At 35.9% G+C, this 144179-nt stretch overlaps 2 protein-coding genes across 3 annotated transcripts; one reads left to right on the plus strand and one right to left on the minus strand.

Moving 5' to 3' along the window:
• Nucleotides 1-29772: 29772 nt before the first annotated feature.
• Nucleotides 29773-66933, minus strand: Mtmr6 (myotubularin related protein 6). Its single transcript, XM_076871892.2, has 14 exons — nucleotides 66774-66933; nucleotides 54149-54265; nucleotides 49213-49375; nucleotides 47086-47243; nucleotides 46758-46886; nucleotides 43926-44060; nucleotides 41792-41924; nucleotides 40772-40881; nucleotides 40295-40420; nucleotides 36725-36774; nucleotides 36123-36323; nucleotides 34176-34307; nucleotides 33408-33534; nucleotides 29773-31942 (listed from the first exon to the last, which is right to left on the minus strand). The coding sequence occupies exons 1-14, from the start codon at nucleotides 66795-66797 to the stop codon at nucleotides 31682-31684; spliced, it is 1866 nt and encodes a 621-aa protein (XP_076728007.1). The 5' UTR covers nucleotides 66798-66933; the 3' UTR covers nucleotides 29773-31681.
• A 7722-nt stretch (nucleotides 66934-74655) lies between these two features.
• On the plus strand, nucleotides 74656-113656 carry Nup58 (nucleoporin 58). 2 transcript variants are annotated; one of them, XM_076871997.2, is made up of 16 exons: nucleotides 74656-74963; nucleotides 81018-81160; nucleotides 82047-82082; nucleotides 84579-84728; nucleotides 85320-85457; nucleotides 88670-88780; nucleotides 90875-90899; nucleotides 92311-92376; nucleotides 94148-94322; nucleotides 97367-97446; nucleotides 99339-99457; nucleotides 99869-99951; nucleotides 102781-102982; nucleotides 108654-108752; nucleotides 110142-110237; nucleotides 111484-113656. In XM_076871997.2, exons 1-16 carry the CDS (start codon nucleotides 74857-74859, stop codon nucleotides 111651-111653), a joined length of 1800 nt encoding a protein of 599 aa, XP_076728112.1. In that variant the 5' UTR covers nucleotides 74656-74856; the 3' UTR covers nucleotides 111654-113656. The 2 variants fall into 2 exon arrangements, with proteins under 2 accessions (XP_076728112.1, XP_076728113.1); XM_076871998.2 differs by lacking the exon at nucleotides 82047-82082.
• Nucleotides 113657-144179: the final 30523 nt, after the last annotated feature.

Raw genomic sequence — 144179 nt, forward strand, 5'->3', positions numbered from 1 at the left:
AGTTTCCGGAAGACAAGTTGCAGGAAAAGCAACCCACAGCCCACCAAACAGATATTCCAACTGATTCTACAAAAGCTCTTACCAGGCTTAGCTCCGTGGTAGAATGCTGCTGAGCACCAGCAAGGTCTTGGGCTCCATCCCCAGCACCACAAAACAATCAAATAAAAAAACCTCTTGTCCTTTGCCTCACAGCACCTCCTCCCAGTGCATGGTCCAGAGAGCCTGGCCTCAGGAGGGACTCAGTGTTGAAAGAGAGACTGCCAACCGCATGGCCTCGTTCACAGGTGCCACCCTGGCCCATTTTTCCCTTCATCATCCACCTCTAAGGGAGACTAAAGTGCTACGGGCAGGGGGTGTCTCAGGACACTGGCCCATCTTCAGGAGTCATGGGAGAGGAAGGAAGAGAAGAGAAAGGAGTGGAAGAAGGAAGGCAGAGAGGAGAGCAGGAAGGGAGGAAGGAGGGAAGCAGGGAACAGGGAAAGAGGAATGGCCTGGGAGGAGAGGCAAGGCTCCTCACTCCAAGGTGGGGTCCCTCTCCTACTCACTGACCACAGGTATCACAGGGAAGGCAGGGAAGCATTCACCATAAACAGCCTTCCACAGATAAGCCATTTTATTACATCCCATCCCTATAAAGAAATAGTCATTTTAGGAATCTCTCTCACAAAGCTGCACTGGTTTTACCATCTTAACAGCATTTTAACATTAGTCTGTTTCATTAAAAATGAATTTTCTCAAAGTCTCCCCACCAGAAGAGAGCCCTAGTATGCCAGCATTGTGTTAAGCCTCTTAAAAAATCCATTTCTATAAGATCAATTGTTCCCACATACTGATGTACATCCTCTGACAGAGACCGAAACCCAGACCTATTGGAGCCTTTTATTTTTTTTTTTTTCCTAGTTTTTGTTGAGAGGCCACCTCCCACGTGGGCTGGCCAAGGCACAATCAGAATCTCCTGATTCAGTGCAAAGGGTAAAGGAAAGGCTACAGAGACAGTAAAACTATCTCCTGAGCCCTCATCAGGGGCCAGGCACCAGGAGAAGCCGAACATGTGGGTTGGAAGCTCTGGCGTCAGTGTTCTCCCCAGACCCACCCCCCGATCCCCAAACCCCAGCTCTGTCCTTCATAAAGCAAGACTCAAGCTGGGCACAGCAGCACACACCTGTAAACCCAGAGGCTTGGGCAGCTGAGGCAGGAGGATGGCGAGTTCAAAACCAGCCTCAGCAATTAGCGAGGTGCTAAGCAACTGAAATCTTGTCTCAAAATAAAAAATAAAAAGGGCTGGGGATATGGCTCAGAGGTTAAGCACCCCTGGGTTCAATCCCTGGTACAAAAAAAAAAAAAAAAAAAAGCTCTAATACTTGTTGCAGGAGGCAGCTGCCAGGACAAGGTTCAGAGTGCCAGCCAAGTGCTTAGCCAAGGAGAAGCCTTCATTGGGTCTGAGTTCACCAAATGCTCACAGAGCCAGGGGTGAGTATGAGCATGCGCGTGCTCATGTTTATTTGTTTCTTTGCTATCTTCATTGTACAGAGCAGGAAACTTAGGCTGTGGGGGGATTAGTAAACATCAGGTTCTCAGGGAGGCTAGGATTCTCACCAGATTGATTTTCCTTTAAGCCTATGCTGTCCCACATGTTGTGATCTGGAAGGAGAAAAGAAAGCAGCCGCGGGTCTGCATTTCCACACCAGGATTTTCTCAGCCCACATGGTGACTGGGGTATGAGGTGCCAGCAGAGCTCCTGGGCCAGACTCTCCCATAACCAGGTGGTGCTTCACTTTCTCCAGAAATTAGCACCAGCTCTATTGCTTCACACTTGGAGAACATTGTGACATCTCTCTGAGCTTCTGACTCCTTAACTGTTAAGTGCTAGAAGTTCCTTTTAACTGTGGAGGATACATTCCAAGGCCTCCGCCTGGATGCCTGCAGCTACAGATAGTACTGAATCCTGTACATCTTGTTTTTTTCCTGTACCTACATATGATAAAGTTTAATTCATAAATTAGGTACAGTCAGAAATCAACAATGACTTACAATAAAAGAGAGTGATTATGACGATATACTGTAACAACATTCATTTAACTTATGAGTTGTTTATTTCTGGAATTTTCCATTTAGTATTTTCGGACCTCAGTCGACTACAGAGAGTGAAACTGTGGATAATAATGGACTATTCCTCTACTCCCTGCTCCCATCTATAGTATTAAGGTGAAGATCAAAAGAGATAATAAATAGAACAATCCTTTATAAAATTTGAGGTGTTGCACAAATGAAGAGGGGCTTAGTTTTGCCCAGAAATCTGTCAGGATACTAGAAGAAGCATTTACAGCCCTGATTGGCCATAGAATCTCGGGTCAAATCCTCAGCACTTCCAGGCTTCCTTCTGTGATTTGGACCCCAGGCACAAGCACCCCTCCCTGGGCTATCACAAAGGTTAAATTAGAAGGACTGTGAGGGGGTATGTAAGCTAGAAAACTCTACCCAAATATAAGATGTTATTATTCCCTTTAAGAGGAAAGTGTTCAGTTTTTCTCCTTCATCTGACTCTTATTAGTTGACTCACTCTATATCCTTAGGGCAGGATCTCTTATCCAGAGATCTCACGTGAATTTCAGACTCTCTCTGACTTCCTCTCTCCCATGCACAAAGAAGGAAAGCAGTGGCCCACGTCCTGTCCATGGCGGCTCTCAACGGAGTCTTAGCTGCACATCAGGCCCCCCGAATGCCTGTGTCCTGTGTGATCGCACATATCACTCTGACTTCCTGAGAGCCCTTCTGGAAATAAAATATTTCTGATAAAATATTTCTGGAAGAGTGATTCTGAAAATTTTGATATAAAATAATATTTATGAAGTATTCTAGGCTTTTGGTTGAAAGTGAAACATGAAGGTCATGAATATACCACGGAGCTCATTAGGCAAGCCCCAGTCCTGGTGCCCACATCAAGCAGGTCTGTAGCTCTGGGCTCCATTCATCACACTGTCCTGTGATTATCGTGAAACCAGTGGAGAGTCCCTTTTGTGGGAGAGATGATTAAAGATGACATTTATAACTTGGAAGTACAGAAGTCCAGCCATGCTGCCAATATTTAAAAAAGAGCTGGGAGTATGAAAACTTAGAAAATGGTATGTGACATGGGCTAAAAACTATATTTGGAAAACATAGCATGTTGGCATCGGGTCCCACATTTACCATTTCCCCCAAATAAGTAGAGAAAAAGGCTTCTGCTTCCTCCATATCTGAGTTGCTTGTCCTCAGGAGCCCCCAGCACTACAGGAAGGAAAGGCAGAGAGCAAAATTGACCGGGGTTTAATCAGTTCACTCTGATGGAATCACTTCAGCATTACTTTTAGTTATGTGCTCAGTTGAATTAAAATGCTGGGTCTATCGGAGATGTCCCTTCTTCTGGACCTTTTCCAAGACAGAAAAAATGAGAGTATGTATTAGTCAGCTTTCCGTGACTGTGATAAAATATCTGAGATAATCAACCTAAAAGGAGGAAAGGGTTATTTTTGGCTTATGGGCTCAGAGGTTCAGTCCAAGTTTGGTTGGCTCCATTGCTTTTGGGCCCATGGCAAGGCAGAACACCATATCAGGAGCATGATGAGAGTGAGCTGCTCACCACAGGTGGTCTAGAAGCCAAAAAACAAAAAAAACCCAAAGTTGGGGAATGGAGTACTAATATCTCCTTCAAGGGCATAACCCCTATGACCTATCTTCCTCCTGCTAGGTCCTACCTCCTGAAGGTTCCACCACCTCCCAACAGGGCCATGGGTGGTTATCTGCTTTCAATAAAGGCCTTGAGAGACATTGCAGATCCAAAATATAGCAGGTGGCTTATGACAGCACGTAATATTGGGGAACTCCATCTCCCCTGGTGTCTTCCAAAGACTCCCTTGGCCAGGACAGTAGAGTGGCTGATCTGATCAGAGTTACTTCTGATTTGCTGAGAAACAAATGACTGGGCCTGGCTAGATTGGGGGTAATGGGAAGATGTGCCTTCTGCAGGATTCCTTATTATTGCCTGAGTCTCTGCCATCCATGTCCCCCCCAAGTTATAAGGACATGTCTGGGTGCCCTGCACACAGCTGAGGGGCCAGCACTCCCCCAGGGATGCCATAAGAAATCACATCTGGATTTCACAAAAGAGCCTTCAAAAGACCCTTCAAAGAAGAGCATCTGTGTCTTAGCAACTGTGCTGGGGAGACTGATGATAAAGATAACATCTAAACAGACAATATCTAATCAAAGGTAGTGCCACAAGATAAGCAATGGTTGCTGAGAAGCCCTGTCCCAAATCACATTTGTGGTCCCTTTCAATCACGAGAGAGATGAAACATGGATTTACCGTCAAAGAACACAGCAAAATGAAGATACCAGATATCAACTGCTATAATTTGTGTCTGAAATATCCCCCCACAGGCCCATGTGCTAAAAGCTTGGTCACCAGCCTCTGGTGCTATTGGGAGATGAAGGAACCTTAAGAATGCAGGACCCTAGTGAGAGGAAGATAGGTCATTAGGGGTATATCCTTGAAGGGGATGGGACCCCAGTTCCTTCCTGTGTCTCTCTTTATTTCCTGGCCACCGTGAGGTGAACAAGCCTCCTCTATCATGCACTCCTTTTTTTTTTTTAATTTTTAATATTTATTTATTTATTTTTAGTTGTCGGCAGACAAAACATCTTTGTTTGTATGTGGTGCTGAGGATCGAACTTGGGCCGCACGCATACCAGGCGAGTGCGCTACCACTTGAGCCACATCCCCAGCCCCTCTATCATGCACTCCTGCCTAGATATACTGTGCTGCCACAGGCCCAAAACAATGAGGCCAAAGGACCGAGGACTGAAACCTCTGAAACCAGAAGGCAAAAATAAACCTTTTCTCCATTTAAGTCGATTTGTTTTTGGTATTTGTTACAGTGACAGAAAACTGACTAACACACCATACCTTCTAGGAAGCTTTCCTCAGCAGGCTGTAGGAAGGCTCACTCCTTCCTCTCTACTTTCACAGCACTGCGCTCATTCTTTTTTTTTTTTTTGTCTTTTTTTGTTTGTTCATTCTAAATATAATACATGACAGTAGAATGCATTTTGACACACCATACATAAATAGAGTATAACTTCTCATTCTTCTGGTTGTACATGATGTAGTATAGTTACACAGGTTGTGTAATCATATATGTACATAGGGTAATAATGTCCAATTCATTCTACTATCCTTCCTACCCCCATACCCTCTACCTTCCCTTCACTCCCCTGTCTAATCCAAAGTACCTCTATTCTTCCTTAGCTGCTCCCCCTCCCCATTGTGAATTAACATCTGTGTATCAGAGAAAACATCTGGCCTCTGGTTCTTTGGGATTGACTTGTTTCACTTAGCATGATTCTCTCTAGCTCCATCCACTTACCAGAAAATGCCATAATTTTATCCTTTTTTAAGGTTGAGTGATATTCCATTGTGTATATATACAATTTCTTTATCCATTCATCTATTGAAGAGAACCTAGGTTGGCTCCATAGCTTAGCTATTGTTAATCGTGCTCCTATAAACATTGGTGTGGCTGTGTCACTGTCATATGCTGTTTTTAAGTCTTTTGGGTATAAACAGAGGAGTGGGATAATTGGGTCAATGGTGGTTCCATTCCAAGTTTTCTTAGGAATCTCCATACTGCTTTCCAGAGGGGTTGTACCAATTTGCCATCCCACCAGCAATGTATGAGTGTATACCTTTTTCCCTACCTCCTCACCAACATTTATTGTTACTTGTATTATTGATAATTGCCATTCTGACTAGAGTGAGATGGAATCTCAGTGTAGTTTTTGATTTGCATTTCTCTAATTGCTAGAGATGTTGAACATTTTTTCATATATTTGTTGTTCAATTGTATTTCTTCTTCTGTGAAGTGTCTGTTCAGTTCCTTGGCCCATTTATTATTTAGGTTATTTGTTTTGGGGGTGTTGATATTTTTCAGTTCTTCATATATCCTGAAGATTAATGCTCTGAGTTGCGAGTGGTAAAGATTTTCTCCCATTCTTTAGGCTCTCTCTTCACGTTGTTGTTTCCTTTACTGTGAAGAAGCTTTTTAGTTTGATGCCATCCATTTATTGATTCTTGGTTTTATTTCTTGCACTTTAGAAGTCTTGTTAAGGAAGTCAGTTCCTAAGCTGACATGGTGAAGATTTGGGCCTACTTTTGTTCTAAGAGGCACAGTGTCTCTGGTTTAATTCCTAGGTCCTTGATTCAGTTTAAGCTGGATTTTTGTGCAAGTTGAGAGAGGAGTTTAATTTCATTTTGCTACATATGAATTTCCAGTTTTCCCAGCATCATTTGTTGAAAAGGCTATCTTTTCTCCAATGTATGTTTTTGGTGCCTTTGTCTAGTATGAGATACCTTTACTTATGTGGATTTGTCTCTGTGTCCTCTATTCTGTCCCACTCGTCTATGAGACTATTTTGGTGCCAATACCATGCCATTTTTGTTACTATGGCTCTGTAGACTGGGCTCATTCTTTCAGTACCAATACTCATGTGCCCCCAGGCACCACATACCCAGCTAAAGCAGTTTATACAGGTGATCACTGTTATTACTTTATTGAAATTACAAATAATTTCTGAGTAGAGAATCCTCCCAGGACCAGAGGAAGGAAACCCACTCCTCTAGCAATTGCTGAGTCAGGGAACAACCAGGCTAAGAGTTCGTGTCTACCCACTGCTGTTCATGCTGGCCACCTTCATGCCTTTCCTCTGGTTATCTATTGCAGTGTAAGCACAAAGACTTCCTCCTGGAGAGAATTTCAGTGACCTCCTCTAGGCCTTCTTTTCAGTCCTGGACCCTATCATTGGCCTGTCAGTTATAGCAAAGCGTTCTGCTAAGCTAGTTCTCTTTTTCTTTTTTGTCTTGTCTTTTTAACTTTTCTCTTTCTTTTTTCTTTTCTTTCTTTTTGTGCTAGAGATCAAACCCAGGGCCTCATGCATGCTAAATGTTGCAGTCCTTCACTGAGCTATATTCCTGCCCTTCTAAGCTACTTTATTGAGAATTTACTGTCTTGTCTACAATCAAGCTCCTTTTCCTCCTCACCTTGTTAGCCTTGTTAGCTAACCAAGTTTCTCTTGATAATAGCCCATTCATCCTTAAGTTGGCCATAAATCCCCACTTGTCCCTGCTGTATTCAAAGTTGAGTTCAATCCCTCCCCTCAATTTCAAGACCCTTGACCTCAAATCCAAGAACGTTGAATAAAGACTTTCTTGCCGTTTTTTAACAAATGTCAGAATAGTTTCTCCTTAACAGTTTCAAGACTATCCTGAAACTCAGTCACTGGAAACCACAGTTTGATTTTGCTCACAGTTGCGAGGGGTCCAATGAGCAGTCTGTCTCTGACTCATGGATGTCAGCTAGGAACTGGGACTAGAGGAGCCACTCCTACAATGGCCTCTTCCCTCCCAGGCTTCCCTGCCTATTCTTATCTACCTGGCAGCTCACCTCAGGTCCTCTCCTTGTATTTGGGCTTCTGCAGCATGGTGGGCTCAGGCATTCTCTAAACTTCTTCCCTGGCAGCTGGCATTTCTGAGTGACCAACCGCGGAAAGCCTGAAGAAGCTATCGAGTTTCTAGTGACCTAGACCTGGAAGTTCCGCATGTCATTTCTGCCATATGCTATAGGTCAAGCAAGACACTAAGGTCAACCCAGACTCAAGTAAATGGGATGAATGTACTCTGCTCTCAAAAGGGAAGTGGTTGGCTTGCCCAGGGAAGTAAGGGATTGATGGGAACATCGTAGGGACCAGCTACCCTGCCTGCTGTCAGTTATCTTGAATTTTGCCACTCTGAGAACCTTGCCTTCTTTCTGACTTATAGTCTAAACTTCACAGACATTTTATATTTTTTATAGTAGATGAATTTCTTAATCTGTTCAATATCGCTAAAACAAAATATCAGAGCCTCGGCAATTTATAAAAAACAGAAATTAGCTGAGCAACTGCATGCCTATAATCCCAGAACTCAGAAGGCTGAGGCAGGATGATCACAAATTTCAGTACAGCCCCAGCAACTTAGCAAGACCTTGTCTCAAAAAAAAAAAAAAAAAAAAAAAAAAAAAAAAAAAAAAAGTTGAGAATGTAGCTCTGTGGTAGAGTGCCCTAAGTTCAATCCCCAGTACCACAAAAAATAAACACATTTATTTAGCTCATAGGTCAACTAGGAAGCCCAAGAGCACTACTAGGTTGCTGCATCACAACATGGCAGAAGGCATCCTATGGTGAGACAAAGCAAGCATGTCAGTTTATGGCTCTTCCATGATTTTTAGGAAGCCACTAATGCCATCATAGGGGTCCCACTCTCATGACCTCATCTGGGATGGATTCAGTAACTTACAAAAAGCAGAATTTGAAAAGGAGAGAAAAAGCAACTGAACAGTGGAGAAACCTGAGGAACACTATCTCAGCCAGGTGATCAAGGTACAAAGCATAAGTCATGTTGATAGATGTATTATTTGGTTTTTTTTAATTTTAAATAGACACAATACTTTTATTTTATTTATTTTTTTAATGTGGTGCTGAGGATCAAACCCAGTGCCTCACATGTCCTAAACAAGCACTCTACCACGGAGCTACAACCCCAGCCCAGCATGTAGTTTTGACATGATGAGAGGTCTTCCCCACAAGAACTCATAACCCCAGTTGTACCACAACACAAACATCAGACAAATCCAATGGAGAGAGAGTCTTCAAAATTCCTGACCAGCACTCCTCAAAGCTGTCAAGGTCAGTTGAAGCAAGGAAAGATTGAGAAATACTCAGCCCAAAGGAGGACATGATGCTTACACGGGATCTTGGAATTGAAAAAGAACTGTAGTAAAAAACTAATAAGATGTGATTTAAAGTATATATTTTAGTTAATAACAGTGCACCAATGTTAGTTGTGACAAATGTGCCATAATAATGTAAGATGATAACAGTAAGGGAAATGAGGTATGAAGTATACAGAATTCTCTAAGGCATCTTTGTAACCCTTGGTAAACCTAACACTATTCTAGAATTTAAAAATTACTTAGAAGCAGGGGATATAGTTCAGTGGACTATATCCACTGAACACTTGTCTAGCATGGAGGATGCTCTGGGTCTCATGTTCAGCACCACTCCAAAAAAAAAAAAAAAAATATATATATATATATATATATATATATATATATATATATATATATATATAAAATGTCAGATAAGTCTAAAACAATATTAAGTCATTTATAGGAGACTAAGGGATAGAAAATGGGGGTGGGGTGGAGACTAAGCCTAATGACACCTGAATCTTAATGCTTCAAACAGCAGTTAAGATGACAAATGGAATCAAAAGCAGATAATGACTTTTACCAAATTATAATTACCTCTGACTTGGGATTTAGGATTTTGAAATAATCAGTGACTATACTGGAGTCATTAATTATAAAAGATTAACTAGACAGTGATTCAATTTACATGTGGAGTTTCAAATTTTACTCCCTTTTCTTCTGGGTAATCCCAGTTGAATACATTTCTGAATTGTAAATTGCAGTGGCAATGATAGTAAAGGAATTTGAATCAGATTGTCCTCCGGTACAACACCACATTCGTGAAAGGATGATAAGTCAGTGGAGTCTTCTGTTTTTGCATTTGGGCTGCCTGATGAACCCACCACCAGCAGCAACTAATCCTAGATGCTGAGAGCTTTGCAGGGTATTTAGAGTTCTAGAGCTTAACTCCCAATGTGCTGGTGAAGATGATGCTGATACTGGTGAGCAGCGGCCACATTTTCCCACAGCTGTTTCTCAGTGGAGATGGCCCTTGGAGGCTCACTTGACCTGGCAACGGGGTTGTCAGCTTCCAATTATGCTGCCATCTGAGTGGCAGCTCAGTGGGAAACCCAGAGGAGCACAATGCAGGCCCCAGTCTTCAAGGCCGACTCAGTAATAATTGTAGCTCTTTTCCCAGGCCACGGGTACTGTGAAATGGCCCTTATTTCCTGCATCCTACTGTTTCATTTCCCATTGCTGTCCTTTTCAATAAGCCAGCATTCATACATGCAAAGTGGTAGTGGCATGGTCTCGATGGCGTATTTGATTTTGTCTTTCTAAGGAAGACAAATGTCCCTTTCATCACATTCTAGTGCTACACGCGAGAAACAAGCTGGCAAGGAAGGTTTCATATGTGGTAAGGGGGTGAAGTTTTATTCTGAGGGCTCTGGGAAGTTGTTGAAAGGTGCAGCCATGCAAACAGAGACTGTGTGCTGGGGAATTCAAGAGACCTGCCTAGAATAGTGGGGGTAGGGGAAGGAGTTTAGTGCCTCTGTCAGTGCCCTCATAATTTTTAATGACATAGCCGAACATTGGGATCAAAAGAAACAATTTCCCAAAGTCTTGGTCTCCAAAGAAGGTTATTTTCTTGGGAATCCCACCATATGATGGAACTGAACTGGGGGCAGGAAATCTTGGACTTCTGAGACATTGGGAAGCATTTTGTCATTTAATCAAATAATAAATATTTATTTTTGTACTAGCAATGTGCTAGGTAGGCACTGTGCTGGGTACCAGGAGTCATATGATGAGTAAGAGTCAGCCCCCACCCTCCTGACGCTTACAGCCCAATGCTGTAGAGAGGCAGTGGATAAATGGACACTGACTAAGAAAATCAGCCGCAATTGCCTGAGGCTTTTTGTAAGTTTTAAATACTCACCCCAAGTTTAAATATCAAAGAATTTGATACCAAGTTCTCTCTGGATTGAGATCTTTTCAACATCTGTAAAGTGTATATGATTTAAGAACTACTTTTTCTATTGACATAAATGAATTTACAAAGTTCAATTAACATCCACTCAGAGGCCTGAAAAGTTGGGACATTGACAAAGTTGCATTTGGTGGACTCCTGTTCATCCTTCTATATCATTTCTGCTCATTAGAATTCCCAAATCACTCATTCTCTCTCTCCCACTCCATACTCTCAAGAAAGAATCTGAAACTTACCTACACTGAGATCTAAGGAACTAATGAATCTCAAAGTGTGTTCTAATGAGGGCAAGTTTCTGTCTTGGTTTTGGCCTAAGTACCACTACATTCCATTGTAGATTGTTTATATATATATATATATATATTAATAAAAGGATTCATGAGACAGACACAGTGGCACATACATGTAATCTCAGCTACTCAGGAGGCTGAGGCAGAAGGATACCAAGTTCAAGGCCAGCACTAGTGATTCTGTGAGATCTTGCCTCAAAATAAAAAATAAAAAGGGTTGGAAATGTAGCTCAGTGGTAGAGTACTTCTGGATTCAATCCCCAGTATCACCATAAATAAAGTAAGATTGCCCAAAGGAAAAGAATAAGTGGATTTAGGCAGACTAAACAGAAGCATTCTGTTACTGCAAGTTAAGTTCATTAAGTAATCAACAAACAAACTAAAAAAAAAGATATTATAACAACAAAAATGTAATATGGCATGCTCTCAGGAACAAGGATCATCCATTCTGAGAGAGGATACCTTGCAACCTGATTGCCTCACACTGGAACTCACTGCACTGTACTTCTTTTCATTTTACCAGAGACTGGGAGAGCTTTACCTTGACCTGAGGCCAACAGAGACTCACATGGACTTCTGAGACACTGGGAAGCATTTTGTCATTTAATCAAATAACAAATATTTATTCTGTACTAGCAATCTGAAATCTGAACCACGGAGCTGGAAAGTTGACCCTAGTGACAGAAGCCCCCTCTCTTTCACTGGAAAGATAGAAAGTGTGAGGTGGAAGCGATGGAACTTTGCATCTGTGTATGTGTTTCTCTTTTCTTCTCTGATCTGCAATGCCTGTTCCTATAAAGATAAGGACTATCAAACCCATAATCTCCTAGCTACCTTTGCTCAGAAAGAGGGTGGTGGCACCTCTCTGTACTTTTTCCTTCCATTGCCTCATATGATGCATCTCTTGCCAGTGATCAATAAACTCCTGATTTCTTTTTTCAAAAAGGAACACTTAAAGGTCTTAAATTATTCAACTTGCACCAATTAACATTGACTCCTTAGGTAATTCTTTTCTCAGGCAACCCTTCAAACAGCATGAAGATTGTGCTGCAGGTTTCTTACTCACACATGCCCAACCCCATTCACAAACCTGCTCTTCAGCCCTCCAGGGCCCTCCGTAGGTAGGTTTTGTGTGATACTTTCCAGAGTGGGGAAGAAGACAAAGGCACAGTCAATGGCAATAATAGTATTTTCTTACAGTTCCACCTCTTAATTATGAAAAGCTCATTGTTTCAGACCAAGTAAAATATGCAGCAGTTTGCTGATAGAGTAATAAGGAAGCAATTTTTTGATATTTGTCTTGAATTCACTTTGCTGATTATCAAATGAAATTCTTTTCCCATTGATTATCTGATGTTTTTTAGGTATACAAAAATATTGGACATTTTCATCTTTCAATTTCTTTTTTATTTTAAATAAATTGTTTCTTTTAAATAACTATGCTTTTTATTTCAGTTTGGCATTCAATTGCATTTTGTAGAACTTCCAGCCAACAGTAAATAGTAATAGTGATAGCAGACATCTTTGGGTTTTCCCTCCAGTTTTATAGAACTACATCTATGATTTCACACTAAGTGATTTGTTTAATAGCATTATATATTTTGTTCCAAATGTGCACCTTCATATCCTTAGTATTTTAAAGATTTTTCTGATCCTGATAGTCTTGACAAGAGCCCTAAACTTCATAAATACCTCCTTAGGCTCTACTAAAATGAATTTTACACTTTTTATTAATTTGATCTGTTAACATATTTTAAACCAGTATTCTTACATTCCTATAAAAAGTCCTACATGACTATAGTCAATTATTTTTTAAAAGTACTGTTAAGGGGCTGAGGTTGTGGCTCAGGTAGCACACACGAGGCCCTGGGTTCGATCCTCAGCACCACATAAAAATAAATAAATAAAGGTATTGTTTAAAAAAAAAAGTACTGTTAAATTTAAATTGTAATTTATGTAAGATTTTACCTCTATGTTAAATGATGAGGCTGAAGAGAGTGTTCTATTCTAGAATTTTGTGGAAAAAAGTCTATCAAAAATTTAAAATTTATTACTTGTCAAGTTTCTCATGTCATATAGTTAATGTTTTTCTATTTATTAGCATTATTTGTTTTGTAATCTTTTAAAACTATTCTATACTTATTCATTTCTCCCTTTGTTCAATCAATATTGAGTGTGTTTGACTTTTTGGTTTCCACTCATAATAAAGTATCTGTATAGAAATGTCACATTTTAGGGGCTTAATCACTGTGCCTGGGGCTGATTTTGCTGCTGGCAGCAGAATCATGAATGTGGCTGGAAAAGTCCAATTCTAATAGAGTTTATTTATATCCTAGTTGGGGAGGGTGCCATAGAAGAAGTAAACAAATTGATTGTTAAAATTTAAATTGAGATCCGTGAGTGTGGCTGCCTGAGATGAGGTGGTCAGAGGTAAGTTCTCCAAGAAGACAAGAGCTGATTTTTGCAGGGAAACAGACTGGCCATGATTGGGGACCAACATTCTCAGATTGGGAGAGCAGTCAGTGCCATGGCTCCAAAGCCAATACAAGCATGGCAGGTTACAGAACAAAAAAGGCAGGAAGAAAGGGGAGGAAGGTGTCATGGTTTGGATATGAGGTGCATCCACAAAGTGCTGTGTTAATGCAGGAACATTCAGAGGTGAAAGGACTGGATGGGAGTTGTAACCTTATTAGTGCATTCTAGTTTGACTGTACTAAGTGGTAGGTGAGACGTGGCTGGAGAAAGTAGGTCACTGGGGATGTGCACAGGAAAGAGGTTCATGTTCCCTGTAGTCCCTTTCTCTCTCCTTCCATCCTTCTTTCTCCCTCCCTCTCCTCCTTCTTTGCTACCAGGAGGTGGGCACCTTTTTTCCACCACACACTCACCATGATATTTTTGCCTTACTTCAGGCCCAAAACAATGGAATTGGCCAACCATGGGCTGAACCTCTGAAACTGTATGTTCTAATTAAACTTGTCCTCCTCTAGTTGTTTTTGTCAGGTATTTTGGTCACAACAACACAAAGCTGACTTATGCAGAATGCCATAAAGGAAACCAGGGAGGAAGGCACAAGAAAAATCAAAAATGCCTTCAGGCTACGGTTAGATGCTGGATGTATTCAAAAGGTAATAGGAAAATACTGGAGAATTTTATGCAAGGAGAGGAAGGATCCAAAGTCCTCTATATGTTGAGTCTGGCTGCTACATGAAGTCTTAATCCATTTGGGCTGCTAAACAGAGTACCTTAGATGGGTGATTTATAAACAAAAGAAATGTATTGCTCATAATTCTGGAAGCTGGGAAGACCAGTAGATCTGATAAAGGTTTTTCTCCATGGATGGTGGTTTCCTTGTGTCCTCACATGGTGGCAGGCCTCTTTTATAAGGGCACTAATCCCATTCATGGGGTTAGAGCCCACACACCTTCAGTTAGAGGCCAGGGACAATAACAGCCAGTGGCCATGCACGATCCTCCTGGAACAGGAAGCAGTAGAGGGCCAAAACTACACATAGTAGCAAAGGAGTTTGTAATACTTGGAGGTCAAAAGCAGAGAAAGTTCCACGAAAGAGGGGCAGCTAATTATGTCACACTTTCTAAATTCCAGATAAGTGGAGCAATGAAAACTGGCCATAGGAAGTAACACAGGAAGAGGTTGAAGGTGCTTTTTCCAATGGCATCTCTATCTTCTTAGTGGACAGTTAAAGAAGGCCATCACTTGGGAGGAAGGAGGCAGGAGGCAGGAGAGAGGTTGAAGGCTGGAGATAAAGAATGCCCACTGAGTCAGAGGCCTTTTGAGATTTCTTGAACATTTACAAACTTTTCCAACATTTAAAAAATTTTATAGCAGTAAAATCCCTGCATGCATACTTGTTTCAGAGAATGCAAGAATAAATGTTGGAAAAACTGCATCCTACTCTGGAGCCAGTAATAGCAGGTAGAAGACCTAGATGGCTGGAAAGAATCACCACAGCCCAGAGTCTGCAGAGTGAAATACAGAATTTGCTCAGGTAGACATGCTGAGCAGGTGACAAGTGCTGAGCATTGACAGTCCAGCAGGGATTGTGTGAACCTTGTATCTTATGTTCTCTGCATGTGGCTTTATTTCTATGAGGAAAACTGGACTTAATGTTTGAAATTCACTAATGTGGGATATAGAGATATCTCTCCCCCCTCTACACACACACACACACACACTCATACTCCAATATATCCCTATAATTGCAAAAGACTACTGAACTAGTGGAGACCGTCATACTTTTGCTTTCACTGAATAAAACATGTCTTCTGCCTTCTGCCTAGTGAGTACATTTGTAGTGTTCTTCATCAGGGACCTCCACTTCACCCTGTGGTCTAAATGCTTATCTTTAATATACTCCTATTCTAGTGGGTGAATTGGAAGAAGTGCATAAATATTTGACATTGCTAAAAGCAGGCTTTTCCTGTCCAAACAACTACACTTTACCACCAAAAATGAGTCTCAGACTTTAGAAAGCTTCCGTTTTAGCCAATACCCCCCTGACAATGGCTTTTTGATGACATTCACCTTTAAAAAAATGATGGGCTGGGGATGTGGCTCAAGTGGTAGCGTGCTCGCCTGGCATGCGTGCGGCCCGGGTTCGATCCTCAGCACCATATACAAAGATGTTGTGTCCGCCGAAAACTAAAAAAATAAATATTAAAAAAAAATCTCTCTCTCTCTCTCTCTCTCTCTCTCTCTCTCTCTCTCTAAAAAAAAAAAAAAGATGAGAGATCCTCCACACATGTTCCCTATGATACTAGGCAGAAAACTGATTGCAAAATGAATCTATCAAGATCCAATTATGAGTATAATTATGAATTAAGTTATAATTATAAAATATAAACAAAACCTAAAAAGTATAAATTGAATCTATAAATTAAAATCTACAAAAGTTATGAGTACCAAACACTACAACCCTAAATAAGAGAATTTGCATGCTATTTCTGTTTACAAAAGAATATTTGAGTATCCAGTCCTCATTTGTTTTCATGCCAATGTTCAAGATGAGTTATAGACCTATGAAGAAATAGACACGCTCTGTCCACATTCCAAGAGTGAAGGCTCTATTTGAGATGTGAAGCTACACTTCCAAGTGGGGATGTTTTCACTGGCTGCATTTGAGCCCTGGAATAGGAATCTAAGATAATCCTCTGAATAGCTTGTTTTATCTATTTTCCAAAGACGCTAGTAAAACCACTGTGAAGAATAACCAAACCTTGTACAGGTCATACTTTGAGATCAGAAAAAAATAGAAGATAAGAAAATAGATATTCAAATAATTAAGAATCAAGTATTTTATTTTTGTTTTTGTGGTTTTTGCAATACTGGGGATTGAACCCAGGTGCACTCTACCTGAGCTACATCACAGCCCTCATTATTTTTTACTTTGAGATAGCTTCTTTACTTCTTTTTACTTTGAGATAGCTTCTTTACTTCTTTATACAGTTACTCGGGCTGGCTTTGACCTTGCAATCCTCCTGCCTCAGCTTCCCAAGTCACTGGGATTACAGGTGTGCAACATGGCACCTGGTAGAATCTTTATAGTTTTTATTTTAATAGGGTTCATATAAACTCTGTGGGCAGAAGCCTGAAGAGATAACCTTTCATAAGTAAATGAAGTGACCAGTGAAAGCTAAACCACTACACAGAAAATTCCATTACATAGAAAATTAACCTCTTATTCAGAAGTTGTCTTTTTTATAGTGATCTGTCACCATGGAGAGGTTCCCAAAGTTGTGGTTCTTTTAGGTGCTTATTTTCCTTTACATTTACATGGCAGATCATTCTTGTTCCCGATCTTCCTTCTTAACTTCCTGTATTCTTGCATCTGTTCAACAGATCTTCTTTGAGCATCTACTGTGCCCTAAGATATAGAGTTACATTATAGTATAACTATGTATCTCTGTTTTCTTGGAGCATATGTTCGGGATAGATGGCCAGTAGTTTAAAAGGTTCACTCCTGACCTATTTTGGAAATGGACTAGAAAGGTGGATAAGAGAAGAGACACACAGAAGCCAGCGTCTCTCAGCCCACTCAGTTTCTCAGGCATTCCTGGCAGCTCCTGCCCTCCAGCCTTTCAACCCAATGCTAACTTCTCACTTCCTTCCTGTCTTTGCTCCCATATTACCCTCTCAGGCCACCATCACCTGCCCTCCTCCTAAGCCCTATTACTCTCATTTTTTTCATAATAACTAGCAGTTTCTACCATTCAATATAAATTTATAACACAAGTATAAATTTAGTTTATTATCTGTCTTCTATTTCCCTTACAGCTCCTGAGATTCTTCAGTGGCTCTTATCCTACCAAAACCTTATAAATTCCCCTGAGTGTGTTAAGTTTGGTCTGGACCTGCCTCTGTACAGAATAAACTGTAACCTAACTTGATGTGTTACAGATGATAACCTATTCTGGAACAAGTAGCTGAGTCTCAGTCAATCACAAGAGACTAATAACTGTTCAGCCAATCACAAGTGATCAGCTGTTCAAACTATGTTCAAATAAGACAGCTAGGAGCTATAACCAACTGGGATGTCTGCTTCACTTCCATTTTCTATACATTACTTCCTATATCCAGCTATAAATATAACCTGCCAATTTGGTCATTCAGGCATTTTGGTCTAGGCTGCTGACCTATTCTAGAATCTTAATTAAAATCTGTAAAACTAGAGTTGTTGTAATTTTGTCTTTTAGTAGGTGTCACATTCAGTTCTTTTCAGCAATAATTATTGTAATTCTATAGGCCACCAAGGCTATAACGAGTAACTAAGTCTCAATACCTCAAGGAGCTTATAATGTATTTGAGAAGGAAAATATCTTCAGTACTCTGTCCAATGCTGTATTATTCAGTTTCTGTTGATGTGACAAAATGCTGGAGATAAACAACTTAAAAGGAGGAAAGGTTTATTTGGGCTCACAAAGTTTGAGGGTTTCATCCATGGTCAGTTGGCTCTGTGGTTTGGGGGCCTGTAATGAAGCAGAACATCATAATAAGGAGTACATAACAAAGGAGGCTACTCACTTCATGGCAACCAGGAAGCAAAGACAGAGACAGAGAAAGGGATGGGTATAGTATACTACAGACACACACAGGCTTATTTGAATTCCTAGGAATTTATCACAAATGGACTGCCCAGTTCTTACTGATTATTCAGGTTAGTTCTCCTGAGTTCAAGTATTCATTGGCCTAAGATAAAACTTGAAGGATAAGTAGAAGTTGGCTAAAAGGAGGGACAAGGGGGATAGTAAGGATATGGATAACACTGGAAAAGCTAATAAATTCCCCCAATGCCAGCAGGGCTCCTCAGTCTTCTAGTTCACACTCCTCTGCACCTTCTGATGGCTTCCCACTGCCCACAGAATAAAACCCAAGAACCTAACCTGTGAGCATGCTTGTGTGCCTGCCTCATCTTGCTGTTTTTACTGCTCTCAAAGGTGAAGATTTCAGTCTTCACTGTGAGATTTAACTCTCACAGGGAGGGAGGAAGTCTGAAGTTAAATAAATGATTCAGAGAAGCTATGTTAATCAGCTTTTCATCACTATAACAAATACCTGGGATGATCAACTTATAAGTTAAAAAGGTTTATTTTGACTCAGTTTTAGGAGTTCTAGTCCATGACCAGGCAAACCCATTGCTTTTAGGTCTTTAGTGGTGGTGAGGTAGCACCTGATGACAGAAGCAATGGCAGAGCAAAACCACTCACTTCATAGTTAGGAAGTGAAAGAAAAAGAGATAGAGGTCCCAGTCCCACAATCTCCATCAAAAATATGTTCCAATCATCTAGACCACCCACTACACCCCACCACCTCCCAATACAGGCCTTTAGGGGCTATTCAAGAATTAAACTATAGCAAAGAAAACCTGTACATACCTAAGAAGGTCCCAGTTAGGATCAAGGCCCAGTTTCCCAGATGTGATCTTAGTAACTCACCCTTATATTGGGTTTTGCTCCTTCCTGAATGTTTATGAATCATAAAACTGCCAGGCATATAGCTTTTTTCTATACCTCTTGCACCCCTTCCTGCAAATATTAAATCTCCTCCACTTCTAAGCTGAGCATGTTCTATGTAAAACACCTAGGGCAGAGAGTCACATCCTTGAAACAAAAGCTTCAGTGGCTGTATACATCAAAGGCACAAGAAGTGCTCACTGCAAACAAGGTTAAGGGGTGCCAGACAAGGCACCAGAGGCAACTGATACTTGCTCAATCCAATTCATCCTCCTTCCTCTAATATATAAATCTGATTATGTAACATACACATACAATTTAAAATCCTCCAGCTCACCAAGGCTTTCAACCCAAATAAAACAGAATAAAGTCTGCAGGGTCTGGCCACCATCCCCTCCTGACCTGTGTTTCACACCACACCCATGGATGTGCTGGGCTCCTTCTCTATCCAAGAACCTGCAGCACCTGGTTTGGTCATAATTTATCTCATTCCTTTGTGCTTGACCTTCTCTCCATCTTAAATGTTCCTTCTCCATCTTGAAACTGGTGAATTTCTACTCATTGTTTTAAAGCTCAACCTAACACTGCTTCTCCTATTTCCTACATGTTCCTACTTGGCCCATAGGAGAGAGCTAAATCTTGCATCCTGTGATCCTATGATGCTCATTACAAGCAAATGTTACAGGTGGAATAATGTACACAGTCTATCAATTTTCAAGTATTATATGCCTGTCTAGCATTATATGCCCCACTATCTTATGAGACTCTCCAAGTCAGGAACTACTATATCTGATTATATCTGTAGTGCCTTAAGCAATGTTTGACCCACAGATCATTTATTAAATACTTCTTGAAGGATAATAATGTGAATTGGTCACTTGGTTCATAAATTAGCCACTTTGCTTGTAATTAATGCATGTGTCACTTAACTGCAGAGAGAAACCAAAAATTTGTCCAAATAAAGTACACCTGAAACAAACATGTAGTCAGGCAAAGGGGTTAAATGAAAAAAGAATCAGATATAAATTGCTGGATGTGTGTGTCTTTCCCGTCACCCCCTGTCCGGAAACCCCGTCTGGGGATGTAACCCAGGGCTTTGTGAATGTGCACATGCTGCCAAGCACTCTACCAGTGACCTACCCCCAGCCCCCCAGGTTCCATTCTTCTACCACTGACCCCTTTCTATCAGACAAAGCCTTCTCTCTTTTCTTTTATGATTTACCCATTAAAATATAGTCCTGGGAGGGCTACTGCCATCAATTTTATTAGTTCAAATCAAAATCCCCAGGAACTCAAAAATGAATGCTGAAATTGGAGAATTTAGAGTGAGAGGCATTGGGAAAGGGTAAATGGAGATAATGACAATGCAGAGTAGAAACTGGGTCACAACGTTCAGTGGGAATAATCAAGGAGAACAGAACCAAACACAAGGTCTTCCAAAGGGGAAATCACGGCTCTAGCAGCTGCATAGGAAGGAGACCCATCAAACATTTATTAACATTGTGCATTTTCAGAAACCATTTGGCAGAGTGCCACCTGGCCTGACTCCTGGAGCCTTGGCCCAAGCACCCCCACTCAGTGCTGGGAGACTGCTACAGAACCCAGAGATTGCTAAAGTAGAATCTCTTCTGTTGAAGGACACAGAGGCCCTCAACAATGTTATGAATCCCCACTAAGGTCCTATGGTCTTATTATCTAGAATCGACAAATTTACAAATCCTAACTCACTTCCAACTCTAAAAGGCACTAAAATATTTAAATATGGAAGAGAAAGCATTGTATCAATATTTAAACATGGTTCTTTTAATTTCTCTTTTAACTTCATATGGAATTAGGAAAAAAAACAAATCTCTGAAAAGTATGGACCTATATATCCATCTCTCCATCCAGTCTATCTGTTAAGTTACTGCAAGGTACTAGGTATGTGCTAAGCATTAAAAAAAAAAATTAAAAGCTTTCTGTCATCAAAAGATTTCTAGTTCAGGACAAAGAAAAAAAAAAAAAAACCCTGTATATTTCTCTATCCCTATGCAGGCTCCAGATATACCTATTCAGTTTTTCAAATTTAATGACCTTTAATTCTTTTTTTTTTTTGGTAGCAGGGATGAACCCAGAGGAACTTAACCACTGATCCAACATCCCCCACCTTTTTATTATTTTTGACAGGGCCTCCCTAAGTTGCTGAGGTTGACTTTGAACTTGCAATCCTCCTGTCTTAGCCTCCCTAGGCTGCTGGGATTACAGGCATGAGCCACTGCACACCTGGCTCCATTATTTTAATGAAATAAAATAATTATAAAACTAAAATAATAGTTACTGGTTTTTATCAGCAATTTTAGACACTCCCATGAGCTTGGCTACAGACAGCCCTCTGATGTATGGGTCAAGATGCTAATGGTTACCTAAACAGTTTTTCAGGAATTTGGAGGCTGCTTCTGTTTATCTCAAGCCAGCTGAAACCCATCCCTTCACTTGGGCCTGCCAGGTCTGATAGGTGACCTTTTGAGATCAGAGGGTTGAAAACTCTGCTCTCAGAACACGCTAGCACAGCCATTTTCTGAACAGGCATCCTATGAAGAGTCAGGAAGTTTGGTTATGCTCAGATCACCAATCACTTCACTTGTCCCTGCTTCCAATCACCTTTCCTAACATCTCCCTGCTTCTTTGACTCATAAATACCCCTAAACCCAACCCTAAGGGAGATAGATTTGAGACTAATTACTTCCGGCTCCTCATGTTTAGTTGCCTTATGAAGAAATTTTTGCACAACAGGTAAAAATGACCTTATCCAATGACATTTCTACCTTCTTTAATATAACATCCAACCATCAACTCTTACTACTCTCTAGTCACACCTTCATTATGACCACATTTTGAACTAGTTAGAGTTCTACCCCAAAGTCATATACTCCTGTACTACTATTCCTTCATATATATCCTAACTGAATAACTTTCCACTTTTATTTACCTGGCTAAAGCCTACCCATTCATTCAAAGCTAACTTAGTCATGCAAAAAAAAAAAAAAAAAAAAGGAAGCTTTTCATGAGCCTCCTCTAGCTGGCTTAGGACTTCCTTATGCCAGAACAGCAATAATTTTTCAGCCACCACAGCAGCGAAAAATGACAAAAAGCAAAATATTTTATTGAAGATTGACCAGTCACAGTGGTTCTCAAACTGAAATATGCCTAAGAACTACCCAGGAACCTGCTGAAATGCTGAAATGCAGTACCTACTCCAATATTCAGATTCATGCAATTTGGAATTGGGCTCAAGAATCTACATTTTAACAAGTACACTAAGTGATACTGACACACTTGATAGGGGAACTATCTTTTGTGAAACACTGAAGTACAGGCTCTCCTCCAAGTCACCGAATACACTGCTACCAAATTAACGTTCATGAAATAGCTCTCATAATTTTTAAATAACAAGTACTTGGCATCAAACATGATTCTGTGCTTCACACAAGACATCTAACTTGAATCCAGTAGGGCTGACACTATCTTCAGGCAAAGAAAGAGAAAATGATGGGGGTTAACTTTGTTAATTGCTAACAACAAAATTTAAACTTCAGCCTCCTTCCAGAAAACTATGTCCTGTGTCATTCTCTGCTCTACAAAGGCAATAACCAGAAGTTTCAGTGGTATCTCCATGATGGTCAACTGGCTCAGATCCCTGATCTGGACTGAAAAGCTCTCAGCTTATTCCCCTACCTAATTTCCAATATACCCCCATGATCTGATAATTTTTAATTTACTACTCCATTCCGTCTTACATTTTAAATATCCCTCCTACCTAATGTTCCCGCCAGTGCTGTAGATACTTAGATCTTCATTTAATAAAATCATAAGCAACATTTCATCCAGTCAACAGCAACTTCTCCTCTCTCCCTTCTCATGAATTCCCTTGTTACCAATTGATGGGGGAGTCAGATTTGAGCTCCTTTTTATCCCCAGGACTCTTTATCCATTAGGTATGCAATAAAGCTTTTTCTTTAAGCAAAAGCTCAGTCCCATAGGATTGGCTTCTACAGGGCAGCAGGCCCTTGCTCAATAACAGTTCCCAAACTTGATATTGACTAAAAATCATTGGACTGTACACTTAAAATGGGTGAAGTTTAAAAGATGTAAATTATACCTCAATAAAGAATTTTTTTAATAAAATCTTATCCTTAAACAATTGAACAATAAAGTTAGTCAGAAACAGACTCTAAGACTCAACAGAGAGCAGGGCATCATGGCAGTTTTCCTCAAGGGAAGATTCACATGCCTTCTTCCCAGTTAGCTTCTTACTTGCTGGCCATTACAAGGTAAGCCTGCTGAGGACAAGGATATTTTGTATTTTGTTCTCTTTTATATCCCCAGCTCCCAGAATAATAACTGATACATAGTAGGCATAAAATAAATGTTAAATGAATTAATTTAAAAACTTCTGATTTTTTTCTATTCCCTCACTCTTCCACATAGAATCCAACTTCTTTCTCCAGGGAGGGGTTGGCCAACTTCCCAAAAGCCACAGATGCCTCAAAGCAGAACTGACATTGGCTGGTCTCCAGAGTCTATACTCATAACCACTTTTCAGTGCTGCCTCCCCAAAGCACTGAACAAATGCTAGCTGGGATTACCATCAAATCTGCAAAGAGCTAGACTACATAGATCCTAAGAAATGGTCAAACTGATTTGTATAGTTTCTTCACTTAAAAAGAGGATGAGTAAATAAAAAAGATGGATTTTGGGGCTGGGGATGTGGCTCAAGCGGTAGTGCGCTCATCTGGCATGCATGCGGCCCGGGTTCGATCCTCAGCACCACATATAAACAAAGATGTTATGTCTGCCGAAAACTGAAAAATAAATATTAAAAAAATTCTCTCTCTCGCTCTTTAAAAAAAAAAAAAAAAAAAAACGGCTTTTGAAACAGCAGGAAGAGTGCGGATTTTAGAATACAAAAAGTTAAGTCTGAATTCAGATTCCTGGCTGTGTGACAGTGGGCACAATACCTAACTGCTCTAAGTTGGTTTCTTTACAAAAATAGCAAAATACTGTTATCCTTGAAGGTTACTGTGAGACTTGATCAAAATGTCTGTAACATACCCACCTAGGCTGCATGAGACGCTCAATAAATGCCAAACAACTAAAAGAAATGGGAGGTCGAAACCAAAGTGGATAAAGCCACACAGGAAAGAACAAGTAGAAAATAGGAGGAGTAATACAAGGACAGAAAAAAAATAGGCAGAAAGGGGCTCAATGACATCTATGTAAAATTAAAACACACCCAAAGCACAGGTACTTCTAAGGGCATACATTCAATACATTAAATGAATGTTTTGGAAGGAGTAAAGGGGAATACAGACAAGGAAAGGGCTTGTGTGAGTTGCCACTGCTAATGGGAACACCTGAGATCCCAGACACTGGCCCTGCACCCCCACTCTCACTAACACACTCTTGCCTGTACTCAAGCAAGGACAGGCAAAGGGGAAGAAAGGCCAGCGTCTCTGTTCCCAAACTCCTTGATGTTTTGTTCTCCTATCTACCAACTGCTCAAAAAATCTACCCCCTGCTGGCTCCACTGAGCCTAAAATCCTGCACAATTCCCCTAGGTCCCCACCTGCCACAACTACTTTACTATCAGAGTTCTCCTTCCCCTCCTCAAATGCCAAGATGACTTGCCAAGGACTCAGTTTTTGACAATCTGTCTAATGTCTGCTATCTCTAAAGAATACATTATTAGATAAATTAAAAATATTAGGATTTAAATTTTCTTATAGGAACTGTACATAGTACATAGCTGGATTAGTTTTAAAAGAGCTCAAAAAAGTTGACAATGTCATCTGATAAGCTCTCAAAAATTGAAGTGAGGAACAGAGCTGGAAAGGTGAGGTCCAACTGCCTCCCCCCATGCTCTCCAGGAGCAGAGACACATGTACCTGTTGAGCACTTAAAGAGTGGTGACTCCAAATTGAGATGTGCTGTCAGTATAAAATATACCAGATTTTGAAGACCCACTACTAAAAACGAATATCACAAATAGTTTTATGTTGATTACTTGTGGGAATAATATTTTGGATATAATGTTTTAAGTAAAATTTACCATTAAAATCAATTTGACCAGTTTTCTTATACTTTTAAAATGTGGTTTTCAGAAAATTTTACACTGCAGATGTGGTTGCTTCATATTTCTATTAAAGAGAAAAATTGAGTAACTTTGATTGGGCAAAGGGGTGGGAGGGTGGGGAGGGTGCATGGAGGCTGGAAAGACGGTGAAATGAGATGGACATCATTATCCTAGATACATGTAATACTGCACATAGGGTGTGATGCTATATAGTGTACAGCCAGAGAAATGAAAAGTTGTGCTGCAATTGTGTACAATGGACAATCTGAAAAAGAAACTTAAAATTAAGAATTTCATTTTAAAAGCATCAAAAAGAATACTTAAGAACAGATTTAATCAAGGGGACTAAAGATTTGTACACTAAATGCTACAAAATTTTGCTCAAAGACATTAAAAATGACACAAATGAAAGATACTGTATATTTGTGGAATGGAAGATAATTTAGTTAATATGTCAATACTAAAATGAATCTCTGGTGAAGAGGATGAAGAGGTAGAGTTAAGAAGCAGGGTAGAAGGGAAAGTAATAAAAGACATCTACATATAACTTTCTATGTACATTTGAATTTTGAACTGTGTAACTGTTTAACCTATTTAAGAAATGCACTAAATGAAAAAGAAAATAGGCAAATATTAAAACTGAAAACAAAATATGTTGCAAATCAATAATGTTAAAAAATTATTTAAGTAACTTTTGAATATAATATTCTAACTGCACTTCCTTGTTTATGGTATATGTAAAGACAAGGAGAACTGCAAGGAAATATAAATTCTATCCTATTTCTATTATTAGTGATACTGATTATAACTTTAAAATCGTATTTTGTATGCTGAAAAACAAAGAAAACAATGTCAATGTTTCAGGCTAATTTCATGCATATCAATTTTAAGGATCATGGACACTGCCTTTTGAAATGTCCGCTATCCAATGATATATGTGTCAGTGAAATGATATGATATGCCCATGTCTTGGGGCAGCTAACACATCTCACGAAACTGTGTGGCTCAAGCCAAGAAGCTAAATATTCCAATTGAGAAACTTATGTCTAAAATCTAATTGCTAAAGTTAGAGCACCCCACAGTCTTCCAAAACATTCTGCAGCAAAATATTTTACACCATTTGTAGTGGTTAATTTGAATTTTCAACTTGATTGGATTAAAAAATACCAATGACTGGGTGTGTCAGTGAGGGTGTGTCTAGGAATGATTGGCATGTGGTACAGACAACTAAAATGGAGGTCCTCCTTAAGCATGCGCAACACTGTCCAATAGGATGATGACTTTCATGGAATAAAAGTTGGAAGAATAAGGAAGAAGCAGCAGATGCAAGCTTAATTCTTCTTGAACAGGTTCTTGATTGCTGCTGCAATCATCTGAGGATATTGGATTCTCACTTCTTCACTCCTCCATACCGGTCTCTGCTACTGATTTTCTGGGGAGTTTCCAGAAGTCTTCAGTCTTAAACTAGGTAGCACTGCTAATTCCTCTTGTTCTGGGGCTACAGTCTCTTGAACTGTTTAGCTACTGATTCTCCCAGCTCTCTAGCCTGCAGGTGGCCATTGTGGACTATCCAGCTTCTGGACATGTAAGCCAACCTAAAAAATCCCCTTTTTATATGTATACTTCCTATTGATTCTGTTCCTCCAAAGAACCCCAACTAATACATCTTTCTAGATTGAATACTCTTGGTAGAGAAGATCAGGCACTGGTAAGATTGGTGCAGATATGAACTTGTTTCTGTCAGAACCAACACATTCAGAACATTCAATTAAAAAAAATAAAATAAAAAAGGTTAATAGAGAACATTGTACCTCTGAAACCAGAGTATCAGACAATGAAACAGGCAGAGCAATTCTCTTAAAAAAAAATTCAAACACTTAATCCTTTTATCTTTGAGTAACATAAAGAAATTAAGAAAGCCTAGCGGGCTGGGGATGTGGCTCAAGCGGTAACAAGCTCGCCTGGCATGCGCTGGGCGCTGCGTTCGATCCTCAGCACCACATAAAATAAAATAAAGATGTTGTGTCCACAGAAAACTGGAAAATGAATATTAAAAAAATTCTCTCTCGAAATGAATTACAGTAGATAGGGTAGAGAGAGAAGATGGGAGGGTAGGGGAGGGGGGATAGTAGAGGATAGGAAAGGTAGCAGAATACAACAGTTACTAATATCGCATTATGTAAAAATGTGGATGTGTAACAGATGTGATTCTGCAATCTGTATATGGGGTACAAATGGGAGTTCATAACCCACTTGAATCTAATGTATGAAATATGATATGTCAAGAGCTTTGTAATGTTTTGAACAACCAATAATAAAAAAAAAGAACAAAAGAATATACTGTGGTAATAATGTGAATTAATACTGCATAAACTTGTGATTTTTAAAAATATTATCGTCCCTAGCTCTATATATTGCAGACCTAGAAACCATGGCACCCCAATAGCAATGAGCACATTTAGTGCCCAGAGTTTGGTTTTCCAATAAAAGAAACTAAGGTTCCTTGGGAAAATGACTGATTCCAAAACCAGGCAGAAGAGTACAAGATAAGCCTAAAACATCAGAAAACAGACATGCTCAAAACTAACATCAAGGGGCATATCAAAAAGTCATGAAATGAACTGAAGGGGATCTGTTGATCAGGATTAGAATACATTGAGCACTAAGAGCATTTTCTGTAACTGATTATGAAAATCTCACTAAGTTTTTGGAGATGACTATGAGACCTCTTTACTCTGAAAATTAGTCATTCAAAAGGAAGAACTAAGCATTTGCCATGACTTTTCCAAGAGGAATTTTCCCAATTGACAAGTGAAAGCACTTAAAAAAAAAAAAAGGCTGGTGATGTAACATGGTAGTAAAGCATCCTAGGGTTCGATTCCCAGTGCCAAAAAAAAAAAAAAAAGACAAAATTAGAGAACCACTATTTTGTAATACCTCATGAAATAACTGATCATTAATGAATGCATTGTTAGGAAATGAGAATATTCAATTTGATGCCCCCAAATCACCTGACAGTATCTGCTAAGCACAAAGGGAAAAAAATGTACCTTCATCGAGGAAAGATAATTCACATTATTAAATTGAGAATCACTCACAATGAAACAACCTAGCATTATACCCTCTTCCAATTCTTCAAGATCAAGAAGTCAGGAACTTTCCTAAAATACTTGATCTGAATCTAATGCCTCCTTGACAAAAGGCACAGCAGATAGAGGACCAAATTACACTATGAAGAAGCATCAGACAAATGTGGAAAGTATCTACGGCAGGTATGGTTCAGTCAATGCAGAGGTAAAAAGGTGAGAGCACTGTCCAACAAAGGGACTGAAGGGTTATAAGCAAATGCAATACATGACCCTCAGCTGGACACCAATGCAAAATGGCAAGTCAAAAATCATTTGGGTGGGCACTGGGGTTGTGGCTCAGCAGTAGAATGCTCGCCTAGCACATGCGAGGCACTGAGTTTGATCCTCAGGACCACATAAAATAAATAAATAAAATGAAGGTATTGTATCCAACTACAACTTAAAAAAAAAAACACAACATGGGGGTGCTGGGATTGTGGGTCAGAGGTAGAACACTCGACTAGCATAAGTGAGGCACTGAGTTCGATCCTTAGCAGTATACAAAAATAAAATAAAGGTATTGTGCCCACCTATAACTAAAAAATTAAAAATTGAAAAAAAAAATTGGGGAACCAGAAGTTACTCTTTTCTCAACTAGTCACTTTCTTCTTCATACTGACATCAGATCTGCCTTTGGAGACAGTTCAACTGGATGTGCTAACTCCTTCGATCTTGTTTATCTTTGAGAACAGGATGCCTATAGAGCAGATCCTCTTCCAGTGAGTCGCTGAAATTGATTGCATCTAAGATCGCTGCCAGAGTAACCCCCCAAAAAACCTCTGACTTCATTATAATCCATCTACATGCTATAGCGCCATGACAGTTGATACGACAGCACAAGAATGAACCATAAAAGGAACAAAAAGAGGTGGCATCTGAATTCCTGGAAAATCTCCACTTCTTCACAGAAAGACATGAATATTCCTGCCTTTAATTGGTCTATCCTTCCCCTCATTTCTTTTACTCTATTATTAATACCCTCCCCAAACCCCAACAGATTGAGAAATTGATTTGAGAGTTTATCTCCTACTTCTCCTATTTTTGGCCAAGAATAAACAACCTTCCTTCTCTGCTCAGAGTTAGGCCTTATTATTGATTCCACAATTCTGAGCAGGGAAGAGAAGGCCCAGTTTAGGGTCAAAACCTGGCAACAGAACGTTTGTACTCACTGGACCTTGCCTTCCATTAACAAGATGGTAATGGCATAATAGGTTCTAGTAAGACCGGCAAGTGACAGGAGACAAAGGAAAATTTTATAAGTTATTAACTCTTGTCTACTAAGTCTTTGAGCTCATTATGCCTCTTTTAAATATTGTGGGAATTACTTTTGTATATAACAGTAATTATTTACCTACAATCTTTTGGGAAATGAATTGCTAAAAATTTATACTGTTATATTACTATAACGTTAAGGACCATTTGCCTAGGTGAGAAAAAATACAAACACACACAACTTAATCCCACTTGTTTTTTCCAAAAGAAAAACATTCAAAGTAAAACATGGACATTTAATAACCTTTAAATAATACATGAAATAATTTACATGCTATATATTCCCAAATGCAATGAACATAAATCCAATTGTATAAGACATATACACAATCTACTTTTTGCCAACATATACCCTTATACTCAGGATGTTATCTGATTTCTCAGTCCATGTGTGAGTACACACACACACACACACACACACACACACGTACGTGTCTAAATTGAAAATTAAGATAATAAACCAAAGAGTGGAATATAAGAACTCTGCCCATGGAAGATTCTAAAACCATAATATGACTAGAACCAAGGCACAAAAGCTTCCCTTTGTGGTCATAAAGTTTCCTTTCCCAGTGCTTACATATGTATGTAGGATTGGTTAATCACATAAGTTATATTTCCGTTTAAAAACCAGTATTTTTCTTATACAGTATTACAGAACTACATTTGAAAAATAAACAGGATTAGGTAAGCTCACATACAATAAAACTTTCTTTCACTTGAAAAAGATGCTTACATTCAAAGCTAACAATAGATATAGGTGTAATAAAGAGAGGCATGAGGAATCCTATGCAAATTTCCTAGTACCCTTGAGTTGTATGTACCTCATGCCACCCAGGTAATTTAAATTTTTGATTTTAAAGCCAGATGTGTGATATTGCCAATGGCAATTGATTTGTTGTTGTTGTTGCTTGCTTGCTTGCTTATTAAAGATACGTACTAATACATAGAATAAACAGTTAACAAGGCAAAATGAAACACTTCCAGAGTTTTAGCTGCTTTTGTTAAATATTATCTAGGCTCCCCTTGGTGTCCCTTTTTTCCTTTAACATGGGGGGAAAAAAAAGTTCCACATAGAACTGACTGTTTTAGAATTCACGCAGCCAAGCATAATCTAAAACTATCTGTCTACTTCCATTTTTACTTACCCCAAAGTTTTTGGGTACACTGAAAGTTAAATATTCTAGGAATAGCAACTCATTGGAAGGTAAGGCAGTTTAAAAATATATATGTGTACTATTCATTGTTTCTAAGAACAATTTTAGGGTTTAGCTCTTTACACTTACACAGTTATCAAAGGATTAAAGCCAACCACAAAATAAGAATCAATAGAATGCAGTAATCCATATATAAAAGACGGTAAAATGTGTTTGTGTGTATTCAAGAAATCAATAATCTACGCTACAAGTAATAAATCATCAAATGTAGCACTAAACAAATTACAACCAGTATAAGACCTTCAATTTCATTAATTTTGAATATGGAAATGGGACTGGCTAAACATGAATTAAACAGTACTTCTGCAACTGTTTATCAGGAGTATTGATGCATGCAACCCCTGCAGTAATGAGAGTACAATTCTTTACAAACTAAATGAGGTTGATCAATAGAAAACAAAGCAAACCCCATCTTGTTCTAGGCTATAAAACTTAAAGGTAAATAATAAACTGAGAATTTATTTTAAGGCTCTCTTAGAAATATTTTTCATGGCACTTCAATATTAAACATCACTAAAAGGCAGAATATGTAAATATTCATAGTTGCACAGTTACATAATTAAAAGTACATGCCATGTTAATTATTAAGGGATCATTTTGTTGAGTTTTCTTACCTCACGGTTACATTTAAGGAAAGCTATTCATGTTTTGCTGTAATTAACATATAAACCATACAGAAATGTCAATTCACTAGTGTACAATGCAAATTGTGTTTTGAGTAAATATGGCAAATACCACTCATTTCTTACAGAACTGAATGTCATTCCTTGCTAGAAATCCAATTAAGCTGACTTATTTTTCTTACAGGAGCAGTTAATTTCCTTTCTTGCACCATTCATGTACTGTTAAACCCCATTCGAACTCCCCTTTGGTCATGGCACATAGACCATCCTCACCATAATTCATTTCTTGTTCTATGTTCAGTCCAGAAAAACACTTGGAAAGTCTAACAGGTCATTCTTGCCACACCATATTCTAAGCTGACCACACCAGGTTCCGATTTGGAAAACTCTTCTGTATAATCACTGTAACGATTATCTGCTGGGTTGCTGCCCTCTATAGTTCGAAGTGCATCATTCACTGGTAGTAGAGTCTGTTCTTTAAGACACAGAGAGGTTTTGAGGGTAGGTGATTCTGGATGAACTGAATGTAACAATTCCTTGGTGAAGACACCATCTGATTGCTTATTTTTACACTGCTTAATTTTCTAGAATAAATAAAATTTGAAAAAAAATTACACACCTCATGGTCAATATATGTTGGATTAAAAAAACGTGCTTTTGCAAATGTTCTCCTTATATATAATACAAAATCACATCTTGAAAAATAAAATCTAGGGCACATGATACAACTTAAAATTCTGTTTACAATTTTTACTGTGGAAAATGCTTTTTTAAGTTTTTATATTTATTAAACAACAATCCAGCCACACTTGACTGCAGATCACTAGGCCTACATTTGAAAAAGACATATATTACCTAGAAAATATAACAAATAAATATTTTATAATGAGAGAAATGTATATGAGACACGGTCTTTGAAATTGAAACTATATTAACAACTATACACTTATGACTAAAGGTCATAATGACTGTGAAAAATTTTTCTTACTGAGTCTTCCTACAATGGTTAGATGGGTGTACATGATAGGCTTTAGAATAGCAATAGAACTTATTTTTTATTATTTTAAATACAAAGGTGTCCTGTGGCAGAGTATTATGCTCTCTAAACCCTTGGGCTGATAATCTTGTACTACCCATATTTTGGACTTCCTCTCTTTTCCATATTCTCCTACAATTTACTCAAGCAGTCACTACACCTTGTTATCAAAAAGATGACTAAGGGACATCTGCCTGAGGCGCAGATGAGACAGCCTTACTAAGTTAAAAACAACTGTCTAGTACTTTTTAAAAATGCACATGCATTTTCTGATCCTTTCTGGTTATAAATGACAACAAAGAAAATATTAAAGGAAATTCTTAGAAGAGGGATTTCTTTTCTTCTTCTTCTTCTTTTTTTTTTTTTTTTTTTGTTGAGGGTGGTAACAGGGATCGAAGCCAAGGGTTCAATCTTTATCACTGAACACATTTTCAGCCCTTTTTTATATTTTATTTAGAGACAGGGTCTCGCTGAGTTACTTAGAGCCTTGCTAAATTGCTGAGGCTGGCTTTGAACTCATGATCCTCCTGCCTTAGCCTTCCAAGCCCCTGGGTTTACAGGCGTGTGACCCCCATGCCCAGCAAGAAGACAAGGATTTCTTAATACACACTCAAAAAAACAAAACATAAGGATTGATCAGTTTAACTAATATGAAAATCAAAACATCTAAATAAAACATACACTATATAAAGTAGAAAATATAAGAATAAGCTGAACAAAGCTGTTTGTTAACACACATTTGTATTATACTCAACCAGACAACTAGTGTCTTGTATGTAAAGAGCTCTTATAAATAAATCAATGAGAAAAAGGCAAATGAGCCAACAGAAAAATGTGCATAAGTTTGAATAGTTCATTCACAGAAAACAAAAACCAAATGAGTAATAAACACATGAAAAGCCACCCAACTTCATTTCTAATCATGGAAATTCAAAAGTGAAACAACTTAAACAGAGCAAGTTAACTAATTTTACATCTTAAATATATTATTTTAGACACTTCAGAATACTTACAGATTCTAGGTCTTGAATATCCTTCTCTAACTGCTTATTTTGTTCATTCATGTTCATAATTATATTGAATATAGACTGTCTCGGATGCAATGTTCGATCAAACTGGTGGTACATGTTTCTCCAAAACCTTTATGAAAAAATAAAGTTTTTACCAAAACTCAGAAAGAATAAGCTCTAGTGTTCTATAGTATAGCAGGGTGATAATAGTTTACAATAACCTATTATTTATTTTATGAATAATTAGAAGAGAGAAGCTTGAAGGCTCTAAACCCAAAGTAATGATGAGAAGATACAAACATTAATTATTTGTTCAGTATACATTGCATCACATTGTACTTCATAAATATGTACAATTATTATATATATATATTTTTGGGGGGTACTAGGGATTGAACTTAGGGGCACTTGATCACTGAGTCACATCCCCAGCCCTACACTGTATTTTATTTAGAGACACAGTCTCACTGAGTTGCTTAGTGCCTCGCTGTTGCTGAGGGTAGCTTTGAACTCCTGATCCTCCTGCCTCAGCCTCCTGAGCCACTGGGATTATAAGCGTGCGCTACTGTGCCCAGCCAATTATTATATGTTAATCAAAAAATTTAAAGTAATCGTTTAAAGACATGGAAATGCTTACTGTTCTGATTTGATCATTACACATGTATTATACTATACTCCCTAAATATGTACACTTAGATAATAAATTAAACAATTAAAATAAACTGTGTTTGAGAAAAAGTAAATATAAACACTTCAATGATGTGAACTTACTTAAAATTGAAAGATACTGTATTTGGTTCCAAAACTGTAAACCTCTGAGATTTGGAACTGTAGAGAGGATTTAAGTACTTCTTTTGGTCATCCAAAAGAAATGGCCACAGGGAGTAAGTTTTCTCCTCCAACCTTAAGGTAATAAGAAAAATATAAAGATCTTTCTTAGAGATGCAAATTATTACTGCTAATATCATTTTCATAAAGCAAATAATTGTTTCCAAAGTAGATTTAAGTTTTAGTTTTTCTATTCATGTGATGTCTTGTCTCTTTCATTCATAATCATGCAAATAAATCCATGTCTCTAAAACATAACACAGGTATACCATTTTCTCTATACTATACACTTTAAACAATTCCTCTCAAGTCACACAACTTCGAAAACTTGGGTCTCCCTTATACCTATTTTAAATCACTGCACACATATATGTGGAACAAGGCACTACTAGAGCTATCTGTTTGGCCTTATTCTCTTAATCCCATATCTAGACCCCACTGATGTCAGTGCAGAGAAACAGGCAAAATTAGGACATTATGCAAGAGTTTTAAAAACCAGTTATATTGCAAATCTAAAGGAGATGGTAGAGGCAAAACAGTATAGACTAGAATCCAGGAGGCAAAGGGAAAACCTTCTATTTTTCCATGATAAGAAGATGAGCCATAGGCATGTTCTTAAAGAAAGACTACTATTAAATATACCCTTTATTTTCTCATTTCTGAATATGTTTGGTACTAATTGAGAATAGATATTTCCTAGCTTTGTACTCCAAGTCACCTGCTTCAAATTATGACTAACTCTTAAGAATGACTATAACGCAGAGTGAAGAAAGTCTTAATGTTTTTGACATGTTTGTCTCTGACATATTTTATTTGTTATTGCCTTTATATATCTTTTTTAAAATTTTTTATTTATTTTTTTAAGAGAGAGAGAGAGGACTTTTTTTATTATTTATTTTTTAGTTTTCGGTGGACACAACATCTTTGTTTGTATGTGGTGCTGAGGATCGAACCCGGGCCGCACGCATGCCAGGCGAGCACGCTACCGCTTGAGCCACATCCCCAGCCCGCCTGTATACATCTTTAGAATTTTCTACATCCTCAGTTCTGCCATCAACTGTATTAGGAGCATGTGGCTATCTTCAAACTATTACCAGATTTAGCTTCTCTAATATGTCATTCAGATGTTCAAGAATCTAGAACTGTTCTTTACTGCTACTGAAAATAATGTAAATTCAGAAGCCAAACCTAAAAATATATATAGGACCTTTCAGTCTTAACCCAGATCTCCCCTGCATCAAAATACCACCTGGTTGGGAAAGAACAGATGTGTTAGGGTCATACAGTGTTTCAGAGGTTATGGGGACCCCACAAGGAAAAGACACACTACAGCCAACACAGGTAGACTTAATTTCTCCAAAGAACTATCTCTTCAGAAATGTGAGGAGAGCTATAAGGCTCCATATTATCTTAAAACAAACCAAATCTTAAACATTCTACCACACTTTTAAACGAGTGACCACTGTTTTGTGGGAAACAAATTAATCTAAAGACTTCTCTATTCTAAAATATATATATTTGAACTAAAAGGGAGAATGAGAGAAGTTTCTAGGGTGTAGGCAGTGTTTCTTTTTTTCTCAGTGCTGGTTATATAGGCAAGTAAGATAAGATTTAATGATCTGTACACTTAACGCTAAATGTACTTTTTTGTATCTATATTATACTTCAAAATATACTTAAAGATATATTTTTACTATTAACCTGGGGGGTGGGGACACTAGGAGGGTATTTAGCTTTAGAAATATAGACAATAAAATCTTCACAATAAAATTTAGTTCTATTTCATACTGTTGAGCCATTTAATTAAGTCCACCATAATTTATGGCTGTGTGACTTCAGCTGTGTAGGAAAAAAAAAAAAAAAGAGCCCATTTTCATGAAATCATCTTACTTGAGTTCTTCTCTTTCCTTCTGACAATTTCCAAGGAAGTTTCCAAATTGGCATGAATGAATGTGTTCATGGATCTGAAGAAGAAATGCTTCATTGAATTCAAATGCTTGTGGAAACTGTTCCGTCAAATGCCACACACATTCCAAGAATTGAGTAAACACTGGTGAAACTTCCTTTGGATCACCATCCAAATGGCCACACCTAACCACCCCCACAAGAAAGCAAAAACTTTAAAAAAATGCCTCTGAAAATAGTCCATTGTTCAAGTACCGTTAAACATACAAACTATAATTCTAAAATGCACATTAACACAAAAATTATCATTTTTTATTGAAACCATTTATCCGTATGAGTTTTGTAACAACAATTTTAAAGGATGTGTTACCTTCAAAATACTACAATTCAGCCAAAAAGGAAGGTGATAGTCATGAAAATAACAAAGATATTAGAATAAAAAGCAAAGACAAAAATTAAATCTGTCTTCAAATACAATACTATGTAAAACCATACCTCTCTCTCCTCCCACCAGATATAAGTGTTAAACACAGAAACAATGTAATACCCTATTTTACAAAAGACATAAATGTACAACTGCCACTCACCTCTCTGAAAATTTATGTCCAAATGAGATCCAATCTTTTTCTATTAAAACCTTAATGAGAAAAAGTAAAATACACTTTGTAACTATTTGTAACTTTTTTCAAAATGGTTTAAATTCTATTAGCTTAAAAACAGCATTTATACTTTTGGATTTATGCTTGAGAACAGAACAACAACAACAAAACACTACAGGCAAAGATGTCTAGAACCTGCACTAGTGGTGGAATTAAAGAGTGAAGAAAGTACATAAAATGAAAGGTCTCATGACAAATTTGTTTATTATATTTTAAGTGAAAAGTGCATGTTATAAAACAATATTACACTTAAATTTTTGTATGTAGGAAGATGACATAGAAAAGGCTAGGAAAATCAGGCCGCAGGCCTATACTCCCATCTACTCAGTAAACTAAGGCAGGAGGAATACAATTTCAAGACAAGCCTGGGCAATTTAGTGAGAACCTGTCTCAAAATAAAAAACAAAAAGGGCTGGGGATGTGGCTCAGTGGTAGAATGTTCCTGGATTCAATCGCCAGTACCAAAAAAAAAGTAAACTAAAATTCTAACAATGGTGAACTCTGGGTAGCAGACTGAGGTGTGAACATTAAACCTTTTGGGCTTACTTTTACATTACTTATAACAACTTTTTTGTGAGAAAAAATAAATGATCAAAAAGAGAAATGAAAATCACAGTTTAGATTCAAACCCAAATGTTAATATTTATTCTCCTGAATGGATTATCTTTATTTATCTTTCTTCTCTGTCATAGGCTTCTTTATTTATCAACTCCACTGAAATGCAGACTTCTAATGTTTTCAGTCTAATTTAAACATATCTTCTTAGTATTTACTATACCTTATAATTTCATTATATAATCGGCAAGCAAATTCTCTTCACAGTGTCGACATTGCCACTTTCACTTCTCCAATTTTGTCTTAAATCTATCATTTAGGCAAAAGGCCATATGTCATAATGGTTAAGGATGAAGTTTCTAGAGTACAGGCTTGGGCTCAAACCCTGGCTTCACTACTTCTTCTCTTGTGTGACCTTGGGGCAAGTTATCTTTGGGCTGGAATCACTGATTTCATTCTAGGTCCTCTGCATCCATTTAGACACATCCACACCTAAATCTTAACAAGATTATCTCACTGAACCTGTTCCTTTGTTATGTTCAGTGAGTAGCAGGAGAGGGGCACCACCCATGCTAGAAACCAGTTCAGGAGACTAAAGGAGGGCTCTTCTACCACATACTCAATTCTGATTCTAAGTCCTTAACATTTCTGAAACCCAGTGCCTCCCTATCCACTATGTGTTGCTACCTTAGTTCTGGTCCTTTTTTTCCTCTTCACTTATTTATCATGAATGGTTTCTACATTGAACTCCCAGTCTCTATTTCTTCTCCCCTCTGCTTTCAAGACACCAAACCATCTTTCAAGAACATAAATCTAATCAAATTACTTGAAGTTACTGTTTTTTTAAAGGCTAATGTTCAATGCCCAAAGAGGGGAAAGTCTGGGCTGGGGTTGTGGCTCAGTGGTAGAATGCTTGCCTAGCATGCATGAGGCACTCGGTTCAATCGTCAGCACCACATAAAAATAAATAATAAAGACACTGAGTCCACCTAAAACTAAAAACTAAATATAAAAAAAAAAAAGGGTAAAGTCCAATTCTAGCCCCTTTCCTTCTTCAGGACCCCACTCTAACACCCTAATCTCCATGTTTCAACATCATCTGCAGTCACCTAAAGGGGCAATGCTGTAGTTCACATTGCTCCTGTTACCTGAGACACTCTCAGGACTCCGGTCGTTCATTACATTACTTCATTTGGACGCCCAGCAAACAATTAAAGCCAAACACGCCAAAGAAAATATTCTTCATTTGTAGCAGGGTGCAATGGGTACAGTATACCCTGAAATTCCAGCTCCAGGAGGCTAAAACAAGAGCCTCAGCAACTTAATAAGACCCTGTCTCAAGAATAAAAAATAAGACAGGCACGGTGGCACATGCCTGTAATCCCAGCTGCTCAGAAGGCTGAGACAGGAGGATCACAAATTTAAAGCCTTAGCAATGGCAAGGTGCTGAGTAACTCAGTGAGACCCTGTTTCTAACTAAAACACAAAATAGGGCTGGGGATGTAGCTCAGTGGTTGAGTGCCCCTGAGTTCAATCCCTGGTTCCCGCAAATTAATTGATTGATTTAAAAATTTAAAAAAGAAAAGAAAAGAAGAGGGTTCTCCTGGGTTCAGTATCCAGTACTGGTAAAAAAATTATTTTCCTTATTTCCATATGTCCTATAGAAGACTGAAAATGTTAGCAGCACAAAACAATAGTGCTGAAAAGGGTTTGGTGATTTTAAATCTTTCTTTAAGATGTCACTATTAAAAAAATCTAGGGGGTTGGTGATACAGCTTAGTAGTAGAGCACTTGTCTAGCATGTGTAAGGCCCTAGGTTCAATCTCCAAAACCATTATCAAAAATAAATAAATAAATAAAAAGTAAAAAATCTAGGGCTAAGAGCATAGCTCAGTAGTATAGCACCTGCCTAGCATGACTGAATCCTGGGTTCAATTTTTAGCACAGGGGGGAAAAAATGTAAACTTACGAAAAATTTCTAGTATTTCTTCATTTATTAAATATACCAAAAGATGTGAAATTTGAAAGTTAATCTGATCATATGTTAAAAAGCAAAAAACAAGGCCTGAGGTTGTGGCTCAGTGGTAGAGCACTTGCTTAGCACATGTGAAGCACTGGGTTTAATCCTCAGCACCATGTAAAAATAAATAAATAAAATGAAGATACTATGTCCATCTACTACTAAAAACAAAATGTTTAAAAAAAAAAAAAAAAGCAAAAAACAAAAGTCCAGACCCATTTTTTGGGGGTACCAGGGATTGAACTCAGGGACACTCAATCACTGAGCCACATCCCCAGCCCTATTTTGTGTTTTATTTAGAGACAGGGTTTCACTGAGTTGCTCAGTACCTTGCCATTGCTGAGGCTTTGAACTTTCGATATTCCTGGCTCAGCCTCCTGAGTTGCTGGGATTACAGGCATGTGCCACCACGCCCACTAGTGCTTTATTTTCACAAGACATGAAATGTGTTCAATGGAAACTTAATCTTCACATATAAACATGCCCAATATGTTAGTACACCTAACAAATAAAGGTGTTTTAAACAGAAAGTTCCCTTCAGAATCTAATTTTTAAGTATTTTTATATGTGCATTGTTTTAAATTAATTTTTTAGACAAAATGTTACAATTTTATTTTCACTGTAACATTTAAGATGGGAAAACAAATTTCTAAATCTAAAGTTTTTGCCAAAGATATAGCATGAGTGGAAATCTGTCTAACTGGCTCGAGATTTCTCAACCTTAGCAGTATTGACATGGGACCAGATAGTTCCTTGTTATGAATTTGTCCCGCATAAGGATATTTAACAATATTTTTGGCCTCTACCTGCTAGATACTTGCACCATTGCCTTTCCACACAAAACTGTCTTCTAACATTGCCACTGTTCCCTGGGGAGACAAAACCACTTCTATTTGAAAACCACTAACTGAATAAATCCTTACCATGAATCCTTTGATCGTTCTGTAGTAGGAATCCAATAAAAGTGAACCAAGGGAACACACCTGTGAAGTTCTATCCCACCCATCAGAACAATGTACTAATACACTTGCATTTTCGACCATTATTGCCTGAAAAGAAATATCACATACTTAGATTCTAGCAGAATGCCTTTTACATATATCTGAAGTTTATTTACTTGAAAACCATACTAATAGCTATCACATTACAAAGGAGAGCTATATCTGCAATGATGTTGGCATAGCATACTTAAAAACAAAAACAAAGCAAATAAACAACAACAAAAAGAAAGTATCTGTATTGAATGCTACATGATATTTTCAAAGCTCAAATTAAAGTGAACCTTATTAAAGAGCTAAGTAATAAAAAGTCACCTGACCAGACTACGTATCAGTACCTAATAGGATAAATCATCCTTCCTAACCATTATATATGCAAAGTTCAACATGAAAGATAATTACTTTGGCTAGGAAGATTGCGGCATCCATAACAGCTTTGATATGGCGAAGCCATCCTGAGCTTTCCAATCCAGAGTAGAAATCATTGACAGAAAGCCCTCTGGTACCATTGACTGAAAAAAAGGGAGAAATTTTTTTCAGTTAGAATGGGGCTAGAATTTCTATTGGTCCTTCTAAAGATTTTTCTAGGTAAGTAAGTTGAAAAAGAAAGGACAAAATGAAAAATAAAAAGATTCAATTAGAATCTTAATAATACATTTTGAAACACATTTTTCTATCATTCCTGTACTTAAAAGAAATTGATACAAAATCCCTTTTAAATCTTTTTTAGGAGCCAGGCGCGTGGCACACACCTGTAATCCCAGTTGCTGGGGAGGCTGAGACAGGAGAATTGTGAGTTCAAAGCCAGCCTCAGCAACTGTGAGACGCTAGGCAATTCAGTAAGACTCTGTCTCTAAATAAAATACAAAATATTGCTGGGGATGTGGTTCAGTGGTTGAGTAAATACCAATAAATAAATAAATAACTAGATAGATAAATAAATAGATAGATAGATTTTTTTAGGGCAGATGTTTAACTAAAACTAGTCTTCTATTTTAATTTTTAAAATTTAACATCATGACTGGAAAGATCTTAATATTTAAAAGAAACAGTATCATAAATTAATCTTTATTGCACTGACTATTAAAAAATAACTATCTAACAATAGCAATTTTTGCAAAACCATCAAAATTATATTAACAGAGACACCACAACCCAGACAGGACTACTGAGTACTTGAAATGTGGCTAGTCCAACCATAGCTGTGTTCTATGTGTAAAATACACACTTGATTTCTAAGACTTAATATTTCATTACCAATTTTTATGTCAACATTAAACAAGTTTTTAACATTAAGTAAATTTTTAAAATTCTATTTGTTTCTTTCTACTTTAAATGTGACTAACAGAAAATTTTATAATACATGCAACTAGCATTATATTTCTATTCAACAAAGTTATCTAAAAGCAAGAAAAATCATACCTTCCAATAATTTCTGAAGGCTGGACCTCATGACATGAATATTTTCTATTCCAACAAACTGAAATCTAATATTAGAATAGTTGTCTTCATTTTCATAACCTTTTCCAGCTGCTCTGTTGGCCATCGCATTCAGCTAAAATTTAAAATTTTAGAAATTTAGAAACAAATTACTTTTATCTTTTGATTTACTAAAATGTCATAAAAACATTAAATAAGTCATTATCTGGAAGAGATTTTGAAGGAACCCATCAAAACTAAATAAGCTACCATTTTTTTGGTATGCAAAATGTCACATTATCAACAATAAAGAATTGTTACTTATAAAGTAACAATATATATGATTATCATACAAAGGAAAGGACTGAACAGGAAATACCCACAAGTTCATGAAGCCAATTCAGCTATCTGCAATACTTCAAAATTAAAAATAAAGGCATATTTCCTATCTAAATCTTAAATGACTGCAGAGCTAGCAAGCTTTTCTTTTACAGAATGAAACTGTGAGATTCACTTCAGAAGAAGCCTAGAGTAAATGATCACTCAGAAATCCACAAGGCTCATGAAAATCAGATCTGAAACACGCCTCCAACTTATTGGAGATCCTTCACATTAGAGATTACTGGAGACCCATACACTGTGTAATACAGCATCTGACCTGCTAGCCTGATACAGCTCTAAGAATTAGGCCCAAAATAAACTAGTCTCTAAAGAGAAAACAGACTGCCCATAGGTACATAAGCCTATGGTCTTTGGTTATTATAGCAAATGTTATCACAGGTACACTTAGGATTTGAATACTTACTTCTTTCAGACTAGGATTTCATATGAAATGTTACTTTACTATTCTTTGCTTATGAACTTGGATGAAAGGGAATCTAAAACGGAAGTAAAAGTAGCTTTTCATTGGGCCTCAGGGTGATAACAAGTATATTTAAATGACATCTACTGACTCGCTAAGTAAAATTAAGAGTTAGATATTAAAAATGTTTCCATTATCACTCCTTGATTTTATTAAGTTTAACTAGCAAAGCAATTAAAGATATATTCTCTGTGTAGAAGACAATTATATAAGTAAGAGCTATTAGAATTCTTGAATACAAAGTTAAGACATAAATTTTCAAGTCTTCTTATATCTTAGATGTGAACTCCTTAGACTTTCTTAGTCTGTTTTTAACAAAATATTATCCAATTGCCAATTTCTAATACTTCCTAATTGACTCAAATTAATCTCATTTTCTGCATTCTCCATTATTTTTTCGAGACTGCATAAAGATGAGAATTACTCTAAAACAGCTAACAATTCCTTTTACAAAGCTGCCTAAAATTGCTTGTTTTATGTTGCTCACTCGCTGTTTCTCATCGCTTTCTCTTATTTTCTCATCATTCCAGATTTTTGAAGAAATTCTCACTATAATTCTGCCAATGTCCTTTTGTGTAGCCCACCAGCTCTGCATTCGATGCTATAATAAAAATTAAAAGTAAAGTTAGCTGTTACCACTGAAGAATTTAATTACTTTAATTTCAGGGTCCTATGTGAATTGGCTATTAAACTGAGCTCATAAAAAGAAAACTGGATTCTGACTCTATCCCAATGATAAAAATTTAGCCTCATACCATAGATGCCCAACAGAACAATAGTTTCCTATTCACTATAATTCTCTAGTCAATGTTTCTGAAATTAACTCACTGTTTTTCCTTTTTTAAAAAAATATTTCAGAATAAGGTTCATTATTTTAACAAAAAGTGTTAATTAAAAATTTCATAAAAACAAGTTAAGAATTTATAACTTTTGATATGTTGATTTAGTATTTCTTAACAATAATGTAAGACCTATATACTACCAAGAACACTATAAAATTCAGCTTTCCTAAATTAATTAGTGTGTGTATATGTATGTATCAGATGCATGTGTCACACATCAGAAGACATAAGAAATCACCATCCAGGTTACTGAGAACAATCCTTCTAAGTTGATATTCCAAAAAAGAATTGATTTCCTTTGTATTATTAGCCTTGGTTAATTTAAAACCAGGTCTCAGATATTTTAAATACAGACAATTTATTACCTCCCCCCATTAATTAAAGTAACAGAGATAAGTAAAGTAACAGATTGTACTGTATTTACGTTACATACTTTGGGCCGGGTATCCACAACATACATGTAGCGATTGACTGGATTGGCTTTACTAATTGCTTGAAGCAAATGTTCATCCTCAAGGCACCTGGCACTGAATCCTGACAGTGGTTGACTACATCGACAAATGGCAGCCTAATTTTAACAAGACAGAAAACAGATTATGCCAAAAAAAAAGCTTAAAGAGAAAAAAACTCAAAAGTTAAAATCAAATATGCAATTGTTTAAAAGATTAATGTAATCGAATACATTAATGTTGAAATCCGATTTGAATTAAATATTCTTTCAATATCCCGATGTTCCCTAAGTTTTCCCAGTATTCTCCTAAGACAACTAAATGCTTCCTTAACTAGTCTAATAGAAACAAAACTTAGGTCTTAAGAAAAATCACTTAGTCAATTCTCTATAGAGTTAAGATATCTGCATCCTATGCTCTACTTTAATTATAGGATACTTTCAAAATCCGGTTGAGTAAAGGAATAGTCAATCGTGTAAAACATGAATTTTTAAAGTAGAAACATTTAAACATCTGAAAGTCCCAAAGACTTTCAGAATCTCTAATTGAAACAGCAATCTTTTTATAAAGTGAGATATAAAATAACAAAAGTGACATTCAATTCAAATTTGGATTGAAATATAGTCAACCTAGGAGGGCAAGAATATCTTTTGAGAACTAGGGAATGGCTGAATTCCTTACTAAATTTACTATATTTTAAAGTCCTGAATAAAATGTAAAAATTTAAACCCAGACACTTATTCTCCAATCTCATCCATGCCAACTCCAACTTAATTTTACCCAAATATTCTATATACAATCTCATTAAAGGAACAAAAGCAAACACAAAAATATATTTGTGCATATTTTAAATTCATATATAAAACAAAACCATGAAAACATAAAGCAAAAAAAATGAAAACTGTCTTATTAATTTTTTTCATATCTACTTTCTGATTTTATTAAGTTGGCTACTAAATATCTATTTTCAGCCCAGCTTTCCAATAAACAACATACGTAAACATGGGTGTATCAAACAGGCCATATCCAGATAACCTCCTCACAATTTAATAATGAAAAGCAAATTGGAAACTTTTGTTTAAACATTTACCTTTATCTCTGTTCCCTTCCAAAATCTAATCAAAACTCTAAAAAAATAAGTTTAAGATTATAAAATCACAAGGACAAAAAGAATAGAAAAGGAAACAACAATAGAGATGTCAATAAAATTTGGGGAAATGAAGCCAGGTATGGTGGAGACTGAAGCAGGAGGATCACAAATCTTAGGCCAGCCAGAAAAACTCAGTGAAACACTGTCTTAAAATTTAAAAAAGGGTTGGGGGATGTAACTCGGTGGTAGAGTGCTTGCCTAACCATACATGAAGCCCTGAGTTCAATCTCCAATACTGAAAAAAGGGGTGATAGCAGATTGACAAGTGATAAATGACTTGTGGCAGAAGAAAGCTACTAACTCCCCTAGATTGAAAAGAAACAAAGTATTTTGAGCATCAAAATCCCAGAAAAGCTCAGGGGCTGAGTTGGGGTATGACTAAACACAGGATAACTGGTTGAATTCCTATATAAGGACTAGTTAAGATTTCCAAAAATTTCCTTACCCTGAAGACAAAAGTTTATTCTATATACAGGATTAACCTGAAGACTCTGGACAACAGGTACAGCTATGGATGGAAGTGAAGCCATATATCCCCCAAAACAGGAGAATGAAATAAAAGTCTTCACAAAAAATGTGAAATCCTACCATCCCTGTTACCATAGTGTGGGTCACAGCCAGAGTTACTACACACACTGGCAAAACTTAAAAGATTCCTCTTTAAGGATACCAATTAGATATCATAAAGAAGCCAATGATATAGAACTTTATGTACACAGCTGAGAAACCAGTTAAAAATCCAGATGTATGAAAGACAAAAAAATTTTTAAAAAGAAATTCTGGGGAAAAGATAACTTACGTGAAAACACAGCATTCTTTTTATTAAAAAAAAAAAATCCTTTTTCTCAGAGAACTGAGACACTATATCCAACAATAGAAAACTGAGTAAAAATTTTTGGAAAATAGGAAAAGAGCTCAAATATTCCAAAAAAGAGCTTCAATATTCAATATTTAATATTGAAATATTAAAAAATGATCCATAAAAATAAAGAATCTAAGAGGCAGGCTAAAATAGAGATGCGGCTGAGGAAATTTAGAAAATAGAGATTGAAGGAAAGAAGCCTAAGAAAAATAAAGATGCTAGAAAGCCCAATTGTCAATTAACATAAGTTAAAAAAAAAAGAGGAAGAGGAAAACAGAGGAAAGAAAATTAAAATTACCAAACAAACAGAAAAGCAACTTGCCAAAACTGAGATCTGAGCAATGAATAATTCCTATTACAGCAACCCATCATAAAGATACTTCCTGTACCTCTTCATTTTGCAAAACCCTTATGATTTGAAGAGTTTGCTATTAAAATGGAAGCCTTAAATGTCCTTGGTTCTCTTTCTTCTCTCAGTGGTTGGCTTGTCAAAGTATCCTGTTTCCCCAAATAAGTAGAATTAAAAGAGAATAGCAAAAAGGAAAAACCTATCTGCTCACTAGTCCCTTGTTTACAAGTCACTGAATAGAAGGAAGAAAGGGATGGTAAAGGAAGATGACAGCTATGAAATTTTCTATATTTTGGGGTAGTTGTAAAATTTTAAAAATTTAATTAAATGAAAAGCCAGCATTTTTCTATTATCAACATTATAATAATGGCCTTCTGAAGTAAAAATTAGTTTTCTTTTGGATATTTAAACCTAAAGGGGAGTTATAAAATCTTTAAAAAAAAAAAGCTTCTTACCTCCTTTTCTTCATGATAGTAGGAAAGAACTGGGAATCTTCCTTTGCTCCGGAACTTGGAACTACCAACAATTATTGGTTTGCTTGCTATCCGGGGAACATAAAGTTCTCTGGGGTAAGTTTCACAAATCTGTAAATATCAAACAGAACATAACTACTCTACTCACAATTCAAAAACCATAAGGTTAAAAATCCTTTAAAAACCTGCAATCTTACGAAATCAAAGAACAGCCATCAAACTGTAATACACTGAAAACTTGCTACTATGACACACTCTGCCCCTCTGGTACTAACATTTTCTGAATTCCTTTAAAAGGTTGCTAAGTTACCTTGTATTCTCGGTTGGCATCAGATAACTGCCAGTGTGAATTTGGCACTCCCATCCTCTTATATTCCTCAGCAAGGTCAATGAGTTGCCAACCTTGTAATCGTTCTGAATCATTTTGTTTTGGATTATAAGAGAATGCATATAGATCTTCATATTTTGCTATAGAATATGAAATACAAAAATGTTAAGATGCAATTTGTAAGACTTAATACCCTTTAAATAAAAATTATTTTTCAGTCTTTTCCTTCATTTTTTTCTTTGAAATCTTCAAAAAGATGGTAATACATGAACATAACTGAACTTAATATATTTTTTTCAACTTCTATAATGCAAATGACTATATCTAAAGGCACACATAAATTGGATCTAAGATTCAATTTATGTCTTTTATAAAAATTAATAACTATAGATTTTTTAAGTCAAATATAAAAAACACAAATAGATACTTCCTACTCATCATTTTTCCCAAATGACATGTAAAACAAAACTAATGTTGCAACTAGAGATGGCATGCAGACCTTGGAATTGCATTATATAGTCTTATAAAACAATTGGACCAAAAATAACAACAGAGTTCAGGAGAGCACTTACTTCTGAACAATAAGCATGAAGTCACAGAACAATCTTTACTATAAGTTCTGGCTTACCTGGGGACAATGAATGTTACAGGTTCTATGTGCTGGCACAAATGAGTAAACATAGACCTACTCCTAGTCACTAATCCAGGATGCTCAACTAAAACCCAGTTCAACATGTAATTGAAGTAATGTGGGGAAAGGAAACCTCCAGATCCCTGGGACATAGCAATGATATAATGGCTTCTTTAGGGTCTATATTCCTCCCAGTATTAAAACTACTAAAGTAGGATTCACACTCTCATCCCTCTCTTTTGTCTTTTCTTCCATCCCAATTTATTAAGTATTTTAGACCAACTGCTATTAGAAGACCTTGACCTTCCTTAACTTCTCATTTAGTAATACTGTCTTCAAGTAAATCTTCTTGGTTGTGAAATACCCAATTTTAAAAATACAAAAGGTAGGGGCTGGGGATACAGCTAAATTGGTAGAGTGCTTACCTTGCATGAATAACGCCTTGGGTTCTCTTCCCAGCACCACACACACACACACACAAAAAAAAAACAAAACAAAAACAAAAACGTAGCCAGGCACAATGGCACACGCCTATAATCCCAGCAGCTTAGGAGGCTGAGGCAGGAGGATTGTTGAGTTCAAAACCAGCCTCAGCAACTTAGCAAGGCCCTAAGCAACCCAGAGAACCTGTCTCTAAATACAATATAAAAAAGGGCTAGGGATATGGCTCCGTGGTAAAGCACCCTTGGAGTCAATTCTCATTACCAAAACTATTTTTAAAAAATACAAAATGTGCTACCTGCTATGAAGAGACTTAAAAAAAAAAAAAAAAAAAATATATATATATATATATATATATATATATATATATATATATATATATATCTTCTTCAGTTTATGCTATACACACTTTACTTTTTCCTATTACTTCCTCTTTGAATTCCACTTTTGCAACTCACACTAGTTATTTCTAGACTATTTTGAGGAGTTAGCATGCATAAGTACCCAAATGATAAGAGTAACTCAAAAGTATTAAAAAAAAAGAGAGAGATTCATTAAATTATCTTGGCTAAACCCATATTATGATTTGAATATAAGGTGTCCAAAAAGGCTCTTATGTTAATGCAGAAATGTTCAGAGGTGAAATGATTAGATTACAAATGCTGTGACCTGATCAGTGGATTAATCCATTTGATGGATTAATTTGAAAGGACTACTTTTACTGGGTGATAACTGTTTGGCAGATGGGGTGTGGCTAGAAGAAGTAGTTCCCTGGGGACATGCCCTTGGGGATTATACTTAGCCCCGCTGGCTTCTCCTTTACTTTTTCTCTGATTTCCAGCCACTATGAACTGTGCCATTCTGCCATGATGCTCTGCCTCACCTCCAGAGTCAGCCAACCATAAATTGATTCTCTAAAATAAACTTTTTCTCCTCTAAGTTGTTTTGGTCAGGTATTTTTGTCACAGTGATGAAAAGCTGACTAACACAACCTATCTCAAATTGAGCATGTAAGCTTTGGTCTCTAAGAACAATACCTTGTTTTGATAGTTGTAGCAAAGAGTTATAAATATCATGGCAATCTCTTTCTCTGGGAACAATAAAATGCACGATCCTGAAGTTCTTGCACTGAATCACAAGTGGGCATCCAGAAGTAGTCAAGGCAAGTTTCTCTACTGAGGCAATATGGTGGTGTAATATCTATGGCATGAAAAAAGATTCAATTCATCAATACAGGTAACACTAAGTACTTATTCTCTTCCATAAATGTTAGGAATGTCCTTCTCAAATAAAATATCAAATATGCTACACATCAAACAAAATTTTAAAATGACTGAATACCCAAATCAGGAATATATGTGTCTTCCTGATAACTTCTCATCTATCACAATAAATGTTTACTGAGTGAATGAATATAAAGACCCACTATAAACTCAATACTTGATGGCATTTTGAACATATGATCATCATTCTCACCTGCAAACAATATTTTGTTTGCTACTAAAAAGTCTTTTTCTCAATATCATTTCTATTAACTTAAAATATTTATAGAAAATCCTTCTGAAGAACAAAAGTCTTAAGTTCCAAAATTCAACTATGGCAAGAGATCAATTTATCCAAAATTATCAATTTATCCCAAAAAATTCCACCCTGTTTCTATGTGTGTATTACAAGGTAAAGGACCAAAAAAATTATTTATATGTTTATTTACTAATTATTTATTAAATCTAAAGTTGACATGTAAGATTAAATGAATATAAATAATCAAGAAAAGCCTAAGTATAAAAATTAAAACTACATATAGTAAGGATTATTACTATATGTAGCCAATACTTGTAGCTAAGATTAAGCACATTAACATTTATATTATTATACGTTACTTGAAATGATCTAATAATAACAGAATCTAAACAGAAAATAAAGGAAAATACACTTAATATCATACCACTATTATGATTGGAATAAAGATGCAAATGTATTTGCAGAATTATGAGGACCAGGCTCTACCACTATCTAGTTATGTAACTTTGAAAAAAATCATCATCTGTAAAATGATAACAAGGAAAAAAGGCTGATAAGACTCCTTCTAGAATTAAAATAATCATTTACATGAATATAGCATACTAACAGACTTCACTTCAGAGAAACAGCACTTTTAAGACAATAGTAGAAAGAAAACAACAATCTTTTTGCTGCCCCCTAAACTACATTCCCAACATCTGAAGAAACAGCTGCAGGAACAACGTATCGATACTGTGTAGGAATTACCTATCCATATTTCATTTATTTCTCTAGGAGATGGAGTACATATACAGAAGATATTGAGACAGGTGAATAAAGAGGAGGTAGAGTGGATAATATAAGAAATGATTTTACAAGGCTCTGTGAGGCAAAATTCCTGGCAGTTCTTGTTCAAGTAACAGGTAGGGAAGGGATCCAGTGCTTCTAGGGAATATAACTTCTCTGGGGTAAGCACCTTAACTTGATACAATCATATGTCAACTGGATGGCCTTCCTGGGAATATAAAGAATATATATAGAGAGAAGCCAACATGTGCTATAAGGGATGCACCCCAGGGCAACATGGTGCCCTGCACTGGGAGACAAAATCAGCCTCTAATCTTAAAAAAATAAGAAAAGCAGCTACAATTTCCTGAGGCCCTTCTATGCTTTAGGCCAGAAGCTTTTCCTGTTTTCTCTCATACAAGATTCACAAATCCCTACATGATATCTGATGGTATATCTATTTTATGGGGATACTAAACTTGAAGTCACATTTTGGTAGATACTATGGGTCTGTCATTCCTCTCAACCAACCCTCCTTACTGGCAATACCCATCTTCCTCAAGAGATTAAAAATGCCAGAAATCTGTGTTCTCTACCTTCTATGCAAGCAACACTCTCCAAGTGTTCCAATTTTCTAACAATTTGTTAGGAAAAGTCAGCAGGGGAGCATACGGGGGAGGTGGGGGGAAGCCCAGATAAAGGGAGGGGAAGGTACTGAGGAGTCTTCCTTCTGCTTTGAAAGGTTTGGTGCCACTTCAGCCTTACAGTCACGGACTTAAATAGAAAGCCCCCTGATATACTAACCCAAGCAGTAAGCAGTACAATTGAGATTTGAACCCAAAGTTCCCTGACTGCATTGCCTAAGTTCCATTTACAATTTTGAGTTGCCTATGCGACACTGAACAAATCACTGCTTCCCTGAGATTCTTCATTTATAAAATCAAGAGTTTAAAATCTGGCATAGCCATTGTGGCACAGAAACATACCCAAGTCTCTCCCTGTGAAGCACACAGACACAAAACCACACCTTATTTCTCTTTCTTTCTTATGTCTTGTTTAGTACTACTTATCACTATACATAGTACTTATTTATCCTATTTATTATTTTTTTCTCCCAATTAGAAAGTGAGCTCTTTCAGGACAGAATTTATATCTGTTATTACTGGCTATTCTTTCCATAATACCTAGAATAGTGATATAAAAACATATAGTAAGTGTTTAATAAATGTGTGCTAAATGAGTGAATAAATAAAGGGAAGAACAAAACAGTCATAACAAACATGGAGAATAAGTTGAGAAGATGTGCTTTACTACATCTCAAAACTTATTATTAAGAAGCAAGTCAACAAACCAGTATGGTACTGGTATAGTTATAGTCAGTATGCCAAAAAAATAGAAGAGAACAAACCTTCACATATACAGAAGCTTTATTTATGACTGTTTACTTTAAAGACCAAGGGAAGGAAATGGTCAATAAATGATGTCAGTTGTTCATATGAAGAAATGAAAATCCCTACGTCATACCATAAACCAAAATATTCCCCAGATGTACTACAACTTGTATGTAAAGTTTTTAGAAGAATTTAAGGCTGGGGTTGTGGCCTAGTGGTAGAGTACTTGCCTAGCACATATGAGGCACTGGGTTTGATTCTCAGCACCACATATGAATAAAATAAAGGTCCATCAACAATTAAAAAAATATTTTAAAAAAAGCTTTTAGAAGAAATTATTAAAGAATCTTTACAACCATTTAAAAAATGGAAAACCTGTAACATTACAAATTGAAACTTTAATTAAAAGACATACGCACAAAAAACACATAAAAGACAAGCCACACACTGGGAGAAGCTAAGGATGATGATTCATGTATCTGACAAAGCATTAAAATCCAGGACTCCTTTAAAATAAAAGACAAACAACCCAACAGAAAAAAAGAAAACCCAATGACCAAAATATTTGAAAAGATAACTTTTTCCAATCAGCAATTTAACATCACAATGGCATAACGAACAGGACAGGCAAAAATCTTTGAGTTGACAATATCAAATGTAGGATGCAGAAAATGTGTAACACTATACTGAGAATATAAATTGAAACAGCCATATTGAAGAGGTGACATTCTTAAATATGTGCTTATCCAAGATCCAGCAATGTTACTCCCAGGCAAATACCCCAAGGAAACTCTGGCACGTATAAAAGGAAGAAATGCACACAAGATGTTTGTACAGTTGACCCTTCAATAACACAGAAGTTGGTGGCACTGACACCCCCTTCTTAGTCAAAAGCCCATAATTAACTTTTGACTCCCCCCAAACTTTTCTAATAGCCTGCTGCTGACCACAGCCTTACATACAACATAAAATGTTGACTAATACCTATTTATATATTATACATTATATACAGTAAAAACATGAGAACCATGAGAGATCAATAATACAATGCAATTTCCTAGAAAGAAACCACAACTGTTTATGATCAGTGTCCCAGAGTTTTAAGTGGATACTAACTACACTTGAACAACAGGAGGTAGCTATGAAATTACTACAGTATTACAGTATACACTACCTTAATTTCATACAGTTATGATTTAATACTGAATCTTTATATTTTTCTTGAACGTAAGTGGTGCCAAGTATGGCCTATAAGTGTTTGCAGTGTAAGTTTTGATAAGTGTTAACTTTTTGTAACAGAATTTGTGTAATTTTTTTTTTTTTTTGTAAGAGAGAAAGAGAATTTTTAAATATTTACTTTTTAGTTTTCGGTAGACACAACATCTTTATTTTATTTTATGTGGCGCTGAGGATTGAACCCAGCGACCCAAGCATGCCAGGCTTGAGCCACATTCCCAGCCCCACTGTGTAATTATTTTTTTTCCTTGGGAATTGAATTCAGGGCCACTCTACCACTGAGCAACATCCCCAGCCCTTTTTAATATTTGTTTTCAGTCAGAGTTGGGCTAAATAGCCAAAGCTGGCCTTGAATTTGCACCTGCCTCAGCCTCTAGGATTATAGGTGTGTGCCACTGTGCCTGAAGAATTTGTGTATATTTTGTAGTAGTAAATGACAGACTATTATCTACATATATTTTATGCATCCATGACATATCTAATTTTTCTTAATTTTTATGCTACATAGTTTGAATGTTTTCTCAGACTGTTGCAAAAGGAAGAATAGGCATAGAAATGGACCTGCAAAGTTCAAACCCAACATGTTGTTCAAGGGTCAACTGCACATTATATGCATATACACATTTTCAAGTATATATTTTTTGAAAGTATACGTGCTACATATAAACATATACTTGAAAACGTACATACTTATATAAATATATGTATACTACAATATTTATACTAACAAAACAAAATTAAATACCCTAATTGTAATATGGTATAAAAATACTGTGGAATATACCAAATAATTCATTTGATCTGTTAACATATACATACATTATTTAGATTTTTTAAAATTAAAAGGAACAAATAGATATTTTAAAATTATTTATGGAGGTAGAGAGTTTGGTATTCTACAGATATAATAGATACATGATATCTATATACCTGATATAGATGGGAGCATAGGATGAAAACACCAAAATTCCTGGTTAAGTAACCAATAATTAAAAATTATATGTATTCAAAACAACACAGTAATAGCCATAGTTCATGGTTCTGCTGTGGTCCTTCTTACCCAGGTTTCTTTTTGATGAGAGTCTATAAATAATAGATGTGTGGCCGTAAGATAGAGTGTTCCTGTTAATGACTTGTTGCCGGTACTGAATCGATCAAGCAATTTTACTTGTTCAACCTGAAAAAAGAAAAGGATGTTATTTTCACTTCAAAAAGTAGTATAAGGGCTGGGGATGTGGCTCAGCAGTACAGCACTTGCCTCAGCACCACATAAAAATAAATAAATAAACAAAATAAAGGTACTGTGTCCATCTACAACTAAAAAATATATATTTAAAAACATAGTATAAATAACTTTTTTTTTGTTCCAGGGACTAACAAGCAACATTTTCAATTGTTTCCTCCTTCTGTCCAAAAACAAAGAGTTCATTTAATATTAAGTTTTATCAATGTTAAGTTTCATCAATGTTAAGTTTCATCAGTCTTTTGGAGGAAAACACATACACCACAAACCACATTAAGTATTATCTGGTTGCAAATGTAACTGACAGGGAATAGGTTGTAAAAAAACATTAACATTTATATTGAGAGGAACAAGAAAAAGGAGTGCAGTATAAATAAGCAAGAATATTTTTCATAATCAAGGGTCCATTTTTATCTGAAATAGAAAAAAATCAATCAGGTAATAAGTATATAAAATATCATATCTAGAATTCTAGAAGTAAACTCATAGGGAAATCAAATCAGGAAACAATTAAATGTTTACAAACTCTAGCTTAGTCTCTCTGTTCCCCCCCATACCAGAACAATGGTGGTTTTGTGTCCAGCTCTTAGTTTTTTACTCAGACTATGTCCTTTCCTATATGGGTCTCCTCTCTTAGCTGAGTACTAAGCATTATTCAAGGTTCACTGATACTGATGCTCTGCCTTCTAACAAGAGTTCTCCTTAAAAAACTAATGTGTTACTGATGTCTTAGCTTTTCTCCTTTATAGCTCTGAATTCCCTTGCACAGATTATGTCCTGTGCTGTGTCAGCCTCCTGTACTACCTAAGACAGTCAGGTATACAGTATGACAGTATGTCTTAAGTACACACACACACAATTGTCACCATAGGGGAAAGTGGGATTAAGATTAGTTAGGAATTCTGCAGAAGACTACTGCTGCTTTGAAATTTAAAGTTATCTACCCTTATGGGGAAAAAAAAGTGAAATAATCATTCAACTTAAAAACTTCAATCTACAGCTAAAGCAGTAGGTTATAGATATTCCTTTAAACTGTGTAGATCTTCAAAACCAGACAGTTAATCATTATCTCAAATGAAATTATTTATTTCCAAGGTAATCAATAACCAGCACTTAAAAGGCTAATTAGCTTCAGCCTTTCTTCCTCACTTCTAGAATTTTGTTTCCATGGAGAGCCTGCTTATAACAGCATTTGTTCAAATAAGTTAAAATTTAAACTTGAAGATTATTAAATTTGTTTTTGATGCAAAATTTTATTTATGCAGTTAAGGTAATAAATTCAGTTTGAATATTCTCCTTTGAAAACTTAGATATATGATCTAATTTATAAAACTCAGGTCTGACAGTTGATTTGAAATACAAAAACTGTCTAATTATTATACACTGATATTTAGGAAAACAGAAAGATCATTCAAGTCCTGGGTTCAATCCTCAGAAATGCAAAAAAAAAAAAAAGGGCTGGGGTCGTGGTTTAGTGGTAGTGAGCTTGCCTTGCATGTGTGAGGCACTGGGTTCAATTCTCAGTACCACATATAAATAAATGAATAAAATAAAGGTCCATCAACACCTAAACATATATACATATTTTAATACAAAATTAAATTTAAAAAATTTTTTAAATAAAATAAATTTTTAAAAACCAACAAAAAGGAAGGCTTCCTACTAACCTGAATAAAGATTTCTTCTCTTAGAGGTTAAGACTTATTTAATTATTTAGGGACCATTTCTCCATAAAGTAAATATCTAACATCACTATGTCATACATTGTGAATCAAAACTTAAACATCTTTTAACACAAATGGGATCAACAACTATATGTTCTTCTCCAACTGTGCTAGACTTGGCTGGAAAGGGCACTTAGGCAAACAATAGCAATTATAATTCCACAACATAACTCTCAACCTTATTTCCTTAAGCTAAAAAAAAAAAAAAAAAAAAAAAAGTGTTATGGGCTATATAAAGGGAAATTATGAACAAACATGAAAAACTAACAGTTATCATAAAGTATTGACACTACTCAAGCTAACAATGTGTGCCAAACATTTTTTAGCACTTCAAATAGGTACCCAACTTAAGACAAAATAAAAAAGTATATTGGAGGGCTAGGGTTGTGGCTCAATAGTAGAGTGCTTGCCTTGCGTGTGAGACACTAGGTTCAATTCTCAGCACCACATATAAATAAATGAATAAATAAAGGTCCATCAACAACTAAAAAAAAATTTTTAAAGTATAATGGCAACTAGTTTTAAAAGGGAGTTTACTAAAAATAAATAAATTTAAAAGAAAGTTTACTAATGAAACAGGAAAGTTTACTTTAAAAAGAAATACATGTCGGGCTGGGGCTGAGGCTCAGAGGCAGAGCACTCGCCTAGCATGCGTGAGGCACTAGGTTTGATCCTCAGCACCACATAAAGCAATATAAAGATATGTGTCCACCTATAACTAAAAAGTAAATATTGAAAAAACAAAAAAAGAAGTACATGTGAACCGGGCGCAGTGGTGCATACATGTAATCCCAGTGGCTGGAGAGGCCGAGGCAAGAGGATTCCAAGTTCAAAGCCAGCCTCGGCAATTTAGCAAGGCTCTAAGCAACTTGGTAAGACCCTGTCTCAAAATTAAAAAAAAAAAAAAAATTAAAAAGGGGCTGAGGATGTTGCTCAGTGGTTGAGCAAACCTGGGTTCAAATCCTGGTACAAAAAAAAAATCTATGTGAAGTTTTTCGTTTTGGGATTTTTAAAAGATAATAACATTTCTCCAATCAGAAGCCTAAAATGGAAGACAATCATACTACTTTTCACCTGGATTTTTTAACCCTCCCTGTCCATTCCCTATTTATTACTATTTTCCCTCAATGATCATTCTCCATAATGTCACTGACATTATTTTAGCCATCTATAAATGACTCCCCAAACTATATGTCAAACTTATCTCTCCTGAGTTTACACTGTCTCCCTACACATGTAATAGCAATTCCTGACATTATTGAGAGCTTATTATGTGCCCAGAATCCTAATAGGAATTTAATGTACATTATTTCTCTTCTTTTTCACAAATTCTATGTGGTGGGTACCATTAGTACTCCCATTCAGCTAGTAGAAGCTAGGAACTGGGATAGCAATTACAACCTTGTGTAGTCTAATTCCTGAGCTGGACCGCCTTCCCTGGGGCTATACTGCCTCCACTTGGATGTCTCAAGAATAATATTAAACACACTAAAAACAGAACTGATTTCCCCTCTCACCCCTCAAAAATATGATTCTAATTCTGTATTTGGGTGTAAGTTATGTTACTCTATCCTTATCAAGTCACCCACACTGGAAATCTGGAAAGCATCCTGAGTTCTTGACTCATGATATTCACTAATTCCTACCAATTTCATCACCTAAATACTTCAAAATCAGCTCCTTCCACTACTATTAAAATAAGTGCTAAGTTAGAATGAAAGCATCTGTTCATAGGTCTGTCCTTCCCACTAAAAACCGTAATATATTACAGGGTGAGGACTGACTCTTTCTTATTTCTAAATATCTCTTAATGGCTAGAATAGTGTTTGACATAGTAAGTGTTGAACCAAGATGAACTGCCTCAGAGGAAATATTTCCCAAAGGGAAAAAAAATGGAAGGTACCCACAATTCAAGTGATGCCCTTTGTTGAAGCCATTCATGGTATTCATTAAATAGGATTTTTCTTTATCCCACTGTACATTCCTTACTTCTCTCAGCTGCCATTTCCCTCCCTATAAAGTGGGTAAACAGCAGGTATTAATTCATGAATAAATGAATAAAAAATGTTTAAAAAGTAGAAAAACTATTAGTAGAACACAGTTATTATTCAGCTTGCTTCATCTGCATAGTTATTTATTTTGGCAATACATGTTTGGGCTGTCAGTTCTATTCCTACCCTATCACCCAATCAGGGAAAAATCACTCTTTCTTTGAAATTGTATAGTATAATTGTACAGTATAGAGTTCTTTTCTACTGGATCTTTATCAAGATGGAAAATTCAGACAGAAAATATTATTTCCAACACTAACCCTATTTCCTGATTCCCCCTAGTTTTACATTAAATATTATCTGAAATCCCCTTTGTTAATTTTGATCCATTGTATTCAAGAGTCAAACCTCATCTGAATCATCTCCAAAACTTGGCAGAAGTGCAAATTCCAAGCCTCACTTGAACTCCGTTCAGTCATCTGAGGAGACAGAGATAAAGACTCTGTATTTAAAAAGTTCACTTGCTCATTCTTTTTTCACAATACTGAGGATTGAACTAAGGGTCACTTGTCACTGAGCTACACTGCAACCTATTTATTTATTTATTTATGAAAAGGTCTTACTAAGTTGCTGAGGCTGGTTTCAAACTTGCAATCCTCCTGCCTCAGCCTTCCAAGTAGCTGGAATTATAGGCATGCATCACTGTGCTCAGCTCTCATTCTTACAGAACTGATTCTTTTTTTAAAACATTTTTTAAAATTTTTTATTTGTAGTTGGACACAATACCTTTATTTATTTATTTTTATGTGGTGCTGAGGATCAAACTCAGGGTCTTGCACTTGTTAGGTGTGTGCTCTACTGCTGAGCCACAACGCCAGCCCCAGAACTGATTCTCCTTTAATTCCAAATTAATCCCTCATGCTCTGAACTCACATGAGCTATCTTCTCTCTCTAGGTTCTTTTTCCTAATATTTAAGGCCCTGACATGTCTAGTTCTCCCACTTTTTAAAGGAACTTAATATAACTTGAAGGCTTAAAACATACAACTGCATTACATGCACACATATACTCACATTCACAAAGTGGTGTGTGTGTGTGTGTGTGTGTGTGTGTGTGTGTGTGTGTGTGTGTGTGTAATACCAGTAAAGAAAGTTTACTAATTCATTCAATAAAAATTTACTGGCTATCAACAAAAGGACAACCTGTCTGGATCTCATGCTCACATCTATAAAATATGGGCAATAAACTTTCCCTCAGAGGGCTGTAGTAAGGTTGATAATAAATGTCTGATATTTTACCCGTATTTGTCTGATAAATATAAGCAATAAAATGCTCAAAGAAATATCTGCAAAATTACTTCAGTTAGTAATCTGGTACAGTAGGTTGTACTATTCAGTTAGGTTTGAAAGGAGAAATGAAGGATGTGTATTTAAGTTTAAAAAGCAAATTCAATATTTCAATGTGCTCTATAATTAGAAAAATAACTACTGTTTTCCTAATATAAATTGCTGAAAGCAAGAATCAACAATACTTCCTTTGGGGGGAAAGGAAGGACAGCAGAATAAAATAGACATTATTATTGCTGTATGTATATACGTGACTGCATGACCAATGTGATTCTGCAACCTGTACACTCAGAAAAATGAGAAATTATACCCGATCTGATTCAAATGTATGATATGTCAAGATCATTGTACTGTCATGTGTAACTAACTAAAACAAATTAAAAAATTAAAATTTAAAAAAATAAAAAATAAAATAAATTATATTCCATGCATGTATGTTTATGTCAAAATGAACCCCAATTAAATGAACCCCAATATTATGTATAACTATAATGCACTAATAAAAAACATAAAAATAAAAAAATAAAAAATAAGCAATACTTCCTTCACTAATAGAAACAGAAAGGAAATACAAAATTCTCAAATAGAGATAAAGCATTTATATTTCAATATGTGAGGAATAGCATTTTACCTGATGAGAGAAAAGTATTAATGTAGAGCCTGTGCTGTAGATAAAAGGATACAAATAGAGGTCATTAAGCACTGTACTACATGACAGATATGGTTTTGAAAATCATTCCAGAATCACTGTGGAGAAAATGCTGGATTGGGTAGGGGTAACCAGGTGAGAGGTTAATGAAGCAATCGAGGGGTGGCTAGGAGAAATATTAGGGTTCTGGAGTAAGCTGTGACAAGAAAAGAACAGTCTCAAGACTAATAATGTAACAAAACAAATGTGAAAAGGAGGAAGGAGATAAAGGAGAAATAAAGATATAAAGACTTTAAGCTTATCAGCTTGGTTACCATTCATTAACATCAGGCACAGAGAAATAAAAATAAGTCTGAGTGAAAAGTATATCTGACTAATAAGCTGAGGATTATTTATAACCTTACTAAATGCAAAATCAAACTCAAATTAAGAAAATAGTAGAAATTCATTACATGTGAGTGCTTCAGTATAGCAATAGGCAAATGGATGTTACAGATACTAAAATTAATCTGAAATTATTCCAAAACATTTATTTAGTATTTAAAGTTCTGAAGAAAATAAGTTTTGAGAAAATATGCTAATCATTCTGTTATTTGCTGCAAACCCTCCTCCAAAAGAGAGAAACTTGGATCTTTTTCATTGCTAAAATATCAGCATACAAATTTCAGCCTATAGATTTAGTCAATTTTTAAAACAACTGCTTTTTTATATTTCTCCTTTTCACCAAAGAATGAAATGGAGGTCCTGGAGTATGAATTAGAACAAGATATATTCCATGCTTGTGTAATTTGTCAAAACGGATTCTACTGTCATGTATAACTAAAGAAGAAACAATTAAAAAAAAAAAAAAAAAAAAGGAAATGGGCTGGGGATGTGGCTCAAGCGGTAGCGCGCTAGCCTGGCATGCGTGCGGCCCGGGTTCGATCCTCAGCACCACATACAAACAAAGATGTTGTGTCCGCCGAAAACTAAAAAATAAATATTAAAAAATTCTCTCTCTCTCTCTCTCTCTCTCTCTCTCTCTCTCTTTTTAAAAAAAAAAAAGGAAATGTATTTTACAGATGTGGCTGTAGATCACCCCCAGGCTTTTCTTAGAAATGTTTTAAGGGACATGTTTAAGAAGCAACTACAACTCCTTCAGGTCACCATCACTGAGGCACTAGGAAAATAGTGTTAGGATCCTTAAAAAGGCAAAACATAAATGGGGAAGGTAGAAAAGACTTCTGGGAAAAGAGTAAATGAAAAACAATGGGGCAAGAAGAAAGATTTTATACTGGAACTGAAGGATGTGGTCACTTTAGTGAGGGATAATAAATGCCAACATGCATTACTTTAAGGATTACTTAGTTCAAACTACATAGGCTTTCACTAAAAGATCTTCACTGAATAGTCTATATAGGAACTTCAAATTTCAGCTGTTTACAAATAGAAAACATATGAAATCATACATATACAAAATCACATCAGAAATTCAGATACCTGGTTATCTCTACTGGGACAGGAAGGGATCGATGGCTTTCTTTTATCTAACTTCTCTGATCAACAGCTGCTAACTCTACAACTACATGATATGTGGAGTGAATCCCAAGTAGAAAATACATCTTCACAGCTTCTGATGCTTGTTGTGCTTCCTCTTTATTGCCAGAACACCCACTTGGAATCTACAGAATCAGTATTCCACACCGACATCCTACAAGAATTAGCTATTAAAAAGAAAGTAGCTGGGAGTTGCAGCACATGCCTGCAATCCCAGGGACTTGGAAGGCTGAGGCAGAAAAATCAAAAGTTCAAGACCAGCCTGGGTTATTTAGTGAGACCCTGTCTCAAAACAAAAAATAAAAATAAAGGGTCTGGGGATGTAGCTCAGTGGTAGAGTGGCCCTGGGTTCAGCCTGGGTTCAATCCCCAGTATCAAAAAGAAAGAGTAAATCAAATTGGCATTTATGTTAAGTGGAGGGCAGAGATTATCTTTTTTTTCAATCAGTTCTTAGAATAAGGTCTGACTGAATAAATTATCAATGAAACAGTTATGGACTTAAGAGAGGAAAGAATAACCTCAAATCACAAATCCAGTGGGAACTTTCTAGCTTACGTTGCTCTTCTGCAGTGTTAAAAACAGCTGACCCTCCATCAATGGCTTTCTAGCTCACAGTAAAAAGTAAGATTTTACATTGGCCTTCAAACGTCTACAGTAATGTACCCCTGATCTTCAACTTCAATCTTCTACTCGGCTTTTCCTCACTTACTCTGTTCAAGCCTTCTTGGTGGTCCTTAGCTTCAAGCATGCCTTACAAAGAGTTTCTGCCCCTGCTGTAGGACTCTCTCTCCTTTCCCTCAAGTGAGAATGGCACGTTCCCTCACCAGTTTCAGATCTGAACTACCCAATTTACAACTGACATCCCTCTAACCCCACTCTGGTACTCTACAGTCCTTGCTGGCTTTATTTTTATCCACAGCATATTTTTATACCACCATATAGCATCTTATCTACTTAACTTATTTTGTTAATAACTGTGTCTTCTCCAACTAGGAAATATGTTTTTATTAGGGCAGGACTTTTTGTCTGACTTTCTCATCACCATTTTCAAGTACCTAGAACAGTGACTGTTCCAAGAAGGATGAAGAAGTAAGAGCAGAGAAGGGCACGAAGAAGGAAATTAGAAGAGCAAAGATGGCTCCCTGCCCATCTGCAATTTCACCTCTTCCAATTTTATCTGTACTACTCTTTTGCAGTTGCCCCTTTTTAAGGGTTCCTAGGCCCTTACTTTCCCACTCTTCTCTACAGAATCTCCACATATTTTTGTATACACTCACCCACAGTGAAAAATTTTAATGATTACAGACAACTCACAAATCTGCTTGACCGTTTTCAGAGCTCCAGTCCCTCATAATCAGCTAATTACTAGAAAAAAATCTTACCTTTAGTTTCTCACATTCCTCTCCATTCCTACTCACACTGCCCTATCTCACCACTCAAATCTCGACTAGATAATTATTCTGTATGGTAGGAGAGTATAACGATCAAAAATAGGCCTGATATCAAAAATACCTGAATTTAAGAACCAAGCTCCAGTAATCTCCCTGGCTAGCTAGCTCCCAGATAGCTATGTGAGCCAGGACAACTTATTTTATGTTATTCAATCTCTATAAACTTTCAGTTTTCTCACCTGTAAAATGAGATAAGGTTAGTGACAGTCAAAATAGCACACCACTTGGAGAAAAGTGTTCAGGTACTCCTCAAAACTTTTGCTCTTATTACAACAATAATTTAAATAATGATAGTTTTTCCTTATTTTAGTTTTGTATCTCCTTCACTCTTTGTAACAGATAACATATATTTATATTTCTACACATATACACGTATGCTCTCACATTCTAATAACAATAAGAAGGATCGAGCTAAAGAATAAGTTGGGCATTATTTTTGGAATTTGAGCCCCAGTAAGATCAGATTTGGAGCGACAAATCTGAATTCTATAACAAGCCCTACAAAGCCCTACTTTCATTGAGTTCTTATTCACAGACAGTATAATAGCATTCAAAATCAATATATGATGTCAGCCAAAGTACTGGAGCCTAGCAGGCAAAGGATACCACCTTTGCATATTTTTCATTATGTATTAGCAAAACCACCTGATTACAGCAAAATTAGAGCTCAAAGTCAGTGACAGGCAGTAGCTACAGTGTTCCTAAGTATAACTTGGAAATGCCCTTTTGGAAATTCAAATTCACGAACTTAACATATTTATTGACCTCATAAAATCAGTAAACTAAATTTGACCAAAACAGGATGATATATCTGTTCCTGAGAAAGCCATTTAATTAGTACTCAGCTAAAATACTAATCTCTAGTTAGTGGTCCATAAGAAATTGCTTCTAAACAATAAAAAATAATAATATATAAATATTACTTATGATAAGAACAGGTTTGGGAAATAAAACTTTTAGAATTATAATCTGTATTTACTTTTAAATTAATACAAATTTAACAACTGGCTTCAAACTAAAGAGACAATAAAAAAGCATACATAGTCTTTGGAGTTAACAAACTTTAGTTTAAAACTACTCCTCATGAGCTAATTGGGCAGATTATGCAAACTCTCAGACTATTTCTTCCTCCTCTGTAAATGGAGATAATGAAATCCAATGGACAGGGTTATACACTATCTAAACAAAATAAATTACTAAGTAGTTATATAGTACCATAGTTATAGTGACTAATCTATATAAGGTTTTTTTTTAAAAAAAAAAAAGCTAATGAACCTAATACAATCAATTTTTCATTGTGAAATACTTACAATTATTTTGCAGCAAATTAACTATGTCCATGTGGAGGCTATGCATAATGGAAACAAAAAGTTGGCTATGTTCAAATCAATTTTTAAGAACAAGTTATTTTCACAATAGGCTAATGATTTAAAAAAAAAAGCAGTCTATACAATAGTTATCAGAACGTATTAGAGGTCTAATCTATCTTGCTACTATATGTCCAGTATCTGTGCAGTGCCTGACAAAAAATAGGTGTTTAACAAATATTTGTTTAATTGAAGTCTACCTCACCCACTTAATTCTACGGTAATAACCCAATGCTATAAAAATGATATAATGTAGGGCTGGGGTACAGCTCAGTGGTAGAGTGCTTGCCTAGCATGTGTGAGGCACTGGGTTCAATCCTCAGCACCACATATAAATAAATAAAATAAAGGCCCATCAACAACTAAAAAATATATGTATTTATATATATATACATATATATACATAAATATATATAAATTTCTTAAATGGCACAATGTAGTAAAGGAACACATGAGAAGTAATTTTAATAGGAAATTAGTCAGAAATCTCTCCATATTCAAAAAAACATAAAGGAGCTTTACTAAACTACCAGCATGGACCCCCTGTGAAAAGATAAAACTAAATCAGAACATAAATTGGAGAACGGTCCATCAATGGTAAAAATGAAACATGAGGCTCAATGAAAGTCTCTAGCAACAATCTTCAAGGAGATAATAAAACTGGTTATAGCAATACAAATAAAAACAGAGATATATATTCATCATAAATTGAAGGAGAAAAAAATTAAAAATAACAAAGGGTCCTAAAGATTTTTCAACAGTGTTTACTCTTATCATTCACTTAAAAGTAGGGTTTGTGGGCTGGGGATGTGGCTCAAGTGCTAGCGTGCTCGCCTGGCATGTGTGCGGCCCAGGTTCGATCCTCAGCACCACATACAAAGATGTTATGTCTGCCGAAAACTAAAAAATAAATATTAAAAAAAATTCTCTCTTTCACTCTCAACTCTCTCTTAAAAAAAAAAAATAGGGTTTGTTTTAGTTGATTAGACTCAGTTCGCTTTGACTGGTTTTCTATTGTGTGCTATGCATTGTGGTAAGTATCTAAAACATGCAAAGATGAGGTTCAAATTAGTGTAGAAAAAAAGTCACATGCCAAAAGCCCACATTAGCTCGCATCTGGAACCCTCTAACCAGACAGGACAAGATCCTAATCCCATGTTCTACTCTAATCCCCTTTTCCATGGGTACCTCTTCTGTAAATTTGGTTATTTACTCTGTCACCCTTCTACTTTCAAACTTTAACTGCCAGCAACTTGAATTTTTTAGCTACTATATCTTTCTTCTCTTTAAAAAAATTTTTTTAAATCTATGTGCACCTTAAAAAGGGCTGTGAAACATTTTAAAGATAAAGATCTCAAATTCTCCTTATCCCAGTAATGATAACACAGATTTACTTGTTCCTAAATGAGCTGTAACTTTTTAAGATGAGCAGCGACTGATGATTTCTGCTCTGGCCAACATAGAGTCTGCTTTCACAAAAGGTCCTTCTAATAAATAATTTAAAAAATGACAGATTGCCCATGATCTTAATTTGTTACTCAGTTCTGATCTCAGTCTGTTTTTCCCCCTCCCGAAGTTGAAGTTTGCTTTAAATGTTGTTGAAAAAATGATTTGGTAATATTCTGATGCCACTTCCTTTCAGCTTTACTCTTGTAACAGAATCATAAAAATACTTACTCATGCACAAATCTCTTGCAAATAAAAACGAAGTATAGGATTTAATAAACAATAATCTCAATTGAAGAAAGTTCCATCCAACCTTTTGAAATATTATACAACACTTTAACCTTCTGTATAATTTCTCGTTAAACTGACTATCGACCCTAACTAAGAACAATGCCTACAATTTGAAGCACAGACACAAAAACACTGGAGACAGATAAGAAAGTAAGGTGGAAAGCAGAGCTGATTTGGACTCTTCCAAACTTGCATCATGAATCTGTGACACGGGACAATGAAAACGTTAAGGGCTATGCCTTACAAAACATAGTAATGTTAATTTGGGAACCCACCAGTTTTTCGGTACATAAGGGGGAGAATGGCTGAATACCCCAAAGTTAGAGCAGCCCCAATTTTGCCCAAGAAAATATAGAGCTAAGGGGGCGGCAACCAATTTTCCAGGACTTAGCCCCCCACCAAAGCACCCGGAGCTCCCTAAGAGACCCTGCGTCCAAAAGTACAGGCCTCCACGAAGCGCCCACTTAGCCGAAACTGACCCTGCAGTGGCAGACCAGGCCCTGCCAAGCCCTCCCGTCCAAGACAGGCCCCCAGCCTCTCCGGTCCCCAGCCCTGCTAGGGCCAAGAGAGCCTTCGTCGCCTTCCGCCTCCGCTAAGTGAGACCTATGCCAGTGGCTAATGGCTTTCCAGCTCCAGACTACCTTGGTCGTACGGATGTGCTCCATTCTGAGGAACGTCTGTCGGCAGCCGGCCTCACAGGCGTACCATGTAGCGGAAGGCACCGGACGGCGACAGCGACTCTGAGCCAGGGGGAACTCCCTCAACCGGCCAGCGCCTATGTCTGTCAGGCCGCCCCCGAGAGCGTCAACCACGCAGGCGCAGTCGGCAAGCTCGGTCTCCTAGAAACACTTCCCAAACGCCGAGGCCACCGAGAGGGCACAGCGGGATGGGTAGAGCGTCCACCGACGGAGAGCAGCATCTTGGCCCTTCCTGGGCCACTGTTAATTCCACAGCGCCCTCAGACAGTGGAGGACACCAAGCCCTTTGGGGCAGTCCTTTGACAGGCAGCTAGACTAGAACCCTCAGGGTCTAGCGCTGGGAGGTGAGAAGACTCATCTCGATTTAAAAATGGATCCTGAGTAAAGGGCACTTGGCGCGTGAGGGCACATGCTGGATGTCTATGAAGTTCTTCACCATGCCAGTGGACAGCGTCAGATTAAGATAATTTTACTTTAGTTTAGAAATTTATTCTAAAGAAATAAATTTACTGTAACCTTATTTAAAACAATTATATTCTCTAATACTACAGGATTCATTTGTAAAACATGGTGCATTCATTCAGTGTCAGGACATTACATAACAAAAATGTTGATGTTGTATTAGCGAGGGAAAAGAGGTAGCTATGGTACAGTAAATTCAATGTGACATGTTTTATAATTTTTATTTATGTTAAGCAAAAAGCTTATATTTCTAGATGGTAGAATTAGAGGAGTTTTTGTAATTCCTTTAATGCAGTAGTTGGTCTGGAGCATTTTCTCATTTTATCCCCGAGAATCTTGGTGAGATCTGAAGATATTTTTAGTTTTCCTGGCTATGGATAAGGAAAAATGCTACTAGTATCTAGTGGGTCCTGGTCAGATCTGCTGCTGAACATCCTACAATACCCCAGACCAGCCTACACAACAGAGATATCTGCCCAAAATGTCAACAGTGCAGAGGCAAAGAATTTCTGCTCCATATTTTTTAAGTGTTCTGTTCTGAACAGTTTCACATTTGTAATTAGAAAAAAAAAAATTTTAAGGTTAGCTGTCGCCGCGGTGCCTTCTGCTACATGGAAAAAATTTTAAGGTTAGGTAGTAGAAATATGTGCCTAGCCTTGTGAAGCCCTTGTTCAATTCCCAGCATCAAAAGGGAAGGGGTTAGGGAGAAAAATAAACAATCTTTCTTACTGTAATTGGTACGATAAGAGCCTAACATCTAACTATTCTTTTCTAAGTAAAATTTTTGTTTTATTTCATTTTATTCAAGTTATCATGGTGATTTGAGTGCCTAGTATTTTTCAAATACATTGACAATGCAACAGAAATGCTTATTTTTCACAACAGTATTTGTGGTGGAGTTGCTGACCCCTGCAAGGTGAATCTGTAATAAGACCAAACCACCTAAACCAACCTTGGTATAGTTTCACATCCAAAACATGCACAATTCCTTCTCTGAAAAAAACAAAATGTTTGAAAACAATGTAGGTCTTTACACAAGATCATTTGAGAAAACAGAGGTAAATTATATCATATAACAAACAAGACTTTCTTAACATAACCACTTTTTATATCATTTTCCCTCAAAATCTTATCTCACCCTTTCTCTATTCCCATACAACTCATCCAACCCCTTCTCATTTCTTGACATTTGTCATTTCCTCTCTTACCAAATCTCACAGAGTGAAAATCATAAGGATGTAAGCTACCATTTACCAAGAGATGGTCTGGTGACAGAGTACTAAAGGCTTTACCTATATTACAAGGAAAATAGTATTATTTGCCTCATTTCAAAGAAGAGAAAAATGAAACATGATGATGTAACCTACTCATTATCGCACAGCAGATAATAAATCTTGTTAATAAAGCCAGACAGTCTGACTCCAGAGTATGTATTCTTAACAACTATTTTATATCGATTCACTTTTCAAAATCCATATTAAAGTTCCATTTATGGTAATATGATACAGTAGAAAATATCCTGATTTTTTAAAAAAATAATGAATATAAAATCAAATTCTATAAAGCATCAGGTAACTGGCAAGATAATGAGAACTTAGAAATGCAAAATATAGAGAGCATGTGTCCCCAGAAAGGTAAGCAGGACACTGAAGTTAATGCTGCAAGAGGGCCACTGCAAAGTCAGACCAATTTTTATCTGTTTCGTTGTCCTCTCAACACAAAGTTCAGAACGCAAAGCCTATAGCCCATTTCAGATGGGGAACCCAATGGGAGACATTCCCTACATAAATTCAGAGCCAGAAGGAAAAAAACAATCCAATCCCCAAGACTGTGAGAAAATTTGCTTTGATTTTGAGAAAAAAGTCCTGGAATTACTCACTGTCTTGGAAATATTATAGCCATGAGGAGGTCACTGGACATATTTATACCTTAGATTCATATCACCTATGTGATCCAAAAGCCTCTGGGAATATACTTTAAAGTGGTTGAAATTAGTAATGCCTGGAACTTTATTATTACAAACACAAAACCCTTTAAATAGATCATACTCCTATAATAGGCCCCAAACAATTCCCGAAATTAGTTTCCCATGGAAAATTAAAATAAAGTCACAATAAAAATAAGTAGCACACAAAGAAATAATTGTCAAGATAGCTGGCAGGGACAATATAATGACAATCAGAGATTTTGTAATTATGAGATTTAATTTAGAAAACAACAATGTTCCCTGGGCACCGTGGCACATGTCTGTAATTCTAGCAGCACAGTAGGCTGAGGCAGGAGGATGCAAATTCAAAGCCAGCCTCAGCAATTTAGCAACTCAACATATTCCCAATCAGTGTCCTAATAGGCCCAACAAATGTGTATACTATAGTGAGGGAAGTTAGCAGTTACATGTGTGTTATATTTGTCTGATAAGCTAATTCTATTGATTATAATTCTAATATATAGTTGAGGAAGAAAAGAAGGCAAGTTTTGTTGAAAGCAATATCAAGATTGATTATAAATATAATTTAGGTAGTATGTTACAAGGATAGGCAAATAGGCTTCCAGAAACGGGTTGATATATAAGAAATATCATATTTTGGATCAATGAGATAGGGATACTATTTTCAATAAATGGTGCTGAGACAATTTGTAATCTATGTGTGGAAAAAAATTAAATATGATCTTTACCCCCAACTATGCATTTCTATGTTGAGAAAAGACCCAAATATGAAAAGTAGCACAATAAAAATTTTGGCAGATATGTGAGAATATACTTGTCACTATTCTAGAGAAGAATATTTAAAACAGTGTATAAAAATTAGAGATAGTAAATTGAATTTTAGATCATAAGTTTCTGTCCCTCAAAAAAAAGAATATAACAGTAAAGCAGTTATAAGGTAAAACATTTTTAGCATAAATAACATATAAACTATCCATTTCAGAATATATAAATTCCTATCTACCAATCACTTAGAAAAAGACAAAGACTCAACAGAAAAACAGGTAAAACACCCAAACAGGGGCTTCACAAAACAAGATATCCAAAACTCCAATATATATAATCTAAAAGTATTTAACTTTATTATGAATCAGGAAATTTTTAAAAAAGTTTGACAGTAAGGGTATTGGCAAGGGTAAGTAACAATATGGATTACCAGACATTGCCATTGGGAGTATATACTGTTACAATGCCTTTAGAAAATTTATCATCATATAATAAGGTTGAACATGCACACAGCCTAAGAGCTAGCAACCCATTCATAAATGTGTATACTAGAGAATTTTACCTATATATGCAACAGAATACGTGTAAAAAAATGTATATAGCAGCCTTGCGTGGAATTGTCCAAAACAAAATATTAAATACCAGCTATAGAATGGATAGACCGTGACATTGATAAAGTGGAATATTATGCAGCAACAAAAATAAAAATCTTCAATTACATGTAACAACAGATAAACCTTATAAACATAATGCTAAGCAAAAGACACAAAACAGGGCTGAAGTTGTAGCTCAGGAGTAGAGTGCTCATCTCAGAAGTGGAAAGCACTTCTGAGTGCTTTCTGTGGATCCTCAGCACCACATAAAAAATAAAGATATTGGGTCTATCTCTGACTAAAAAAAAATATTTTTTTAAAAGACACAAAACAGTACATACAGCATGATTCTGTTTATATTCACTTCTGAATAATTCCATTTATAACATAAACAATATCATTCACCAACAAATCAACAAAAGATGTAGTTTCTTAACAGAAATCTCACACTCTGAGAAACAAGTGGAAACAAATGACTTACCAGAGAATTTAGAATCTGAATAATTTGCTTTATCCTTGGAAAATAGCAATTCACGTAGAGTTCAAGTCCTATGTCTGAGTAATAATTGGAAGATCTTTTGTAATAGAATTTTCTATTTGTGCTACACTAGATAAGGAAGGTGAAGTCAAATTCCAGTGCCTTGGTTTTGCATGGCTGGGCAATTGGCTTTAGGCTAATTTTAAGCAGGCAGATACTCAGGTGATTGTTATACTACTGTCAAGTTTTCAGTTGACTAACCAAACATTTGAGTTTATTGAAACTGCTTTCTTGCAGTTGTGTTTCTGTAGCACATAAGAATGTAAAGTCTTGTCCTTGCTAACAAGTCAAACAGGGAAATGTATATGAAATAAGAAAGTGTCTTTGAGGTCAATCTCACCTTTGGTGCAGCTAGAGGCATGTGGTAGACTATAATATTGCTTATAATATATTCCAGTTTCTGTCTCTGCAGTGCTCCTCCCTGTGGGATTTAGGGGTCAATTGCTACTTTAGCATAACTTCACTCTGCCAAATATAAGACAGAAATACCACACTAAAATTTTACTAAAATAAAGCTGAAAGAATGGTTTTTCAATTTAAATATCTTCCCCCAAAGCCCAAACTATTCTTTTGAGTCGTATTTTCTTGCTTTAGTTCTATAAATTTATTTTAAAAGTTAGATTTGCATCATTATTATAGAGTTCCCATACACCCACAGCCAGTTTTTCCTATTATGAATATTTTATGTTATTCCCTACTATATTTTTACATGCTCTTTCCTTCTAGCTGTTATGTCTTGTTAATTAACATATTTCTTAAATGAGAAGCATTTTTCTCTTGCTAATTTTATGTAGGTATTCTTCAAAAGTTTTGGAAAGGATACATTAGAGAATTAAAAGACATACAGAGATGTTTTCTGTCTTCCCACAAAAATAACCTGGATTTATCTTTTTAAAAATCTTCAGTCAAAAGGAAATATGTTAGATTTTACAACCGTTCTCTTCTGTATCATTCTACAGCCCTCACTGAAATTAGCATTCTTTAAATTGTCAAAGTTTTAAGCAACAATAATCTTTTATTTTCTCCTGTTCAGTAACTATGAATTTTTTCTTTATAACTGAAGTTCAACTGTATCTCTTTCCTTTTTTATCATCCCCACTGTGACTTCAATAATGTTTAGTTTTATTTTTAATTATACAAACACATGTTGGCGTGTTCGTATGCCATTCTACTGTCAAGTTTTCAGTTGACTGACCAAACAATTGAGCTCATTAAAACTGCTTACTTGGAGTCTGTTTCTGTAGCACATAAGAATATAAAGTCTATTTTCTACTTTTGCTACTCAAGATAAGGAAGGTCAAGTCAAATTCCAGTACCTTGGTTTTGCTAGGGTGGTTGAAAACAGACATTTATTTCTCAGTTCTGGAGGCTGGGAAGATCAAGGCTAAAGTGCTTGGAGATTGGATTCCTGCTAGGGACCTTCTTGGCTTTCATAAGGCTCCCTTTTGCTGTGTACTTATGTGGTGAAGAAAGGAGAGCAAGTTCTGTTTTGTCTTTTATAAGGGTACTAATCCCATCATGGGGAGGAGATTTGGTGATTTAATTTAAATTTAGTAACCTCCAAAGGACCCATAGGAGGCAGGACTTCAACATTTGAATTTGAAGGGGATAGGGCTTTAACATATGGATTTGGAGGAGGGTAGCGTTTCAACATATGAATTCGGAGGGGAGCATAAGGTTTCAACATATGAATCTTTGGGGAGTGTGTGTGTGGCATAATTCAGTTTTTAACAGATGGTAAATATCAAATTCAATGCTGCAGAAAGTGTTGAATTAAGGGTGGCTGTGAGAGAAGAGGTTGGAAAGACTGGTCCTTTGGAGGACTTTGAGTGCCAGACTTAGAAGACACTGGGCTTTTGACCAAGGTACTGTCATGGTGAGAATTATGCTTTAGGAGAACAAATCCAAGGGTTGCTTTTGGGATTGATTTTTTTTCGAAGAGACTGCAGTAGGCAAACCATTTGGAGGAGTAACAATACCTGATGGAAAAATAAAGACCAATATTCTGATGGCTGCCTACACACGCACAACTGCCAGGAAATTTTCCTGATACTCCCGCTGAAGGAGGATTTCATCTCTAATCCCACATATTTTGTTATGCTGCTCAAGGAAGATTTTGTCTGATATGGTATTTGTTTCTGTACTTTTCTCATAGCTCCCATTCGGCAGTTCCTCTAGTACTTTGCACCATACTGCCACTAAGCAGCTGTCTGGGAAGGACCCACACGCATTCCTACCCACTAGAACGCTGACATGATTATTGCTATTGTTGTTGTTATTAGTTGGGTACCAGGATTGAACCCAGGAGCACTTAACCACTGAGATCACATCCTAGCCCCGTCACTGTTTAATCTTTTTTAAATTGTAGATGAACAAAATGAAAGGAAAGCAGGAACGGGGAGACAGGCGAGAGAGAAATCAAAGACAGAGACCAGGTAGAGCTACACATGAGAGTATGTCAGTTTACAAATTAAGGCACATCTCTCTATAGACAGAGAGAGACAAAGTAAGCGTGGAATTAGGGACTTTTATGGGTCAGGCTCAGGGATTTGGGGGGGGGGAGGGAGTCTAATGCAGGCGGTTAAGGGTGGGGTGGATATGAGGGAGTGATGAACCTTTCTCATTTAATACCCTTGGACGGGAAAGCGACATTTTTCTTAAAATGGTGGCTGTCACTTAAGATGGCCGTCCTTATGCTAGGCAAGGACATTACCCACAAGACCTTCATTTTATTTTTTTATTTTTAGTGGTGCTGAGAATCCAACCCAGTGCCTCACATATGCTAGGCAAGCGCTCTACACTGAGCTGCTACCACAGCCAGCCGCATCCCCAGCCCTTTGTTATTTTGAGACAAGGACTTGCTAAGTTTCTGAGGCTGGCTTTTAATTTGGGAACCTCCTGCCTCAGCCTCCGAAGCCGCTGGGATCCCAGGCACGCTTCACCGAGCCAGGCCGCAGACATTGTTCGTCCACTTGCGCACACCACACACAAGAGACCTGGGAGCTTGGCCAAGTCAGCCTGGGGGCTCCACTGGGCCGCTCAACCACCGAAGCCCCCTCGTCCCACCGACTTGGCCAAACGAACTCGGCATGGCCTGGAGCTTCCAGGTGGAGCTCGCGTCGTGGGACCAGTAAATTATTATCGTCTGATTTCTGAATCCTCGAGGAGCTGCTGCGCTCCGTTCCCTTCCTGGGATTGGGTCGGCTGCCTACCAAAGCCAGACTCCTCCTATTTCTGTACGGGAGGTTTAGGGATGTTCACTAGAGCCCTCCCCACCTCTGGGGTTCTGGGCATGCTTTTTAGTGGGAGGTAGGTTAGAAATTCATCAGTCACAAAGTACAGAAGAAGGAGAACTACAAAAGGAAGAAATGGTTGTTTAAAAACTCGGGGCCCCTACCCTTTTAAGAGAGTAGGCGGGGAGCCAACTCCACCGTGTCCCAGGGTGCCTTGCGCCGCACGTCGATCCCACTCCCGTCCCAGAGTTCCCTGCGCTACCGGTTCGCTTCCGGCGTGCTAGGAGCTCGCGGCGGGCGTTGGGCGTGCTTTGGTTTAGTGGCTCCATCCATTTTGGCCGTGGTTCGCGGTCGCCGCTAGGGCTTGAAGTGCCCGCCAAGTCAGAACTGGCCAAGAATGATGCTGCCCGGTTCACTTCGGCTTTAAGGCTAGAGGAGGGTCTCCGACCTTTTTCAGCTTGCTGACGGCGTCCAGCCCGAGGCAGCCATGGCCACGGGCTTCTCCTTCGGGTCCGGGACGCTGGGTTCCACCACCGTGGCGGCCGGTGGGACCAGCACTGGCGGCGGTTTTTCTTTCGGGACTGGAGCATCTAGGTAATCACACTTCTTCGCTTTCGTGGTCCTATCTTTCCTCGCGACGCTCTTGGTGCCCCATCTTATCTCCCGCTGATTTCTTTCCGGTGGGCTTGGGGGAAAAGCACCTGACCAGACACCAGCGACGTGGACCTCCCGCTCGCTTCGGTGCCGGGGCCCTACCGGCGTCCTGGTAGGGACGGGGGCGAAATATCCCTTTGCTGTTAGGTCTCACAGATGGTTCAGGTATTGTTACTGCCCAGCGGGGTCTGACTAGGTGAAAGGGCTTAGGGTTTCACTCCTAAAGTTTTATCTTGTGCTAATCTTAGGCATAGGTGAAAATTGAGCGAATGAAGGAAATTACAGCTTTTTTAGGGCTTTAGAAAGGGACGAATAATAGAAGATGTTGAGGAGGACAATCATGGTTTCTCCTTGTTAATTAAGATTCCTTCGCAGTATGTACGGCCTTACATACTAGCGGGTTTTTTTTATGATTTCGTGACTGTTTTTTTTTTTTCTCGAGCTTTGCAGACCTTTGTGTCTCATGGGACCCAGTTTATTGGTAATAATTTTCTGTAGCATGTGCATATTAGTATCTCTCTGATAATAATGTAATGGTTCATTTTATCGCTTACTAATTTACAAAACAACTTACTAGTTCAGGTGGAAACATAAAAAAAGGAAGTTCAGAAAGAATGGGAAGAGAATATAGAAAACTTTAATCTTTAGAACTCAGTATTAAGAAATGTGTACTCTGTTGACAAGCTGTGGATGTGAATGGCTTAAAGGACCTGGTGGTAGATTGAAAAGGCAAAAACACCTTCAGCATTACCTTGTATTTTAAAAAAGGAAGGAGAGGGCTGGAGTTGTAGCTTAGTGGTAAAGTGCTTCCCTAGTATGTGTCAGGCACTGGGATAGATTATCAGCAGTGCATATAAATAAATAAAGGTCCATCTGCAACTAAAATTTTTTTAAAAAATATATTTTCTAAGTTGTAGATGGATACAATATGTTCATTTTTATGTGGTGCTGAGGATTGAACCCAGTGCCTCAGGCATGTGAGGCAGGCGCCTAACCACTTAGCCACAACCCCATCCCTAAAAAAAAAAAAAAAAAAAGGAAGGGGAGAGGAACCACATATTATACACGCAAGCCAGAAATCTGGGAGCTTTTCTCCATACCTCTGCTACTCTGTGCTTTTAATGTAAGTCCTGATAACTTTGCTTCTGCAGGTTTCATTTGTCTGCATTCCAGTGCACAAGCTATTATTGTTAAACAAATTTTTGTGTAAGGATCTATTTTGGATGGTAAGACAAATAAGAGTTGTCTTTGGCGCTCAAATTCTAAATAAAAATTCCTGGTTCCTGTCAGGTTTTCAGCCAGCCCTCTTACTTGTGTTGATTGAGAACTGCTATCAGCTCCTGCATGGATTAGTTCAATGGAATCCCAATTGCTGTCCCCAAATCTCCTTTTACATCAGTGATTGGCTCCTCCTTTAGTTACTTCCCACTCTCCCTAGAAGGAAATAAACAAAAAAAAAAAAAAAAAAAAGGAAAGAAAAGATATTCCTTTGGGTTTCAAGGCCCCAAATAATCTGCAATCTCTCCAGATTCATCTTGGGCCCATTTTATCATTTCAGTGATCCAGACCCACTGTAGAAAAATAACATTTAAGTTATCACCCAGTATATTTGCACAAATAAGAAATTGAACAACTTCATTGGAACTGTTCATATTTACTTATATTTCATGGGATGCATTTTGCTGTTTTCTATGCTAGTCCATTTCACTTTTTAGAATGTTGTGACCTGCAAAATTAATTTTTTAATTAATCTTTTCTAGAGGTCCTGATCTTAGTTTGAAGAATTCTGTCCTAGCAATACAGGCTTTTCTCAGTTCCTCAGAGGGATGAAGCTAAACATTCGTACTTCCAAGTAGTTCCCTCTATTTAGAGTGCCACAACTTCCTCTCTACCAAACCAATCCCTGTTTATCTTTTGGTACTGAAATGATCTTTTCCTAAGAGGCCTTTTCTGACATGTCAGTCTAAGGGAGATATTCATTATCATACTATTTTGTATGAGATATCCATTATCATACTATCTTAATATATTAAGTGTGTATATAAATCATAACTGTTAATATTTATTATTTTGCTTGTAGTATGACCCCCGCAGTAGATTGTAAGCTCTATGATGCTAGAGACCTTTTCATTCTGTTTTCTCAGCAGACACTGTACTTGGACCTCCACCCATATTTAGTAAATGAATGAACAGTTAGTATCTATGTCTCCCACTGTTGGGAAATTTTTCTTTCTTTCTTTATTTTTTTGTTGTAGATGGACAAAATATGTTTATTTTATTTGTTTATTTTTAATGTGGTGCTGAGGATCGAACTCAATGACTTACCAGTGTTAGGCAAATGCTCTACCACTGAGCCACAACCCTAGCCCACTGTCGCGAAATTTCTGAGGTCAGAGTCAGAGTATATGCCACTCTATCCTCAGTTCCTAGAACATACCTGGCATAGAAAAAGGTCTTTAATAAATCCTTATTGAATTGGTAAGTGAATTATTAGTAATAAATTAGAAAAATTTACTCAGATTTTAGAAAGATTAGGATAAATTAATGAAAGACAGTCAACATGTCAGCCAAGATGTTGTTCGGGAGGCCTGACTTTTTTAATATCACCTGGTGATTAAGCCATTTTTAGGGAGTTCCTACATAAGGAAAAGGGATATGATAGTATATTTATCTTGGAGATGTTAGTTGAAGCATGTCAGTTTAGCGTCATATCTGGAACTTGCTAAATGCTTAGTAAATTAACTATTATGTTAGCTCCCAAATCTATTAGAGGCAGACTAAGAAGTTAAAATCACATGCCTGACTTGATGGAGGTTCTTTTTTTTTTTAAGAGAGAACTTTTAATATTTATAGTTTTTTTTCGGTGGACACAACATCTTTATTTTACTTTTATGTGGTGCTGAGGATCAACCCAGTGCCCCGCCCACATATGCCAAGCAAGTGCGCTTGAGCCACATGGAGCCACATTGAGCCCCAGCCCAATGGAGTTTTGTTTTATCACAGCACATTCTATAAAGTCCTTGGCAGATAGCCCTAGATTGAGTCAATAATTTGTTGGGTCTAGGGTAGTTTTTTTTTTCAAGAAAATTTTTCTGCCACATGGAATTTTTTCTTTTAAGAAATGTTTCTTTTACTTTTTTTCTTTTAAGATTTTACTTTGATATGTTTCTATGGCAATATTTTTAATTTTAGTTATGTAACACTTGGTAGTACCTTCAGTTATCAAGAAATTTTACATATTTTGATTAATTTTTTGAAAACATTTTCACCATGCATCTATTACCACCACCACCCCACCCTCTGTGGTAATTAGGGATTGAACCCAAGGGCACTTTACTACTACATCCCCAATCCACCTTCTTTAAAATTCTATCTATCTATCTATCTATTTATTTATTTATTTTTCAGGCAGGTCTAAGGTGGTGAGTGTCTAAGTTGCTGAGGCTAGTCTTGAACATGTGATCCTCCTGCCTTAGCTTCTTGAGTTATTGGGATTACAGGAGTATTCCGCAATGCCCAACTCCTTTTTATTTTTTATTTTAAACAAGAGTCTCACAAAGTTGCCCAGACTGGTTTTGATTTAAGACCCTCCTGCTTCTTTTTAAAAAAAGTTCTGTGAATTTTCTAGCCCATGTTATATACACATAGTGGATCCAAAATAACAATATCGTTAGACTACCATCAGTGAAACCATGTGTTCATGCATTCTTTTTAGTTGTACTTCCTATGCTCTCTGAATGTATAGTCATTGAATACTGTAATATCTTCTTTTTAACTTACACCTAGCTTTTTTGTTTGTATTTTTTAAACTGAGTATCTCACTTAAGTTTTTATTGTAGTGAATACTATTTCTTAAAATACTTTCTTTTTTAATATTTTTTTTAGTTATCAAAGGCTTTATTTATGTGTATGTGGTGCTGAGAATCGAACCCAGTGCCTCACACATGCTAGGCAAGTGCTCTACCACTGAACCGCAACCCCAGCCCTCTTAAAATACTTTTAAAATTCATTCAGTAAGCGTACAGAGATCTTTACAATTGTCAGTGAATCCTTGCAGCCTAATTTGGCTCCTTCCTGCTCTTCAGACATCCAGGGGTGCATACGTATATGGTAAACTAATACATAACAGGGTACTCTTTCTTTTTTCTTTTTCTTTTTTTTAAATTGTAGATGGACACAATACCTTTATTTATTTATTTATTTTTAATGTGGTGCTGTGGATCGAACCTAGTGCCTCACACATGCTAGGCAAGCACTCTACCACTGAGCCACAACCCCAGCCTCCACTCCTCCTTTATTCTATTCAGCATTGATGTCCTATCTCAAGGCCTAGCTCTTTAACGGGTTCCTCTGTCTCCATGCCCTATATACTGATAAGTCTTTTATCTCAAACTACTGCAATAATTTTTTTTGCCATAATTTGGCACTTGATTATAATCTGCTTTATTGAAGGTATATATTTCTACTGCTTGAATCATAACACTACCCTTTCACTAGGCCCCCTAATGTGTGCAGAAAACCAAATTAATTTTGGGTAATTATGGAATTGGTGATGCCTGCACCTAAGTAACTTGGAGAAAACTATTCTGACTTGGATTACAGTTATTTGTGTTATTTTATCCCCCTGAGGAACAACATGTTCTTTGAGTAGGAATTATCTTAGTTATCTTTGTATCCTTTGCAATTTCAGGCACACTATCTTGCACATAATGTTGTTTAGTTCAATTTATAAGCATTCCTAATGATAACAGTAACAACATTTATTGAAGTGAATTTGCCATGCACAATTTCTTAACCAGAATAAATAAACCTACTTAGTGGCTACTATTATGCCTGTTTTGCAGATGAAGAAGAAATAAAAGTTCAATGAAGTTAAGTGTTGTCACACAAATACTAGCACATGGGGAAGCTGGTATTGGAACCCAACCTCTACTGCCTCTCCTTACATTGAAACATCCTAAGGATATTAAGATTTTTTAGAAAGATATTGGGTTCTGTCATGGTGATTAGTCTTTATGGAGGAGCAGAGAGGGAAGTAATAATAAAGATAAGTGGGATTTCCCATTATGCTATGCATGTTATAATCTATTAACTTTCCCACTTTGTTTTTGGTTCTGGGGATTGAAACCAGGACCTTTTTCATGTTAAGCAAATACTTTACCACCTCTGCTCCTCCTACATAATTCTTGAATTATCAAATTGTGAAACTTTCTTGCTTATTTTCATAATATGCTCTCCTATCTATAGATAGCAAATTTGCACCTCTGCGGCTTGATAATAGCAGTTGAAAAGTTGTAAATTTTATTATACCACTTGTTTTTATCCTTTCTTTAAGCATTCAAGAAACTCACTAAAGAGAGCTTTTGCTGCTGAGTACATAATCTTGATAGATGTCAATTTAGCTTTGCATTTAATTTTTGCCAGGACATGCTCACTCCAGCACGCCTCCAGCCCCTAGTGTCTCAGTTTTGGTGACAAGATTCATTCCTCCCACCCCCATGAATATGTACTATAGCAATAGAGAGATGGCTAAGGTTCCTTAGAATAAATTGTGTATTTTTCTTTGTGCTTTCTAATTTTTTTGATTAAATTTGGAAATGTGAACTCTATTTGTTCCAAAGGAAAATAATACACATTTATAAGATTTATTTTGGCCATTTTCAAATATGATAGTTTTCAAACAAAAACTAATAAAAGTAGAATGTGTTCCTTGCTTATGATTATCTTGAGGTCTGAAATCCTGATTGCTCTACTGTGCTTTTCTTAAATGCTTGGTATTATATTTTTGTAAGACTAATTTTACATTTGGAGAACAGAAAGATATTTGAACTTGGTTAAAGTTGAATTTATTAGTTTTCTTTTGAACATTAGGTGTATATTAGATGTATAATAAAAAAGAAAATAACCCAGAAGAATTAATTTTTATTTTTCTTAAGTAAACATTGACTATAACAGATTTTTTTTTTTTATTGTGTGTATGTTTTAATAAACAAGCAACCCTTCTGTGGGGCTCAATTTTGGAACTCTTGGAAGCACTGCAACTCCAGCAACTACGTCTACTTCTTCTGGTGGTTTTGGAACTGTACTCTTTGGATCTAAGCCTGCCACTGGGTTCACTCTAGGAGGAACAAACACAGGTAAGGAGGATTTTCATATTTTCAGGGAGTAGGCTTGGGATATTCCTTTTCCAATGGGATATTTATTTTCCAATTTTCATCTTCTGTCTCCGTTTAGAGGTTGTTACTGGTAGTGGAACTTAAAATAAGGCTAAATACCAAGATGAATGGAATACAGGGATTTGGAAATAGGGTGATAGGCTGAGTTATTGGCTGTGATTATAAGGAAGGCTTTCTCAAAAAATATAAGATTTCTTTAAATATAATGGACTAAGGTGATTTAAAATTTTATATTAGATTATATAATGCATTTTTTTCCTTAATAAAGAGTATTGTTTAAGCCAAGTTTACCAGTTTGGAACATTAATTAACTTAACACGTATGGGATGGCCAGCGTTGAAGAATGTTTTACTGGAGCTGACCATTTAAAAAGTTTTTGCATCCTTACTTACTTTCTCTGTCCTCAAAGCCTTTTGGTTTTCGCCACCTTTGTGTTGACCTTCAGACTTGGAGTGCAGCACATTTTACATCCATACCCAGAAAATGAAAGGACAACTGGGGTACCAACCAGTGAGTTGCCTAAGATAGTTTTGTGTGCCTGCATTTTGTCTGGAGTAGTTTTTTTTTCCCCTCTGTTTTATTTTGTTATAAGCAATAGTTTGCATTTTATAAACCTTATTTCCTTATTAATCAAATTATATAGCCTGTAATATGAAAACCAGTGCCATAGGAAAAATTCTTGTGTTAGTGGTTATGGTGGCAGATATCATGATCTATTAGTCTTAATAGACTAATGTATTTATTAGTCTATTATCTATTTGCCTCCATGGAGGCGACACCTGAGGGTTTTTTTCCCTTATGAATGCCATCTTCCTTGTTTAAATTTTATTTCTCTTTTTGTTCTCAGGAATAGCAACAACTATAACTTCAGGACTAACTCTGGGTAAGAATTTTTGAGGAAAGATCTCAGATCTGTGGTTTCATAAAAATTTAAATGAATTAAGTGATCTTTCTACTCTTTTCTTATATCTCACAGTACTGGGATATAGAAGAAAGTATGCAAAGAAAATCTTGAGTATAGATCCTAAGTACTCCTTTCAATATTTGAGTACTTAAAAAGTGATTTATACAAGATTTAAAAAATTCAGATAAATATTTTAAATACAGAATTGGGTTTTTTTAATATTTATTTTTTAGTTTTCGGTTGTCACAATATCTTTATTTTATTTTTTTTTAAGAATTTTTAATATTTATTTTTTAGTTATCGGCAGACACAACATCTTTGTTTGTATGTGGTGCTGAGGATCGAACCCGGCCGCACACATGCCAGGCGAGCGCGCTACCACTTGAGCCACATCCCCAGCCCCAGAATTGGTTTTTAACACAGAGTTTATTTTATATTACTTTTTCAGCATTTTGACTAAATATTAGGAAAAGAGCCAAGCTGCACACCAGAAGTCTTAGAGTTAATCTCTGGTTGTAGCTTTAAATAATGTGAGGCCTTAGACAGTCGTATAAAGTAGTGACAAAGCTTTTAGCTGTCTATAAAATATTGTAGGGCTGGGGTGTAGCATAGTGGGAGATTGCTTCCCTAGCATGTATGGGGTCCTGGGTTTGATCCCCAGTACTGAAAAAGAAAATAATAATGATACTGGACTAAAAAGTTCTTTGATTCCCTTGTCACTCAGAAACATAAGAGTTTCTGTAGTGGTATGCTTACGAGAATGTAAATAACTAGGTTTCATCCTGCTTTGACTCTTAATGGTGGATAATGGGTGACAGTAAAGTGAAAGGAAAAAATGAAAGGATGTTGAAAAGCTCTTAAATTGGTTAAGGATTAACTATTCACTTGAATGCTGTTAGCTTGTCATCAATGGAAAACATATCTGTTTGTCACCAGAGCTTTGGACAGGATTGGCTGAGGGCAAGTAATTGATTCCTCTTACTATCTGAGATTATAAAACCCATCCATACATGATTTTGGAGTACTGTGCTCTCGCAGGAACTTGTAATCAGGGCAATCGGGAAGCATAGTTTCTGACTTCTTTTTTCTCAGTGGTTTCAGGAGAAGCCCAAATGTGGGTCATTCATGCATTTCTTGTTTGAATAGTTACTGTTTTTTGTGTGATTATGAGTATGCATGATGCCTTGAAAGTCAATATTAGCTTGTATTTGCAATGGTGTTGGTGAGAATGGTATTGATGGTGAAGTCAGGAAATTTGGGGTGTACATGCAAGACATTGATCTAATATGAGATGACGGGGTAAGCAGCTATATAATATGGTCTTGTGTAATTTGATAAATATCTCATAGACATAGGATGATACAATGAAAGGAAAAGCAAGAAGAGAATAGGGTTATTTGGGGACAGAAAATATTCCAGACAGAAGTAGAATGCAGTGTTTGCTCAATCATAAAACTTATTCCAATGGAATAAGTAAAACATTTTGTTCATGGGACTTAGGATTCAAAAGTGGAAATGGTAGGAAGATTTGAGATTTGAGAGCAGGTTGGAACCAGATTAGAAGGTCACTTATGTGCCTGATTTTTAGACTATTGTAGAACAATCTAGAGTTAATTGGAACCATAAGTTGGTAGGGTCACCAGGATGTTTTTTTAAGGTAACTGGGATAATGCCAAAAATAGAGTTCAGAAGAGATTAGCAGAGAAATTAAGTCCGTTGTTGTAGTTCTTGAGAGGTGGTTTAATTTAAGGTTTTTGAGAATGCCTGTAATCCAGGGATATTTCTGAAATAGAATTAGCAGGATTTATAGCCAGTGGAATTCAGAGGAAGGAAGGACTGTGAAAAACAATCGTGGCTTTTTTGGCTTTAATAATTGAATTGACCTTGGTGAGCCTGGGGCTTTAGCAAAATAAGATTTATTTGGGTTTTTTTGGAAAGGTAGAGCCAGCTAACGGGCATTCAGGTAGATGCACATTTTAGTCTCATGTACCCATAAGTGGGTGACATTAAGGGAACCCAAGACATCAACAGACGAAGGAAATCTACAAAAGAATATGGGAATGGAATAGCACAGAAACTAGTAGTAAGAGATCTGAGAGCTGACAGGACCCAGAAAGAAGAGTATTTTAAGGATTAGAGAATGTTTGCATAGTCTTGGAGAAGAGGGACTGTTTTTCTTTTGAGAGTAAAGGGGAAAAAGGATAAATACTGTTTTATATAAATCTAGGTATTGAATTTATTGATCACAATATTATATTGATTGGGGTGTTTTCACCTTTCTTAATCTAAATGACCTTTTTTTTTTTCCTGAATTCACCATGATTTGGTTCTAACCTCTATTTTAATTTTCATGCATACACATGTATTCTTATTCTGTTGACACAAAATAGGATCACAAACTTATAGGGATCCTGATTGAAACCAATATGATATGTATACACTTACGGTAAAATTGGATTTTATCTATTAAAACAGGAACACCGGCCACTACATCTGCATCTACAACTGGCTTCAGCTTAGGATTCAATAAACCTGCAGCATCTGCCACACCATTTGCTCTTCCTATTACTTCTACCTCAGCAAGCGGTCTCACTCTTTCATCTGCTCTGACATCAACTCCAGCAGGTGAGTAGAGAACATAGATACCCACTTTTCCTTCTTTATTTATTTAGTACCAGGGATTGAACCCAGGGACACTTAATCACTGAGCCACATCCCAGTCCTTTTTTTTTGTTTGTAAAGACAAGTCAGTGTTGGCCATTACTGCAGCAGGGAACGTCTTGAAATGTGTTCTTTATTTACAGAGTAGAGCAAAGGACAGGATTAGAAAGGTAAAATGTAAAGCTTTTAATATCTGCTTTGTTTTCAAGGAGCCATTTTATGACAAGGAAGGATAAAAATGTTATATAAACCTTACTTAGCTTAGAATTTGTTTAATTGTAAAAGTGGAATTGGAAGCCTGGGTTGGAAACACTTGTATGGAATCAGTTACCTGGTACTGTTCTAATATTACCTGAAGCCCTTATTTCTCTCAGTTTTTGCTTTATAGCTACTATTCTTTTCTAAGGTGTATATAATTTTTATCTGTAGCAAGTAGATTTTGCAAAGAACCAATTTTATCATGGAAATCAACTTAAAATTTTTTTACCTGTATTTTTCTATGGTGTACTTAAGTAATGTTGCCATTTGAAGGCTTAGTATCTCATTTTTCATTAGCATCCACTGGATTTACTCTAAATAATCTGGGAGGAACAACAGCCACAACTACAACTGCATCAACAGGCCTTTCTTTAGGGGGAGCCTTAGCTGGTTTGGGAGGTTCACTTTTCCAGAATACAAACACAGCAGCATCAGGTAATTGATCATATATACTCTACAGAATAGTAAGTATTTGTATTTAAATTATTTAATCTTTATTTTTGCCTTTTAACCAGTTTGCTTTTCCTCTTTAATCAGTATGTTTTCCTTTAATGTAAAATTGTTTTTCGTACATAATTGAACCTTTTAGTCATATTTAGAGATACATTTTTCTCTTTCTCAATATTGACAAATTAGATAAAGAAGCAAGTCAGAAAGCCAGGTGCGTTTGCACATGCTTATAATCCCAGCGGCTTTGGAGGCTGAGATAGGAGGATCGCAAGTTCAAAGCCAGCCTCAGCAACAGAGGGGCGCTAAGCAACTCAGTGAGACCCTATCTCTAAATATAACACAAAACAAGGCTGGGGATGTGACTCAGTGGCCGAATAACCCTGAGTTCAATCCCCATCCCTCCTTCTTTCCCCCACAAAGTCAGAAAACTTAAAATAAGTGGCATTTAAGTAGTTTGGGGTTAATTGGAGGTCTAGTTCAGTGGTAGAATTGCTTATCTAGCATGCACAAAGGCTTGGGTGGATTCCCAAGCTAGAAAAAAAAATTTGTTTGGAGTCATTTATAGCTTAACTTCACTGTAAGGCAACTTATAAAGTCTTAGTTCTAGGAATGACTTTCCATTATGGAATTTCAGGAAAGGGTATTAGAAAACCATGTGCCTCTTCTTTCTGTTATTTTTTTTCATTTTACTTTTATATCAGTCTTTATGAGAGATGTTTAAATATTTATCCTGTAAAAATTGCATGTTACAGTCGTCTCATGATTTGGATATTACAAGATATTGTGAATATCTACAAAATTAGACAATAACAAAAAGAACAGTATTTGAGATATCAATACAAACTAGAACACTATAATTTTCTTCAGATTATTTTGACCATCCTTACCCTCTCATTCCACTGACCTGAAAATCCTCTAATTGTTATCTAAAGAAAGGACAAAAAAGAAATAGTGTCTTTAATCGAAAAAGTCGAGTCATTTTCCTTTCTTTTCTCCTGTTCAACCAAGTGAAGTATTAGGCACATATTAGGGACCCTGCAAAACTTTGAAAGTAAAATAGTCATTATAAATCAGTCCAAGAGTAACTGGAAATTCTTTGTTTGATAGATTAGCATTTCCTAATTTGTGCATTGTTAAACAGAAATTCTTTTTATTTTATTTTTTTTTTTTTGTAGTTGAGGTCTCATTATGTTGCCCAGGTCTTGAACTTACAAACTCAAGTGATCTTCCTACCTTAGCCTCCCAAATAGCTGGGACTACAGGAGTGCTCTGCTATGCCTAACTAAATAGAAATTCTTAATGTTACACTGCTATGTGAAATAATTATACAATTTCTTCAAATAATAGAAAAGCTTTTCTCACTCCCACAATGCCCTCATTGACTTTTCAAAATATTCATTTCTTTATACAGTCATTAGCTATAACCAATATTTAAAAGATCTATAGAGGGGCTGGGGCTGTAGCTCAGTGGTAGAGTGCCCGCCTCGCATGTGTGAGGCACTGGGTTTGATCCTCAGCACCACATAAAAATAAATAAAGATATTGTGTCCAACTACAACTAAAAAAAAATTTAAAAAAAATCTTTAGAATCCTTAATATGAGGCAAATTTCATAATAAGCAAGAAAATAGAAATTAACCTGATATATAAAATACTAATTCAGTATTTTCTGCCACATGAATTGATATTTTAGTATTTTGCCAATGCCTATGTTGAAATTATTTAATATCTGTGTAATAAGAGAGGGCTGGGGAGGTAGTACTCCATGATGTAGTGCTTCCTAGCATGCGTGAAACCTGGGGTTTGACTCCCAATAACTGCAAGTAGTAGTACGAGTAATAGTAGCAGAAGTAGTAGTAATAAGAGAGAGGGTTGTTTTATGTTTCTTACCCAGTTTTTAGATGTGCTTTGATACTTCTCAGACTCTTAATATTTAATGCTTATACTTAATCTAAATGTGGTGTTGAATTTTTTAAAAATTATCATAGGTTAAGTATCCATTTTTTGAAATGTTTAGGCCAGAAGTGTTTCAGATTTTGGAATTTTTTGGATTTTAAAATATTTACATAGACTTCACCAGTCAAACATCAACACAATGCTCAAAAGTTTTAGATTTTTAGAGCATTTCAGATTTTGAATTTTTGGATTAGGGATGCTTATCTGGTATAGAGTAATTATTTAGCTGTTTTCTGACACATAGCCAGAATTTAAATCAAAATTTCAGTTACATTTATTAAATATTTTCTCTTTATAAAAAATAGATGGTATTATCTTAGGAATGTATGGATTTTAGAAATATATGTTTATCAACACAGGACTTTTTTTAATATTTATTTTTTAGAAGTAGCCGGACACAATGCCTTTATTATTTATTTATTTTTTACGTGGTGCTGAGGATCCAACCCAGGACCTCGCATGTGCTAGACGAGCGCTCTACTGCTGAGCCACGATCCCAGTCCCTCAACATAGGACCTTTGAAATTTTGCTACTTGGCTCAAATATAAATTAATGACTTAGAATTAACTGTTGTCATTTTGATTCCTTTTGCCAGGGTTTCTGGTAGCTATATCAGTTAGCTTAGGAGCTATACTATTGGTGGAATTTAACCAGATGGAGAGTGATAGGAAACAGTAAAAAAAGAGGGGGAAGCCTGTAGTGGACTAGAATCAAGAAAGTCTTCTCTTTTGTAGAACTAATTGAAGACTAGTATAGCCAGGTAAATTAAAGCATTTCTTTTTAAATAGGTAAATTAAAGCATTTCTTTTTAAAATAACTTTTCTGAAAAGAACTTGGAAGTATGCAGTTATACTTAATATATATTATGCTCAAAGTCTATAAATTAACACTGGATTATTTTTAAAGTGTGCAGTTCCAAAATATGTTAGGAAGATAAGACTGACTTCTCTGAAAATAATACAACTTAAACTGTTTTTGTACAAAAGGTTCAAAAGTAACAAACATTGAATGCCCACATATATTGAATTAACACATATTCTGATCTTTTTAATAATGAAACATCACATTATCCAAACTACATATACCATCTTTGCCCAAAGCATGCTCCAGACTTGTTCCTTGATATTTTCCTAAATCAATTATGAAAAAAATCTTAAAAGCATTTGAGTACTTTGGTTAGTAAGAGGAAATTCTGGTAAAGTCTTTCAGTAAAATTGTATGTAATATTTGATTTATTTGCAGGACTTGGACAAAATGCTTTAGGCCTGACTTTGGGAACTACAGCAGCTACTTCAGCTGCAGGCAATGAAGGTCTCGGTGGTATAGATTTTAGTAGCTCATCAGATAAAAAGAGTAAGTAATGTTATTGTAATTTTGTCTTCTAACACTACTGTTAAGCAACTTTGAATAATTATTCAAAATTCCTATGTCTGAAAAATCTCTACTTATGTATTCAGTAATATAGTTTTTACTTTTAAGTTTGTTTTACATTAGTATTAGCATTGTGCAAATTTTGTGTATTGATTAAGGTTTAATTTTTGTAGATAACTTAAATGTATATCTGAATCTCTTACTTATCCAACTTAATATTTTTGTTAATTTTTTTTATATTGGCATCATCATAGTATATATTTTGTAATATGTTGTTACTCATATCAAAAGCATTTGGCAGTATAATTCAGCTAGGTGCTTTACACTAGAGAGGAGTATGAGAAATATAAGGACTTAATTTCCCCTCTCTACCTCTATCCACACCATCCTGTACTCTACTGTGCTTAAGCTTGAGTTGAGCAAAAAGAATACATAAAAATAAATGCACATGATCACATGTACCACATCTCAGTTCCCTTTAATCTGTTATATTGGTCAAAGGATTTTTTGTTGTTGTTGTGTTAATCTACAGAATTTTTTCTTTTTCTAGTAGCTGTATCAGTTAGCTTAGGAGCTGTACTATTGGTGGGATTTAACCAGATGGAGAGTGATAAGAAACAGTAATTGGTAAAGAAGGGGAAGCCTGGAGTGGACTAGAATCAAGAAAGTCTTCTCTTTTGAAGAACTAATTGAAGGCTAGTATAGCCAGAAAGCAGAAAGGTCAGATACCAGCTGTCTTGAAGAACTTTCTGTGCAGCATTGAATTTTGTCACTATACTGATGACCACTAGACTCTACTAAAGGATATTGATGAGAGCATTCTGACAGCCAGGTAGAAAATAATTGTAGGAAGGAGAGAAGCAGCATGGAGAAGTGTTGGGAAGTTATATAGTAGTCTGGGTATATTACTGAGCCAAAGCTAGGTAGACCAGTAAGGTGTCCTTGGCAGTCTAGAAATAGGCCCAAGTTCTAGTTGTTTGTATGTACATAAATAAAATGAAATACCAATGAAGTAGTATATTAGTAGAAAATAATTGATGAATTATTTGGCAAAACAAAATTAAAGCCCTATTTTTACTACCATTATTAAGGCATTTATAGAAGAAATGTGCCAATTTCAGAAATGTTAAAATGAAAAAATTTTTATAATTAATGAAATATTCCAAATATTTATGGAAAAAAAACTAGTCAGATGAAAGATGAAAAATGAAATCCTGCATATAAAGATGAAAGACAAATAATACATTAAAAATAAAATACTTGATTTTTAGATGCTTACTTTCTCACATTTTAATATCTCTGAAATTCAGATTGTTTATAGATTCAATTTTAGAAACAGATATAAATATTTGTGAGATAAATAATTAATATACTAAGTGTTGAAATAGCTCTTAGAAATTAATAAGAGAAATATTATAAGAGAAATGTGCAAAAAAATGAAGAATGTAGAAATTACACAGGTAGGCAATTCACAAAAAATAAACCTGTCAGATGAAGATTTGAAAAATATATTATGTTTCACTAGTCTAAGAAATACAAGCTAAGATAAAAATAAATGGCATCATTTAGCTACATGATTAGCAAAGATTTAAAAATCTGATGTTCATTGTTTTTTGAGAGTGTGATCCAAAAAGTGCTCTCAGGGTAGTTGTTTTAAGGGATTGCCAAATTGTTTTAAAGAATTGGAGAAATTCAGGATACTAATCTGACTTAGTGTTCAATCCTGATAGGGCCTTAAAAAGTGTCAGATAAAGTTACCCAGAGTTAACTTGGTAGAGAATATAAACTATTCATACTGGATATTTTTTATGGAACAATTGAGAAAATTTTTAGTTGAGAAAAGAAAACTATGTCCTTGAAAGAAGTAGGTGCAGATCAGCTGTGGAACACGTTGGCTTTGTACACATCTCCTTGATAATGTTGCGTTCATAACAAGTCATTTCATTGAGTAATGTTTAAGAGGCAAGCTAAGAAATGTTTCCATTTATATTTATACCTTAATTTGTGTTCATTTGAAACGTTTGGAATATGTTGTTAAATTACCTATTTTTACATGAAGCTTCTTGAATTTTCTAGGTGATAAAACAGGAACAAGACCAGAGTAAGTTTATAATTTAAAGTATTTTAATCAAGAGTTTTATTTATTAAATTTGTAGGCAGATGGTATAATTGGAAATACATAGAACCAGGTACACATGTAGAAGGAAGAGACACTTTTAACAAGCATTTGTCAAAAATCAGATAATAAATGTAAGTTCTAGAAAGATTGTGATAGGTCACATCACATCTTCAATTTTTAGTTATTAAAAACTTTAAAACATTTCTTTTTAGAAAGGCGATTGACATTTTCCCCAGATAATGTAAATAAGCATATACGTTTGTCCGTTTTTGTTGTTTTTATTTCTGGTGCTGGGTTTTGAACCAAAGGCCTTGGTGCATGCTAATTAAGTACAAGCTTAATAGTATGTAATCTACAGCCCTTAAAACATCTTGAACCATGGATTATATAGTGCAGCCCTTAAAACATCTTGCTTACATATGTAAATTATTATGCCAGGACTATTTTTTATTTATTGGTATCTTCATTAAAAGAAAATATTTTTTTATACATCGTGTGTGTGTGTGTGTGTGTGTATACATTTCAAATATATATTTGAACTTGGTCATTATTTTTATTACAAATTATGTTTTCTCACACAATGCGTATTAAATAAGCTATTTATAAATAAATGATCAAATTTGCTGTTGTACAAACTTCTTGTGTATATTTTAGCCTAATACAGATTGAGTATCCCTTATACAAAATGTTTAGGATAAGAAGTGTTTCAGATTTTGGACTTTTTCAGACTTGGGTTTATTTGTATGGAATATACACATTGAGTGTCCCTAATCTCAAAATACAAAATGCTCTAGAATCTGAAACTTTAAAAAATTGAAATGAAGGAACAGACTGAGATCTAAGGTTATAAAATCTAACTCATGATTTCATTATAGCATGCCAAATTTTAGTTGTTCCTGCCTTCATTAATTATTTGTATTTTCCCTTTAACTGTCCCTTGCTTTTATTTTCCCATTTCAATGCATGTTGAAGAACAAACTGAAGTTATAATAAAGTATTTAGAGCATCTCATGAGAAGTTATATAGACTTTGTGTTATTAATGCTTTAATTATTCAAACTGAATAAAATGTCAGTCATAGAATCTTTTAGCCAGAGGGAATTTAGTTCAGCATCTCATCCAGTCATTAGTATTTTCTTTTTTTCTTAGAATTTAGTTAAAAGCTTTTAAGTATATTTATAGTAGCTGCCACTCTTCTTAATTAAGAAATCTCAATTTCAAATAAATTGCTGGAACTAGGTCAGGAAATTTTTTTTTTTATTTTGAAATCATCCAAGGAAGCTCTAAGTAGAGAACATTTGCTATATTTTCTTGAATCTTAACATATAGTAAAATTTAATGTCAACTTTCTAAAATCTGAATAGTATTAATACATTTGTGGCTTTTTTTCTTAGGGACAGTAAGGCACTGAAGGATGAAAATCTACCTCCTGTCATCTGCCAGGATGTTGAAAATCTCCAGTGAGTGTCAAATATATTTAAATAAATAATGCTCAAAGAATTCTAGAATACATTTTAGGGGGAACATCTTTTCTTTCTAAACATTTTAACTTGGGTTAAATTGTTAATTTTTTAAAAAATAAGAGAAAGTTGAAAAGCAATTAAAATTAATGTGACTGCCATTCTATAAACTAGTGTGTAAATTATGGATGAATTTTCTACTTTTGTTTCTTTCTGACAAACTTATTTTTTAATTGATTAGTCTTTTAATTGGTGCATTATAATTTTACATATTGAATTAATTCATTGCGACATATTTGTCCGAGCATATAATTTAATCAGTTTCATTCCCCCGGTACCTCCCCTTTCCAGCTTTACCTTCTGTTTTCATGAGATTTGCCTTCCTCCCTCTTTTTCCCCCCCTTTTTTTTCTGTAGCTTCCATATATAAGAGAAAACGTAACAATCCTTGACTTTCTGAATCTGGCTTATTTTGCTTAACATAATGCTTTTATGTTCGTTCCATTCATCCATTTTCCTGCAGATGACAGAATTTCATTCTTTACAGTTGAATAAAACTCCATTCCATGTGTATGCCACATTTTCTTTATCCATTCATCTCTTGGTGGACACATAAGCTGATTTCTTAACTTGGCTACTGTGAATTGCACTATTAGCAACATAGGATGCATGTATTGCTGACTTTAATTATTTAGGATAAATACTGAGGCACGATATAGCTTGGTCATATGGTGAATCATTCTTAGTCCGTGGAGGAATCTTTATACTGATTTCCAAAGTGGTTGTACTAATTTGCAGTTCTGCCAAGAGTGTATGAGTGTTCTTTTTCCACCAACATTCTTCGCAGTATTTTTTATTTGTATTTTTGATGGTGATTGTTCTAACTGGAGTGAGATGAAATCTCAAGAGTAGTTTTGATCTGCATTTCTCTGATTGCTAAAGAAGCTGAATATTTTTTATAAGTTTGTTGGTCATTTGTGTGTCTTCTTTGAGATATGTCTGTTTAGTTCAATTGTCCATTTATTGATTTTTTTAAAATTTTTTGAGTTCTTTATATTCTTCATATCAATACCATCAGAACAATGGCTGGAAAAGATTTTTCTCCCATTTTGTGGGTTTTCTCTTCATGCTCTTTTGTTTCCTTTGCTTGGCAGAAGCTTTTTAATTTGATGCCACTCTATTTGTTGATTCTTGGTATTATTTCTAGAGCTTTAGGGGTCCTTCTAAGGAAGTTTTTGTCTGTGCCTTTATGTTGGAGTGCCCCAGCATTTTCTTGTAGGGGTTGCAAAGTTTGTGGTCTAATTCCTAAATCTTTTTTTTTTTTTTTGTACCAGGCATTGAGCTAAGGGACACTGGACCACTGAGCCACATCCCAGTCGTATTTTGTATTTTATTTAGAAACAGGGTCTCATTGTTTAGTGCTTCACTTTTGCTTTGAACTCAGAATCCTCCTGCCTCCTCCCGAACCAAAAGGGATTATAGGTTGATCTATTTTGAATTGACTTTTTTGTAGTATGAGAGAGATTTAGGTTCATTCTTCTACATATGCATATATAATTTTCCCAGCACCATTTGTTAAAAACCCTATATTTTCTCCAGTGTATGTTTTTGATGCCTTTGTCAAGGATCAAATGACTGTATTTCTATGGGTTTGTCTTTTTTTTTTTTTTTTTTTGGTATTCCATTGATCCTAAGTGTTTTGTTTTTTGCCAGTACCATAGTTTTTAAATTTATTTATTTATTTATCTATCTATTATTTATTTTTTGTAAAGGAAATTTGTGAAGGAACAAAAACAGGTCCAAGAAGAAATTAGTAGAATGTCTTCAAAAGCAATGCTTAAAGTACAAGAAGATATTAAAGCTCTGAAGCAACTTCTATCATTGGCTGCCAGTGGATTACAGAGAAACACTCTTAATATTGATAAATTGAAAGTAGAAACTGCTCAGGTATACTAAATTACAGCCATTTTACCATAGAATGTTTTGCTTTGTTTTTTTTCCAAAATGGAAATAATGATTTATTTAAAGTTAATACATACATACTGTGAGAAAACCAGGTAGATCATATTTTTTCTTTAAAATATGTTTTTTTGTGATGCTAGAAATTGAACCCAGGGTCTCATGTTTGCCAAACTAGTACTCTACTACTGAGCAATATCCCCAGCCTATCATATATTTTTAAATTACTTTAATAAATAATAGTAGTTACTAGTTTTTATTAATGCTCGCTCTATATAACACTGTATCCTAAGCAATTTATTGATATTTGTTAATCTGCTTTCATTTTCATGGTAGTCCTTTGAAGTAAGGTACTGTTATTCTCATTATGTAAATAAGACAAGAGGCAGAGAACTTTGTTAATAAGTTGAACAGCCTGAATTCAGACCCTGCTGATCTAGTTTGAGTTTATGCCCTTTAACTAATTTGTTTACATAAGTGCCTGCTGACTAAATTGGTCTGTTCATAAGAGAAAGAATACATAGTCAGAAAATGTTTTTAACATATCATTTATTAAATTAAAATTCTATCACGCTTTCATTTCACTGAAGACTTGTTAGTCTTGGTTATATCTTAGTTAATAAAAATCATAATGAGGTTAGTATTTTCTGTCATTCTTGTCTAATTGCTTTTATCCCATGGCCTAATATATAATACATACTAAATAAAATATATAATTCTTTTCTATTGCAGTGAAGAAGAATGATGGTTGATGATTTACTTGGATTTTATATGTCATAATTATAAAACATACTTGATATCATTGTGGCAATCTGGACAACATTCCCTTTAAGTTGTTCCTATCTGTTGATAAACTCCATAGGATATGCCTTTACTGTGAGCTTATCAATGAGTGCTATGCTCATAAGTGATGTTATTTTTTGGTGGGGATATTGGGGATTGAGCTAAGGCACTTGACCGCTAAGCCACTCTCCAGCCCTATTTTGTATTTTATTTAGAGACAGGGTCTCATTGAGTTGCTTAGTGTCTCATTTTTGCTGAGGTTGGCTTTGAACTCTTGCCTCAGACTCCCAAGCCTCTGGGATTATAGGCATGTGCCATTGTGCCCGTCTAGTGATATTGTTATATGTAAAATTTTAAAACATGTCTTCAAGTCAACTATTAGAGAATACCTTTGCTTTTTAAATACCATGTTACTCAAGTAACTATTCTAAACTATTATATTTAAAGAGAATTTTAAGACTTTTGTCTTTTCTCAGATTTCCTGGTCATTTGGAAAATCTCAGATTAAATGTCACATAAATTACATGAAATCATAAATTTTGTATGCAAAATATATGAAATCATGTAAGTTATAAGTAGAAAAATAATGGAACAGACGCAGAGTGAGATGAACTCTGATGGGACCCATTGTAATTCTAAAACTGGATAATTCCATTCACAAATATATGTGGGACACCTGTTATAAGACTTGTTGATCATCTCTAGTAATAAAAAGACAGTGGGGGATAAATGGAATGGTAAAAGATTTAAGAAGAGCAAAAAGGTTTGCAAAGAAAGAGGATAGAGTCAAAGTTTCCTTAAGGATAAATGAACTGAATTTAGAAAACGTTGTAGGCTATATCAAAGAAATTTGATTTATGATTACTATTATTTCCATTATAAAGGAACCTAGTACTCTATGCAGTGTCTAGAGATTTACCAGTTGAAAAACAGTGTTCTGAATCCCTCGTGATGTAGTTATCAATCTTATTTAACCCCAAAATGTTTTCATCAAAGGCAGCCTTTTGGGTAATAGAAACATTCTGTGGTTAGGCATGATGTGAACCAAAATCTTATGGAAGTGAATTCTTTTAATACCTCATTTTTTGGCAAATAACTTGAGTTTAAATAGATGGGGGGGCATAGGGATATGAAAGACAGTGGAATGCAATGGTCATCAAATGGGTACCATGTGGTTCATTTAAGTCAAATTGCTGAGTTTAGCTGTCCAGTCACTTAGTGATTTTTTTTTTTTTTTTTAATCTGTATGTCCAAGCAATGAGGATCAAGAGATCTGGGAGAGAATTAAATCAATCATGTTTAAATAATAGGTATAGTTACAGAGGGCTTAAGTGGATACCTTTATGTTGAGTCTTAAAATGTATGTATTTTACACGCTGGTAGGTAGGAATGAGCAAGGCCAAAGAGGCATGGCGTAGGCATATTTGATTATTTGCAAGCAGTTTAGTATTACAGATGTCTGGGCCTGACAAGAGTCAGTACTTAGAGAGGTGGGTAGGCGTTAGTCTTGAATGGTCCAGAACTGTCCAGGGCTTCTAGGAATAGTAGGAGGTAATAAAAGAATTGAGCTGCCAACATTCAGTTCTCAAGTGTCGTGGCAACATGGCATTAAGCAGATTATGTCTCTAACTCCATTTCTGCATCTATAAAAAGAAAAGCATTTCCTACTTTTACTTTTAAAAAGTAACCAAGGTGGTATAAGTGAACCCTTCAGCATAGATTTTTGTACATAATAAGCTTTGGATGTTAATTGTTGCCCATGTCAGCTTCAAATAGTAGCCCAATCTTTTCACTATAGATGAATTCACGAATTGTTCAGAAACCTTAAAATAGATCAGTTCATTAAAATCTTTTGTTTTTAAATTGCCTATCAGACAAAATCAGATGGGACTGGATTTACCAATGACATTTTTTTTTTTTTAATAGTTGTAGATGGATAGCATGCCTGTATTTATTTATTTAGTTAGTTTTTTATACGGTGCCAAGGATTGGAACCCAGTGCCTCACACATGCTAGGCAAGTGCTCTTACCACTGAGCTACAGCCCTAGCCCAGTTCACTATAATCTTATAAACCTTGTTAAGTTTAATTGTTTGCTCTCAAGAGGTTTTAGAATTTTCTTATAAAGTAACTTTATCCATGGTGTTATTAAAACATGAACTGATATTGAAATCTTAGCTCAGAAATAGTTCGTATTTTTAGCTTAACTCTAAAATGGCTTTTTTGTTTTTTAAACCTTTGACATATTAGGAGTTAAAGAATGCTGAAATAGCTTTAAGAACCCAAAAAACACCACCTGGACTTCAACATGAAAATACAGCTCCTGCTGAGTAAGTTATTGGTTTTTTTAAAAACAAATGTTTCCCATTTTAAGAAAGTATATCAGTAGTAATAATATGATAAGCTAAGACCGTTTCATTTATTACGTGCATATACTGAGTTAATCAACACTTCACACGGACTTTTAAATTGATTTCTAATAACCTTTAAGAGGGTAGTTTAGTGTTTCCTTTTTACTTCAGGATGAGTGAAGGCTAAGATCTGAACTTTAACTCTTTTACTTATTTGCATAAATTTTATTTATTTACATAGCTAATGACATTGAGAATGAAAAATTAGAAAACACAGATAAGTTAGAGAAAAAATTCCACTGGTAATTGAATCATTCCATGTTGTATATCCACCTAGTTTCCATACATGTGGTATAGATTTTTTTCTCTATTTTTCTATCCTACTATATTACTACAGATAATAGCTGATACACACCAGGTATCTCCTATTTGCCAAGCAGTGTGCTCAGCACTGTCTGTGCTTTATCTTATTTTTCACAAAACCTATTATCACTTTTTTACTCCAGTGAGGAGCCAGAGGTGAGTTTTCAGTGGTAGTCTATTTGATTCTTGGTCTTCACTTTTTTTTCTTCTAATTTTTATTATGGTATTATTTCAAACTTACAGAAAAATTTATAAAGAGTGGAGCAAAATTTCTTGTATACATATAATCTAGGCCCCCGTGCATCTCAACACTTTTGCCATATTGGATTTATTCCTCATTCTCTTGCTGTATATATGTTTTATTTCCTTGAACAGTTTGAGTTATTTGCGAACATAATACTTGTTTTGCAAAAATACTTTTGTGTATACTACTACTTTTTTTTTTTTTTTTTTAGTTGCTGATGGACTTTATTGTCTTTTATTTTTATGTGGTGCTGAGGATCGAACCCAGTGCCTCATACATGCTACCACTGAGCCATAACCCCAGCCCTCGTGTATACTTCTTAAAAATTAAGGATAGTCTTTTTTTATTAGAGCATTATAGTTATACAAAATTGGATTTATTTTGAAAAAATCAGATATGCATGGAATTTGATATCAATCTCTGGATAATCTTCTGTACAATAGTATAATTATTAAAATCAGGAACCAATGACAATGTTACATCTGTTGTGTTACTCAGATTAGCATTGGGTATGCTTTCTTGCTGGACTTCTGATATTTTATCCCTCTGTGCTGTTTTTCACACTGCTAATAGGGCTTATTTTGCAAAAAGTTTCATTATGGCCTTTTTTTTTAATAGAAAAACAGATTCCTTATATTACTATAATAGCTTTTAAGTACTGATTGTAAAGTCTGGTTGACAGTTCAGGTTTGGGATTTTTTGTTGTTGTTTTAAGAAATCTTTTTATTTTAAACTTATAGAAAACTTGTGAAAATAGTATTGTAAATAGTTTTCTTATATCTCTTATCTTGCTTCATCTAATGTTAACCTGCTATATATGTACCATTATCAATAATAGGGAAACTGGCATTGATACAGTATTATTTATAAAACCACAAAACGTGCTGGAATTGTACAGTTTTTTTTTCCCTCATTAAATGTAACTTTTTTTTTTCAGGATCTTATTGGGAGTTCACATTGCATTTATTTGCAATTTCTCCTTAATTATTTTCTGTAATAGTTATTCAGTCTGTCTTGTATGACCTTGTTACTTCTAAAGATCATTAACTTATTAACCATAGGTGATTATTTGGATTTGTCTCCCCTGATTAGTAATGATACCTCGATAATTTACAGTGTTTGGGCATTTATTTTAGTGATTGTATCTGTGACATTATTAAACTAATTGAAGAAGTCCTGTTAAAAAGAGAACATTTATTTGGTATTTTAAATATAAAGAAAATAATTTTTAAAAATTTGATTTGTTTTAACACTTTTTTAATAGCTACTTCAGAATCTTGGTTCAGCAATTTGAGGTACAGCTCCAACAGTACAGACAGCAGATTGAAGAACTAGAAAACCATCTTGCCACCCAAGCAAATAATTCACATATAACCCCTCAAGGTAAAATGCTTACTTTGGTGATTTTTTTTGACAGTACTATTACTTTATTTGTAGGAGAAGGAGTAAACCTTGGTTGTATAGGAGATATACAACTACTAATAGTTATTTTTAAAGGGCTGTAAGAAAATTTCCTTAAGTCATTAAATAGATCTTTATTCCTGCAAATATGAAAGACTTTATTATGAATTGTTACGGTGCTGACAAGGGCAGAAATCCTAGAGTCTTTCCACTTCTCCTCACATTACTGATGTTCTTTTTTCAGTCTACTCAATTTGCTCTCTTCTCTAGCCATGGGATCATTGATGAACTTTTTTTTCCTTTAACACAGTAATTGTACCAAAAATTGGTCTCAAATAGTAGAAAAATAAAATTGATTGTTTTATTGTATGGTAACATAATTTTCTTTTATAGATTTGTCAATGGCTATGCAGAAAATTTATCAAACATTTGTAGCTTTAGCTGCACAACTTCAGTCTATTCATGAAAATGTAAAGGTAAGTTTTCAGTGCCAATTTATCTATCCATATACCTAGATCCAACTATTTATTCACTGGGAACATATGGCCATGCTTATTACAGAAATGGCTCAGGCTACATAAAGTAACTATATACTAATATAATCATTGATGAAATCTGTTTACATTGATAAAATCTTTTACCAGAGTCAATTATCCTCGTTACGTTTTTCAGCAATATATTGGAAATAATTATTAGTACACATATTTCCTCAAAATCATTTTTTGTAGTTATGTAGGTCATTGTATGTGCATTCTTTGTTTAACCCATTCTTGGTGATGGACATTTAGATTGTTCCATCTCTTTACCACTGTAAATAATACTATAGAAAGTAAACATTCTCAATAGAAAAATTATTTTTTACACTGACTTAATGTTATGTGTTTAAAAAAATTTTTTGGCATTATTTCTTCTACTTACAGGGAACACTTTGTGTTTATTCAATAATATAAATAATTCATCGCTGAATATCACTCATGTAATGGTAATTTTTAAAATTTATTTAAGTGAAATATTAAATATGGGTGCACTTTTCCTCAGTAACCAATCCAAGTGTAATTAAATTCTTTGAGTCATACATAGTCCAAAAGAACCTTTAATATTCAAAGCATTGAAAGCTGAGTCTAAATAAATTGTGTACAAAAGTTTGAGATTACTAGTATTTTTATGCTTAATCAAATTCGTGGTAACAGAATGTTTTAAAAAGTTAATCCCTTAAATTATGTCATTTTTTTAAATGATAGCATCTTTAGACCTTTCTCTTTAACATTTTAAACTAAATCAAAATTTTTAAATGAAGAATTTTATCAAATTTTCTTGAAAATTTTATCAGTCTATAATGTTACTTTTAATCTTTTAAATTACTGAGCATGATTCTATTTTGGCACTTTGAAGTCTCTCTTGTGCTGATTTTTTTTAAGTACAGCCCAAATGTATACATGCATGTCTTTCTCCTCTCTGGTTTAAAAAACAAGCCTTTTTTGTAATGTGACTATAAACCAGTGAGAATGAAATTTGCGTAAAATAGTCCACTTCATGTCGAATAAACTTAACATGAAAGTTTGAACTATTCTTCTTCTTTAATGATATATTTTTAATATATTACTAAGAACCAAAGACTGTTCTGTGAGCAGGCTTGGTATGTTAGCAGTTGTTTTTAGCTTAGTTTAGTGAGCTGGCTAACTATAAATTTGACTAGTTTATATCTTACAGAACTCTCCCAAGGCTTTTTTTTTTTTTTCCCTCCTCTTTTTTATTAGATAATCTGTTGAAACCAAATGAAAACTGCTTTATCCAACCAGGACTTAGAGGCATTAGCAAATTTGGAAGTTTTAGAAATTAGTTACATAACTCAGTCACATAACTCATGGCTGATGTCTGGTTTTTAAAAATTAATTGCCTTTTTCAGGTCTCCAAAGCAATCATTATATTATTATCTGAAGTAGAAGTAAAATTTATGTGATACTAATGCCATACTTTGGGAATTACCTGGAATTGCACAAGAAAAGGAAGGCTGGATTTGGGGGAGAACAATAATAATGTTTGTTTTTCTTACATTACACGTTCCGCTTCTGACTTCACATTTTGCCCAGTTGTTGGTTCTTAGCAGGTCCATTTTATAATCCATTATAAAGGTAGCAAAGTTTGGAACTGGAGTTTTAAGTACAGACTTCCACACAAAAGGATGATGATAATTTTTAAATACTATTAATAGCAATAAGATTTCAATATGTTGTAGCCTTTCAGTTATTTCTATTAAGAAAAGTAAGAAATGTGAAATTTCAGTCCAAAAAGTGGTAAATAACTATCTAAATAAGACTGTATCTTTAGTGATGTAATAATTCTCATGTAAATTAGAATTATTCCTATTAATGGTCTTAGTATTACTCTGGAGTTACGAACTGTAAGAACTTGAGTCAAGTTTGGATATATCAGCCATCATCATTGTATACTAGTCAAACAATATCGATAAAGTGGAAATCTTGGTTATACCTTCTAACATTCCTCTACTTGAGGTATGACATCTTAGTATGTATCACTCAGGGCTTTTTAAAAAATGTTTTTAAAAAGTACATATTTAGTGTTGGGTTTTAATAAAGGTTATGGAAAGGTTGGACATTTGAGGAAAAATTTTTATGAAAAATGATTAAAAATATCTATTTTGAGTGGGTATACTGGGGATTGTACTTAGGAGTGCTTCACCATTAACTCAATACCACCTCCCACCCTGTTTTTAAATTGTGAGACAGGGTCTTGCTAAATGGTTGAGGGTCTCAATTGCTCAGGCTGCCCTTGAATTTGTAATCCTTCTGCCTGAGCCTCCCAGATTAATAAGATTACAAGTATGCACCACCATTCTAGGCATTAATATTAATTTAAATATTATTCTGCTTACCTAAAATGTAGTAGATTCATTTCGAAATAACAGTCTGATGAAGGCAGAATGTTTTATGTGGCCTATTGTAAAAAGATATGGCAGTGTACAACCAGAGATATGAAAAATTGTACTCTGTGTAATATGAATTGTAATGCATTCCGTTGTCATATATAACAAAATTTAAAAAAAATAAAGTAAAACAGCCTTCTTGCATTTAAAAAAAAAAAAAGACATGGCAAAATGGAATAAAGTATTCAAAGGAAAAACAGAACCGAAATTCACCAATTCCCACATCAATGTGCATTACAGTTTTGGTGGAAATTATAGGCAGTTTCTTAGATCTTTAGTAACTTACTTTGTAGTTATAATCATTTACATATTATCATAGTCAACCTGGAACTTGATTATCCCCCCTCCCCCATTTCTTTAGGTACTCAAAGAACAGTACCTTGGCTACAGAAAAATGTTCTTGGGAGATGCTGTAGATGTATTTGAAGCCAGGCGAGCAGAAGCTAAGAAGTGGCAGAATGCACCCAGAGTTACTACTGGACCAACCCCTTTCAGCACCATGCCAAATGCAGCAGCCGTTGCCATGGCTGCAACACTTACGCAGCAGCAACAGCCTGCTACAGGTCTGAATGCATTCAAGTTATAGCTTCTTACTGTTCAAATGCTGAACATTTATGTGCATTTTTATAAGTCTTCCTTTTGTGTGAGCCCTGAAAAAATTTCTATGAACAGCTGTTTCAGTACAGTCTAAAAATTGTGATCGACACAATTATAAACACACCTGACAAAAAATGCAGGGTAGTCTAGCAATAATTATACATCAGATATTGACTATTGTGAATTAACTCAATGTTATTTGCTGTATTGCTATAAATACCCTTTAGACTATGGTGTTTCACTACTGAATTACATTTAAGAATACCATTAGGTTCTAAAATCGTGATTGTATCATTTTTTGTTTCAAAGTCAGATATAATCCATCCATACGTTGCATTTTTCATGTATGATACTGATAGATGGTGCATTCTGACCTTTTTCATACATAATGATTGCAAAGTACCCACATTCAGGATGCAGTATGATTTTATTGACTGAAGATGTGTTGAAGGTCAGTAGATTTGCTTTATGTACTTTGACAAGAAACAGAATACAGGTCCTATAAGCCAAATTTTGAAGACTATACATATGAGAATTATTTGTTCCTTTTCAAAATAAGGGCTCATGGACATAAAAGAAAGTAGCAAGAGCAGGAAGAGGACGTTTTGATATTTGGATTGCATGTTAAGTAGGAAGTGGGGAGTTGAGCAGATGAAAATAGTGAAATATTAGATCTTTTTAGTCCTTGGTTTAATTCCACTTCTAACCAGAGAAAAAATTTTGTGGTGTAGTTCTACAATGTTTCATTTGGTCCTTGGAAAGTAGGGAAACTTTCCTTATTCATTTTTGTCAGGCTTTAACTTAGGAAACTATACTCCTTATGGATATTGAATTTTTTTCTTTAATCATTAATTTTTTTTTTTTTTTAAAGAGAGAGAGAGGAGAGAGAGAAATTTTAATGTTTTATTTTTTAGTTTTCGGCGGACACAACATCTTTGTATGTGGTGTTGAGAATCGAACCCGGGCCGCACGCATGCCAGGCGAGCGCGCTACCGCTTGAGCCACATCCCCAGCCCTAATCATTAATTTTTGAGGCTTGTTTATTCTACAGCATGTGTCTTCTGAGAATTCCATATAATCTGGCAGTAAATTACAATACAAAAATAGTTTTAAAAATACATATTTAGGTTGCATTCAAGCTGCCTGTACCAGAGAAGCATTTTATGGTAACTGTTGGCAGTTTAATGAATAATTCTTCACATTTGGAGAAAACAGATAATGACTAGATATCAGTAGAGAGTTGATGATGCATCTATGCCAAATCCTCCACATTCCATGGCTGGACACATGTGAATAGTGGCTCACATAGCACTATCTAGTAGCTCTCTAGCTGGCTGGAGTATAGGATTGTATTCTCTCAAGTTATGGAGAGGAAAAATCATAATGGGATTGATTGCTTTGAAGAATCAACCCCCAGATTACAACCATTAGTTCTTAATGATTATTTAACCAGCTAATCAAATCAACCATAGTACCAGTTTACTTTTTAGAGCCAGTATTAATTCTAAAGAAGATCAGATAAGCATGGCTGTGGTTAAGTATTCATTAAATATAATTGATTTCCAATATATTAAAGCTTGAGAAAAGTCAGTTATCTAAAATTACTGTATTCTATGGTAAATAAGTAAACTTGAAGCAAAATTACCTGTTGAGGTTGTTGTGGTTGTTTTGGTTTTTTTTACTTTTTTGAATGTAAACTTAACTAATTTAGAGGAATTGATAGGCTTTCACTCATACATTTTGGGCTCATGGACATAACATGTATGTTCATTCTATAAATATGAGTTCCTCCTATATGCTAGTTTTGGAGGACATAAAAGTAGATGTAGAAATACGATCTTTGCTCTCTGTGGTAGTAGAGAATAATAGCTTAATTTGGAGTAATCATTCTGAGGAGCTTTTTGCTTTTATACTTTAATTTTATCTGTGAGTTTTGCCAAGTTGGTAAGTTTTTTTGTTTTCTCTTTTGCCAGGGGAAATCTTAAGACTTTAGTGTTCTTGCAATTTTAGAGCCTTTAGGAGCTTTCTGATAACGTGGCAGGAATCAGAATGTTTTAGCCTTAACAGTCTTACAGTATTATTACTTTTGAGTTGTTTGAATTTCTAGAACTGAAAAGTTACAGAAGTGACAATAATCTTGTATTATGTCTTTCCCTTTTGTTTCTCTAAAGGTCTCCCAGGCTCTGTAGTTCATTCCTTTATACCTTCCCATTCAGAATGCCAGTGGTTTTAGTCACCAGTCATGTCATCCTGATTATGACATTTATAAGCTCTGTTGGTTAAATAACAGTTTTATGAGTTACAGCCCACTTAGTAATGTCCCTATTTATTGCATTTATATTTTGTGTCCAAGGAGTTATTCCTTGTGCCTTGATACTTTCATGAAATCTTTTAAGTGCCAATAACAAATTCTAGACCATCTAGATGAAGTGAGATAGAACTTGTGCACTGTTTTTATACATCACTGTTGATCAAGGTTTGAGTTATCAGAAGATTTGGTTTTATTTGCATATAGATTCTTGATTTCATTAGAAATATGGCACAGAACAGATAGCTTTTCTTAAACTACTGGTTTCTGAATGTTTCTGTTGTCTTAGAGTCAGGGGTTGGACTTATGACTTATTGAACCTTCAGCTTTTTTTTTTTTTTTTTTTAATGTTTTGGGGATATCCAGGTTCTCATTCATATTAAACACACACTTTACCACTGAGCTACACTCCCAGAGTCCAATTTTTTTTTTTTTTTTAATGAAACAATATACAATAGGACTTAGGTATGTGTGATTTATGGTGGTTTGTTCTGAAGCCTGAAGAAAATTGCTGAAAGACCAGCAGGCTATTTAAGTACGAAATGAGTATCAGTACATTGATAAGTTACATGTTGGCAGATCTTTAGTATACTTGTTCACAAATGCCTCAAGTCTCCTACAAAGACATTTACATTAGGCTGTTCAGTATAATTTTAATTTAGGATGGATTTTTAAAGTATCGTACTAGGATTGGATTTTGCCATTGTGTTTTGACCAACGTTCTTGATGCTTACCTCATGATTTTTCTCATGTGACTTAACTGCTTTTTTTAAGGAGAGCTTAATTAGAAATTCCTACTTTCTAGCTTTTAGTGACAGTCTGGATATTTAAGGTGTAGTGTTAAATAGGGAACTTTAAGTATTTTATCCTAGTTTCTTGTGGTTTTGTGATTTTGTTGTATTCAATAACCAAAGGAATGTTCCCCATCAAATAAGTAAGTAAAGTTTTCAAACTGGGGAAAAGGCATTTTTGGTTTTTTAAGAAAAATTATTATTTAAAAAAATGACTTAGGAATTAACTATACTAACTACATTAGGTATTTTTAGTGACCATAGAAGATTATAAAAAAAAAAAAGTTTTAGCACTTTAGTCTTTTTCCTGTGAATGCAGTTTTACTTTTAAGAAAGAAAGTAGAATTTATTCTGGAAAATATGAATGACAGTGCTAAATCTCATTTTGTTGTGTGTGAATATATCTTATGGTAACTTTTGTAAAATGTTACTCTACATAAAGATTTCACTTTGGGCAGTCATTGGTATATATTACTATTAACTTGGTTTTATTTATGGAACTAAGAGCCTCTCATTAAATGATTATTCAGATTTTAAAGCAGACTTGAATTGTTTACCTAACTTTTGCCTGAAAGATTTTGATTCTGCTTTCTAATAGTGAAACTAATATATATGGTGGCCAGAGTGTAATATATGCTAATACTTTGGCATGGGAGATATTTATGATGAGTTTTTACTATTAAAAAATGTTATACATTTGCCTACTAGTTTTATAAATGATGTTGCCTTCAAAATTTGTATGAAGGTCCAAAACTCAAACTATCTGTTGTGCAATGGAAAGTCTTGTCATTGTTAGCTATATGAGTTCTTGATATCCTGAATATTGATGATTAGAGAAACTATGTTCTGTTGCTCTTAAAAACAGACCCACACACAACAACAACAACAACAAAAAAACATGCTATTTGAGTAACTCTTATGACTTATAAGGCTGAGGGCTGTGGTGTGCATTGTTCTTTAGGGTCTTCCACCAGCAGTGCCTCCTTTTAACATGTGACACTTAAGTCTCTCTATGTTAAAGAAACTGGACATGTGTTTTCTACATATTATTTTTGGTAGGAATAAAAAAAGGTAATATGCTTATTTTCTTTTTTCTATAGTAACATTTTACAAAAGAGCTGCTAGGCAGGTATTATATTCTCAAATTGATCTCAAACTGGATGTAAAAGCTTAAATCCTTTTTTATTTATTTTTTTAATAGTAGTGTAAGAACTCTGGCCGCTATTAGTTATTAATCTTTATTTTCTGGATAGAAGCTATTTGAAAAGTCCAGTTTCTGTCCCAGTGTGTAGCAAAATGTAGTTCCTCGTTTTTTTGTTTTTCTTTTTTTTGTTTTGTTTTTTAATACTTTATAGTTTTACACTACCTTTTGAATATACAAACCTCATTCATCATTGAACAACTTGAAGGCTTTGATTTCTTTAAAAATTTAAATTTTAAGATCTATTACTTTGGCATTCCCTCAACTTTTGAGATGCACTGATCACTGTGCTTGAAAAAGACAAGACTGAAGATTGTACTATGAAATCTATTGAGTAATTTTCATAAATTATTTATCAAATGAGATTTTTAGATTTTTGTATTCTGCTTAGCTTAAAAAAAAAAATAGTAGTTAAAAAGAGAGGCTAGTAAGTTTGATGCTATTTTTGCCAGACAAACTTAGCCGAAATCTTTAAAGTAACAGATGGGAAAAGGATGACTAATCGTTCTGTATCTGAGTACATTTCCCAAAATGTTGGAAAGAAGCTTCTGAATTGAAATCTTGAATGTATTGAATTTGTCAAGGTACACAGCGGTGCCTTTGTAAATGTTCATTATCTTATTTAATCAGGTGATAAGTGGTGTAATGTAGCTTGAGCTGAAGAATAGAACTCAGTTATCACTTTTTGTGAACAAGTTGGAATTGTCATGTTACTGTGTAATTGGTTTGCTTTAAAATGAACAATAAATTTAATAAAATAAATCATTGTCTTGTTTTTTATCTATTTATTGTATATATCATTTATATCATAACAAATCATGCCTAGTTTTTTGGGTACTTTTATGAAGTAACATGATAGTTTTGCCATGTTAGTGTCAGTCTCTTTTGATCAATTGAGACTTGACTCTAACACTAAGGAACTTGTTTGGAAAAAAAAAAAAGAATAAAAGCCTTTACTGATTACACCAGTTTTATCAGAGAACAAGTGGGGAGATCTAAAATAGTTCTATAAGTAAATCTAAACTATAATTTATGATATGTTAAAAACAAATTATTTCATCTATTAAACTAACATTTTTCATTTTGGTTAGCCTTTTAATAGTTATAGTTCCGAGCAGGTTAATTAAAAAGAGTTTTTTTTTTTTTTTTTGATAGGTAAATCACTTTGAACAGATAAGTTAGGTCAGAAAGACATCTTGAAAACAAAGTTTTAACAAATGGAATTGTTAAAAGTAATCACTGTTCAGTTTTAAAATAATTTCATAAAGGAACTTTAATCTTGAAAGAGTAAGGCAAATTTGTTTTTCCCCCCCATTTTTTTTTTTTTTTTATACCAGGGCCACAGCCATCTCTGGGAGTTAGTTTTGGAACACCATTCGGCTCAGGTATTGGCACTGGCTTGCAATCAAGTGGCTTAGGTTCTTCAAACCTTGGAGGTACACTTTAACTTTTCTAATATTTCATTGAAGTATTATACATTTGAATTTATACTAGCCTGTAAAATAGTTTCTAAGAAGATCCTCTGCTGTTTTGGAAGTTTCCATCTGGCAAAAATGATTCTCCAAACACAATCATTGCTTTCTAGTATTAGATTTAGAACTCAAAAAATCATTCCATCTTCTGTGATTAGTAAATATTAAAAAGTATTAAAATTAAGTGGTAGGGATGTTTATATTTTCAAATCACTATGCTGATATGAACTTGAATTACTTAGTTTTAATTTTAATTTAAAAATTTGTCTTAATTTTTGGAATCCAATCAACTTCTAGATGTCATAACAGTCTCTAATCATTATCTTTTTTTCTGGAGCACTTTAAAAATGGGGAATTAATTTTATTATAACTTAAACAGCTTGACTTCTTCCATTTCTAAACAGTTTTGGCATACTTGTATACATACGCAGTTGAACTTATGGTAGTTTCATAATTTAATTAGGTAAGTTCTCTGCAAAAGCATCATGCTGAATACAGATAGATACATTCACAGTTCTTTGGATAATTGAAAGTTGATTGTATTTTGACAAAAGCATTGTAATGTAATGAATAAGGTTCCCTTATTTCCACTAAAATAGAACAGAGAAGACTTATAAATTATTTCTTATTATTTAATAGACTTTTCTATATTAGGAATTACTAGAATCATGATAGGCATCATAATTTATATGATTTATAATCCAGTTTGCTATTAAGATTCATAGGTAGTGATAACTGTCAGTCTCAGTAGTTTAGATAAGATATAGCGTAGCCTAAAAAGAATTTGAATTTTATTTACATAGAGCATCTGGGAAACTGTTCTTCAAATACATAGAATCTCTTCATGAACTTTGTGATAAAAGTTATTTTAAGTTTTGAAAACTATTACGAGGAAAAATATGCTGCTCTCTCCTCCAGTTTCTCATTGTTAACATTATCAATAGATGGCACAAATCTGTTATGGAGTAGATTTAAAGTGATAGACTGTTATGTAGTTAGTTTTTCAAAGTAAAGATTTTTTAATTAACCAAAAATGTTTGGTAAAGGGCTGAGTAAAATTATCTTGTGGTATACATTATTATGTATGTCATGCATATTTGTGAATTTAGTCAGTCCCCCCCCAAAAAAAGTAACCCTCAAGTAGATATGTTCATAACTGTTTAAAAAATCATATTTGAACGATCGATAAAAATTTCTAGAACATTTAGAGGAAAAAATAATCTGTTTCTTAATAAAGGCATGTTTTTCAACAGTGTTTTTGTTAGACCTTTGATAATTTTTGGTTTTATTGTGTGTAACCTTTAACCTGTGTTTTATGTACCATTGTATATTTCTCTATTACCCTTCCATTAGGATTTGGAACTAGCTCTGGTTTTGGATGCAGCACCACAGGGGCCTCCACATTTGGATTTGGAGCAACAAATAAACCCTCAGGAAGTCTTAGTGCAGGTTTGTGTGTTTCTACCTGAATTCCAGGTGAATTTAAAGGTGGAAATTATTTAACTTAAAAGTGTAAGTGTTGTTATTTCCAGTAATCCAAAAAGATCCCTGATTCATTTTTTTTTACTCCCTGGATGAAGCATGCAAGCCTGACTAATTATGTAGCTGTCTTTTTTATGAACTAAAGGACAGGTATATGAAATATTTCTGACAAATCTTCATAGTTTGATTTATATATAAATGTATATTCTGTACCTAAATATAGATTCATGGTTAAGCAGTTTTCTTCATTATTGCAGAAATGAACTTATCATTGTGAAAGTTTAACCTGGTTTTTGTTTTGTTTTTAATCATTGTTCATCCAGGAAAGCCATTTAGAATAAGAGTTGTTCTTTAGAATAAGAGTTTTTCTTTAAATCCCTCCAATTTTAAGAATGCCACTGTCTTACAAAAAGGATTAATTTTATTCTTTGTTTCTAAAATAGATAAAATCTTTTGACTTTTCCAGTGGAAAATTCCAAATTTCATCTATTTTACATTTACTCTTTATTTAAAAATAATGGCTTGTTTGAATGTGCAGTACTTGGGGATAAATATGTCCAAAATAACAACATAACACTGTTAAACACGTGTTTAATTTCAGGGAATTTGAAGGAAGTTCTGCTTATGTTGAGTAGTGTTTAAAATTAGTAGTTCCAGTTGTGTTAAGATGTATACTTCAATGGTATTAAAACTGTAATCTAAATATTGTTTTAGTTAACTAGTTAGTAATAGTACTTGATCTCAATTATACAGGGTCTTATCTAAAATGAAAACAATAAGTATTGCTCTTTGATGTGTCCTCTGTCTTGAACATTGTGAGTTGAGGCTTTCTTGGAGAGTTTGGGATTGCTGATGTTGCTCTACTTGATGACAAAGTGGTTTTGGTGGGGCCGAGGAGGAAGACGCCTTGACTTATTTAATTAGTGGAAAAGTTTTTTGGCAACTTGAAGTATTCTATAGATTTCAGTTATTCGTGCTAATGTTTCACCTTGGGCCTGTATCACTAAACCTCTGGCTTTCAAGATGCCACTTAGGTGTTAGCTAAGTTATTTTCCTATGAAATTCCATGTTAGAAATTCAGGGGCCTAAGATATTTGCTGTTCTTACAAATTATGTATTCTTTCAGATAGAAGTTTACTGCTCATCCCCATTTTCTGTATTTGTGTTTTATGATTTGATTTCTGATATGAATATTTTCTTCCCTAAACATAAGGCTTTGGCAGCTCAAGTACATCTGGGTTTAACTTCAGCAATCCTGGCATCACGGCATCAGCTGGTTTGACATTTGGGGTGTCCAATCCTGCCTCTGCAGGTTTTGGAACAGGAGGACAACTCCTTCAGTTGAAGAAACCTCCAGCTGGAAACAAAAGAGGAAAAAGATAAACATATGGGTTGATGTATTAAGAGAATCCTCAGCAGCACCGTTCATTCTGAATCTATTTTTCTAATGATGCATTAATTAAATTGCATCCCAGGAGATTTATAAAGTTTTGATATTTTTCCCTACTCTGGAATTTGAACTTTGTTTGCCATACTGAACATCTCTTTCTTGTGAATTTGAACTCCAGTTGTGGTGGGTTTTGTTTTGGTTTTTTTGTCTCCCCCTCCCCATTATTTTTGATTCTCCGTGTAAGAAATGTTGTGATTACATCACTAATAGTAGTTTTAAAAAATTAACCTAACGCCTATTATTTAACCTAGTGTTAATAGCAATGTTTTTGTTGATAAGGTTTACATTATGTGAATATATGCACATTGGTTTCTTATACCGGTGGTATGAATTCTAGGGCCTATAATAGTAGTTTGTTAAAGGCCTTTTGAACTACACTGCAGGGCATCTTGTGAATATGTATGTAAATATACAGAATAGAACACACAATTGTGTGTGCATATGAAATATATATTTACAGATCTACAACTTTTGCCTCAGACTGTTCCCCTTTTTTAAGGGTATTCGATTTTTCACCTAAAAGCTTCAAATCCTCACTGCTTATGGAATGATGAGCTACAGGTACCCTGTCATTTCATTTGTTTGCTTAAAGATTTATTAAATGGTTACTGATATAGTTTGACCAACTCAATTTCATTGTCCCAGTCTTATCCATTTTGTTTCCTCCTATCCTTTAGCAGCTACTCTGAATGAGGAATGCTGTAAGACTCATCAAACAGAATTTAACAATTTTTATTATCCTATAATAGTTTCATATTGCTTTTATGAGATCTTTTTTCATATAAGATGGACCTTCAGGAGCATATTTGAACTCCAGACTAGTGTTCTGGGGGCAAAGAGCTATTAAGCCAAATTGACTCTATGCAGGTGAAGGATGCACTATTATTTTAATGAGAACTTTTCTAGCTATTCCAATACAGAGTTCTTTCTTATAGGGCTAATGATATTGACACCAAATGGAGTGGCTTTGTAGCCTCTTAATGTCTTAAGTAAGTGCTTAACTTGGAATAGAGAAACAATATATTTTAAGAAAGAAAAATATTCTTTATAGCAACTATAAACAATCCCCAGTTTTAACAGTGAACACAGCTCCAGGTAATAATGCATAGGCATGTTAAGTTGCATCTGTGTAATACTGTCTATATTAGTATTAGTGGTGTCAAGTAGATAAAAAGAGAACATTGGAAAGAGAACTGCCTTAGCCATGATTTCAGAGAGAAAACATTAGGTAGACCTATTTATCTTTCAAGTACAGTTTTCAGATGGGCTGTAAACATGGAATTTCATTGAAAATAGTTTAATTTTTTATATAGAAGTTTTTGTACATAAATGTGCATCAGTGAATATTTTCAGAATCATTTTCACCAACGCACCTTTTTTCTAAAATAGTATTGCATATATAAATATATATATATACACACACACACACACATATATATATATTTTAGTATAATGCTAGTTGGGTTTGATTATAAAACTGTTGTCAAATCTGTTTTATTTATCTGCATATAGCAATGATTAGCTTTTTTGAATTGATCTTTTGTTTTTCTGTGTCTTGCATTAAAATTAGGAAAATTATTTTGTCTCTGAGCACTAAACATGTTTTTATTCTTGCATATTTCTCTATTACTGCAATCCCCAGATCCAGATCATGGGGGAGCTTAGGAAAAAAAGGTGTGATTTTGTTTTGAATTACTGTCAGAGTTACATACAGTTCTCTGTAACTTTTTTTTTTTAAGGACCTTGCATTGTTATGCAAAAATCTGAATATTTATATTTCTTGTTTTTTTTCTCATACATTTTACATTTTAATATGTGGAACCACTGGAAATTTGTAACAGATTAATTTGTGATGGCAGTTTTAAGTGTGTTGTCATTGTCTCCATTGTCTTCACTTTGTCTAGAGCCTATTATTATGGAAACAATAAAATTTATTGTGTCGGTTGCTTTGAATCTTTATAGGTGTCAATAATTGTTCTTACTATGTAATTTTATTATTTCTTTTTTAAGTAATTTTTAGTATGTTTCTTATCATATACATCTCTCTTTAACAGGTCTAAACACAAGATAGTAAGTTCTTTTCACTTTTATCTTCTCAAAATTACAAAAACATTAACATTTTAGTTACATCGAAGAATATTGAGTAAGCAGCAAGGACTCCTTCAGTTCACAGGCCCAATCCCAGTCCTTCCCCAGAATGTCAACTCTAAAGGTTTGGTGTATATCCTTGCAAATCCTTCTAAAAAAATGCCTTTTTTTCAACATATATGTATAAACACTCTTTTCTCCTTTCTCCCCTTTTTAAAAGATTTTTTTTTTCTTATATTGTATCATTTTTTTTTCAGATCCTCCTTTAATCAGTGGGTTTAAAAAACCTATACATAGTCTGTGACTTGCTTGTTTTCCCTTAGTGGTGTATGATCAATATCTTTCCATGTCACCCATGTAGATTTATGTTTTACATACTATCCCACAGTGGATGTCCAACGATCTCTTCAGCTATTCCCTGTTATGGACAGTTAGGTTCTTTCCACTTTCACAGAAGTTGAAGTGAGTGTACTTGTTTGTGGCTTTTTGTGCTCATGTTAATGTTTCTTTGGGATGATTCTGAAAGAGGAATTGCTGAAAGAGCATATAAATTGTATGCTTTCATGTCAGACTGTCTTCCAAAGGTACTATATAAATATACACTGCTACCATTATGTATCCTAGCATTTGCAGTATTCCAAGTTCTCAATCCTATTAATATTTTCTAACCTAATAATCCTAATAAATACTTGTGAGGTTGAACTTTTAAATGTGTGTATATACATGTACATAAGCTAATTGCATGTTATAGCCTTTGTCTAGGTTATTTAGGAATTTTTGTTTCTTAGTTATTTGTTGGAGTACTGTTAATGGATATTGTTATTTTTCCTGTGAGATATCTGCAGTCAGCTGGGTTCAGAACCCTCCCTTGTCCCCACATGATACGGGGCAAGTTAACTTTTTTAGTCAAACTTTAATATACCATTTTGTCAAGTTTGATTTTTCTTTAAAAATAATTTTGTGTAAATTCAATAAACATTTATTGAATTTACACACAATTATTATTATTATGATCTGGGGGAGAATTGACATTTTAGTATAACATAATATATGCACTAATGAAGCTTATAATTCTTTTTTTTTTTTTTTAAATATTCCTTCAGTAAGATTTTGCAGTTTTTGTAGATCCTTGGTTGGTTGTTTTCCCTGATACCTTGATTTCATTCGAGGTGGGTTTTTATCCTGCAGCAGGTACAACAAGTTATTTGAATTATAAGACCCTCTACCTCAGATTTTCTTGAACGCCTGCCTTGTATAGAGAGGATCTTGTTACCTAATAATTAGCCTGTTTTGGTATACTTCAGAAAGTGCAGTGCAGCTCAGCTTAATGTCCTCCTAGTCTCAAGTGGTGTATTTTTGTTTTATTTTTTCAAGAAGTGAATTTAATTAGTAACTTTAGAAATATTATGTTGGAATATTTGTTTTGTGAAGCATTTGGTGTTAGTAGTCTAGCAGAAGGTATTTTGCTTTGACATCCTTTTTCCTGTATGCCTTTCCCTATAAGTAAGCCTGCCTGTGCTGCACTATTGAGTTGGAAGTCCTAATTTCAATCTCATTCACAAAGTCTTCCTTGCCTTTTACAACATATTCTCCTTATTCTGAATGCATAATCTGCTTTGTTTATTTATTCTTAAATAAGTTTTAGTTGTCAGTTGGTCTTTTGTTTATTTATATGTGGTGCTGAGGATCAAACCCAGGGCCTCACACATGCCCAGCAAGTGCTCTACCACTGAGCCACAACTCCAGCCCTAATCTCTGCTTTATATACTTGACCTTATTTAATCTCAACATTGCCTTATGTAGTTGAGGTCTCCAATTTATAGAAGAAGGAACTAAGGCTTAGATTAAGCAATTTATCAGATCACATATCTATTATAGAACCAGAGTTTGAACCCAGATTTATTTCATTTCAAAGCACAATATTATATTGCCCTTTTGTGGTCAGCCATAGCACACTGGTGTTTATGCCTAACCTCTGCAAAAGCACTGAGGGTATTGTCATCACACAATTTATATGTGAAATTACAGGTACATTGCAGATTACAGATGAGGCAAAATATGGTAAGTACTAAGGGTTATAGGTTTTTAAAGGAGGATGAATAATATTTGGGGTTTAAAGATTGTTAGGAAGAAGCAAGAGATGGATTATGCATCCCATCTCCTGACTTTTTCCACTTTCCTATGAAGAACATGGAGAAAAACCATTTGTCCCAGCAAGCAGGTCTGGAGGGTCTGCCCACTTTGGAAAGGTTGATTATTTAAGTATTAAGAACTGTCAAAAAGAAATTAATGGGAAGCATTTTGAGATTGCTGTAACCCCAGAAGAATGCCCCTATGTGCCTTGACCAGCTAAGCTGAGGTCTTTCCCTTGCCTGTACAGAGAAAGAAAGATCAGTGGGACTTTAAGCAGCCCAAAGGACCATGAAAATTGGCAAGAATCTTCAGGTGCTACAAGAACAGCAGATAGAGGGAAGAGTTAGGAATCCTAGAGAAATTGGTCCTGGTCCAGAATGGTTTTTGCCTTTTCCTACTCATTTACTCTGATGAATTTTTTTCTTATTTGTCGATTAAAACAACCCTAGCAGGCTTACAAAGATCATAATGCTAAAGAGTGTTAAACTTTGGGAGAACTCCTTTCTTGTCATAGTCATCCTCTTTGGTAGCAAAACTGTTTAATTCAGTAAACATTTCTTCATTTGCTGTGCGTGAACTTCTGCTAGAAAGTTAGAGGAATATAAATATCAATTGGATGTTGTATAATAAGTAATGTTAGCTAATCAGTAAGTTTTTGTTTTGTTTGTTTGCTTTTGTGCCAGGAATTGAACCCAGGAGTGCTTAACCACTTATCCACTTCCCCCACCCTTATTTTTTATTTTGAGTAGAGTCTCCCTAAGTTACTTAGGGCACTGCTAATTTGCTGAGGCTGACTTTGAACTTGTGATCCTCCTGCCTCAGCCTCTTGAGCAGCTGGGATTACAGGTGCCTGCTATCATGCTCAACTCTATGGCTTACTCCTGAGAGCTTTCCATATATTAATTCATTTAGTCCTAAATCCTATGACATATATTATTCCTTTTTAACAGATGAGGAAATGGGAAATTAAATGAGGAAATGAGAAGTTATTTAACTAATATCACTCAGCTCTCAGGTGGATGGTCCACAATTCAAAATTACAGGTGTGCGCCACCAGGCCTGACTCTTAACTTTCTTTGTATCGTGATAATTTTTTTTTCAGTCTTTTCAATAGCTTAATAGCAGATCTGTCCATATTCTAACTAGTTCCTTTTGATGAATGTTTCAATTGTTTATATATATAAACAATTTATAATATATGTTTATAAAATATATTTTTATATGTATTATATATATAATATTTATATTTGTTTATAATATATATTTGCTATTAGAAGTAATTCTGCTAGGATAGATGATACTGGCATCTAGTTTTATTAACTTTTTTGGTGAAGGAGTTTCTCATGTGGGTATTGGCCATCTTAATTACTTTTGAGAGTTCAAAATACAATTATTTTCTATCCATAGAAGATGTTTGAAAAGATTAACAGTTTTATATCCTTTAGTCTTGCACTTATGTGATTTTTTTCAATGAAAATTACATTCCATATAAGGTTGCTTAAAACATTTTTTTCTTTAAAAAAAGCTTTCAGTATATTTATTCTAAAAAAATTAAATGGACATTATAAATGCACATATTTATGGGATACAATGTGATATTTCTTTTTTTTATTAAAACATTTTTAGTACTTAAGATATTTATCTTACATGTTGCGAAATGTTTCACAGTTAATCCTTTACCTCCGTTTATGGTTTTTTGTTTTGTTTTATGTAGAAGTTTTAATTTTTTTATGTAGTTAAGACATTTGAAGTTTTGCAGTTTGTAAAATGTTTTATAATTTTCATTAAAACTCCATAACTATGTGAGGAAATGCTTTTAAAAGGCTCAGCCAGGTGGCTAGGGACAGACTAATCAGAGTGGAGTGGCAAGACTTTACAAAAACATGCCACTTTATGGAGCCCTTGACAGTTGGAAAGGTTCCACGAGCATCGGGTTAAAACACCACAGTAACTCTAAGGTAGGTGGTGTGATCCTTTCCCCTATACAGATAAGTGAAGCAACCAAGGAATTTGCCCAGAGTCGTGTAAGTACTAAGTGGTGATGATAAAACACCTAGATCCCAGGTGATGTTCTCACAAAACATTTTTTAAAATCAGTTATCAAAATGGGTAACACGCTTTCCACTTGATGTGGTTTTCCACATTTAATAGCACCTTTTATGCAATCATACTTTAAGAAGGCAGGGGCTCGGGAAGTAGCTCATTGGTAGAGCACTTGCCAAGCATGCCTGAGGCCCTGGGTTTCATCCCCATTGCTGCAAAAATACAAAAACAAATCTTGGCAGAAGAAAAATTATGGATTTAGATCTGGCCAATTAACCTTTTTTCCCCCCTCTTTTGCAATTTTGATAGCATAGGTAGATGTGATGATTTGATTCAAGGACACAAGATAAACAACATGAATAATAAATTCTGCTAATCTCATCTTAATTGGCTATAATCTCTATGGGTACTACTTTGAAAATGGAAATAAACTCTTAAAAGTGAACCTTTTAGATCAGTCCTTGTTAGATGTAATTATCTTAATAATAATCTTATCAAGAAGTTAAAACCAGCACTTTTACATTCCTGATTTTGTGCTGTAGTTTTACATTTTTGTAAACTTATCAGTGTATTTATGTACATATAATAACTATATAAAATTAAAATATGAAAATTCATCCCTATTTTTATGATTATGAAAACATTTTATGTATTTTATAACTACTTTGCCCCCAAATTGACTTTAGTCCAGTAAGTTTGTTACTTTTGAAAAAACTAACAATTTATTTCCATTTTTTAAATTCAGGGTTAGTTTTAAATTTTTCTTTTTGTTGAAGTTGCACTGGTTAAAGAGTCAAACAGTTCTATAAGATTTGTTTAAAAGGTAGCACTTTCATCCCTGTTCTTTCTATTTTGAAATGACTGTTTTCACCTCTTCAGGCTTTCAGTCCTGCCTTTATCCCTCCCTATTAGCAGACATACAAATGGCTTTCTCCTTAGGCTTAATATTTAGCTCTCTTGATCTGCTAAATTGGTTCCCTTTCCCTTCTGATTTCTTCGCTCTTTATCTATTCATTTTCTTTGTGGTTTTAAACCATATTTTGATATTTACACCTGTAATCCTAGCGGCTCAGGAGGCTGACACAGGAGGATCCCAAATTCTCAGCCTGCCATAGCAAGTTAGTGAGATCCTGTCTCAAAGGCTGGGATGTGGCTCTGTGAGTGGCTAAGTGTCCCTGGGTTCAATACCTGGTAACAAAAAAATAAAAATTAAAGCCTACACTTTGTTTTCTCTAAGCATATTCAACATATTTGTCATTGATGATTCCAGTATGTTTAAAGTGATCAAAGGTCCAGTTTTGTTTAGGTTTGCTTTGCTTTGCTTTGCTTTTGCTTCCCCTTCCCCATTCCTTTCCTTTTCCTTCCTTCCTTCCCATCTCTCTCTCCCCCCTCCCTCTCCCTCCTCCTCCCTCCCTCCCTCCTTCCCACATTTATTCAGGGTGATTCAGGGTGTTTTCTGGTTATTGTTTGTAAATTTGTGTGTGTGTGTGTGTGTGTGTGTGTGTGTGTGTGTTGGAATTGAATCTGGTGTGTGTGTGTGTGTGTCTCTCGGGATTGAATCTGGGGCCACTCTACCACTGAACTACATTCCCTGCCTTTTTTATTTTTCAATTGGAGACAGGGTCTTGATAAATTGCTGAAGCTGGTCTTGAATTTGTGATCCTCTTGCCTTAGCCTCTGGAGTTGCCGGGATTGTGGGCCCAGCAGTGCACCCAGCATGAGCTCGTTTTATTAGGAACTTATCTTTAGAAATTCTTTGCATTAGAAGATATGTTCCTCCACAGAGAATTTGTATGTTTGTTTCAGGAACCTGAAAGCACTACCAACCCAGGACCATGTTAAAATAAAAATCAAGGGTTTTGGGGGGGGGGGTAATGTGGATTCATTCCACAGCCTCTTTTGAGAGTCAGCTAAAAGTAATGACTTTACAGTGTGTAATTATCTTTCCCTTCAGAGTGCTAAGGCCACAATTGGCAAGTTTTCTTTGTGAGACATTATTTTCTTTGGTAATGGTGTTGACAAAGGATTGGCAAACTATGGCCCATGAGTTAGATTGAGACCTTTTCCCTGTTTTTCTATGTATACTTTATTAGAACTCAGCCATACCCATATGTTTATGATATCTATGGTGCTTCTGCAAAGCAAATTAATAGTCTGAATTCAACAGCACTGAAATATCTTCTGTGGTAAAAGGGTTTCAAATTTTGATAATACCCCAGGGATTTCTAGAGTATTGCTAGGGTTTCTTAAAAAAAAGAAGAAAGGGTAGTCAATCATAGGCGTGTTTGCTTTTTTGTCTGCACCATTGCTCTCAGACTCAGAGTACTTAAATGCATCACTGTTGCCTGGCTATGACAAAAAAATATTTGCTCAATCCTAGAGAAGACCTTTGGTATCCCTATTTTTGGGAAGTTCTTTATTACCTTGTATGGCTTAAATTATGTCATTAAGAGATTCAAACAGTGCTTAAAGCATTTCGTTTATTTCTCTTCACATGATGATCCAAGAACAGTCCAGAGTTGATGTTGCTGCTCAGTGGAGTCAGAGGCCCAGACTCCTGATAGCATTTGTTCTGCCAATCTGAGGGCAATGCCCTTGTCTGAATGGTGTAGTGTATTTGCCTTCCAGCTCATGGGAAAAAGGAAAGAGTGAAGAAAACATCCTTCTTTCCTCTTTTTATTTTAGACAGTGTTAAGTTGCCCAGGGTATCCTCAAACTTGGTATCCTTCAGCCTCAATTTTCCAAGTAACTTGAGGTCATAGGCTTTTACTACCATGTTGGCCTCATCCCTTCAAGAGTATGGTCCAGAAGTTGCATACTTCACTTCGGCTCACATTCCATTGGCAAGAACCTCGTCATACTCTTGAGTACCTTTGATAGGTTTCACACACTTAGCTAAATCTCCTCCCAGTAAAGCAGAAAAGACTTTACTGGGGGCGGGGGCGGGGGCGGGGGGGCGGGGATAATGCCAAGGTTGCCTAGGCCTTGGCTTGTCTCCTAAACAGCCACTAAAACCTTACTATTGGTGGCCACCAGTCTAGGTACCCTGCCTTCTTTACCTTTACTTCATTTTTGTCTTCCAACAATTTACCTTATTCTTTTGCTAATTCAGCTGCATGTTTAAAAGGTGTTTTTAAAGAATTAGAATTGTAATTTTCAGGTGCCTTGTGGTAAGCCTGCATTTTAGGGTATCTGATCTAAACAAAAGGCCTTATTTTATGACTTAAAATTCTATAATATTTATTTTTTGTGGTTTTTATGAGTTTGTTAATAAAGAGTGACTGAGGTCATGGTTTACATCTCTATTGGCTAAACAAAGAATTGACCTAGTTCTTTCAGATAATTTAGCAAAAAAAACATTCTGTCGTGTTTTTTTTACTTCTGGACTCAGAATTCCTTCTAGAAGTTTCTGTATACTGTTTTATTTCCAATTGTTGAAAATTAGTGATTCTCTGCTTTTTGAGTTCTCTGCTCTCTGAAAATAATGGGTATAATTAGTGGGCATCTATTATAAACTAACCAGGAGAGTTTGGCAAGTCATTCTTTCATGGGTGAAAAGTATACTATCTGCATTGTTTAAAATGGTAGCCACCAACCATATATATAGCTCCTGAGCATTGGAAATATGGCAAGTATAACTAGGAGCTGAACTTTTTATCTTTAATCAATTTAAATTTAAAACCATTCAGTTCAAATACTGGACAACATTTAAGTGTGTTTGTTATAGTAGGTTACATTTTCAATTATAAATGTTATAAAATCTAAATGTAGATCAGTAGTTTCCAGGAAAATAGTATTCAAATTAAAAATTATTTAGTTATAAAATTCACATTGAATTTCACAGAAGTATGAAAAAAAGAATTCAAACACTTGTTAATATCTTTATGTTGATGTCATGTTGAATGGATACTATATTGGATTAAATAAAATTAAAATTAATTTCATGTTTTAATGTTAGAGTAAAATTTAAAATTGTACAAGTGGATAACATATTTCTGTTGGACATTACTGCTTTAGATGGTACTAACCATGTCCTATGGTTTAGGTACCTGAAAGAAAAATAAACTGTAGATTATTAAATTTGCTTTTTTTTTTTTTTTTTTAAAGAATCTCTTAGAACAATTGTTAAAACAGCCTCCAACCTGGAATCCCTGCTTTCAGTGTCTGTACCCTTATTCATTAGAGTTGTTTTTCAAAACTCCTTAGCATAATATATAAGGCCCCTCACTGCCTGGTCTTTACTTCTTTTGCCAACACCTTCATCTGACACGCATACAAAGGCCATTTGGGAATACTGGACTCTTTCATACCACTTTGCAGTTCATTTTATATTACAGGTTTGCTCATTCTCCTCTCTCCTTTTTCTCCCTTTCTTTATCTCTTTCTCTCCCAACATTCCCTCCTTTCTTTTTTAATGTGTAGTCTTGCTATGATTTTCCCACCTCAGGTTTCCAAGTACTTGGGATTTTAGATGTGCACTACCATGTTTTCTTTTGTCTGAAATAAATGTGAATCCTTTCAGTACCATCTTTCCTTGTCCTCCAACACCTCCAGAAAAGTTAGCTTGTACCTGCTTCCCTCCAGTTGGGCTTTGGACCTTTGGGTACAGGCTTACCACATGATTTTTTTTTTTATTATTACTATTAGTGTACTTGCTTCCCACATTAAACTATCTAATCCCAGGAGCTCTGTCTTGATTTTATTTGGATTTGTTTTTGTATCATCAAAACTTAGCATCTAGTTGAATTCTGTATTTATTAATTGGATAATGCAGTAGCAAAGGGGTAATCTAGTGACACCCTGCTGACCTTTCTCCACAAATGCATTGGAACCAGGTTGCTGGGGTTAGAATCTCAGCTTCACCACTTGGTAGTTGTTTGATATTAGGCAGATTATTTAACATCTTTGTGCCTCGTTAGCAAAATCCAGATAATATCAAAATGAGGTGTTTAAATTTAATGTTCCTGTGCAAACTAAGATGTAATAAATATTAACTTTTATGTCATAATGCATTCTAAACTATTTTTCTCTTTCTCTCAGGCCACAAATCACAGGTTTTAACTGGATTTCGAAAACCTAGTGTTACAGAAACCAATGAAGTAGGAAGAAAAATCCAGTTCTGAACAGTCATTGAATCACCAAATATCTACTTTTGCAAGGAACTTCTGACACTCATTTTGTGAATCTCATTGTTTAAGAAGAGTACTATAAGACTTAGAGTGAGTTTGGTCAAGCTGCTTAGAATTTCAGGAAAGAAAACTTGACCTTGATATTTAGTTATCAAGTATTTAAGGATATGAACCTAATGGATCATATAACTAGATTCTGGGAGGGTTTAAAGAATTGAGAAGCAGGCCACTAGTTCAGTATGTATAATGGATGGTAGAAAATTCACCAAGTATAGTGAATTCATAAAATAAAATTGACCAAATATAGTGAAATAAGTATTTGGTAATTTTAATTATGTAACTCACTCTCTTTAAAAACTTGCACTATAATTCACATTTATAGTTCACCCATTTGAACTGTACAATTCAATGGTTTTTAGTGTATTCATGAAGTTGTTGAATATTGCCACAGTCTAGTTTTAGAACATTTTGTCACTATAAAAACAAAACCCCTTACATGTTAGCAATCATTCCCCATTCCCTACCACCCTAAGTCCTAGGTAACCATATATTTATTCTCTGCCTCTCTATATATGCGTATCCTGGATATTTCATATAACTATGACTGAATTCTTTCAATTAGCATAATGGTTTTAAGAGTCACCCTCGTGGCAAATGTCAGTACTTCATTTCTATTGTCAAATAATCTTCAGTTGTATGAGTATTACACATTTATCCATTCATCAGTTGATGCACATTGTGTTTCCTATTTTTGACTATGATGAGTAATGTTGCTCTGAAATTCATGTCCAGGCTTTTGGGTGGACAAATGATTTCAATTTTCTTGAGGAATATACCTTGGAGTAGAATTGCTAGGTCAAATGATAACTATATTACATTTTGAGGAACTGCCAAACTTCAAAAGTGTCTACACCATTTTACATTCTTACAACAACGTATGAGGTTTCCAATTTCTCTATCTTGTTATCACTCTTTTTTATTATAGCTTTCTGCCTTGTGTGAAGTGATATTTCATTGTGGTTTTGATTTGCATTTTCCTGGTAAGTAATCACGTTGATCATCTTTTCATGTACTTATTGATCATTTGCACATTAATGAAACTATATATACCATTCCTATGGTCATTTTATTAGTCAACAGACATTTGTTGAACAACTACTATGTGCCAGACACTTAGAAGTATTACAGTAGGTAAGTAAACACATCAAAATACCAGCCCTCATGGAACTTATATTCCACTTGGGGAACATAAAATAAAGTTAAATATTAGAATGTTAAGTGATAAGAAATGCAATGAAAAGAAAGTAAGGAAGAAAACTAGAAATGCTAGGAGTGAAATTTGCATATTAAACAACATACTTAGTAAGGCCTTATAGAAGAAGATGATGTTCAGATGAAGATAGGCAATAAGAGAGGGAGACAGGGAGAAAAAAGGCTGAAGAAATAATCAGCTCAAAAGCTGTAAAGCAAGAGGATCCACTGTCCCATTCAAAGAGGATCAGTATGGCTGAAATGGAGAGAAGAGCAGAAAAGATCAGATTGTGTAGGTCCTTGTGGGCCATGATGAGGCTTTTACTCCAAGATCCTAAAGTTCTAGAGGGTTTATATAAAGAAGTGACATGATCTGACCTCTATCTTAACAGGATGTTTAGAGATTCATGTGTGTGAGGGGGTATTGCCACAATGACTGGGGACCAGGAATACTAAATATTTTGCAGCACACAAAATGTTAGTAGAAGCCTATCTAGGAAACACTGGCAAAGAAAAATAGGCATGCCTTGGAGATAAATTTAAGTTGACCCCTGCAATAAAGCAAATCACATGAGTTTTTTCCCAGTGTATACAAAAGTAATGTTTATACTGTAGTCAATAAAGTATGCAGTAGGATATATAGCTGAGTGGTATATATAGCTGGCTTGCTCAATATTTAAGGACCTGTGTTCAATATCCATCACTAACAAAAACCAAACCAAAATAAAAAACTTCAGCTAAAGTGTGCACCAGCATTATATCTTAAAAAAAAAAAAAAAATGCACACCTTAATGAAAAATACTTCATTGCTTAAAAATGCTAATGGTCATATGAGGTTTCAGAAAGTCAGCCTTTTTTGCTGGGGGAGGATCTTGATTTGAGATTGATGGCCATTGACTGATTGGGGTTGCTGAAGACTGGGGTGGCTTTGGCAATTCAATTTCCCAATAATAAATCACGAAGTTTGCTCTATCCATTGACTCTTCCTTTCATGAGTGATTTCTCTGTAGCGTGTGATGCTGTTTTACTCACAGTAGTACTTTCAAAACTGGAATCAGTTCTCTCAGACCCTAACACTACTTTTCAACTAAGTTTATGTCATATTCTAAATCCCTTAGGATCATTTCAACAATTTTCATAGCATCTGCACCAGGGGATGTTTTCGGCTCAAGAAACCACTTTCTCATCCATAAGAAGCAACTCATCATCCATTAAAGTTTTATGCAGAGATGGCAGCAATTCAGTCACATCTTTAGGCTTCACCTCCAACTCCAATGCTATTTCCACTGCATCTACAGTTACTTCCTCCACTGAAGTCTTGAACCCTTAGACATTTAATCAACTTCCAAACTCCTGTTAATACTGATATTGAGACAGTCTCCCATGAATCATGAACATTCTTAATGGCATCTAGAATGATGAATCCTTACAAAAACGTTTTTTATTTACTTTGCCCAGATCCACCTGAGGAATCACTATGAAGCTGTAGCCTTACAAAATGTATTTCTTAAATAAGACGACTTGGGAGTTGAAATTACTCCTTGATCTATATGGTAAAGAATGGATATTGTGTTAGCAGGCATGAAAACAACATTAATCTCATTGGACATCTCCAACAGCTCTTGAATGATCAGGTGCATTGTTAATCAGCAGTAATATTTTGAAATATTAATGAGCAGTATGTAAATTGGCTTAAAATAGTTGTCATACAAGCCTTGTTATTGCATTTATAGGGCACAAACAAAGTAGGTTTAGTTTCATAGGACTCAAGGACCTAGAACTTTTAGAGCTAAATGAGCATTGACTTTATCTTAAAGTCACCAGGGGCAATATCTCTAACAAGACAGTCTGTGACTTGAAGTTTTGAAGCCAAACACTGACTTCTCTCTAGCTATCAACATCCTAAATGGCATCTTCCAGTAGAAACTGGACAAATCTACATTGAAAAGATATAGTTTATAGAGTGGCTACCTCTATCAGTTCACCTTGCACTTTAATGCCATGGCTATTGCTTCTTCAACTCTCATCAGCTAACCTCTGCTGGTTGCAAACTTTTCTTTGACTTCTTCCTCACCTTTCTCAACCTTCATAGAATTAAGAGTTAGGACCTTGCCCTGGATTAGATTTGGCTTAAGGGAATGTTATAACTGGTTTGATCTTCTGTACAGACCACTAAAACTTTCTCCACATCAGCAATCAGGGTTCTCTGCTTTTTTATCATTCATGTATTCACTGGAGTAGCACTTTTAGTTTCCTTCAGAACTTTCTCATTTCATTCACAACTTGGATAACTCTTGGTCCATAAGTACTAGATTTGGACCTGTCTATATTTTTGATGTCTTTCTCTCTGAGCTTGACCATTTATAACCTTTGGTTCCAAATCGAAAAGATGTAACTTCATTTCATTTAGAGGCCATTATAGAGTTATTAATTGACGTAATTTCAATATTGTGCCTCAGGAAATTGGGAGACCTGAAAGATTAGTGGAGCTATCAGAACATGGCATTTATCAATTAAGTTAGCCATTTGATTTGGGAATGTTTTGTGATGCCTAAAACAATTACAGTGATAACATGAAGAGTTATTGATCACAGTGGAAAAGTTTGAAATATTGTGATAATTTGAAACAACATAGACATGGGATGAATATGTGCTGTTAGAAAAATAGCACTGACGAACTTGCTGAATGCAGAGCTGCCACAAACCTTCCATTTGTAAAAACCATGATATTTGTGAAGTACAATAAAGCCAAGCACAATAAACACAAAGTATGCCTGCAACAGACAAGTAGAGAGTATTCCTACAATCCAGGTGAGAAATATAGATGACATGAATCAGGCAAGGGCAGTGTACAGAAATCAGAGGAATCTGGACATATTTTGAAGGTGAAATTGACAGGACTTTCTTACAAATGGAATGTAGGATAAGAATATTTGGTCTGAGCATTGGGAAAAATGGAGCTGGAACTGATTGAAAAGGGAAGGACTGAAGGAGACATCAGTGGGGAGAAGACTGCAGAATCATAGGAATAGTCAGACAAAGTTTGAGGTGTGTTTAGACTCACAAGTGGGCATACTCAGTAGGCAGTTGGAAGTACAATTGTGCAGTTCAGAAGAGAGACTTAAGTGGTGATTTAAACTTGGGACTCCCATCAGGCCAGATTCAACAAAGAATGATTTAGAACTAAGAGACAGGATCTAGGGCTTTCCAATAATAGGAAAACCGTAATGGGTGGGAAGGAGCAAGGAGACTTAGCATGTCCACTGAGACAGAAGGAGGAAGGATTAACTGTTAGGAGAAATATCTTGTCACATTATGAAGCATAGTTGGGTGGAGCATTGAGGAGAAAGCCTGACTGGAGTGGGATCACAGGGTAGAGGGAGTCTGGCTATTATGATTTATGTCTACAATAATCCATCCTATTGGTTACAAACAAAGAACAAATCACAAAAACAATGACTTGAAGATTGTAAAAATTACAGAATGGAAGGCAGATTGGGGTAAGAAGTCAAAACTTGAAGAACACTGCAGAGGCCATTGCCCGGAGTGGTTTCCTCCAACCCTTGGTGTGTGTTTGTTTTATTTGTTTTTTATTTTTTCTCCCTCAGTTTTTTTTGCCTCAGTGACTGATACAATTTGATTGAAACTCCCATAGAAACTTTTCAGTCTTTCTCTCCAGAGGGCTGGGTAAAGGAGCCCTTCTGGACTAGAACGTGTGTGTATGTGTAGAAGACCTGAGGAGGGAAAATTACAGAAGGAAATTCAATAATTCTGTATATGAACCTGCTTAAGTCTCAGATTAACCAAACCATGCATTGTGCAGAGAAGACCCAAGTTAGGTAGCAAACACAAAAATGAACCTAAACAATGGATTAATTTATTCTAATTATACATGACAGTAGAATGCACTTTGATACATCATACATAAATGGAATATAATTTCTCATTCTGGTCATATATGAAGTAGAATCACACCAGTTGTGTAGTCATGTATGTACACAGGTTAATAATGTCTGACTTATTCTATAATTCCTACCCAAACCCCTCCCTTCCTTTTACCCCTCTCTACCTAATCCAAAGGAAACAATATTGTAAAGAGAGGGCCTACAGAATGGGAGAAAAATCTTTACCACATGCACCTCAAATAGAGCATTAATGTCTAGGATATATAAAGAAATCAAAAACTAAATATTAAAAGCAAATAACCCAATCAATGAACAGACTAGACAATAGATTCTTAGTCAAGTTCTACCAGAAGAGCTAATGCCAATACTAAAAATTACTTCAAAAAATAGAAAAGGAAGAAACACTGCCAAATTCATTGTATGAACCCAGTATCGCCCAGCTACCAAAACCAAAGACATTAAGGAAAGAGAATTTCAGGCCAATATCCAATATTAACATAGGAGAAAAAATTTTAATATTGGCAAATTGCATTTTGAAACACATTAAAACGAGTGCACCACAATCAATTGGGTTTCATTCAAGGGATGCAAGGTTGGTTCAACATGGAAATCAACAAATATAATTAACCACATGGAGTTAAGAATCACATGATTATTTTAATAGATGTAGAAAAACTATTTGACAAAGTACAGCACCCATTCACATTTAAAACACTAGAAACTAGAGATAGATAGAACTTACCTCAACATTGTAAAGGCCACTTATGAAAAACCCAAGATCAGCATAATACTGAGTGGGGGGGGGGGCGGGAAGCATTTTCTCTAAAAACAGGAACAAAACAAGGATGTCCATTTTCACCACTCTTATTCAACATAGTCCTTGAAACCCTAGTCAGAGCTGTAAAGCAAGACAAAAGAAATTAAAGGGATACATATAGGAAAAGAAGAAGTCAAATTTTCTTTGTTGTTGATATGATCTTATATTTAGAAGACCCAAAAACACACCAGAAGACTTCTAGAGCTGATAAACAAATTTAGGAAAATAGCAGGATACAAGAGCAACATACATAAATTCATCAATTTCCTATATTCTGATAATGAATCCACTGAAAGAAATTACGAAACCCATTCCATTCACAATAACCCCCCAAAATAAAATACTTGTGAATTAAGCTAACAAAGGAGGTGAAGGACCTCTACAAAATCTATAGAACATTGAAGAAATTAAAAAATAAGATCTTAGAAGATAAAAGGATTGCCCCCAACACACACATACTCATGTTTTTGACTAGGCAGAATTAATATTGTCAGAATGGCTATACTACCAAAAGCAATATACAGATTTGATGCAATCCCCATCAAAATACCAATGACATTCATGGAAGTAGAAACAGCAAGATTCATTTGGAAAATCAAAAGACTCAGAATAGCCAAAACAATATTTCTGATCAAAATGAGTGATTCTGGAGTCATCACAATACCAGACCTCAAATTATACTACAATGTTACAGTAACAAAAATAGCATAGTATGACACCAAAACAGATATAAAGACCAATGGAATAGAATACAAGACATGGAGACAAACCCACGTATTCAGTTATCTGATATTAGACAAAGGTGCCAAAAACATATTGGAGAAAAGGTAGCCTTTATAACAAATGGTGCTGGGAAACGTGGACATTCATATAAAGAAGAATAAAACTTGACCCCTATCTCTCACTCTTTGCACAAAAGTCAACTCAAACTGGATCAAGACCTAGGAATTATACAGAAACTCTTCAACAGCTAGAAGAAAATGTAAGCCCAACACTCCAACACATTTTATTCCACAGAGTCAATTCAACAGGAATCAGCTTCCTTAACAAGATTCCTAAGTACAAGAAATGAAACCAAAAATCAACAAATAGAATGGCAACAAATTAAAAAGCTGCTACACATCAAGGGAATGGAGCATGAAGAGAGAGCCTACAGGGTTGGAGAAGATCTTTGCCACCTGCTTCTCGAGTAGGGCATTAATATTTTGAATACATAAAGAACTGAAAAAACAACAAAACAAATGATAATCCAATTAATAAATGGGCAAAAGAACTAAACAGATATTTGTTAAAAGAAGAAATAAAATAGATTGGGCTGAGGTTGTGGCTCCGTGGTAGAGCACTTGCCTAGCAAGTGTGAGGCACTGAATTTGATTCTCAGTACCACATATAAATAAATGAATAAAATAAAGGCTAATCAACAACTAAAAATATATTTATATAAAATAATTTTTTAAAAAAGAATGCAACAGATCAACAAATATATGAAAAAATGTACATCTGTAGCAGATAGAGAAATGCAAATCAAAACCAAGTTTTAATCTCACTCCAGTCAGAATGACAATTATCAAAAAGACAAAAAAAATAAATAAATGTTGGCAAGGATGTAGGGGAAAATGGACATTCATGCATTGCTGGTGGGACAGCAATTTGGTGCCATCACTCTGGAAAGCAGTATGGAGATTCCTCAGAAAACTTGGAATGGAACTACCATTTGACCCAGCTATCCCACTCCTCAGTTTATACCCAATGGACTTAAAATCAGCATGTTATAGAGACATAGCCACATCAATACTTATAGCCACTCAACTCACAATTGCTAAACTATGGAACCAACCTAGAGGCCCTTCAACTGATGAATGAGTAAAAAAAAATGTGATATATAACTGGAATATTTCTTAGCCTTAAAAAAAGAATAAAATTATGGTATTTGCTGGTAAATGGATGGAGCTGGAGAATATAATGCTAAGTGAAATAAGCCAAACCCAAAAAACCAAAGTCCAAATGTTTTTTCTGATATGCAGATGCTAATTCACAATAAGGGTGGTGAGGGGGGTGACTAGGAAAGAAAAGAATTACTTTAGATTAGGCAGAGGGGAGTGAAGTGAGGGAAGGGGGTATGGGAGTAGGGAGGATAGTAGAATGAATTAGACACTATTATTCTATGTACATATATGATCACATGACCAGTAGGAATCTACATCATATACAACCAGAAAAACAAGAAATTATACTCCATATATATTGATATATAATAGTGCAGTGTACTTCATGTACAACTAATTAAACAAATAAGAAAAGAAAAATAAAAGGAACTATTATCTTTCACTTTAAATGCCCAGGTATGGGCTGGGGTTGTGGCTCAGTAGTAGAGCACTTGCCTAGCACACGTGAGGCACTGGGTTTGATTCTTGGAACCATATATAAATAAATATATATAAAGGTCCATCAAGTCTAAGCTGGTCAAATTGCCTTGTTCCTATCTATTGTGAAAAGTCAGCTGAGTTTCCTCTGGTATCACTCTTGGGAACTTGTGAGCAGCCTCTCTTCTGGCAGGATGGGTTAGGGTTTTGTTGACCATGTGGCTTCCCTTAGAAGCATCAGTGACATCTCCCTCTCCAATGACCCTCCATTTTGAAGCAGGTGCACTGGTCAGCTTTCTATTTTTGTAGGATCTCATTGATCCCCCTGATTGGGAGATCATGTGGCCCAAAGTTGCAAAGCCCTTAAAGAAGTCACCTTGTTCCCTGGGTTTGAGCTGACCAAATATTGGCTATTTTCTGCTTGGCCCTTTTACTTCCTTAACTTTAGTCTCTAAGTTTTGGTTTTAAACATCTAGCAAGTCAGTTTCACCAGTCTTAAAGTAGGAGTACTGGGTTTTAACTTTAGCATCTATAACTTTACAGTCATTATCCCTTCCATTTAATTAGGGTCAGTATTAGCACTGAAAGTTAGCCTTATATCCTGTCTGTCCTGTGGGTGATGGCCTGTTATCTCAAATTAATTCAGGTTGTTATACTAGAAGTTGTACTTTTGTAAGGCACTAACAGACCATAGTTATACAAGGAAAATACAAAATGAAATTAACAAGAGTAATAACATTTAGTTCATGTAATAACTATGAATCAAGAAATGTATTTTTTTTGTACCAAAGATTGAACTATTACCACTGAGCCATATCCCCAGCCCTTTTTTATTATTTATTTATTTATTTATTTATTTGGTTTTGGAACCAGAAATTGAAGACAGGGGCACTCAACCACTGAGCCACACCTCTAGCCTTATTTTGTATTTTATTTAGAGACAGGGTCTCACTGAGTTGCTTAGTGTCTTGCTGTAGATCAAAGGTTCAGGTGGCCACCTATCTTTAATGGCTATCAGATTTATTTCCAACATCAACATGTCTATGTCCTTCTTAGGATTTTGTGAAAGGAGATTTTTTCCAATGTGTTTGAGAGCTAGCCTTTGAAAAATTGGCCTCTGAGCAAAAATCTCCATATTTAGATAAAATAAGACTGATTAGAAAAACATATTAATTTACATGCACAGAATCAAATGTGAATTCAACCTAAAATCATAAGCTCAAAAATATAGAAATTTAGCCTGGTGTGTATGCCTGTAATCCCAGCGACTCAGGAGGCTGAGACATCAGGATCACAAGTTCAAAACCAGCCTTAGCAATGGCAAGGCACTAAGCAAATCAGTGAGATCCTGTTTCTAAATAAAATACAAAATAGGGCTGGGGATGTGGCTCAGTGGTCAAATTCCCCTGAGTTCATTCCACACACACACACACAAAAAAAAAAAAAAAAACAAAACAAACCAAGAGTTCTAAAAAATTATGCAGCCATAAATCATGCAGAACATCTCCATCAGATCAGAGTGCACTTTGGGGTCAGATTAGGCTCAGTCCAAATATTTAAAGAAATTGAGAGTCCTGAAATCTTCAGGTAAAGATTCTCAAGGTAAAGAAGACTTAAGTATATGAAATCATTCTTTTTTTCCTCTCTGTGCTGTAGTGTTAAGGAGAAACTTGTTAAGAAAGCAGATGGTAGAATGAAAACAGCCATTTAGGTCCCATAGCAGCTTGAATTTAAGAGACACCTTTTTCCTTCCCTTTGGTCTCAAACTGATTTTGGATAATTGCCTCTGTAGCTTACATTTCAGAAGCAAGTTTCAAAGAGAGAGAGAGAGAGAGAGAGAAAGAGAGAGAGAGAGAGAGAGAGAGAGAGAGAGAGAGAGAGAGAGAGAGAGAGAGAGATCTGGCAGAAGGCTAACAAGGAAAGCTGCTGTTTTTGAGCATGAGAGGCAAAACCTCATGCATAGGGAATTTTAACCATTGTTTTATTTTGTAAAAATCAGTCTCTTAAGCTGTGGTGTTATAGTTTGTTTCCTCTGGAAACCATTTTCTATTCCCCCAGTCAGTAATGAGGCAGATTGGATGCATAAAATTCTCAGACATCTCTTTTTTCCAATCATAATTATGTCATTTCCCAGACCTGGCAGCAGAAGAAAATTAGGTGCTTTTTTGAGCATGTGGGGGTCAAACTTATCCCAATTTTTCAGTATTCAGGCTAGTGGTGGACCTGGCATAATTGTTGAAAATGAAGCTTCCATTCTTTTTGTTAGGGACATCTCCCTAGATGAACTTCTGACGACCAGCAAACCCTTCTCTGACTACTTGGTTCTGCCGGATTTATTGCTGTCTCACCAGGGACAATGAACAAGGTTCCTGATTGTCGAATGACAAAGATCCTCTAGGATTCAGGAGTGTTCTCCAGCACGGCTTTGATCAACCAGTCACATAAGATACCCTATTAGGGCTGATGGGAGAGGTGGTGGCAGGGGGAAAACCTTTGAGATTCACTGAGGAGTGACCCAGGACAGAATGTTACAGTTGTTTTGATACTTTGTTCATCTTTCCATGAATCTCAAGGCAAACTGGGATTAGGAACACAATGTACTGATGCCAGACATGCTCTGAACCTGGATAGAACAGTGAAAAGGGCTTTGGCAAAACCCAACATGCCTGACCTGCAGGACGTGTAATTAGAAGCTGCCAAGACTGACAATCCCCTCAACCAAGTCTTGTAGAATGGCAGCTTGCACTAACTGCTTTTAATTAGCTGGCAGGTACCCATTATTGTCCTCCAGAATGAAATACACAGGAAGGTGCACCTCAGAAAGATATGAAGTGTGGAGGAGCTTACGTCCGTAATGATCCTTGTTGAGCCCCAAGCTGATAATCTGTCTTGAAAATTAGGATCAGGTCTTCATTCCCCTGGTGTTTAAGATTAAACACACAAGAAATGCAAGGCAGGAACAAAAAGTAGATTTTATTGCAGCTGTTGGAGACTCATTGGAGACTCCAGAGTACTGTTTGGCTTTATCTTTATAATTCCATTAGCAGGGAAGTGAGATCTTGACCAGTGGGCAGGGCCTCCCCACCCATGAGCTCCTCCTGATTTGGGGAGCAGAGATATGAAATTTCAGTCTATGCCAACTGATTGTTTTAGTTCGGTGTTTTAGTTTAATCCCTTTTTTTTTTTTTTTTTTAGTATTAATGGTTTGCAATGTAACATAAAATTACACTTTATCACTTTATGTTACAAACAACCCCTGCTCCTGTTACATCAGGTGGAGAACCAAATGAGAGAGAGTCCTCCAGAAAGAAAGGGACCCAGAACTGGTACCTATGGGAATGGCTTGCCCCTCTACAGATTTTAGGTTTAGTTTCTTCTCATGCCTACATGACCAAAAGGCAGGGAAAGAGCCTTCCAGAAAGCGATTGCTTGTGTTGGAAAGTGTCATCCTTCCCCTCCCCTTCACAGAGGTATTAGCAACAAGTTCCTTTTCTTTGATAATCAGCGATCTATCTTATGCCCCTATTTCAGTTAGTTGGGATATTGGAAGGATAAATGGATGGATGGATGGGAGGATGTGAAGTGTTTAGAGAACTGTGTGATACATATAATAAATTACAACTGTATACCTCAGTTGTCTTTAGAGCATTTAAATACAATATTTTCATGTACTGAAACAATACTGTACATGGAATACTCTTTTTCTTATGATAGAAAAATTATACACATTGTTTCACATGGGTTTTTTTGGGCAGAGAAAAACACTGCAAATGCATTCTGCTCAAAATCTGCCACTTTATGTTACATTGCAAACCATTAATACTCAAAAAAAAAAAGGATTAAATTAAAGCACCCAACTAAAACAATCAGTTGACATGGACTGAAATTTCATATCTCTGCTCCCCAAGTCAGGAGGAGCTGATGGGTGGGGAGGCCCTGCCCACTGGTCAAGATCTCACTTCCCTGCTAATGGAATTATAAAGATAAAGCCATACAATTCTCTGGAGTCTCCAACAGCTGCAACCCACCCTCCTCACACACTTCACAGAGGGGACGGAAGACAGGAAAAGTATTCCTCCTGGCTAAAGTTGACCAGCTCAAAGTAAATCAAGTCTACACTGGCTCAAGGGGAGAATCTCCATCTGTACTACATCAGGAGGAGCAAGTCCCCATCTACATTGACTTAAGGCAAGTGAGTCCCCATCTACACTGGCTCAAAGTGAGTATATACAGTGAGCAGGAGAGGGGAGCACAGTGGTCCAAGCCTTGGAAAGGATGGCTGCTGGGCTCTGGCCCTTGCCCTATGGCCTTCTTCTAAAAACAAACCCTGATTTTTGTTCTTTAATCTTTGAAACATTAATTTTATTATACAATTTTTTTTAAAGAGAGAGAGAGAGAGAGAGAGAGAGAGAGAGAGAGAGAGAATTTTAATATTTATTTTTTAGTTATCGGCGGACACAACATCTTCGTTTGTACATGGTGCTGAGAATCGAACCCGGGCCACACGCATGCCAGGCGAGCGCGCTACCACTTGAGCCACATCCCCAGCCCCTTATTATACAATTTGTGGGGGGCGGGGGGGAAGAACCTAAGAATAAATTTCTCCCAAAGCATGGGAGAAAGGACAAAGCGCAGAATAGGGGAAGTATCCCAGGTAAAAGTCTCTATGTTGTGTCTTTGCAGGTGGGGGCAGAGGAGACTCCTGGTGGATGCAGATGCGCTGCTGCCTGGAATCCACGCAGAGAAGTCGACACCCACACCACCATGTCAGTATCCACAGAGTTCAGGGTCTTCTGCCTGTCCATTAGTTCTCTCTGTTTGGGCTGGGCATTTCCAGTGGAGTCACTCTGTTTCTGGACACTGCCAACAGAAGCAGGGTATGCAGCACAGATGTCCAATACATTTGATGATCCTCCTTCTCAGCCTCTTCCAACCCCTGCTCCTGTGGGAGGATTGCCCTGTGGAGATACCTTGGGAGGATGTGCTGCTGGGCATAGGGTCATGGAGGGAGGCTAGGCTGGGAGGGGGGTGTGTCCAATGTGGAGGAAGCTGAGAGGGATGGAGGCATGTTGGCACTTCTAACACCCTTCTGCTGGCATTGCATGGCTTCCTCAGGCTGCTGCTGCTCGCAGGACAAGGGAAGGGCAGGCTCACTGGAACACTTCTTGGGGTGGACCCTGGGAGGATCCACAGGGCCTGCTCTCTGGTGCTCAAGGATGAGGTAGGTAGCCGTGGCATCGTCAAATCTTTGGCCACGGACACCCAGGTATTTATTACAGGAGCTGTAACCCATGTCAATCATGTTTTTATAATTGTGGGATCCAGGAGTTTGGGCAGTGCCTCACTAGAAGGACTGGGTGAAGCTTCCTCGCCCTGGCTGTGCCATGGATGTCCCATTACCTGCTCTATGGTTGGCCTCTGCGTGGAGTCCACAGTTAGCATCTCACTGATGGGGCTCTGTCATACGTTCCCTGCGTGATCACCATCTTTACCTGCTAATTGCTGATTGCCACAAATGGACATTTCTCTGTTAGCATAAAATAGAGAATGTCGCCCCCCCCCCCCCAGGGCTCCAGACCGGGCTGCCAGGGGGCCCTTGTATTACTTACCATGGACAACTTCAGGGGCAACATATAGGAGAGTACCCCAGAACCTGTTCAGCTTCTGCCCAGCTGTGAATCTGGTGCTCAGACCAAAGTCGATGAGTTTGACGTTGCCACTGGTATCCACCACCACATTCTATGGCTTCAGGTCTAGGTGCACGATACGTTGCTTGTGGCAGTACTGCATGGCTTGCACTATATGCCTGAAATCTGTTGGCCTCCTCCTCCTGCATGCCATCAGGTTGCGGGATAAGGTCCCATAGCTATCCCCCACATGCATGCTCCATGACAAGATAGATACATTTGATGATCTCAATGACTTGGAAGACCTGGATCATATTTTGGTGGTCTAAGGCCACCATCATCTCTGGTTCAGAGAGGAAGGGGAAGTTCCAGTCCTCTTTGGCCAAGACCTTCACCACAACCTCTGTCCTGGGGAGGAGATGGTAGCAAGCTTCACCTGGGCAAAGCCCACCTCCCCAATATCCTGCAGGACCTTGTAATGGTCCGTGAGGGTGGGCACATAGCAGAAGCCTGGTTCTTGCAGCACTACACTGCTCTGACTACTCTCACTGCCAAACCACATCCTAAACCAGAACAAGGATGCTTTCTAAAAATAAATAAATAAATAAACCAAAACAAAACCCCAAAAAACAAAAGGAAAAAAAAAAAAACCCAAATCAAAGAACCAATATCCAAAGACTACAACCACCAGCCACCATCCACCAACCACCACCAAATATGCTAACTATCTGGGAGTCTGTCAGGTCACCACCAAGAGCTTCCTGTACATACAGACAAACCCAGCTATAGGCACTTGCTTATATACATACTGCTTGAAATTCCCTCACAATGGCAAGAAATAATTTAGTCTCACCTGGCCATAATTCCCAATGGGCATCTCACTTTTAGGCCTCCAGGACCTTTTCTACTTTTCTATAATAAGAAAGGACTCTGAAAGTTTTTTTGCTATGGTGGGTTTTGGACACTGATATTTATTTGTTTAGAAATGAAAATTTGTAGGATACATCAGTGGTCTTTTCATTTCAAGTCTGAAAATCTGCAGTAACTTTGTGGCTGAAAGTTGTATATGTCATCATGTGTACACTCTAATTTTCTGCTTCTTTGCTTCCCTGAACTGAGCAGCTTTCCTCCACTGGGTCCTTCCTCCATGATGGAATGTTTCACTTTGAGCAGAGCAATGGAGTCAGCTGTCTATGAATTGAGACTTCTGGAACTGTTAGCCCCAGAGAAGGTTTTCCTCCTCCAAGTTGTTCGTTCATTCTTTCTTTCTTTCTTTATTTTTATGGTGCTGGGGATTGAACTGAGGGCCTTGTGCATGCAAGGAAAGCACTCTACCATCTACATCTGAGCTATATCCCCAGCCCCTTTAAATTGTTCTTGCTGAGTGTTTTGGTCATGGAGGCAAAAAACAAAACAAAACAAAACAAAAACCTAAAACTCAGCCATGATTCAATGCGTCCAGTTTCACATGTACTTGTGTATATGTGTGTGTGGGGGGGGGGCAGGGTGCAGTTCTGGGAACATAACCAGGTCCTTGCACATGCTGGAGAAGTTCTCTTAATGTGCATATCCCATCCCTGGGGCTGCAGATTCCTGGCCTAACCAGATCTCAGTACTATTACATGGAGGCTTAACTGTCAATAGGAATTTGGTAGAGATACACACATTCAAACCACATTATGGAGTAAACAAAAGTCCAGAGAATTGGTCCCCACTTAGATGTGCCTGTGTGAGGGGAGTCCTTCAGGTTGCACTGAAGGACATTAGATAGGAACTCAAATCTTTTTGAAGACAGAAAGATCTCTGGTAAAGAAAATTCATGAGAACTATAACAGCTAGTGCTACATTTGTTTTCAACATGATGTAAGAGAATAAAATATCGAAACACCCCAATTTTATTCTATAGTATTGAATAAATTGCATATGTAACACTGTAACATCAGTAAATGAGGGGGAGGGGTTGGAGAGGTACTCCAGCCGCATCTGTACACTACTGAAGTCATATTCTGATTCACATCAGAGCAGCATCTCTTTCTCATGTTAAATGGAACCCCATGGGAATCACAAAGAAATACTTGTGAAGCATACCCAAAATGAGAGATAAGGGAATTAAAATGTTTCACTACAATCATCAACTAAATAGGAGGAAAGTAATCATATGAGGAAGAAAGTCACATTGAATTAAACTTGTGCTGCTCTCCTACATGAACACAAGGCATGCTGAACCAAGGGTTGCACCCTGATCTCCTTATAGGTACACAAAGCACACTGAACCAAAGGCCCGGGTAAACATCAAAGTCCAGCATGTGTGAAAACTTCTGTACTATAAGCATTTCTCCTAACCTATGAACTATCTTAAGTGAGAATAGGGACTGGATCTTATTTAATTTTGAATGCCTAACACCTAGTACAGACTTAACACCTGGGAGTTTTTCACTTAATGTTAATTGGTTTTTTGGCTAATTGGCTGGAGAAATGGTGGATGGATGGACAAATAGAAGAATGGACAGATAAGCAAATAGTTGGAGGCATGGATGGATGGAAAGAAGGAAGGCTGAATAATTAGATGTATGGTCTTGAAAATCAGGATCAGATCCTCATTCCCCTGGTGTTATAGATTAAACACTTGAGAAATGCTGAGGCAAGAGCAAAAAGAAATTTTTATGTAAGAGACATTACAGAGAAAAGAGGGGATGGATATAGAGAGAGAGATACTCCTCTGGAGAAAAGTCAGAACCAAGAGCTGGTGCCCATGGGTGTGGGGGTGTCTTGCCCCTTTATAGATTTTAGGTTTACATTCTTCTCATGACTACATGCCCAAAAGGCAGGAAAAGACCAAAAGGCAAGAAAAGAGTCATGGGGGTGATTGCTTGTGTTGGAAATTGTGATCTTTCCCCATCCCCCGGAGGCTATTAGCAATTGGTTGAATGTAAAGTGCTATCTGTCCATTACCTTTTCTTTGATAATCAGCTATCCTTTCCTTTGCCCCTTCTCACTATCACAGGAAGAAAGTCAGTAGAGTATAGACAAGAGGCTGAGGATACAGGGGACTTTCCTAAAGACTGTCCCTGTGTTGTAAAGGACAAGGTTTACAATTGATAATGGATTGGAGATGTGATTAGATTGGTCCAGGTACAAAAGGATTATGGAGTATGAATATGGAAAATGAGTGTACAATTCGGGATTCTGGTGTTACTGGGTTTGACATAAAGGCAAAGGGCATAATTAGCCTAGTTCTGATGGTGTTAGGGCTGTGAAATTGAGTGGTAGGGTGTTGGGAATCTTGTCTGCAGCATGCAGAATTCTAGTGCCTCTTTGTAGGAACTGCTAATGAAGATCTGAGCCTGGGGCAAAGTTATTCTGGCTTCAAGGAAGTGGGGTTCCCTTGTGGGAACTTGGACCAAATCTACAGTTTCTTTCATTTAAAAAATAAATGGAGGAAAGAGCTGTAGTTTAATGGTAGAGCACTTGCCTAGAATGTATGAGACCCTGGGTTTGATCTCTAGCACCACCCCTCTATAAGTGTTATATGAGATCGGATATGTATTAAAAAAGGAAGTATAAGTTATATGCAATAATAATAAAATAAGCACAGGCATACTGAGTAATTATAGCAAATATATATAATAAGAACCTTATAAGTATAAGAAATAAGTATAAGCATAATACAATAATTATAAATTATGAGGAGTAATGATAAATACTTACAAAATCACTACTCAATTTAGAAGCTAAAACACGTACATTGTGGTTGAAGCTCCCTTTGCCTTCTTATCCAATCCCCTACCTCTGGCTCCCCACAGAAGTAGCCACTATCCTAAATTTTGTTCTCATCTTTTCTTTGTGTTTGAGTCATGTTTCTCGCTGCTGTTACCCAAATTCCTGATAAGAATAACGTAGAGAAAAAAAAGTTCTTTTGGCTCAAGAAAAGTTCATGGTCTCAGTTCATGTATGGCCTGATGGGTCTGGGTCCTGGGGTGAGGCATCATGAACATCATGGCAGAAGGGCATGGCAGAAGAAAGCTCTCAGAATGTGGCAATCAGGAAGAGAGAGAGCACTTCCTAGCTGTGCTCACCAGGGCAAAATATAAACCTCAAAGGCACACTCCCAGTAACCCATCTCCTTCAGTCACACCCTACCTGCCTACAGTTATAATCCATATCAGTGGATTAATAACTGATTAGGTCACACCTTTCATAATTTAATCATTTCACCTCTGAAAATTCTTGCATTGTCTATTTATGAGCTTTGGGGGACACCACATATCCAAACTATAACACCTTGCCATTTTAAAAATAGCTGTATCACATATGCATATTTCCCTAAACATTTCATTTTATTTGTTTTTTAGCCTTATAAAAATGATATATTAATGGGCTGGGATTGTGGCTCAGTGGTAGAGTGTTTGCCTCGCACATGTGAGGCACTGGGTTCAATCCTCAGCACCACATATAAATAAATAAATAAATAAATAAAGATATTGTGTCCATCTACAACTAAGAAAATATTTTTTAAAAATGGTATATTAGGGGCTGGGGTTGTGGCTCAGTGACAGAGTGCTTGCCTCTCACATGTGAGGCACTGGGTTCCATCCTCAGCACCACATAAAAATGAATAAACAAAATAAAGATATTATATTCATCTATAACTAAAAAATATTTTTTTAAAATGGTATATTATACATAGTCTTTTTACATATCACTCAATATTATATTTTCAATATTCACCTATGCTGTTATATATTTATAGCTCATTGATTTTCACTGCCATGTAAATCATCCATTATGTGAATACTTAATTATCCCTTCTCCCAAAGGTGGACACTATTGATTCTACATTGTTTTCTATTATGGACAAATAGTTGTCATGAACACTTTTGCATGCGCTTCCTGACACATCATATAAGAAGTTCTTTTGGGAAAGGTTTTTTCAAAACGTGGTTCACAATTCATAAGTAAGTCATGAAAATAAAGTCAGTAAAAGGCACATGGATGTAACAGATGCAGAGGAGGTAGAAGAGGTAGAGGAGGGTGGGAGGGGGAGAGAGATTTCAACCAGATTGGTCATCTTTTAGTAATCACCAGAGTGGAGAAAAGAGACACTGTAGAATTCCCTAGGCCTTTGTGGAAACATGGAACTGCTTCTTTAGCTGCATAATGGAAATCCACAGTAAGACATTAAGGGAGTGAATACCATTCTGAAAGGAAGAATATGTCACATATGTTACTGTGGCAAAACTGCAAAGAATCTAGAATTTCAGTCACCACACTGCTGAATCTGTTGGATCAAGGAGCTATTTGCCAAGAGAATTAGTGTCCAGTGGGAACTATCATGAACTGAGAACATAAGAACTAAAATATGAGGAAAAACAAAATGATGGGAACAAAATGGAAGTCAAGAAAGAATGGTACCCTGTAATTATTATAATTATATATAAAATTACAAATATTAACTCATATTAATACTAACAATATTGACATTTTCATACATGCATATATCACCCTACTACCCACTCTTCCCCTCCTGAATCTATATCTCCTGACATCTCCTATAGTTTCCTGCTTTATAAAGGTGATTGTGTTACCTGGTAGCCAATTTAATCTTCATTTCTGTTATGATTTTGTATTTTGCTCTAATTTCCCCTCATTTTAATTTCATTTCTTTCTATTGGGGGTAATTTTGTAACTATTTTGTTAAAAATTTTTTAATACCTAAAGACTTATTTAAGGATATTTAATTTTATTTGAAGTATAATATTAGAATTTTCTTCTGCTGCTTATTGAGGTGGGGGCAGATCATCAAGTATCAGTTGAAATACTCTCTTATTTTCTATTTTTTTTTAGGAGTTTTGTATAGAAGACTGTTTATGCATTTATTTATTTACTTTTTATTTGTTCTAATTAGTTTGTTTATGAATTTTAAAGGCAAGGTTATTTGGTTATGGTGTGCTATCAGTTATCTATTTTAGTACAATAAACTACCATACAAATTATTGGCTTAAAACAAAAACTAATGGCTTATATATGTGTTTGGCTGGGTGGATGTTTAGTTGTCTTACCTGGATTCATCAATGCAGCTGCATTTAGCAGGCGTGTGGCTGGGAACTGGGCTACATTGGATTGCCCATGAGAGCATGGCCTCTTAGTCTACATAGTCTTTCATGTTCAAGGTGGTGTCCTAGGAAGTGGAAACAGTGAGAACTGCTGTTTCACATCACACAGAAGCACTTCCATTGCATATTATAAATCAAAGGAAATCATGTAATTGTCCAGATTGAAGTGTACAAAAGTGCTTAAATCACATTATTAGAGGGCATGTGTAGATGCTAAGAGGGATTGTTGTATCCATCTTTGTGAATGACCAAGTATAGAAGTTCTTAGTTCAAGAGAATACTCTGCTGTTGAAATAGCACATGAATATGTAAGAAATGGTTATCTTTTATTGGATGACTTTATTTTTTTTTTACTTTATTATTAAGGTTGAAAGGGAGGCTTGGGCCCTGTGTCAGCTGTTGGCTCTCCTTTGTCTTTAAGGATTCTAAGTTCCTTCTTTAGTTTATTTGTTCTTCATCACAAAGTCTCCACAAAGGACCTTGTTTGCCTTTTAAGCCTCTTTACTTCCAGCCCTCTCCCCAGAGCTGATGCTTTTCTGTGACTGTTACACATTTTTTTTTTGAGAGAGAGAGAGAGAGAGAGAGAGAGAGAGAGAGAGAGAGAGAGAGAGGGAATTTTAATATTTAGTTTTTAGTTTTCGGCGGACACAACATCTTTGTTTGTATGTGGTGCTGAGGACCGAACCTGGGCCGCACGCATGCCAGGCGAGCACGCTACCGCTTGAGCCACATTCCAGCCCACTGGTACACATTTTAAAGTCTCTTTTCTACAGTCAGTGCTCTGAGGCACTATGAGTGTTTTCTAGTATTCTCACTCTTGGGACAGAATTTTCTTTCTTGTGGTGCTTTTAGGTAAATCCTAAGCCCTTTCTTCCTTTCTTTCCTCTTCCATGTAGACCTCCCTAGCTTCCCACAAAGGCTGGTGGTGGGAACTTGAGATATGTCTTCCCTGGAAATTGCCTATTATTTTTCTACATAGAGGTAATTCAA

Source organism: Callospermophilus lateralis, chromosome 12 (genome assembly GCF_048772815.1).
Source record: "Callospermophilus lateralis isolate mCalLat2 chromosome 12, mCalLat2.hap1, whole genome shotgun sequence".
Taxonomy (NCBI): domain Eukaryota; kingdom Metazoa; phylum Chordata; class Mammalia; order Rodentia; family Sciuridae; genus Callospermophilus; species Callospermophilus lateralis.

Excerpts from the sequence above, each read along its gene's own strand:
- Mtmr6 (XM_076871892.2), bottom strand. The coding sequence starts at position 66,797 with ATGGAGCACATCCGTACGACCAAG. Across the intron at positions 40,421-40,771 it reads CCGCAATCTTCCTAGCCAAA|GCAATAATGGTCGAAAATGC; the intron begins GTAATTATCTTT and ends ATTTCTTTTCAG. Across the intron at positions 33,535-34,175 it reads ACAGTATCTTTCAATTTTAA|GTTTTGGAGAAACATGTACC; the intron begins GTAAGTTCACAT and ends TTTTTCATAAAG.
- Nup58 (XM_076871997.2), top strand. The coding sequence starts at position 74,857 with ATGGCCACGGGCTTCTCCTTCGGGTCCGGGACGCTGGGTTCCACCACC. Across the intron at positions 88,781-90,874 it reads TAGCTCATCAGATAAAAAGA|GTGATAAAACAGGAACAAGA; the intron begins GTAAGTAATGTT and ends TGAATTTTCTAG. Across the intron at positions 108,753-110,141 it reads AGGTTCTTCAAACCTTGGAG|GATTTGGAACTAGCTCTGGT; the intron begins GTACACTTTAAC and ends CCCTTCCATTAG.